Source organism: Dryobates pubescens, chromosome 23 (genome assembly GCF_014839835.1).
Source record: "Dryobates pubescens isolate bDryPub1 chromosome 23, bDryPub1.pri, whole genome shotgun sequence".
Taxonomy (NCBI): Eukaryota; Metazoa; Chordata; class Aves; order Piciformes; family Picidae; genus Dryobates; species Dryobates pubescens.
In genome coordinates, this window is record NC_071634.1 from 8,480,130 (window position 1) to 8,603,694 (window position 123,565).

Here is a 123,565-nt window from a genome sequence, read left to right on the forward strand (position 1 = left end):
GGCACAGCTTGAGACTGTGTCCTCTTGTTCTGGTGCTGGTTGCCTGGGAGAAGAGACCAACCCCCACCTGGCTACAACCACCCTTCAGGTAGTTGTAGAGAGCAATAAGGTCTGCCCTGAGCTTCCTCTTCTCCAGGCTGAACAACCCCAGCTCCCTCAGCCTCTCCTCACAGGGCTGTGCTCAAGGCCTCTCCCCAGCCTCGTTGCCCTTCTCTGGACACGTTCAAGTGTCTCGATGTCCTTCCTAAACTGAGGGGCCCAGAGCTGGACACAGGACTCAAGGTGTGGCCTAACCAGTGCTGAATACAGGGGCACAATGACTTCCCTGTTCCTGATGCAGACCAGGATGGTGCCCTGGGCAGCCTGCTCTAGTTGGAGATGCCCCTGCTGGCTGCAGGGGGTTGGACAAGATGACCTTTGAGGGCTCCTTCCAGCCCAATGCCTTCTGTGGTGTATCAAGTCTGGCAGCTTGAGGGTGATGAGGGGGGAGCTAACTGTTGCTCTGCCACCACCAGTTGGGAGGTTCTGGTTACAGCCTGGTTGCTTTTGGCTAAATGGGAGCTGCTTTGAGCTGAGGACTCTTCTGGGGCTGTTTTTGTTCTTGCAGGAGAGGCAGTGTCTGGGAGCTGCAATCCTTTCCCTGCCGAGGTCACGGGGGGCTGGCCAGCAGCCAGGCGCAGCGCTCCTGCAGCTCTCCAGGAGCCCATCGCTTCCTCCAGGCCCCTGCTCCTGCAGCTTCCTCTGCATGCTGCAGGGAGAGGCTGAGCTCTGCTCTTGGCTGTTCAGCTTGCACTGTGCTTGGAGAAGGCCACCCATGTCTTCAGGCCTGTTACAGCCTCTGAATATACACACACACACCCCCCGTGGTGGGGGGAGGTTGACTTGGCCGAGCCGCATGATCAGAGTCAGGTGACTGCATTGGGCACAAAACTGCCAGAGAGTGAGAGTGAGCAGCTGGGTGGTGGAGATCAGCTGCTGCTCCTGCCTCCTGAGGAGCTGTGTCACTGCAAGAATGAGTGCCTGGCCCTCTCCTCTGCTCTGGAGCTTGACCACAGCGTGGCTGACAGGTAAGTGCTCCTGAAGTAGTGCTTCTCTTTGGCTGGGCCTGGGCAAAGCTGGGATGGGCTTCACTGCAGCTGGGCTTCCCCTTGCTGGGGTGCTGGAGAAAGCCAGGGAGGAGGTGAGAAGGGAAGGAAGGCTGGGTTGGAAGACAGGCAGTGTTGGAAGCAGGCTGAATGGGGTGAACACAGAAACTTGCTTGTGCAAGAACAAAACCAGTAAAAGGGCAGAAAACCAGAACTGGAGCTGTGCTGCTCTGTTTATGGAGCAGCTGCAGTGCCCTCTTCATGGCCTTCTCTTAAGCTCTAAGGGATGTTCTCTTTCTTGGGGTGTTTGGGTACTGGGGCTGTACAAGGGGGCACAGATAAAAATGCCTGGGTTTGTGGCCATGCCCCTCCCTGCTCCTCTCCTTGTTCTCACTGTTGTGCTGCTTAGCTAGCAAAAAAACCCCCAAACAAATCTATGTTCTTACAGAAGCAGCTCCTTGGGGCAAGGTGCTGCCCTGCTCCCTCTCATTGCAGCACACCTGCTTTTGGAGGGTCTCAGGCTGCTGGGGGCCCTGCAGCCACCTCCCTTTCTGGGGTATGAACCCATCACCTTTGCTGGAACAATTTGCATTCAGAGTTCCTTGGTAAGGGGGAGAAACTGCTCAGAGCAATGACCTGGGCAGCCTCATCTTAGCTGTGTGCACACAGGGCAGATGTTGGTCAGTTACAGGGTGGAAGGGCTCTGCAGAGGGGCCTCAACCAACTGGACAGATGGGCAGAGTCCAATGGGATGGCATTCAACCAGTCCAAGTGCCAGGGGCTGCACTTTGGCCACAGCAACCCCATGCAGAGCTACAGGCTGGGGTCAGAGTGGCTGAGAGCTGCCAAACAGAGAGGGACCTGGGGGGTGATGATTGACAGCCACCTGAACATGAGCCAGCAGTGTGCCCAGGTGGCCAAGAAGGCCAATGGCATCCTGGCCTGCATTAGGAATAGTGTGGCCAGCAGGAACAGGGAAGTCATTGTGCCCTGTACTCAGCATTGGTTAGGCCACACCTTGAGTCCTGTGTCCAGCTCTGGGCCCCTCAGTTTAGGAAGGACATTGAGAGACTTGAAGGTGTCCAGAGAAGGGCAACAAGGCTGGTGAGAGGCCTTGAGCACAGCCCTGTGAGGAGAGGCTGAGGGAGCTGGGGTTGCTTAGCCTGGAGAAGAGGAGGCTCAGGGGTGACCTCATTGGTCTCTACAGCTACCTGAAAGGTGGTTGTGGCCAGGAAGGGGTTGGTCTCTTCTCTCTAGCAACCAGCATCAGAACAAGAGGACACAGTCTCAAGCTGTGCCAGGGGAAGTTTAGGCTGGAGGTGAGGAGAAAGTTCTTCACCAAGCGAGTCATTCGTCACTGGGATGTGCTGCCCAGGGAGGTGGTGGAGTCACCGTCCCTGGAGGGGTTCAAGAGGAGATTGGACGTGGCACTTGGTGCCATGGTTTGGTAGTCATGAGCTCTGTGGTGACAGGTTGGACTTGATGATCTTTGAGGTCTCTTCCAACCTTGGTGATACTGTGAACACCCACCAAGGCTCCAGCCCTGCTCTGGCACTCATGGCATCACAGAATCCTGGACTGGTTTGGGTCAGAAGGGACCTTAATGATCATCTACTTCCAACCCCCTGCTTGTGGCAGGCACACCTCCCACTAGCCCAGCTTGTTCAAGATGCCATCCAACCTGGCCTTGAGCACCTCCAGGGAGGAGACATCTATGACCTCCCTGGGCAACCTGTTCCAGTGTCTCACCACCCTCCTTGTAAAGAATTTCTTCCTCATTTCAAATCTAACTCTGCTCTCCTCAAGCTTCAGTCCAGGAGAGCTACTGAAGATGTGTTTTGCACTCAGTGGAGTACAAAGCAGGCAGTGTGCAACAGGAGGGAGCCTTCCCAAGAAGCTCTCTCCATGTGATCACAGCTTCATAAGGACTCTTTTATTCAGTGTCCTGATGCTAGGGTAGAAATTTAGCCCAGAGTCACTGGTCAGCTGGGTCTGCACACACTGGGACCCATGGTGCCCAGCTGTGTCCAGCATGCTGCAGCCAAAATTGAGAGAGCATCATTGAGTCTGGTGTTGGAAGGGACCCTTAAAGGTCATCTGGTCCAATCCCCATGCAGTGAGCAGGGACATCTTCAACCTGCTCAGGCTGCTCAGAGCCCCATGCAGCCTGATCTTGAATGTTTTGAGGGATGGGGCTCCTACCACATCCACAGGCAACTTGTGCCCAGGTTTTACCAGCCTCAAAGGCTGGAGCAGAAGTGGGCTTGAGGAAAAGCCCCTGAGGAACCTGTGGTGCTGCCCCTCTGGCTCCCAGACTTCTCATCCTGCTCCTGTCCTTCCCCATGCTCTGTTGGGTGTCAGCTGCACCCTTTGGGCCCCTTGAAACCCACAAGCAGTCCCTTAAAAGACCCCTGTAGCTTCCCATGCCAATGACCACTTGATTTCAGCAGGCCCTCTTGCTGTGGTGGCCTAGCAGCAGATGTGTGCTGGTTGAAAGAGCATGGAGACAACCCACTGGCCACAGCCACATCCTGATGCTGTGGCAAGTTTGGGTGTTTTCAGAGCTGCTGAATTGAAGCCTCCTTGCTGCTTTTCATGCTTGGCTTTGCAGATGCCTCCTGTGCTCAGTGCCTGGAAGGTGTCCTCCATGCCTGTTCACCAGCAGGCAGGGCTTGAGTCCACTGAAACAAACCACCCTGAACTGCAGCAGTCCCCCTTTGCTCAGCAGGTGACAGCTGTCCCTGCTCTGGCAGGGGGGTTCAGAGTCAAAGCAGGCACACTTCTGGCTGTATCTCCAGGACAGCTTCAACCCAAATCCCAGCCCCATGACTTTGCTGATCCCTTTAGTGGAGATGGGCTAAACCAGCCAGCTGCCTGACAAGCATCTTACACCAGCCTGTCAGCAGAGCTCAGGCTGATCTCAAGAAGCTGTCATGGCAGGAATGACATGTTTCAGGCAATTCTCACATCCTCTGATCTAGGGGAGTCAGTCCTCCTGGACTTCGGTATCTGCTCAGCTGGGGCCTCATGGAGCTGCTAATTTCTTTCCTTGGTAAGTTTCTGGTGTGCCAAGAATGCTCAGATGCTGCCAGTGTCCTCCTCCTTGCTTCTGTATTGCCCTGCAGGGGAGTTTCTGGACATCAAAGACACATGGGTTAAGCAGCTGTTAAAGACCCAATGGGAAGGTTCCATTGAAGGGAGAACAGCAATTCAGCCACTAATGATGTCTTGTCTTCTTTTTCTTCTCCTAGGTATTGCTTTAGGCCAGACAACCATCAGCCAGGTCCCCTCTGCACCAGCCCCAGCACCTCCCAGTGCAGCCAGCAGCCAGGATCCCACTGCACCAGCCCCAGCACCTCCCAGTGCAGCCAGCAGCCAGGATCCCACTGCACCAGCCCCAGCACCTCCCAGTGCAGCCAGCAGCCAGGATCCCACTGCACCAGCCCCAGCACCTCCCAGTGCAGCCAGCAGCCAGGATCCCACTGCACCAGCCCCAGCACCTCCCAGTGCAGCCAGCAGCCAGGTCCCCACTGCACCAACCTCAGCACCTCCCAGTGCAGCCAGCAGCCAGGTCCCCACTGCACCAACCTCAGCACCTCCCAGTGCAGCCAGCAGCCAGGTCCCCACTGCACCAACCCCAGCACCTCCCAGTGCAGCCACAACTGTGGCCTCTGCTCCTCCAGCTGCCACTGCCACACTCTCAGCTGGCATGGCATCAACCAGCCCAAACCTGGCTGTGTCCACAGCAGCATCTCCTGCTGCTCCCAGCACACAAAAGCCTGCCCAGACTCTGCCTGTCACCACGGGTGTGACCATCCTCCTCTCTGGCAGCACAAGCACCTCTCAAGCATCTGCAGGAGCGTCCAGCAGCGCCCCAGCGTCCCCTCCAGGCATGGCCACACCTGCTGGGGGCCCATCAGCAGCTCCATTCCTCCCCACTGCTGAGCCCTGGAACTGCAGCAGAGTGAATGTGACAGCCTGTGCCAGCTGCTCTCCAGGAACAGTAGCCAGTGAAGGTAGGGTCCCTGCTCACCCAGCTCTCCTGTTAGGTGGCTCCTCACCACAAGAAGGACATGGAGGTTCTGGAGCATGTCCAGAGAAGGGCAGCAAAGCAGGGCTGGTGAGCAGCAGCTGAGGGAGCTGGGGGTGTTTAGTCTGGAGAAGAGGAAGCTGAGGGGGGAGACCTTGTTGCACCTTCCTGAAAGGAAGGGACAGAGGAATAAGCAGCTCTGATGCTTCAGAGTGAAGGTGCAGAGGACAGAGGTGATTCCCAGCTCCTTTGTGTGCAGAGTGTTCATCCACAGGGCCTTCTCTTGCCTGGGGTTGCTGCAGCACCAGGGACTGGTTCCTGCAAGCTGGTGGGTGCCAGGGCTGGTGTGTGCAGCTCCAGCAAGTCCCACAGTGTTCCTGTGTGCAGCTGGAATTTGTGTTGTGGAGCAGAGAGAGCTGGAGCTTGTCCCTGCTGGGAAAGCCATGGTGCTTGTGCTTGGAGACAAACTGGTGCTGCTCAATGCAAGAGGCTGCTCTGGGGTTTTACTCTTCTGCTTCCCATGAGCCTGAGTTATCAGTGGCCCAAAGGAGGAGGTTGGGAGGGCTGGTTTTTGTCTGTGTGTTGGAGGGAAAACAAGGGAAACCTGCCTGGCCCCTCAAGTGTGGAAGAGAGAAAAGCAGCCATAGGATTACCCTGGAATCACAGGGTGGTGGGCTTAGAAGGGGCCTCCAGAGATCAAGTCCACCCCCACTGCCAGAGCAGGGTCACCCAGGTCAGGTCCCACAGGAACACATCCAGAGGGGTCTTGAAGGTCTCCAGAGCAGGAGACTCCACAGCCTCTCTGGGCAGCCTGCTGCAGGGCTCCAGCACCCTCACAACAAAGTTTCTCCTCATGTTGAGGTGGAACCTCTTGGGCTCCAGTTTGTGTCTATTGCCCCTTGTTCTACACAGGACACCACTGCAAAGAGCCTGGACCTTCTTGACACCCACCCTTCAGATATTGATGAACATTGATCAGATCCCCTCTGTCTCTTCTCCAGACCAAAGAGCCCCAGGGCTCTCAGCCTTTCCTCATCAGACAGGTGTTCCAGTCCCCTCAGCACCCTCACAGCCTCTGTGGGACACTCTCCAGTAGTTCCCTGTCCCCCCTCAACTGGGGAGCCCAGAACTGGGCACACTACTCCAGCTGTGGCCTCTGGGAGAGGGGCAGGAGAACCTCCTTTGATAGACCTATCCAGTGACAGACTCGAGGCCTTGGGTCACCTGCTGGCTGTGCTGCAGCTTGCTGAGGCCGCGGAGCAGCAGCAGCAGCATCACTCTTGCAGTCTCTGCCCTCTGTCTCGCTGGAGGAGCGGCAGCTCGGCCCTCCTGGCACTGCCCTCTTGGAGGAGCACAGAGGGTGAGGCCAGGTGTCTGAGTCCTGATGCTGAGGGGTGTGTGTTCCATTGCAGGCACCTGGAGCTGCTCGTGCTGTGGGCAGGGCTCCTGCACAGAGCCCACTGCCTGCGCCTCCTGCCCCCTGGGCCACTTCCAGCCCCAGAGTGGGCAGCCCTCGTGCCTGCCATGTCCACAGGGGCATTACAGCAAGTGAGTGACTGACCCCTGGGCATGGGGGTGGGGGGCTGCTCCTCCTCAAAAGCCTGCCCAGCCAGCAGCAGCACTGACCATTTGGGGGGTGTTGTTTCTGCAAGGCCTTTGCTATGTTCCCAGTTGGTTTTCCCCCCTTTTCCCTCCCCCAGGATCTTGCCCAGCCCCTGGGGTTCTGAAGGAATCAAAGCCCATGTCCTCCTTTTCCTTCAAGGCATCCCTGAGTGTGTTAAACTCTCACAGCCACGTGCTGCTGGTTGGGCTTTGGCTCTGGTGGTGATGAGTGGAGCAGCTTTCCTCTTTCCTTGCCTCTCCCTCTCTTCCACCCCCTCTTCCCACAGCTCTGACACTTCACCTCCCCTCTCCTACAGCTCTCTTAGCTAAGGTCAGGACTCTCCCATCACTGCCTGTGCTTTGGCTCTTTTTTTCCCCTCTCCTCAGTGACTTCCAACACCAGAGCAGCTCCTTTGGAAACTGCTGATGGATACCCAACATGGAGCCACTTTCCAACTCAATCCCCCTCCCAAGCATGGATTTTAGAGCCTGACTGTACACCAAGGGGGTTTTAAGGCTGGCTACAACCTGTTTTTTCAAGACCTAGAGTTCAATCTCAGAAACCTGAGTCTGACCTCTCTGTGCATGTAGCCCCCAGGCTCAGGTCATCTCTGCTCTTCAGTTATTTTTCTAGTGGAGCTCTAATATTCAGGGGAGTTTGGATGGTTGCTAGTTCTGCCTGAGCCCTTTCATTGGAGTGATGCCTTTGCCAGCCTTGGTAGTGGGACAGAGTTGTGCTCTGCTCTTGCAGTGGGTAGAGGCTGTGGTGCCCTGAGCCAGCACTCATCTCTGCTCCCTTCTCTCCCAGCTTCACCAGGAGCACCCTGTGCCTTCCCTGCCCACCTGGCCATTACACTAATGAGTCTGGAGCTGCAGCCTGCAGAGTGTGCCAGAGAGGTAGGTGTGGGGTGGGATCCAAGCCCCATTTCCTTTCATTAGTCTGTCTGCATGCCTTTGCCTGTGGCCAGCTGCAACTAAAAGCACCAGGGAGTAAGCAGGGTGCTGTGTTCAGGCTGAAAGGAGCAGATCCCTTCCCCCTTCTGTGGCTGCTGGTGCTTTTAGTTATAGATCCATACAGTGGCTTGGGTTGGATGGGACCTTAGTGACCATCTAGTTCCCACCCCCTGCCGTGGGCAGGGACACTTTCCACTGGACCAGCTTGCTCAGGGCCTCATCCAGCCTGGCCTTGCACACCTGCAGGGAAGGGACATCCACAGCCTCCCTGGGCACCCCCATTAAGATATCAAAGCTCAGAGGTGAGAGCTATGCCCCTGTGTGCAGCCAGGGATTGCTAACACTGCAGGAAAAGCCTTCTGCAGCTAGAAAAAGAGGTTTATGAAAGGTGAGTTTAGCACAAGGGGGGTGAGGATGTCAGGAGAAGCAGTATTTCCCTGGTTTTGGTGGCAGCAAATGAGTCTAAGCCATCTCTGCTCTCAAAGGGTCTGCAGGTGTCCTGCTGCCCCTCGTGGTGCTGGTGGTGTAGGGAAGGAGAGCAAAGAGATCCTGGTTGGTGGGGCTTGTGGCCTTCCCTTTGGAAGGAAGGAGGGGTCTGCCCTGCCCAGGGACCTGCTCCAGCTGGATAGCCCAGGAGTTTCCTGGGATGTCCTATTTCAGCTGCATTCCAGATCAGCCACTTCTGCTGGGAAGCTTGGCAGCTCTCTGTCCCCAAGCAAGAATGACAGCAGGGCCCTCTGCCTGACCCCCCTGCCCAGGCTTCCCTCAGCATGGCAAAGGCCATCAGAAACTTCTTACTGCTCTTGCAGGGCTTTTGACAAACTGAAACCCAACCAACACCCTGAAGCAGCCCATGAGATGCCCCCCCAGGGGAGCTGGTTTGGTTGCCTCTACAAAAGAGATGAGCAAATCAAGGAGGATGTGGGGCAGTGCTGGTGGAGGGAAGCTCCTGACACCTTCTCTTCTCTTTTCCAGGCTATTTTAGCTCCCAGCACAAGGCAGTCTTTTGTCTGCCTTGCCTGCCTGGATCATTCTGCAAGTAAGAGCTCTGCTGGTGGTGCTGGCTCTCAGGTGCACAGGAGGGGAGGGGTCCCATTAGCCCCTGGGCTCAGAGACCTGACAGTGGCCAAAGGCAAGCCCCTGGCATTGCAGCTGTAGGGATGCTGAGCCCTGGTGAGCAAGGAGTGGAATGATGGAGGGGAACCTCCTGGCTGGATGTGGAGGTGCCCCGGGGTGAGGTGGTGAAGCATCAGCTTGCAGCCCACCTCTGCCACCCTCTCTAGCCAGCTGTGCTGGCACAGGGATCCAGCTGGGCATCACCCTGGGGTCTGCAGAGTCAAGCTGAGCTGCTGGTTGGTTTGCCCTGAGCCGAGGTGTGCAGAAGGCAGTAGCTAAAGGATCCTGGCTGAGCTGTCACCTCTGTGGTGGGAGAGAGGCCCCAGAGAGGTGCTGGGGGGACATCTTCTGATGGGCTCACACCCTGCTGTGTAGGGATGCCTGCATGGGGCTGTGGGGCTTGTGTCCACGGCAGGTGAATTGTCCCCTGGAGACTTACAAAATCATAGAATGGTTTGGGTTGGAAGGCACCTTGAAGATCATCTAGTTCCAACCCCCTGCCATGGGCAGGGACACCTCCTTCTTGACCAGCTTGCTGAAGGCCCCATCCAGCCTGCCCCTGAACAGCTGCAAGATACTTCCCTTCTGCCCTCACCTTGAGCTTGTCTGACCCACGTTGTGCAGCAGAGCTCTGCTGAGCCGTGACTAAATTGCCACCAGCCTGGACCCAGAGCCTGGCAGCATCACAGGTCTCTCTCCCAGCTCCCTTCAGCACCTGCTGGCCAGTTCCTGGCAGCTTTGCTAGGGCATAGCAGCTGCTGGGGCAGTAAGTTCCCCCAAGTGCCCTGCAAATCAGCAGCAGGAGGACAGAGATGCCATCGTGTGCCCTGGGTGGACACGAGAGGAGCCAGCCTGGACAGGAACACCCTGAGCACACACGAGATGGCAAAGGCTTAGCCAAAGGCAGACCCTGGAGACTTCAGGGCCATATGGAAGAGGGCTTTGGTTGGGCTGCTCTGGTCTTGGCAGGGCCTGTCCTGCAGCCCTGTCTGCCTTGTCTCCCCTCCAGCACCACCGGCTGCACAGCGTGCCAGCCGTGCCCGGCTGGGCAGGAGGCTCTGCAGGAGGCATCAGAGGAGTGCTCACCCTGCCTGCCAGGTAACCCCTGCCCTGGGCTGGGGGACACCCAGCTGGGACCACAGGGCTTCAGCTTTGATTTCAGATCTCGTTCCTCAGGCCCTGCTCACCCAGAGGGCGCTCTGCCTGCCAGCATCGGTGTCCCAGCTGGCAGCTGCCCTCCTCGTGGTGCTGATGGGAAGCTGCTGAGAGTTCTCAGCCCTCCCAGCTTTCTTTGCTAGGACCTGCTGCTGGAGGCTGTGCCTCTGCCACACCTTCCCACCAGCATGGCTAGTGGCTGAAAGGAAGGCTGGGCCCCTGCATGCCAGGGCTGCCAAAAGCTGCAGCTGGATACAGCTCCAGCAAACGTCTCCATCAGTGGTGGCTGCTTTGCTGAGCAGCCAGGGAATTGCTGGCAGGGGTGGGGCAGGCTCCAAAGGGACCAGAGGCAGAGGGGACATTCAGGGAGGGAGAGTGAGGAAATAATTGTGCCCCTTTCCTTGATGTCTGCAGTTGTATCAGACATCTCAAATGCCATCCAGCAGCAGTGGGAGGGCAGAGCTCTGCGGCTGGTGATGGAGTCTCCACTCTGGGGACAGCAGCACCGGGGACTTCTTGTAGTCAAGGCTGCTTTCAAGCAAGCAGCAAAGCGTTTCCCATGCTGACAGCCAGGACTGCTGTGCCCCACCAGCCCCACAGAGCTTAGGAAACTCTGCTCAGCAAGCTTCCAGCAGCTGGGGGAGGCCTGTGCATCCCGAACTAGAGAGGATGAGCCCTGCTGAGCTGCGGCCCTCCTGCTGCCGTCGAGCCAGAGCTCGCTCCTGAACCCGGCTCCACCACGCTCCCATCACAGCCCCAGCTCCCCTCCAGTCCCCCTGTCCCTGCTGCTTCTGTCTTGTCCCTTTGCCCCCCAGCAAGGCCCAAAGGCCAGGCTCAGCTCCTGCAGTGCACACAGTGTGTTTCACAGTACTGCTCCGGGGGTGAATCAGCCACAGGCAGGCGCAAAGGCTCCAGGGGCTAGCCCCAGGGGCTGATGTTTTGCTTCTCTGTTGGCCTTAGGTATGTTCAGAGGTGCCAGTGACAGCAAATGCCAGCTCTGCAGGACAGGAGAGTACCAGTTACAGAGGGGCAAGGAGAGCTGTGACCCGTGCCCAGAGAACCACTACTGCCCTGTGAGTCTCCAGCAGCTGGGCTGAGAGCCTGGCTGAACATCCACAGCTGTCCTGTGCCTCACCTCCCACCGCTGGATCAGAGTCCCCTTCCTCTTCCTCAGCACAGAGCCCCGAGAGCAGGGGGTGGTGAAAGTTATGGCAGCAGGAGCCTGGCTTCATGCCACCCTGGAAGCTACCTGGTGGCATGGGGCCCTCACTCAGGGGAGTGTCAGGGGATGGGGTGGTCCTGAAGGAGGGGCAGGGGTTGATGTCTGGACTTGGTGTGTAATGACAGCGCCTGCTCTTCAGCCTGCTCTGAGGAACACCCTGGGCTGGACAGGGTGAATTGAGTGATGGCAGGAAGGGCCAGGAGGGTGCTGAGGGGAGAAGCCCTGCCCTGTGGGGAGAGGCTGAGAGAGCTGGGGTGGTTCAGCCTGGAGAAGGCTCAGGGGAGACCTGAGGGACCAGCACATACCAGGTGGCTACCAGGAGGATGGAGACTGCCTTTGTACAAGGAGTCCCATGGAGGAGACGAGGGTGGTGGGGTAAGTTCCTGCTGGGGAGAGTCCCATTGGGCTCCAGAAGAAAATGGGAACAGCTGGACACTGGAATCCTCTGCCAAGGGAAGCAGTGGATTCCCCTCCAGTGCACAGCTGTAAGTCATCTTGGCAGGGTGCTGGGCCAGCTCCTTTCACCTGCACCATCCCCTGGAAAGCCTGGAGCAGGTGGGCCGTGGGGTCCCTTCTGCCCCAGCTGGGATTCCTCATTGGTTTTCATCTGGTTTGTCTTTCTCACTGCTGAAGTGCCACCTCCCTTCACACCAGCTACCCTCTGCAGCCTGCCCTGTGTGCTGGTGCTGAGTGAATTGCTTCTTCCCTTGGGCAGAGCCCGGATGTGACCCCTGTGAGGTGCCCTCCTGACGCCTTCTGCCCCGCAGGCAGCGCGGCGCCGGCCTACTGCATGGAGCTCTTCCTGTACAAGGCAGGGGACTCCTGCCAGCTCACCCCCCTGCTGCTCACCCTCATGGCTGTCTTCTCAGCAGGTGAGCCTTGCTCTTCTCTCTCCTCTGGCAGACCTCTGCAGCTGGCCACATTCACTGCCCCAGCAGTTCTCTGGTGGTTTGTGTTTCTGGAAAGCTGGACCTGCACCAAAGGTCTCCCTGGCTGCTCTCGATGCCAGTGCTGCCCCTCTGCCCCTCTGTAAGTGGGGACAGTGCTGTGTGTGTGCTCTGAAGGGAGGCCACCCCAGTGCTGAACATCCCCTGGCCCTTGCTGTTGGTGCTGGGCTCCACCCAGGAGTTGGAGCTGCCCAGAAGCAGGAAAGAGGACAATTGCCTTTCGCTGTGAGACTTCAGGGTTCTGCTTCCCCCTGTCACTCTCAGGCTGGGGTGCTGGCAGCTTGTGCAGTGCTGGTTGTGTGATGCTGTGTGAAGCAGCAGAAGCCAACCAGCACCTCCTGAGTGGGTGGAGATGCCACCCCCTGGCAGCTCTTCAGGGCAAGCCCCTGGGTGGAGCTTTTGCAGCTGGAAGCCACCCCAGAAACAGTCAATGGCCAAGCAATGACCAAGCTTCTGCAGGCTCAGCAAAGGGGAGCAGGGAGGGTTCTGTGGGCTTTAATCAAAGTTCCAATTACAGATAACAGTCATGATGCAAACAAGCAGCTCCTGCTGCTCTGGCTTGTGAGGAAGGGCAGCTGAGCAAGCTGGGAAGAGGCAGTTTGAAGACTCAGCTTGCCAGGCTGCTGGGCCAGCTCTCATTTCAGCTCTCTTACCTAGAAAGGGTAGCCCAGATGAGCCTTGGGTCCCTCCCAGCCTGGCACTCTGTGAGACTCATCTCCTGGGCACAAGCAGAGGAACAGAAGCCTCACTAAGTGCCACCAGCTCTCTTGCCACAAGATGCTCACCTCTAAGTCCTCAGAGGATGAGGAATTACAGCCTCACCCCCACAGGTTCCTGGGCTGTCAGTGCAGCAGTTGAGTGCCTGCCAAAGGCCCTCACTCCAGTCCAGCTCACTGCTGCTCAAAGGCAGGGAGGAGAGAAGAGATTCCCCACCATGGAGAGCAAAGGTGCTCTGCCACCAGCATAGTGCCAGCTCTTCCCATCAAACTCCCCTCTTGGCACCTGAGCAGAGGACTCTGGAGACAGAGGACAGCAGGGGCTGGAGGAGATGTAGCTTTACCAGCACTGGTTGACTGCTCATCTCCAGAGGCTGAAATGTCCTGGTGGGAATGAGCAAGGCTTGGTCCTGCAAGCTGTGGCTTGGAGCTGCCTGCCTGCCTCTCCACCCCTTGTGCCAGGCTGGAGTCCAAACTTCTGCCCAAATAGCTGCTGAGGTGAGCATTAATTAGCAAGAGCAGAGTATAATGAAGTGCATGGATAGCCTGTCCAAGGGACACAGCCCAGGAACCAGCTCTGCTCATGAACAGGGCTGAGGGGCACAGAGGAGCCAAGCCCTGCCTGGCACAGAGCTGCCTGCCAAGAGGGGTAAAGGGGACAGCTCAAGGGGAACAGCTGGTCAGGCAGAGCAGTTCAGAGTCCTACAATGGTTTGGGTTGGAAGAGACCTTCAAGATCATCTAGTTCCAACCCCTCTGCCTGGGGCAGGGACACCTTCCACCAGCCCAGCTTGCTCAAGGCCTCATCCAACCTGGCCCTGAACACCTCCAGGGAGAGGGCATCCACAGCCTCCCTGGGCAGCCTGTTCCAGTGTCTCACCACCCTCACTGGAAAGAATTTCTTCCTAAGCTCCAATCTCAATCTCCTTTCTTCCAGCTCAAATGCATTGCCCCTTGTCCTGTCACTGCAGGCTCTCCTCAAAAGTCCCTCCCCAGCTCTCCTGGAGCCCCTTCAGGTACTGGAAGGCAACTCTAAGGTCTCCCTGGAGCCTTCTCCTCTCCAGGCTGAACAGCCCCAACTCTCCCAGCCTGTCCCCACAGGGGGGGGTTCTCCAGCCCTCTCATCATCTTCATGGTCTCCTCTGAACTCACTCCAGCAGCTCCATGTCTTCCTTGTGCTGGGGGCACCAGAACTGGAGGCAGTGCTGCAGGTGGCTTCACCATGAGGCTGTCTGCTCAGGCAGCTGAGCTGTGGCCATGTCTGTCTGGCCAGACTGCAGCACAGACACATCCCTGCTCCTCTGTTAGATCACTTTTCCCTGCCAGAAACAATCAACAGCCCTGGCCAAGTATTTCCAGCTCCCTGCCCAGCCCAGAGGGAGTTTTTTCTGACAGCCCTGCTCTCAGTCTAGACTCCCAGTCAGTCTGGGCCAGTTACTTCTTGTGCTTCAGTGTTAGGGCTGTGCAGAGCAAACTCATTTCTCAACAGCATCCTTTGGTGGCAACTGCAATGGACACAGTGCCAAGTGGGAAGCAGCAGCTCCCCAGAGCAGAGGGTAAAGGGAGGGGGAGAGCAGGTTACTGACTGACTTCATTACACCCTGCTGGGGTTTTCTGCAGCTTCCAGAGCAAGAGGGAAAGGCCTGAGCCCAGGCTTTTGTTATTCCAGTGAGCCAGACCCTATTGTGTGCAGAGGATGTGGGAGGAAGATCCACCCATTCATTTAGCAGAAGAGAATGCTGGAGCTGGGAAGCAAGCACCACCTGCCACCTCCCCTTCCCCCCCACAGCTCACACTTCCTTACCTTCCAGGTGGAGTCCTTGCTGCCCTTCTGGCAATTCTGAGAAGACAACAAGGCTACAGCAAGGAATCCTTCAAGTCTCTCCTGCTGCCCAGAGGCTCAGGACAACACCCAACATATGGTGGGATGGAGCACACAGAACCAGTCTATGCTGGCTGGTAGCAATGGACATGCCACCACTGCTCTTTCCTCTGGGGCCAGGTAGATCTGGGCCTGCAGGCAAGATGTTGAGCCACCAGCAACCTGTTTGGCATTGCTGAAGTGCTGAGAAATAAGCCAAGGGTTTGGGTGGGAAGGGACCTTCAAGATCATCTAGTTCCAACCCCGCTGCCAGGGGCAGGGACACCTCCTAATGGGTAATGGGACAGGGTGGACTTGATGGTCTTTGAGGTCTTTTCCAACCTTGCTGATTCTGTGATTCTGTAGCTTCAAACTGGATTTAGATGAGACTTGAGGAGGAAATTCTTCCCCAGGAGGGTGGTAAAGCACTGGAGCAGGTTGCCCAGAGAAGCTGTGGAGGCTCCAAGCCTGGCAGTGTTTAAAGGCAGGGGGGGAGAAGCCTTAAGCAAGCTGGGCTGGTAGGAGGTGTTCTTGCCCATGGCAGGGGGGATGGCACCAGAAGGTCACTTCCACCCCCAGCCATTCTAGGATTCTACTCTGGCTCAGCAGCAACATGCCCAGTACCTCTCTACCCACCCCCCTGAGGTCACTGCAGGCCATGGGCAGAGCTCTCCCCATCCTCTCCCACTGCTGGGTGAGCTGGCTCTTGTGCCTGCTGAGAACCCAACACAATGGCATTTAGAATAGAATAGACCAGACCAGGTTGGAAGAGACCTTTGAGATCATAGAGTCCAACCTATCTCTCAACACCATCTAATCAACTAAACCATGGCACCAAGCACCCCATCCAGTCTCTTCCTAAACACCTCCACTGATGGTGACTCCACCACCTCCCCAGGCAGCACATTCCAATGGCAAATCTCTCTCTCCATGAAGAATTTCTTCCTAGCATCCAGCCTAAACCTCCCCTGGTGCAGCTTGAGACTGTGTCCTCTTGTTCTGGTGCTGGTTGCCTGGGAGATGAGACCAACCCCCACCTGGCTACAACCTCCCTTCAGGCAGTTGTAGAGAGCAAGAAGGTCTCCTCTGAGCCTCCTCTTCTCCAGGCTAAGCAACCCCAGCTCCCTCAGCCTCTCCTCACAGGGCTGTGATCCAAACCCCCCCCCCCAGCTTTGTTGCCCTTCTCTGGACACCTTCCAGCAACTCAACATCTTTCCTAAACTGAGGGGCCCAGAACTCAAGGTGTGGCCTAACCAGTGCTGAGTACAGGGCAGAATGACCTCCCTGCTCCTGCTGGCCACACTGTTCCTGATGCAGGCCAGGATGCCATTGGCCTTCTTGGCCCCCTGCTGGCTCATGTTCAGCCTACTATCAACCAGTACCCCCAGGTCCCTTTCTGCCTGGCTGCTCTCCAGCCACTCTGCCCCCAGCCTGCTGCACTGCCTGGGGTTGCTGTGGCCAATGTGCAGAACCCGGCACTTGGATGTGCTCAATCTCAATTTCACAGGACCTGATGCTCTGAAAGGTCCTTGCCAGCAGACCTTTCATTCCCCAAAACTGGTGCCCAAAGTGCCTGGAGCTGTTGTGCATCTATCCACCCCCCCCTAGGCACAAATAAGGAAGGAGCAAGTTCTTAAATAACTAGGAATAAATTTTAATATCTCATAAGACACTGAAGTTTCTCAAGCAGTCAGACATGGGATAACGTGACTCAACACCAGGGGAAGGAGAAAACAAAAGGCTTTCCAGACATTTTTGCTGTTCCAAGGCATTACAAACTCAAAGCAGACCCTACAGGAGCTGGCCATGAACACAGAGCTACTGCCCACAGCAGACATTCCATTCTGATCCCTCTTCCCAGCCCGGATGAGAGCGCAGCGAGCACAGGCGGCTGCAAAGGGCTCCCCTGCTTGCTGCTGGGGTGGCTGGCTGTTGGGCAGCAGCTTTTGAAGAGCCTGCTGGAGGAGGAAAGAGCTCTGTCTACCTTGCTGGGCAAGACACCAAGGACATCAAGTTAATGCCACACAAGATGCTTTGGGAAAGGTTTCCTGTTGAGTGATACACAGCCTCCAGCTGCAGCGTGAGAAAGCTTCCTCTCTCCTGGTGGCTGTCTCGTGGGTGGTGGGAGAAGGGCAAGAGTTGAGCCTTTGATGCCTTGGTTTTGGTGGTGCTTTTCCTTTTTTGCAATAAAACTTCAGCCTTTTGTTGGTTGGTTTGTTTGTTTTCCCCCAGTGCTGCAGAGTAAGGTACAGAAGCCTTCATTTAAAAGACACCTAAAAACCTAAAGGTCAGAAACTACAATTCTACCAGATCACCACCTGAGTGACTTAGCTGAGCTCGTGGGGTTGCATGGTCAGTACCTACTCAGGGAGAACATGATCCACCTGTCTTTCAGAGCCCAAAGTCCATGATCAGTAGAAGGAACAAGTTCCCAAGCAACTCCCAGCTCCTCCTTTGCAGTCTCAGTGATGCAAGCCTTCACTGGCCCAAGGAGCTGAGTAGTAAAGAGCAGAGAAGAGGTAGAAGGCAGCAGAAAGTCAAACAGCCACTTGCTCAGACCTGTGGGGGTGAATGTAACCCGGTGGGGAAAGCACTGAGGGATGGCTTTGAACACCCAAGTCGTTATTTACCCACAGAGAGACACACAAGGGGTGGCTGTCCTGTATCCTGCCATACTAACTGTGCTTGTCAGCCCGCCAGTGAGGCAGGCAGGGAGCTGGAGGTGCTACTGCAGCAGTGCCAGTCAGTAACTATCTGAGGTGGTGGCTTCTGGAAGTGGGTATCTGCCTCTGAGGGCCTGGGCTGCAACTGTTCCAGGGGGCCTGAGCTGTGAGGCCTCTGGACGAAGAGGAGAAAGCAACAGAACAACTAAAATAAGCTTCACAAATTCTAACAGCAGTGGAATGTCAGGGGCAACATGTTACAATCACTTAAAGGTATTCTTCTAAAGCCTTCCTTCCATGGAAGAGCAGTCAAGGAATGGTCCCAATGGCATCAAATTCCTTCATTTGGTTTAAAAGCAACCGAGGGAACCCTTGCTGCTTGACAGCCTGCTCTCACCTGCCTCCCCTCAACTCCTAGAAGCAGAGAGCCACACACAGTGCCCATTCCTGGGTGGCCTTTTGGGCACAGGCCCTATGCTTCAGTCCTCCTGTAACATGTTCTTACAGCAGAGGGAATGCTCCTCTCAAAAAAGCTATTGGGAAATCCTGGGGTTTGGCTTGAGGGCAAGGCTTGGCACACCACTCCAGGCAGTGCCACCCTGGGGCACTTGCCCCTGCTTTCAGCTGTGCCATGGCTTCAGAAAAGAATCAGCTGGGGAAACCAAAATCAGAGCAACCTTCCAAGGGTGTGTGGAGAAAACTTGCTTCAAGGAACAAAAGGAGAAGCCAAAGAGCTCAGGGGTAGGGCAATGCCACATTTCAAACCTCTTTCCCATCCTTATCTGCTAATAGAAAACCAAAAAGCTTTTACTCCTTGGGGGACAAAAGGTGGTGGGGGGAGAGTTCCAGCATTCCACAAACTAAACTCTGCAATCAAATCCTGAAGGGATACCTTGGGGAAGGAAAAACAGAACAAAGCAGAACAGAACAAAACAAAACAAACCAAAGCAAAGCAAACCAGAACAAAACAAACCAGAACAAAGCAGAGCAAAACAGAACAAAGCAAAACCCAACAGAACAAACCAAAAGCAAACCAAAACAACCCACCCCCAACCCAACTGAAGACACACTTCCATGACACAGCAAGGCTTCATTCCAAAGGGCTACACAGAGTTTCTGCACTACTACAGGGCAAACTAAGCTAGAAACACACAGGAGTTACTACCCAGAGGTGAAGGTGCACAGTGTGCTTCCCTAGGCTTGCAATGCTGCCTCCTCACACACCAAGGACAGGCACTGGGGAAGAAAAGAGGTAAAAAACTTTTTCCTTTACAATTTCCACCACCCCCCCCTGACACTTCTAATATTTCCATCAAGACTAAACCTTGTGTAAGTTTTCCCTCCCTCACTGCAAGTGTGAGCACCTAAGGAAGGTGTGGGTGTGTGTGGCAAAGAATTCCAAGCAGCTTTGCTGACACAAGGTGGTGGTGAGGAGAGGGTGGAGAGCAGGAGGCTCTGAACAAGTCAAACCTCACTGCAAGTTTGCCAGTTTGATACAAACTGGATCAAGAGGACCAGAGCTGGGCTACCTTTCACATCAAAACTGCTCTTTCCCTGCTGCTTCAGCTACCCAGCTCCTTCTGAACTGGTTGGTTTGGAGCTGGTTGGAGCACTGAAGTCATTTCACCTCTTGTTCCACCCGTGGGGTTATGGGCTGTGGGGTTTCTTTTGTTCCTTGTTGGCCAGTTTGATACAAAGCTGATCAAAAGGAGCAGAGCTGGGCTACATTTGCATACTCCAATTGCTCTTTGTGTGCTTCTTCAAAACTCCCCCTCACCTCAGGTTAGTTGAAGCTAATTAGTTTTAGCACTGAAGTCAAGCTTCACCTTTTGTTCTAAGCCATGGGGTTAGTTTTTGTCTTCCTTCTGGGGAATGCTTGGACTTGAAGCTTTCCAAAAGGAAAGTTTGCCTCTCTCTTTTACTTGGCATTAAGGGAAAAGGTAACTGGGAGAGGGGAGGGAGGGCAAAGAATAGGTTTTTAAGATTCATTTGTATTAAAACACAAAAATCCTAGAGTACTGGGGCCAGGCTGCAAACCCAGACTGCACAGCTCTGCAGGGTCACTGCTCTTGGGGACTGCAGGGATTGTAGGGACAAGCTTGGTGCAGAGCTGTCCTGTGCCTCCCCATACCCATCTGTGTTGATAAAAACCCCACCCTGACCCTTGTGAGAGGTCATCTGTGATCTGGTCCCTACAATCCCTTGGATTCCTACAAGACCCCAAATTCCTACAGGAAAAGACAGGAAGAAACACAGTAGAGAAAAACCCAGCTCCCTTCCAAGGTAAGACTTCCCCTGCCTGCTACAGGCTGTGCCTTTCCCACCACACTGCACTTCAGGGGGGGCAGGGTATTTAAAACCATCTCTGTTTAAAAACGACTGGGGAAGAGCTAAGAGCACAAAGAAAGGGTCACAGTGTGGTGAGAGCCAGGGACACAGCTGGCTGATGGGTGGCATTCAAGCACTTGCTCCAAAACACACAAGGCAAGCAAACCTCATTGGGACCACAGGCAGAGCTGTTGCTTACCTACAAGGACTTAGCCAGTCCTTCAGGTAGGAAGTCTGAAAGGACCTCTTAGCTAAAGGGACTTGAGAGCTACTAACTTCTTTCAAGGATACACTAAGTTAAACCTCTGGTGGTGGGCAAAGACTAATCTTCAACCCCTATGCTTACACCTCCCTGGGCTGACTTTAAGCCCCCTCCAAGCTGCAGGCCTTTTGGAGGGCAGGTTTTACATTCGTTCACGATTCAAGTGTAACTGTAATGCTGAGGAGAATCAGTTTGGCTTGTCCTGAAATGCTCTGAACTATGCAGTTCCTTATCAGTGCAGAAGCAGCAGAAGACTGCTGTGGTTGGCTCAGTGGATTTATCAAAACAAAACACTCCCCCCCCACTCCCCTTTCCCCTCCCCAATTCCCTCCCTCCCTCCCCTCTCCCCCTCCCCATGTAACCTTTACAGAATATATGTAAAATTGTGTCCTTCCCTGGTCATATTCACAACTTATCTACAAGATAGTGTTGGCAGCAAGCTCTGCAGTCCATCATTATTTGCGTTCAGCTCTCAGCCACCTGTTCCTCCTTCTCTTGGCCCTCAACTTGCTCAGTTTCCTCCGGGGTCTCTCAGGCTTCTGAGCCTCAACAGAATCCGCCCCCAGGACGTGTTCCGAGCAGCACAACTGTCCGTTCAGCGTGGAGTTCAGTACTGTCCCATCCTGGTGCTCCTTGCAGAAGGAGTTTGGGCAGAAGTGGCAGAAGGAGACAGAAGGCTTGCCACAAACGTCACAGTGGTGCCAGGGACACTCCCACTTCCCTGCCATGGAAAACAAACAGCTCGTTACGGGGAGCGGGGGGAGCCTGGGGCTGGCTTTCGAGGCTCTGCGGTCCAGCAGCTGAACAAAGCACCACGGAGCAAGAATAGGATAGAGTAGAGTAGAGTAGAATAGAATGGAATGGAATGGAATGGAATGGAATGGAATGGAATGGAATGGAATAGAATAGACCAGACCAGGCTGGAAGAGACCTTCAAGATCACCGTGTCCAACCCATCAACCAATCCAACACCACCCAAACAACTAACCCACGGCACCAAGCACCCCATCAAGTCTCCTCCTGAACACCTCCAGTGATGGTGACTCCACCACCTCCCCAGGCAGCCCATTCCAATGTGCAATCACTCTCTCTGTATAGAACTTTTTCCTAACATCTAGCCTGAACCTCCCCTGGTGCAGCCTGAGACTGTGTCCTCTTGTTCTGATACTAGGGAGGAGACCAACCTCCACCTGACTCCAACCTCCTCTTGGGGAATTGTAGAGAGCAATAAGGTCACCCCTGAGTCTCCTCTTCTCCAGGCTAAGCAACCCCAGCTCCCTCAGTCTCTCCTCACAGGGCTGTGTTCCAAATCCCTCCCCAACTTTGTTGCCCTTCTCTGGACATGCTCCAGCAAGTCAACCTCCTTCCTAAACTGAGGGGCCCAGAACTGGACACAGGACTCAAGGTGTGGCCTAACCAGTGCAGTGTCCAGGGGCAGAATGACCTCCCTGCTCCTGCTGGCCACACTGTTCCTGATGCAGGCCAGGATGCCATTGGCCCTCTTGGCTGCCTGGGCGCACTGCAGGCTCATGTTCATCCTACCATCAACCAGCACCCCCAGGTCCCTCTCTGCCTGGCTGCTCTCCAGCCACTCTGCCCCAAGCCTGCAGCACTGCCTGGGGTTGCTGTGGGCAATGTGCAGAACCCGGCACTTGGCTGCTCCAAGATGAGGGAGCAGCTGCTGCAGCTCATCTCAGATCAAAATGCTTCAGCAGCCTTCCAAAGCTCAACTCACAGCAGGAAGTAGCAGACCACACAGAATCCTGGAACGATCTGGGTTGGAAGGGACCTTCAAGATCACCTAGTTCCAACCCCCTGCCACGGGCAGGGACACCTCCCATAGACCAACTTCCTTAAGGCCCCATCCACCCTGCCTCTGAATGCTTGCAGGGCTGGACACTTGACATCATTTCATTTAAATACATCAAGTCCAGCTAGAAGAAATTACTCAGGCTTTACTCACTAGCATTTTACAGGACTTGCAGGCTGGTAGAGCATCCAAACACCCAGCCTACTGCTGCCTCTTTCAGGTTTGCTCCAGGACATCTGGGGTACTTTGCCTGCAGATGCCCTTTTGTCCCAGCTGATTTCACCAGCCATAGTTGCACTTGTGCCTGGAAGAGCAAACTTTGACAGCTCCACTTCCCATCTCACAGAATCCTGCAATGGTTTGGCTTGAAGGAGAACTTCAAGATCAAATTCCAACCCCCCTGCCATGGGCAAGAACACCTCCTGCTTGACCAGGTTGCTCAAGGCCCCATCCAGCCTGGTCTGAAACACTCCCAGGGATAAGGTAGCACAGTTTCTCTGGGCAACCTGTTCCAGTGTCTCACCATCCTCACTGCAAAGAATTTCTTCCTAATGTCCAAACTAAACCTGACACTGCTGACTGGAACCAGTAATTCCTGTGGTTCTGGGACTGTAACCTGATGCTTGCTGCCCTTAACATTCTCCTGCTTGCCTTGTTCCAGATGCTGCTGCTCTTCTTTTGGCTTGAACTCAGCTGGCTGTGTGTATTTCTTAGATAGAGTCAAGGTTTCTGGGACAGGGCCACAGTGCTCCTGCCCCGTGCTGCTCTCAGCTCCCTACAGCTGTAGCACAAGAGGCTCTTTGTTGCCAGAGAGGCAGGAGAAAGGCCACTGCTGGTCTCCATGCTCAAGAGCTCGTGCGATGCAGGAGCTCTCACCACACAAAGCCGACGTTCTCAAGACACCACTCTCGACAAGGTTCCCGAGCAAGAGATGAGGCACCTGCTCAGGCTGCTTGTGTCCATGAGAGGCAAGCTGACTCACCAAAAGGACGTTTCACCAGGCCAAGGCAGGAGAGGTGATAAGCCTTAGTACAGGATTTCCTGTCACACAGCACCAGCTGTCCTCCATCCCCACAGCGGAAACAATCATCCTCGGACTCCTTCTTCCCCTCGTTTTTCGTTCTGCGTCTCCTTGTTCTCTTTTTGGTCTTTTTGCCTTTCTCTTCTGAGGCATTAGTGGAAGAATTCTGAAAGAGTTCAGATGCAAACCTGTCAGTGTCAGTTTTGCAAAGGAAAAAAACCCTGCAGGGCCCAGGAAAACTGCTGGCACTCCTGGCAGAGCGTGCAGACAGGCAAAGGATGGCTTGGTGCAGAGCTGTCCTGGGCCTCACCATCCCCATCTGTGTGGATAAAAACTATGACAGCGTAAGAATATACTCCAAGGTTGTGTTTGGTTGAGTGTTTTCCATCTTGCCAGCCAGGGAAACAGTTAAGCATTTCCTCAGGGGACAGCTAGCATCTCTCCAAGCATCATTAACCCTTTATCACAACACAAAACTGCTCCACCCCAGCGTGTGCCGGAAGGCAAAATCCCCAAGGTTAGTAGAGAAGACACCATCAAAACTTGATGGATTATTACTTGCCTTTGGTCTGTCCCCAAGAAATCCACTGCAGTTTGGGGCACCACATTTGCAGACTGTTTTTTCATTGCCCAGACAGTCAAGGTTGTAATTAAAAGTCAGCTCTGTCCCTGAGGGAGAGAAGAGAGATCCTTTTGCGATGAAGGCCAAAGCAACAGAGGCTATCAAGGTGGTGACAGACAAGTGAAGGTTTCAGTTCTGGTTTGGTACTTGCAGATCTGTTAGCACAGAATTTTCCCCTTCTTTACTGCTCACAAGCACTGGTAGTGATTAGCTAAATGCCAGGACAGCATCAGGGCTTGTGTTTTATAGAATCATGGAACTGTTGAGGTTGGAGGAGACCTTTGAGATCATCACATCCAACTGCTCACCTAGAGCTCACAATCCCACCACTCCTGCTAAGCTACAGCCACTAAACCACATCCCTCAGCACCACATCCACTTGTCTTTACCCACAGGGATGGTGACTTCATCAGCTAAGACATCAACTGGAATTCACAAAACTGTGCATGTGTGTGCTCTACACACACATGATGTGCCTCTGTATCTACACAGCTTGATTCAGCTGTGGGTAGGTAAAGAGGGGTGTGCAGACAAACCAGAACAGAGACTGTCAAACAGCCTCCTACATCCACACCTTGAGCTTATTATCTTCACTTGTAAAGAGGCAGAAGTACTGTTTGAGATCTCTACAACACAAAGTGAGTGCAAGGACACTCATGAGGAGCTCTTTGGTGTTCCCCTAGAAGCAACAAAAAGCAGTCATGGGACTCTCTATTAAAGTAAAAGATCATGAAGCATCTCTGTGGTGTGCTGAGCTCTAGAGATCTCTGCAGTGTATCAGTTAAACCATGACCATTCAGAGAATGGTTTGGGTTGGAAGGGACCTTCAAGATCATTCAGTTCCAACCCCTCTGCCATGGGCAGAGACACCCACCACTAGCCCAGGTTGCTCAAGGCCTCATCCAGCCCGGCTTTGAACACTTCCAGGGAGGGGGCATCCACCACCTCCCTGGGCAACCTGTTCCCGTGTCTCACCACCCTCACTGGAAAGACTTTCTCCCTAATCCCCAGCCTAACTCTGCCTACCTCCAGTTTAAAGCCATTGCCTCTCAATCCTATCGCTGCAAGCCCTTGTAACACATCCCTCCCCAGCTCTTCTGTAGCCCGCTTCAGGTGCTGGAAGGCTGCTCTAAGGTCTCCCTGGAGCCTTCTCCAGGCTGAACAACCTCAACTCCCTCAGCCTGTCCCCACAGGGGAGGTGCTCCAGGCTCATCTTCGCTGCCCCGAAGGGGTTACAGCACGGCCGCGGTAAGGAGGGAGGCGGTGCTGCGGGCAGGCAGGGGGAGCAGCGAGCTCTCTACCTGCAGGGATGTCACAGACGGCGAAGAGGCCGACCCGCGTGTCCCCATGCACTGTCCACTTCAGGGTCTCGCAGTTGGGCTGGCAGCTGTGATTCATGAACCGTGAGTAGTTGCCTTTGGGGCCAGCGTCGATGATACGGTCCTGGGGAGCAAACCGGCAGCATGCTGAGTGGGCTTCCTCCTTCCCTCCCGGCCTCCCCCCCAAGGAAACAACCAGAATAAATCCCCAGAATGTTAGGGGCTTGGAAGGGACCCCTGGAGAGCATTGAGTCCCACCCCCGTGCCACGGCAGGTTCGCCTACAGAAGGTCACAGAGGAACACATCCAGATGGCCTGGGAATGACTCAAGAGAGAGAGACTCCACAGCCTCGCTGGGTGTCTTGGTCCAGTGCTCTGTCACCCTTACATTAGAGAAGCTCCTCCTTGTGTTTAGATGAGAATGGAATGGAATGGAATGGAATGGAATGGAATGGAATGGAATGGAATAGAATAGAATGGAATAGAATAGACCAGACCAGACCAGGTTGCAAAAGACCTTTCATATCATCGACTCCAACCTATCACCCAACACCATCTAATCAACTAAACCATGGCACCAAGTGCCTCATTCAGTCTCTTCTTAAATGATGGTGACTCCACCACCTCCCTGGGCAGCATATTCCAATAGCCAATCTCTCTTTCTGGGAAGAACTTCTTCCTAACATCCAGCCTAAACCTCCCCTGGCACAGCTTGAGACTGTGTCCTCTTGTTCTGGTGTTGGTTGCTTGGGAGAAGAGACCAACCCCCAGCTGGCTACAGCCTCCCTTCAGGGAGTTGTAGACAGCAATAAGGTCTCCTCTGAGCCTCCTCTTCTCCAGGCTAAGCAACCCCAGCTCCCTCAGCCTCTCCTCACAGGGCTGTGCTCCAAACCCCTCCCCAGCTTTGTTGCCCTTCTCTGGACACCTTCCAGCAAGTCAACATCTTTCCTAAACTGAGGGACCCAGAACTGGACACAGGGCTCAAGTTGTGGCCTATGTTCAAGTGTGCCCATGACCCCTTGTCCTCTCACTGTGCACCACTGACCAAAGCCTGGTCCCATCCTCCTGACACCCAGCCTTGATCAGCATAAATTCCATAACTGATTCCAGTGGTTGGACTCAAACCAGACATGGTGTTGCTACCCAGGAGCACATAAGCAAACTGGTGGCAGATGTTGTATTGAAAACTGTAGTGTCTCATGTGGTCTGGAATGTGACACTCCCAAAGCAATACTCATGCTCTAGCTCACACTTTGCCAGCACCCATCACTGCCACAGGGCAGGAGAAGTGTTCTTGTGAGCACTGTGGTGGTCAGCTTAAAGAACCCCATCCCCTCCAGCCAGCCTCATTTACTTTGGGTTCACAAAGCTGTGGTGCATTAACAAACAGTGTGCTGTGGCATTTATCAGCTCACTGTATGGTAACTTGCAGAGATTACCAGTTTCTCACCAGCTTGCTTTGCCCAAATCAGCCCAGTTTAAGCTCAAATATGCTGCTGGTAAACTCAGAAACCCCAACCCCATCCCTGTACCCAACTGTCTTTTCATTTCCATCTCCACCAAACATACCAAATATGAACAAAAGAAAGTCTTGAGATAGCCAGAGCTGCATTCCTTCACAGAGCTGCTGAGGAAAGCTTTGCTTATTTATGACCTGTCCTGACTGCAGCTTCCTCCTAACTGATTTTTGTAATGCAGATGTACAGCTGTCATGCCCATGTGCACCTACATCCAGCCACTCCACAGGAATCTGCAGCTCAGCTCACCATGGCACAGGCATTTCTGCAGGGCAGAACCACACTGAGCATTCATTGGCTACAGCAAGAGTCAAACACTGGTTCTGTCCATAGAATCCTAGAATGGGTTGAGCTGCAAGGGACCTCAAAGACCATTCAGTTCCAACCCCCTGCCATGGGCAGGGACACCTACTACCAGACCAGCTTGCTTAAGGCCCTCCAACCTGCCTTGAAACACTTGCAGGCTTGGAGCCTCCACCAACTTCTCTGGGCAACCTGTTCTAGTGCCTCACCACCCTCCTGGAGGAGAATTTCCTCCAATCTAAATCCAGCTGTGGAACATTCAAGGCAGAAAAGTGCCCTATCAATGTGATCAACAGAAGGAAAAGAGATCAAAGAGATCAAAATGATGTTACAGTTAAATAATGGAGGGGAAAAATAGAAGTGAAACACTGTACCTATCAAATGCAAGGATACAGAGATCAAAATGATGTTACAGCTAAATAATGGAGGGGGGAAAATAGAAGCAAGATACTGTACCTATCAATTGCAAGGATATAGAGATCAAAATAATGTTATAGTTAAATAATGGAGGAGGGAAAATAGAAGTGAAATACTGTACCTACCAAATGCAAGGATACAGAGATCAAAATGATGTTATAGCTAAATAATGGGGGGGGGAAATAGAAGTGAAACACTGTACTATCAAATTCAAGCATATAGAGATCAGGATAATGTTACAGTTAAGTAATGGAGGGGGGAAAATAGAAGTGAATTACTGCACCTTATCAATTGTCAGCATATAGAAGTGGGTGATGTCATTCTCATGTGCATACTTGATCCTCGCCATGCACTCCTCCTCGTCGATCAGCTCCCCAACGTACTCGTTGACAAACTCCCCCTGCAAGACACCCAAGCATCACTAGTCAAGCATGCACCAAGCCCACAGACAGCTGCACAAGCCACCACGCTCTTCTTTGCCAGGCAGGAATGATTCATACCTTTTTAATGTCCCTCTTAGCCACCAGGCCCCAGCCCTTCCCGTCGGTCTTGATGATCTTGGTCTCGGGGTACTGGCGCTTGGTGAAGCATTGGTTCTGGCAGCGCTCGCCCGCCGGGCACACTTGTGGGTGGCACTCGTACATCAGCATCCGATTCAGGCACTCGGAGTCAAAGCCACAAGGGTTCTCATCTGTGGGTTTGCAGTTGCACTTGGGAATCTCAGAAATGTCAGCAGTATAGATCTGCACTTTACCACAAGGTTTATTCACCTGAGTGATACATTAAAATAGTTCAAACGTCACTTTGGAGCACTTGGGAGTCACTGCAAGAGGTATTAGAGTGGTTACTAATTTGGTCTTCCAACACTAGATGTTCAAGCAGAAGGGAAGTTTCACCATCTCATTGATAACTGGCTGGTCAGAGTTTGGCTGACATGGCTTGAAACCAGGCCTGTTTGAAACCAGGCCTGGTCAGAACTGGAGCAGGGTACATTTAGGTTGGACATCAGCAGGAGGTTCTTTACAGAGAGAATGGTGAAATACTGGAACAGGTTGCCCAGAAATGTGGTTGAGGCCCCATCCCTGGAGACATTCAATGTCAAATTTGATGTGGCACTGAGCAACCTGATCTAAACCTGAAGGGCAATGAGGCTGGTGAGGGGTTAGGAGCACAAGCCCTATGAGGAGAGGCTGAGGGAGCTGGGGTTGCTTAGCCTGGAGAAGAGGAGGCTCAGGGGAGACCTTATTGCTGTCTACAACTACCTGAAAGGAGGCTGTAGACAGGTGGGGGTTGGTCTCTTCTCCCAGGCAACCAGTACCAGAACAAGAGGACACAGTCTCAAGCTGTGCCAGGGGAAGTTTAGGCTCAAGGTGTGGAGTAAGTTCTTCAGAGACAGTTGTTAGTTGTTGGAATGTGCTGCCCAGGGAGGTGGTGGAGTCACCATCCCTGGAGGTGTTCAAAAAGGGATTGGATGTGGCACTTGGTGCCATGGTTTAGTCAGTCATGAGGTGTTGGGTGCCAGGTTGGACTTGATGATCTTTGAGGTCTTTTCCAACCTTATTGATTCTGTGCTTCTATCTGGACTCTGTGTGTAGCTGGGATTGTGCAGGCTGGGTAAGGAACCCAGCTTTGGGTCAGCATCCTGCCTGTAGAAGTCATCACACCCTCCCCTCCCCATCTCACCACGCAGTTCATCCTCTCCAGAGCTGTGTTAGGCTTAGTACCCAGAGTAATTTCCTCCAACTTTACCTTGATGTGCTTGTATGGTGGAGGTTTACGTTCGCTCTCCTGCGTTTCTTTGGCTTCTCGCTGCAGCTTGATTTCTCGAAACCGAGCTTCAGCCTCCTGCAAAGCTACAAAAGATTGCTGTCAACAGAAATGCTACAAAGAGGATTCATGCCCCCCAGCCACCAGTGTGCTCAAGTAGCCAAGACCTGAATCAGCAATGGCACAGCCAGCAGCACCAGGGAAGGGATTGTCCCCTCGTACTCAGCACCGGGGAGGCCCCACCTTGAGTACTGGGTTCAAGTTTGGGCCCCTCGCTACAAGAAGGACATCAAGGTGCTGGAGAGAAGGGCAACACAACTGGGGAAGGGTGTGGAGAGCAGGTCTGGCAAGGAGCAGCTGAGGGAACTGGGGTTGGAGAAAAATAGGCTAAGAGAGACCTCATTGCTCTCCACAACTCCCTGAAAAGAGGTTGGAGTGAGGTGGGAACTGGTCTCTTCTCCCTAGTATCAGGTGATAGAACAATAGGAAGTGGCCTGAAACTGTGCCAGGGGAGGGTTGGGTTGTAGATTCAGGACAAATTTCTTTGCTGCAAGAGTGGTCAGGCACTGGAACAGGCTGCCCAGGGAGGTGGTGGAGTCACCATCCCTGGAGATGTTCAAGAAACCTGTGGCCATGGCACCTGGGGACATGGTTTAGTGGCCATGGTGGTGCTGGGTTGATGCTTGGACTCTACGGTCTCGGAGGTTTTTTCCCAGCCCAAACAATTCTAGGATTCTTTGTGTTAAACAAAGATTCACCTCCTATTCCCTAGTCCCATCATGTCATTTTCTTGCTAACAGTGCTCCTGCAGTGTTAATACTCCTACCAGATGGATCTGCTCTATTCTCTCTCCCAGCTACACTTACCGTTTCCTTTGTGGAAGAATCATCAGATATAATCCCAATGAGCTGCTGATTCTTTACGAGACCTTATTGCTCTCTACAGCTACCTGTAGGGAGGTTGTAGCCAGGTGGGGGTTGGTCTCTTCTCTCAGGCAACCAGCACCAGAACAAGACAACAAAGTCTCAAGCTGCACCAGGGGAGGTTTAGGCTGGAGGTTAGGAAGAATTTCTTCCCAGAAAGAGATTGGCCATTGGAATGTGCTGCCCAGGGAGGTGGTGGAGTCACCATCACTGGAGGTGTTTAGGAGGAGAGTGGATGGGGTGCTTGGTGCCATGGTTTAGTTGATTAGATGGTGTTGGGTGATAGGTTGGAGTCGATGATCTCAAAGGTCTCGTTCAACCTGGTTAATTCTATTCTATTCTATTCTATTCTATTCTATTCTATTCTATTCTATTCTATTCTATTCCATCCCATCCCATCCCATCCCATCCCATCCCATCCCATCCCATCCCAGTTCTACTCTACTCTACTCTATTCCTATTCTATTTCTATTCTATTCCATAGACATGAAGGCAAATCTTTAGTGGCTGCTGCCAGCACAACCAGATCATTTTTTGACTTCAGTGTTGCAAAAGAAATGTGCAAGCCAGGCCCCAAGTGACATATGAAGACAAGAAACTCATGAATGTGAGAAGATGAGTTTTGTGATTTTCAGTGGTGTACCATTTTTGAAGACTTTTCCAATTCCTTTGATCCCCTGGTATCTACTGCCCCTGTCTCCCTCCATGTAGGGGAACACCCGTGCCTGGTGTGTCCAGTAGTAATCCTTGGAGCCAAAGAAAAACACAGGAAACTCTCCAATCTCATGCTTCATTTTCTGGATGTTTGGGGGAACGTTTTTGGGATGGCAAACTTCTGCAGGCCACCACCTAGCACAGAAGGACAAACAAAATAACAAACCACAGCATTTTGAGTTACAAAAGACACTTGAACAAACTCACCCTCAACAGCAGTAACTGATGGCTACTTCCAAGGTCCAAATGGATTAAAAACCCTCCCCCCAACCCACTAGGCAACAGGAGAAGCCTTTGGGGGACTTTCTCCTGCCTGCAAGGAGACACAGACACATCAAGCTCCTTGCACCTGGTTAGCAGAACCATTATCAACAAGCCTTGCTGCCACTGTTATCATCAAAGATCAACAGCTATTAATGCTTCCTAGGATAAACCTCACCCACCTCTCTCTCACTCAAAGCTCAAGGCAGGGTGAAACACTGACAAACAGAGTGGCTGATCTCCCAGCCTGCAAGGTGGCAGCTGAGCCAGCTGCCAGTTACACACCAGCTTCAGCATTTGAAGTCAGCTCTGAAACAAAAGGGGCTGAAGGCTCATACAATGGAAGCCACCAAAAATGATCTGAGGGCTGGAGCCTGCTGGTCTAGGAGGACAGGCTGCTGAGATTGTTCAGCCTGGGGAAGGCTCCAATGAGCCCTTCTGGTGGCCAGTCAGTGCTCAAAAGGGCTGAATAAGAAAGCTGGGGACAGGCTTTTGAGCAGGGCCTGTTGTGACAGGACAAGGGGTGATGCTTTAAACTAAAAGAGGGAGATTCAAACTGGAGAGAAGGAAGAATTGGTAAGACACTGGCCCAGGCTGCCCAGAGAGGTGGCAGATGCTCCATCCCTAGGACCATTTCAGGTCTGGTTTCTGGGGCTCTGAGCAACCTGCTCTAGTTGCAGATGTCCCTGCTGAGTGCAGGAGAGTTGGACTAGATGAGCTGGAAAGGTCCCTTCAACCCAAACCAGTCTGTGGTTCTATGATGTCAGAAGACTACAAGGAGTCTTGTATGGATTAGGATTTGGTTGAGACCAACAGTGAAACTCCAAGACTGTGAACCTGAAGCTTTCAAGCAGGTGGGGTCCCTAGTTCAGAGGAATGAGAAATCAGTGCAGAGCAAGGCTGGCCTACAGAAGCAACTCACTAAGCTCCTTAATTAACCATGTCAGTAATGCAAGCCAAGAATCAATCTGTTCACCAGACCTGTAATTTCCTAGTTTAACCCAAATAATATCCTGGAAATGGAGCTTCTTCCCTGCCCTGCAGTCATTGCAGTACCAGCTCCCATCTGGCATTTCAATGTTCAAACAGTCTGGGTGAAACGCTGCAGGACATGACTCACAGCACAACAAGCTTCCTCCTTCAGAGAGAAAAACAAAACACAATAAAGAGGGTGAAAACCATCAAGATAAAACCCAAAGCTCTGCATCCCAACCCCTTCAAAGCAGTGTGATACACACAGGGTAGGTTCAGGTGGAAAAGAAATGGTTAACACACGGTGGCCTGCAACAGACACAAACTGGTTGTGGACAGACACTCTAAGTCTGCCTGGCAGACTCAGATTAGCAAGACACACAAACCAACAAGGAAGCTAGTGAGAAAAAAGGCAGGACAAGGCACAGCAAATCAGGGCTGTTTGCTTCACTTTAATGACAACAGCTTAATTCGTGTTTCACTGCATGCTAAATGTTAGCAACCACACATGGCTCTTATATTGCTTTTCCTGGGGGGAGAGGCAAAGAGGTTGTGAGTTTGCTCCATGAATTATCAAGTGGGAATTCAGCTGCAGCTTAAAAGCTGCTCTGCTGCATGAGAATGTGTTCATAAATCAGGGAAGCTGGCACTGCTGCAGTTTAACCAGCCTTCTGCCTTTTGGGGTTGTCAGTAAGAAAGAAATCTGTGTACAACACCCTTAGTCAGTGACATTCCCAGTAACAGTAAGACTGATTCAAAGGGCAACACAGCTGGCAAAAGGTCTGGAGAACAGGTCTGGTGGGGAGCAGCTGAGGGAACTGGGGTTATTTTAGCCTGGAGAAGAGGACACTGAGGGGACACATCATTGCTCTCCACAACTCCCTGCAAGGACCCTGGAGTGAGGTGGGGGTTGGTCTCTTCTCCCTAGAATCAGGTGATAGAATGAGAGGAAATGGCCTGAAATTGTACCAGGGGAGGTCTAGGTTGGAGATTAGGAAAAATTTCTTTGCTGAAAGCATGGTCAGGGATTGAAACAGGCTGCCCAGGGAGGTAGTGGAGTCACCATCCCTGGAGGTGTTCAAGAATCCTGTGGCCATGGCACTTTGGGACATGGTGTACTGGCCATGGTGGTGTTGGGTTGATGGTTAGAACTGATGATCTTAGAGGCCTTTTCCTCTAAGGGTGGCGAGACAGGTTGCACAGGGAGGTTTTGCTTTTTCCCAGGGAGGTGGTGGAGTCACCATCCCTGCAGGTGTTCAAGCGGGGATTGGACGTGGCACTTGAAGCCATGGTTTAGTTAGTCATGAGCTATTGGGTGACTTAATGATCTCTGAGGTCTTTTCCAACCTTATTGATTCTATGATTCCCCCTGGAGGTGTTCAAGGCCAGGCAGGATGAGGCCTTGAGCAACCTGGTCTAGTGGAAGGGGGAAGGAATTTGGAACTGGCTGATCTTGAAGGTCCCTTCCAACCCAACCCACCGCAGGCTTCTCCGAATGCCCACGTTCCCACCGATCCTCTGCACAGCAGCGAAACAAAAGGCAGACGGAGGGAGAGAAAACTGTTTTGGCCACTGGGTTTTGATGCTGAAGAGTTACCTTTGGAACACACAAAGCACCAGCTGACATTGACATGGGCGTGATGGCTTTTCCCCTTCATGGCAGTGAAATGGTTGGTACAGACAATGCTGTTGGAAGCGATGACGGCGCAGCCCGCCGCGATGCACACGTCTCCGGCGTGGTACGCGACGGGACAGCGGACACAACGCATCATCTTTCCTAGCAAAGCAGAACACTGCCATGTTAAACTGGGGAACAAAAGGAGTCATCATTTGAGCTAAACCAACAGAACTCCCCCCCCCCCAACCCCCATCATCACCTGATGTAGCCTACAGAAATACCTCCCCCCCACACCCCCAAAATATCAGTTACGTATTCATGGCCTGCGGTTAGCTACTCTGCGACTCCAACCAGAACACCCTGAATTAGTGACACTCTCTGTAGCAATTAAGACTGGCTCAAAGGGCAGTGAAGCTGGTGAAGGGTCTGGAGAATAGGGCTGGTGAGGTGCAGGTGAGTGAAGTGGGGTCATTTAGTCTGGAGAAAAGGTGGCTGAGGGGAGACCTGATTGCTCTCTACAGCTCCCTTCAAGGAGGCTGCAGTAAGGTTGGGGGTTGGTCTCTTCTCCCCCTAAGGTGATAGAATGAGAGGAAGTGGCCTGAAATTGTGCCAGGGGAGGTTTAGGTTGGAGACTAGGAAAAATTTCTTTGCTGCAAGAGTGGTCAGGGATTGGAACAGGCTGCCCAGGGAGGTGGCAGAGTCACCATCCTTGGAGGGGTTCAAGAAGCTGTAGATGTGGTGCACTTCAGGATATAGTTCAGTGGTCAAGGTAGTTGGGTTATAGTTGGACTCAATAATCTTAAAGGTCTTTTTCCAACATTAATGATTCTGTGATAATGAATTAACAAAGGTGTTTTGTTCACACTGTCATATTCAGTAGGGGTGGTGGTGGTGATGATTGGACTCGATGATCTTAGAGGTCCTTTCCAACCTTAATGACTCTATGGTTCTAACTGTGAAGGCTCCAGCTATTCACACCAGGGCAGACAAGCTTTCCTCACTTGTCTGATTTTGTCTGCCCAAAGCTAAAAATGTGCAAAGAACCAAATGTCTCCACATTTGGAGAGCCTTGCTGCAGCAGTTCTGCATACACAGGTCTTGCCCTCACTCTGCTCAGCCTGTCTCATCACATAAGCATTCTAGATTTAACATGGTTAACTACAGATAATTCTGGAGAGAGACTCTGTACAAAGGCATGGAGTGACAGGATGAGGGGTAATGGCTTCAAACTGGGAGAAGCAGGATTGAGATAACAGATGAGGAAGAACTTCTTCCTCAGGAGGGTGGTGAGGCACTGGAACAGGTTGCCCAGAAAAGCTGTGGAGGCTCCAAGCCTGCCAGTGTTCAAAGCCAGGTTGGATGAGGCCTTGAGCAAGCTGCTCTAGTAGGAGGTGTCCCTGCCCATGGCAGGGGGTTGGAACTAAGTAATCTTGAAGGTTCCTTCCAACCCAAACCATTCTAGTATTCTATCATCTGATTCAATATAATGCTCCAAATACTTGTTTCCAGATCCTACATGAAGGGTTTCTTAACAGTGTTCTTCCTTTCCTCTTGCCACTTAGGACACAAAGTTAATTGTGAAAAAAAGAACACAAACAAGGTAAACACCTAAGGCTGACTAAAAATTATTCAATCATTATCCTTTGAACTCAGTTCTGAAGCAATCACAAGTCCTCCCACCCCTGAAAAACTGCAGCCAGCAGCTAGCTACTACGTGGGCAGCTTCCTTACCCTCCCCTGCCACCGAGAGGCTGAATTCATCAGCCCCAGAAACACACAATGAAACTACCTTTTGAAATTCGTGGATGTGAGGGGTTACTGACATGACAGCTCAGGCAGCTGTGGAGAGGACATCGAAACCCCCTGTTCTCAAAGACAGTCAGGTGGAACTTTTTCACGCAGGCTTCGTGGTAGAACTTCCCACAGTGGGACACAACGCAGCGCTTCACATCTGCCTTCCTCTCTTTGCACACAAAACAGGTATGGACACCTGGGGGCAAAAGGTAACACAACAAGAAGAAGGTGACTCAGTTTTCAATCCAAGCAGGTGAAGTGTAAACACTTCTGTTGGTTTGTTATGTGTGGGGGGGAGTTGCTTTCCTGGGGTGGGTTTGGTGCTTTGAAACGAACTCAAATTCACATCCTAGTATTTGAGGCAGCCACCTGTTGAAATCTCTGCTGTTAAATATTAACCTGCTCAGATACAGATACAATCAAACTGCAGTGCAAACCCACTGCAGCTGAAGTGCACACACCACCTCCCAAAGTCTCACCAACCTCCTTTTACATTCTTATTTATGAGCCTCAGGGCAACAGTGAGTTTCATTTCGTCTTTAAAGCAAGGAAATAGGTCCCTGGGTTCTTTGGGATCCTGTGCAATTTGAAGCAGGTTCACAAACCAAGGACAACCAACCTCTAATCTTCTCTCTGGGCTGCTTGGAAAAGCTTTGTTTTGAAGCAGCCTTGTTCCAACAAGGTTTAACCACGTGTAGTGACCTGAGCTTACGAGCAAGAGCACCAATCTTTCATCTGCAGCTTTAAGATTAAGAATTTCCATGCAGTGATTATAGGATTAGAAGCCACTGAAATTAAGAGCAATAAGGCAGTCTCTTAATAGGAAAAGCAAAAGATTGCTATAGACACACAAAGGATTTGAAAAGGCCTTAAAATTTGCTTTTATTCCTTAGGCTCTCTTAAGTCTTTGGGAGACAGTTTCAATTGTAATCAGAGAGCAAATGTTCCTCAGGTATTAAAGCAATGGAAGTCAGACTGAAGCAGCCCAGGTAGAAGAGATCTCATGAAAACAGAGTGAGCTTTCTGAGCCCGTGGTACTGTGTGACCTCCCAGCCTGGCAGGCACCAAGGGATAAAGAGGGCTCTTCCAAAGAGACACACTCTGTCCAGGAGGATTTCCTACACCAAGGTGTGGGGAAACTACAACTTGGGTTTTGTGTGGTTTATGAAATAAGAAAGGAGACACTTGCCTGATGTACATTCACTACAAATGAATTTTCCTGCTGGTCTTCCAGAGAGCCCAAGGCAGCTCAGATGAAAAGCTCGATAGCAGAGTCCTTCACACAGCAGGAGATCACCTGTTTTTTCACACAGCTTTTACAACACAAAGGCATGCAATGTTAAACAAAAACCTCACAGGTGGAAAACAAACAAAAACACCACCCAGCCCTGTTTATTCCTTTTCAGTGTACTGCTCCTCAAAAAAAAATCTCTTTCCCCCTTGCTGAAATCAAATTGAACAAGTGGAAGAAAGTAAGGAGTGAAAGATCTCTTTCCAAGTTAATCTTCACAGCTGGCATGGGTTATAGCCATTAAACTGCTAGAAGCTCCTCACAGAGCCACAGCTCAGGAGGAGATATAACCTGGCAAGAAAAGAACAAAAAGGCTTCAGGAACGTTGCCCTGTGCACACTGAGGCATCTGAGCCAGGTTAAAGAGCATCCCTGCTCTCCCCCTCCTTGGCAAAAGGTCATTAACCTAGGTGGCAGCAGGAGGTTTCTGTGCCTGGTTAGCAGTGCCACGTGCAGGACTGAAGACAGCAATGCTGCCAGAACTGAAGGGACTGGCCAGCATTTAAAGATAGGTAATAACCTCATCAGCACCATGCCCAAGGAATGGAAATGAAACTGCTTGCCCAGTCTTGTGGAAACAAATCTGAGCTGTCCACTTGCATTGGCTCAGCATTTCACAATCAAAGGCTTCTTCTGGAATGCTTTGGGAGACAGCATTTTGCTTGCAGGTCCCATGCCACAGGCTGCTACCATGGCACCACTGCAACCTCTGCTGCATGCAGAAGCACAAAGCCCACTGGGCTTTACCTGCTCCTCTTTATTACCAGAGGACTGGGCTGCTCTTCTCTACCATTTCCCTAGTTACCTGGCAACACTCAGGCACAAACTCTGTTTATCTTAGAGATCTGGAAGCTGAAGCAGCAAGTCACTTACTGGAGGTCAAGACAAAAGAGAATTCATAAGGAATGAGGAATTTCTTTCACTGACAGGGCACCCTCATCACTGACAGCCATCTCAGGCATCCTTAAACCTATTTCTGGCCTGCTATTGTCATGTCTAGTGGGAGGCAACCCTGCCAGCGCCAGGGGGAGGTGGAACTAGCTGCTCTCGAAGGTCCCTTCCAACCCAAACCATTCCAGGATTCTATGATCACATTCAAAAAAAGAGCTTTTCTAGGGAAGCTCAGGAATCACAGCTCTGCCCAGCTAATGCTCTCACCTGACACACATACTCCTTTTTTGTTCCTGCTCCTCGCTCAGACTTTTTGGATGATATGGAGACTTCAGTCTGAGCCTCATCAGCGCTTTCATAGGGAGACTCTGAGCGCTCATCTCCTTGGCCATCAGAGATCTGAAGATTAAAGACAGGTGTTAGAGAAAGCACTCATGGGTGCTCACTTTTGCAGAGGTTTATCAACTGAAGGAGGGAAAACAGGCCACAATTCAGACCAGCAGACTGAGGCTGCACTCTTTTGGTTTTGTTTCCCCCACCTCAAAACAAACAAACAAACAAACAAACCAACCAACCCCCACCTGAATAAAAGCAGAGTATGCCCTTGTGGAAGTCCCACCCACAGGACTGCATAACCATCACCCATTCCCCTCACCAGCTTGGCCAGGGAACCATCCCCCTCACCAGCTTGGCCAGGGAACCATCCCCAACTCACCAGCAGCCAAAAGAAGCCACCAAAGCTTTGCAAGGTGGCATTGTATTTACCACCAGTTCTGTAACTCAGTTAGCTAGACAGCAACACAGGGATAGCTTCAAACTCTGGTTGCCAGCCCCAAGAGAATTCTGGTGGGTCTTCTCTAAGCCTACTTTAAAAGGCTGTTGGAAAATGGGACATGAGGCTTAGAGGCAACAGCCCATTTCAGGTCTCCTCAATACAATATCCAAAGCAAACCAACGTGCTGCTCTTCCTCACTGCTTCTCTTCAGTGAGGATCTCCCCAAGTCACTGAAAGCCACTGTAAATCACAGCAGGGCTCATCCTGCCAACAGCCATTTGTCAGGAAACAGACACCCCACTTTCTGTGAAGCATTTGCCTGCTGTTTTCAGACCCAGGATCTCTGATTTCTCTGTGGCATAACATATTTTGTCAGAAACGGCCCAGCCTACCAACTCCTGGGTGCAACCTTCCCCTCAGCTGACCTCCCTGCAGCATGGAAATGTATTAGAAGTGATTTGTTTTGAAATCAGAGAGAAAAATATAAAGCTAAACCAGGTCTAGCATTAGCCTTTATAAACTCCCTTTAGCAGCACTGGTTTGGAGTGATTTCTTCTCAGCACTGCTCATGTTCCTCTCCCCTTCAGACTGGCTTTCCTTGGCCCTGGCTGAACACACTTTGTAAATGGGAGCAGACTGACAGTTGCTGGTTGGTTGGGGGGGGGGCTTTTCCCCCCACCAGTGTACTTGCAACAGGCAAATGCATTTCCTCCCTGCAAATGCATACTGTCAAAGCCCTTCAGACCTGCATTGTGCCTCTGAGTATTTCTGCAACCGCAGTTATCTGGAGATTCCGCTCGGCTGCTTTGGAAGCAGTTAAAAGAAATCAGGTGTAAAATCACTGCTGTGCTCAGGCACCAGGAAACCTCAGCCCCCTGGAAGGAGCTGTCAACCAGCAGACTGCAAACACAAGCTGAATGCACGGCCAGGAACAGGCAGTTCTTGCTGGGGAGGAGGCAGACCAAGAAAGGTAGCCTGAGAGTTCAGCAAAAACACAACCCCCTTTTCCCTTGTGGTTTAAGCGAGCTTACACACATCCTTACTTCTGCTGTAACTGTTCCCACAGAACATTAATTAGTGTAAGCAGTGCGCTGCTCTAACATTTTCAGTGCCTCATTATGTTCCTGTTTCAACTAGCTTCAATTAGCCATGTTTAGAGAAGAGAAAACAACATATAGGCAGGCTGGAAGGCCATAGATCTGCAGTTCTTCTCTGCTTCAAAAGAAAGACATTACTTTCTGCTGGAACAAAACAAGCAGCCCTTTAGTAATTTCCCATCTTTTTAGTAGTTTCACATCCCCCATCTTTTCCCCCAAAGTACCTAAAGCCCTGAGAAAAGCCAGCTCTGCAGCACACCTTAGGAGTTAAGATGGTCTCCTTCCAGCAGCAAAAGCTTTACGGTCTAGCCCTTGAGGGAAGCATTCCTCCTCCCCCCAGCTTGCTGCTTCTGAATCTACCCAGTGACAAATTCAGTCACAAGAGAAGAAGGTTGCTCCCAAAGCAGTGGTTTCCTAGGTTTGCTTTGCTTGATATAGTCTAAAATGTTCCTGTGAAGGATGCAGACCCCTGCATGGAAAGGTAACCCTACAGGCAGGGGAGAGCTCTTAGATACAGGTCACAAAATCCCAGCCATTTGTGAATCAGAAGTTGACACTTTCCTACAGGACTGAGCTTTGCTGCCTCAGAATGAATGCAGAAGCCCTTTTGATTACCTCACGTGGTGACTGAGCCAAAAAGCAGCAGTGCTGGCAAGAGTCAAACCCTACACCACAAACACAACCAACAAACCCCAAATGCTCCAGCAGTCCCTTCAAGATGAAACTTGGCAACTGGCTCCCAGTTACAGATCAGTGCTGCCTTTCCAGCACACACCAACAGACAGAGCACCAACAGAGAACCTTTAGTTCATCAACTGAGTGGCTAGCACTGAGGGGATCTTCCAAGATCTCTCCTTTGCAGCTGTCAGGAGCCTCTCACCCCTCACAACTCCAGCGTTCTATCAGGAGCCTCTCACCCCTCACAACTCCAGCGTTCTATCAGGAGCCTCTCACCCCTCACAACTCCAGTGTTCTATCAGGAGCCTCTCACCCCTCACAACTCCAGCGTTCTATCAGGAGCCTCTCACCCCTCACAACTCCAGTGTTCTATCAGGAGCCTCTCACCCCTCACAACTCCAGCGTTCTCTCAGGAGCCTCTCACCCCTCACAACTCCAGTGTTCTATCAGGAGCCTCTCACCCCTCACAACTCCAGTGTTCTCTCAGGAGCCTCTCACCCCTCACAACTCCAGTGTTCTATCAGGAGCCTCTCACCCCTCACAACTCCAGTGTTCTCTCAGGAGCCTCTCACCCCTCACAACTCCAGTGTTCTCTCAGGAGCCTCTCACCCCTCACAACTCCAGTGTTCTCTCAGGAGCCTCTCACCCCTCACAACTCCAGTGTTCTATCAGGAGCCTCTCACCCCTCACAACTCCAGTGTTCTATCAGGAGCCTCTCACCCCTCACAACTCCAATGTTCTGCTAGCCACCAGCTTTGCTCTGCACAGCCAAGCCTGGGGAGCTGCTTGTGCTTGCTGCAGCTCCTCAGAAGCAGTGCATTCAGAAGCAGCTCAGTGGTAGACCTTTCCCCCTGATGCCAGCACATCCAGCACCCACCTTAGGTGTAACCCATGCACAGCTCACACCCACTCCTACCATCAGCTAGGAGCTTTCACATTGGCTAATTTTAGGGGGCTTAGCAGATTCCCTGTGCAAAGAGAGGGAAGCATCCCAAACACTGAATTTACCCAGGATAATTCAGAGTGTGACCTTAACTTTGTTTTCTTTACACCACATAGAAGGTGAAAAACCTTCTACCAGCCACCTCTTTCCAGACAAGCCCTGCTCTCCTTAACCATCTTTTGGGAAAGCACTCTCTGAGAAGAGAGCCAGAATTCAATTCAACTCCTGAAGTTATCCTGGGACAGGTTAGCCAGGGAAGTGAAATGAGCATCTGTCCCTTCAGCTCTGTGCAGAAGAGGCTGAGGCAACCTTCCTCTGATATTTCTCAGAGAGGACTTAGAACTTCATGACAGGTAGAGCATGAGATGGTTGGGGAAAGTGTCTCTGTGCCCCAAGCAAGCTGCAGTGGCACTGCCAGGCTGAGCTGTGGGTCACACCACCACCACCACCTTCAGCTGGAAACAAATCACTAACTGGAGACGACTTCCAGGACAGCTGCTGGAGATCAGCTCCTGCTGACATGAACCATGACCACCTCTAAAATCCAACACAACACTCCTGTGGTCTGTAAACACAACTTTCCATACTGGAAGCTTGACGATCCAAACCACAGCATCCCACAAAACCCAGCACAGGTTCTTGGTGGGGGGGGAACTTTTTGCTTTAATTGAGTCACAAACGTAAATCTTTCCCTTGTGATCATGCCAGAGCTTGTCTTGTCCTGACTTTTGTAACATAATCTCCTTGGCAAAGTAAACTGCATGTAATTAACTCTTTTGATATTCAGGCCAAGGTTCAAAGCAATCAGCACTTAGAGGAGTGTGGCAAACCCAGCTAATGAGCAATTTGTAGCAATTGCTGCTTTGCTGCTTCATATTTTGAGCAATTTCTTATTTCTCATCAAGGCACAACACCATTTCTAAGAGTGCAAACTGAAGGGCAAAAATGGCCAAGGCTGCTCACTTCACACCTGCAGCAAGTGACCAGCTTGTGCAGTGAAATGGTGCCAGAGCTCTACCATTCTCTTCACTCCTCAGCAGCAATTAGCACTGCTGCAGCGCAGAAGCCACCCTTTTCCTGCTGAACTCGCCACAAGCACCACCCAACCTCACACCTCAGCCAGGCCTTCCTTCCCCTTTCCTTCAGTCACTGAATGACACCATTAGTTTGGGAGGACCTGCCTGGAGAAGCTTTCACACTGCACTACTCAGCACCCAGCTGCTGTTCCAGCAACCAACCCCCTTCCAGCTCTTTCCACTGCAAACCGCACACAAGTGAGAGGGGGGAGAACGGCCTGAAAACCACAGCATGAGGAGCTTTGCTCTTTACTTGGGCTGGGCCAGCACTCACTTCAGGGCTTAGTGAGGCTGAGATTACAGCAGCTTGCAGAAGGAGCAGACTCTCAGTCAGATTCCCAGGACAATCCTTCCTTTCTCACCTGTCTCAATGCTTACTCACTACTCAGATATGTAGGACTGGAAGGGAACAGGCAAGGACACATCCTCCCAAATCCTCTCCAGCTTCCTCACTGGAAAAATATCTGTTACTGAACCAAACTGGCATCACTGTGAATTCCTTGGATTTAGCATTATTTTATCTGTAAGGACATACAAATTGGGGCAATGGCTCATTAAGAATCGAGCCTACTCACAGAATCATAAAGGTTGGAAAAGACCTCTGAGATCATCAAGCCCAACCTAAACCTAACATAGAATCAGCAAGGTTGGAAAAGACCTCTAAGATCATCAAGTCCAACCTTCTACCCAACACCTCCACGACCACCAGACCATGTCACCAAGTGCCACATGTACACATCTCAAGGTGTTTTGATCATCCACCTTGTAGCACCACAACTTTTGTCAGTGGTACCTCAGGTCTGCAGTGGTGGCAGGAACCAGCAGATCCACACTTGGTATCCCCAAAGCATTTTGACTTTTCTTCTGAACCAGAAGCTACAATTCCCTGGTCACAATAACCCAAAGAAGGGCTTCATGGATTCTTCCAGATGAGCACTGCTCTGTTGTAAGAAAGACTACAGAAGAATGCTTCCAAAAGCAATCCTCAGCAGCAGCCCTTCACTGAGTGAAGAGGTTTTGCATCCCTATGAAGCCAGATGACACCAGCAGCCACCACTGAACACTGGGTGAAGGTTGAATTGCTCAATATAACAACAAGATTTACTGTTTTTTTGGACTGTTTCCCAAGCTACTTCTCCCTTGTTTTGTGCAAAAAGGGATCCAGGAGGTGTGTGGAGGCACAAGGACTGTTTGCCGAGCAGCAGAGGGTCCTGCTCATGGTGATCCTGGGTACAGAATGTTGGTGGAGGCTGCTGGGCAGAGTAAGCAAAGAGGACGAAACCTGCAACTCCATACATTTAAAGCAAGAATTGAGACACTAGGTTATTAAAAGAAATCAAACTGAGTCAGCTCCATGCTTTCTATTTTGTGAGGTTTTATGCCTGCATTCTGAATTTTGCCTTCTCACTGAAGCTCTCCAAAAAGATCAAGGGGTGGCAGGGGTAGGAAGATGATTTGGCAGAAGCACTGCGCACAAAATCACTTCTCAAGGGCTTCCTCACTGCAAGGCTTTGCTGCAACATTGAGTTCAGTTTGGGTAGTTCACAGAATAGCTGAGGTTGGAAGGGACCTCAGAGATCATCTACTCCAACCTCCCCACCTTGGGCAGGGACACCTCTCAACCAGACTCAGATGCTCAAGGCCTCATCCGACCTGGCCTTGAACAGGCCCAGGGAGGAGGCATCCACAACCTCCCTGGGCAGCCTAGTTGAGAGTCTCACCAGACTCATACTAAAGAATTTCTTCCTAAAATCCAGTCTAACCCTGCTCTCCCTCAGCTCCAAACCATTCCCCCTTACGAAAAGTCCCTCTGCAGCCTGCCTGTAGGATCCCTTCAGGTACCGGAAAGCAGCTCTAAGGTCCCCCTGAATAAGCACTGAGACAGGGAAACATTCAGCAGCATTCAGTCATGTTCAGCTCTACAACATCTTGGTAAGCACTTTTTTTGGCAGGTACCTGATGCCAGTCCCAGCCACACACCTCAGCAGGAATGTGAGCCAATGCCTCGTTCCCTCCGGCCTGCTGCTGGCTGCAAGCCGCTCTGCACACTCAGCCTACCTATTTCTAGAGGCACAGGGCTGAACCTTGCAAATGGCTCCACAGCTGGATGGCTGAAATTTCACTTAAAGACAAAAAAAAAGGCACTGCCATTGAGTTGGCATCCAGCTGTACTGCTTGCCACACACAGAGGAAAGGATAGCCTGGAATTCAAAAATTTGAATGATGCTGGGTTTAAGAGAAACAGGGGAGGGTGGGATGGGATAGGATAGGATAGGATAGGATAGGATAGGATAGGATAGGATAGGATAGGATAGGATAGGATAGGATAGGATAGGATAGGATAGGATAGGATAGGATAGACCAGGTTGGAAAAGACCTTTGGGATCATCGAGTCCAACCTTTCACTCAACACCATCTCATCAACTAAACCATAGCACCAAGCACCCCATCCACTCTCCTCCTAAACACCTCCAGTGATGGTGACTCCACCACCTCCCTGGGCAGCACATTCCAATGGCCAGTCTCTCTTTCTCTGAAGAACTTCTTCCTAACATCCAGCATAAATCTCCCCTGGTGCAGCTTGAGACTGTGTCCTCTTGTTCTGGTGCTGGTTGCCTGGGAGAAAAGACCAACCCCCAGCTGGCTACAGCCTCCCTTCAGGTAGCTGTAGACAGTCTCCCCTGAGCCTCCTCTTCTCCAGGCTAAGCAACCCCAGCTCCCTCAGCCTCTCCTCATGGGGCTTGTGTTCCAAACCCCTCCCCAGCTTTGTTGCCCTTCTCTGGACACCTTCCAGCAAGTCAACATCTTTCCTAAACTGAGGGGAAACACACACTTCTGGGGATCACAGAATGTTAGGTACCTTGAAAGCTCATCCAGTCCAACCCCCCTGCCAATGGATGTTTGCTCCATCCACTCACCTGAGGAAAACATTCATTTCCCTCCCCCTTTAAAAATCTTCTACCTACTTTGACAGCTCCAAAATCAAACAGTTAACACTAGTGCCATCACAAACATTAAACTGCAAAACCAAGGAAAAAGAGGCTCAGCAATTCTAGGTCTGAAAATAAAGGGCTGCTCTCATCCAATCTGAGTATTGAAGGAGTTACCACAGTAAGAAGATAAAAATGCAACTGCTCTCCTTGTCCAGACTGGCCCTCAATCAGCTGCTGACCTGGTTATTAAATGTACTTTTTGTTTAAGACTTAGGATTAAGTCTTCATTTTTAAAAGATGATCCATGAAAGCATCTTTGCTGGCTCAGATCTGGGGGTGGGGAGGGGGTGGTGCCTGTTTTCCCTTCCCTGTAAGTATCTCCCGGCTCAAGGATGTCCTGAAGGGCTACAGCATCAGCATTTGGCAAGGCAAGACCTGGTGCCTCGGAGCAGAAGCAAGTTTCAAATGCTACTCACTGTGTGTTAGCAACTGCACAGTGCACAACAGCCACACTTCTGTGCTCCTCCTCAGCTTCACTAGGACTCCTCTCCTAGATCCAGCTCAGACCAGCTTTTTCTGCCTGGTGTTTCAAGGTTCAAAATGAGTTTGGAAATTCTGAGTGACAAAGCTGCTAACATTTATGGTGCCCACGCTGCAAACTCCTCCACCAGTCACACACCCTTTCAGCCCCTTCTAGCTAGCAAGGTGCAACTTTCATGCAGGAAAGAATTCTTCCTCAGAAACCCTGCTTGCTTATTAGCTCATTCAGCCTGAACAAAACCACTTCTTCTATTACTCACTTAAAAGCATTTCTTAAGCATTAGGAAGCCAAGCTTTGGTCTTAGTCACGCTCAAGACAATGGTGTTCTGTCATGTTGTGCTTTCAGCACTTGGAAAAGCAACTGAAGGGCAAATTTTTTTCCAGAGCCAAAAAAAGAAAAAGACATTAACCCTCCCACTTCCCCTTGTTTCACTTGAGCATCCCTTCTTTTATAATCCCAGCTGCAGGACACCAATGGAGACAAAGGCCATGATGCATCTTTACAGGGAAGCCAGGGCTGTCTGAAATGAAAACAAAGCGTGGCAGCAAAGGGAACAAAAGCCTTTGGTTGGTTTGTTTGTTTGGCAGGTAAGTCACCTCCACGGCAGGATCGGCAGGATCAGCAGGATCCAGGAAAGGAAGGGCCCACAATGAGTGATCTACCACTCCTTCAGAGTTGTCTTAAGGCACTCACTGGCTTCAGGGGCACCCTCTCTCAGGTCATCTGCTCTTTTTAACAGCTACACAGCATCTTCTTAGAAGCGTCCGAGAAGCATGTTTCCATGACTTCTGAATGCTGCTGCCTAGCAAGCTTCACTCTGCTACAAACTAAGGACACTGCTACAACCTCAGACTTCCTGACCTGATTTCAGAGTGGGTGATTGCTACACCACAGCCATCCAGGAGGAAGTGGTTTCGTTTGGTTTGGTTTGGCCAGGAGCTTTCACTAGAAAGCGCCGAGCCTGCATGTTCTGATAAGCAAACTCTTTAGTCTTTCTACAGGCAAACCCCAATTGCCCTTTAGGTTTTTTTGCTCCTTATTGACCAAATCTCAGCAGCCAGAGGGTTGGGGTGGGGTTTTTTTGGTTGGTTGGTTTTTCTTTTTCCACCCTAAGCACAACTTTTATGTATGTCAGTAAGAGACATGCAAACAACAGGTCAGACTGTATTCCAAGGACAATCTGTCGTGCACCCACACAGAGACAGAAGAACTGACAGAGCCAATTGAGTTACAGTTAACATTTCCTTTATTTCAGTATAAGAATGCCTCAACTGAATGAAGAATATTTTGGCCCATACTGCTAGACTAGAGAAATTCCTTTAAGAATGCAGTGCCACAAGTGTACACAGTACTATAAGAGCAAAAAAAAAGACGGCCTGGGACAAGTTTAATTTTTATTGTTGTTATTAGCAGGAGTTTCAGGTGAGGGTATTTGGCATTCCTGAATTTGCTGGGCAAGTTAGTTAAAAACTCTTGAGAACATTTGAAAACATGATCAAAATTGCCTACAGATACTCAGGAGGCTTTGGGAGAGGGGCTGTGGGATAAAAAGCTACAGCATGTAAACATTCAGTTCAACAGATTCTCTGCGCTCTGAAGCCTTAGGGATACACAGGAGGAGGGAAAAAGTTACATCAGAACCTTCATTTTCCACACAGAACGTGCTGCCAAAGAACAAGAGTCAAGCCTAGAACTTTTGTTTTTCCATTTGGAAGTAGAAAGCTTCAGAACAGAACTGTATGGTCTGGTGGGCAATGCAGGTCATTTCAGGCTTTAGCAAGAAACCAATCCAACTACTCGCAGCGTTGCACGGAAACGTCCCCCCCCTGCCTGCTCACTGGGGATAGACAACCCAAATCTTACAGGCATACAGAAACACAACACAGGGAACAACAACTGTCTGCTCAGCCAGAGGACTTGAAGGGGCACTGAGTTATGAAATTATCCTTAAGGAGGGTTTTGAGGAGAAAATGATCTTTGAAGGGAGCTAAACTGAAACACCAGGAGGATGCTGACTGTTTAACAACCTGCAAGGTTGGCTTCACAGAACCACAGAACATTAGGGGTTGGAAAGGACCTCCAGAGATCATCCAGTCCAACCCTTCTGCCAGAGCAGGGTCAGCCAGGGCAGGTCACACAGGAACACATCCAAGCAGGTTCTGGAAGTCTCCAGGGAAAGAGACCCCACAACCTCTCTGGGCAGCCTGTTCAACTGTTTTTCTTTTTAAGGCAGTAGTTTAACCCACCATGAATTCCGCTCTCCCTTCCTGTTCTGAGGATCTCAGAGACAGTTATTTTTACCTTCAGTGTGCATGCCTAGAGCATTTTAGTTGTGTACTGCAGGACAACTAGGCTCCAGGGTCAATAAATGGAGCTGAGGGACTTTTTTAGCTGCAAGTTGTGCACGTCTCATGACTGCCTCCTCAATCAAATACCTTACCTTTTAAGAACTGAAAGTGTTTTCTCCATTGCATCTACATCCTAACACCCACTGAAACATCTGCCTCAAATTGGCCATGAGAAAAAAAGAACAACAAACCCCAGCTGTTCAATATGCAGAAAAAAGAGCAAAACTTAAGGCTTGCATCATTCTAACTTGTATTATTAGGCCTTGGGACTGCAAGAAGTTGTAGCTGTAACCAGCAGCTGAGCTTGGTTTGCCTCTGGATCAAAGAAAGAAGAACTCCTCCCTCTAGAGAAGACATAAGGAACTTCGGTTACAAGCAACACCTCCAAAAGCTCTCACAGGCTTCTTTCAAGTGCCATCTGCTGGTCAGCTCACACTTCGGGAGGGTCTGATGAATGAGGCTAGCTAAGACTTTACAGTCTTACATCATCTTCATTTTGTCCTCTCTTAGGAAAAGAACTCCAATTTCTTTGACAGAGTTCAGAAGTAGGATCTTAAGGAGACACTTAACTGCTGTCAGCAAATCCATCCAGTTGCATGAAGCCAGCCAATAACCACAAAACCTGGAAATCTAAAGCAGATCTGATTTCGTGCGAGCACACAGGAGTGTGCCAATAATCCAGCACTGATGCAAATGTAAAGCCTTTGTTTCTTGGGTAAAACATACTGCTTCTGCTCTGCTGGCACCTCTGACACTACTGGCAGGTGAAGGAGGGCCAAGGTTAAAAAAGACATGAGAAGGTACCCCCTGGATCTCTTCTCACACATAGAGGCTTTTGAATGGTTACACCAAATCTTCACACAGGCAGGAAGAAACTGCTCCAAGCTTTTGCAGCCTTGGAAATGTTGAGTATCTTCCTCACACCTGGTCCTACCAGCTCCTCATTAAGAAACAAATTTCAACCCCAAATCCTCTCACTTGAGTACTGGAGGAAATGATTACTGATGGCAAGTGCCTGGAAGTCAAGTTACTTTGTTTCAAGATTAAATGCAGATATGGAATTTATGTATTCCCCTCTAATGCCCTCACTGCTGCTGCTCATCTATCTTGAAACAACTTCACAGCCCAGTCTGCTGAAGGGAGGGAAAGCAGCCCTTTAAATTTCCAATGGGCAGGTCTACAAATGTTGGTTGGTTTGGTCTTAAGGCATCCACACCCCCACACCTGTAAATTCATAGAATCCCAGAATGGTTTGGGTTGGAATGGGCCTTCAAGATCATCTAGTTCCAACCCTCCTGCCACAGGCAGAGTCACCTTCCTGGACCAGCTTGCTCAAGGCCTCAACCAGCCTGGCCCTGAACACCTCCAGGGAGGGGGCAGCCACAACCTCCCTGGGCAGCCTGTCTTACTGTCAAGAATTCCATACCCAAATATTTTACCAAGGGAAAGGTTGGCTTTGACTGATTTTATGACATTTCAAGTAAACCCCATTAAGGAAAAAAAATATCCCAAATAACAACAAAAAGCATTCAAAATACCTTTTATAAAAGGTCAAAGAAGGTGCACCTTTCAAGCAAGAAAAAAACAGAGCACAGCCTTCCTACTGAACACACCTTTTCCTGGGCCTTATTTGCAATGGGCTGACATTTAAGGAAGAGTTCTGCAGCTAGCAAGAGTCCTTCACAAACAACAGGCATAGGCAGGCTTCATTCTGGAGCCACACTAAAAGTGTTGGGTGGGAAAAGAAAGGTAGAAACCCAAAGGCCAGAATCCACTCAGCATTGCTTGTGGAGGTGTGTGTGCTTGTAGAATCCACAGACTGTTTGCTTTAAGAGCATCTAAGCCAACGTTTAGAAGTCCTACAGTGAACACAGCAATCCAAAAGTTAATCAAGAAGTGCACTCATTGTTGAGAGGAATCAGATCCTAACCCCTTAGCTGGTCAAGGCTTTCAGCACTGCATCATTGTGCTCTGCCTTACAAACCCCTTCCCTTAACACTCTGGAGAAGGTTTCTCTCTGGATCAACATTCCCACATGTTTAGCCATTTAGACAAGTGCTAAATAGTAACAGAAAAGGGAAAAGGCTTTTGAAAGCCACTCACAATCACAAATGATTTGTCCAGCTCCTTGGTTGGTAGAATAGCTCCACAGGGAAGCTCAGAAACAGGTGCCTGATATTTTTGTTTTAAAGACAAAATGTATCTGGTATCATAGGAAACAAACTGGGTCCAGTCCTTAGCTGGCCAATGTAGCTGTAAACTATTTAAGGACCCAGCCCACTAACCCACTCCTACCTGCATCCAGATCTGTGTTATTTACCTGGGTATAGTTTATGTCATGTTGAGGGGGATTGTTTTGCAATTTTAGAACCTTTTAAACCTTTGAAAACAATCCATTCACTTTCTAGTTTGCATATCTGTGCTCTGGGAGCAGCGTCCAGTGGTAATTTTCCTCACATCCTTTGCTGTTCCACAGCAGCTGAGTAAATGAAGAGCTAAGTTTTAACCTTCCCATCCCAGCCTGAGTTAACCACATCCTTTTTTTTTCCCCCATGTGTGAACCTTTAAGTCCCAACCCTAAATCTTACAAACTTTTGAGTCCTTTGAGAAAGATTTCTGGAGATTTCATGTTAGAAACAGAAGAATCTTCCTCCTGAGATGACAAATGTCTAAGAGCTCAAAAGGTATATTCCTTAAGCTGGGCTGGCTGGACAGATGGTCCCAAACACACAGCCAGTCCCAGCAGTCAAGCCAGAAGAGCAGAAGCTGGGAGAGCCAACAGATGACTTACCAATGGCCAAATGTTCTCTCTCAACTGAGTGAACAAAATGAGAACAAACATCCCTTCACCTGGCTGCTGCTATGGACATGACTTTCTCTGGGACTTCCTTTGCTTGTTTCATTGGAAGGGAGAATCTGCTGGAGGTTTTGGTTGGGCTACTTTTCCAGGGACAGCAGGGTACAGAGCCATTAACATGCCACCTTTTACCATTATCTGAATACTGTCTAGATACTTTTAACTCCATCCCTTGCAGTGTCTAAGCACATTGTGTTTTTGTGAGAGGAGGTGAAAGTCTCTAGGACAGCTGGAAGCTCAGCTCCCCTCTTAGCAGGCAAGGATTTTCTCTACAGCTTTGTAACAAACTGCCTGAAGCTGTTCGTCCAGGGATGTTTGACTAAATCCTATCAACCACCTTTCTCAACCCACTTGCAAACCAGCATGCTCCCTTCACCCTCATGCTGCCAACTCTTTGTCTGTCTGGTTTGAGAGGTGTAGCTGACTGGAGGGGGGGGTGGGGGGAAGTTTAATGGATTGGATGGATACACTTCTGGTACATCCACTTCATTTATTGTATGTCAATCAAGCAGAATTACAATTCAAGATATGCAGAGCTAAGACTATGATTAGTAAGTATCCAAAAGATACATCCTTCACTGCCTGTTCCACTCTCCTGGGGACGAAGCTATTTGCATCACAAAGAAGTAGCACTAACTTTAAGCTTCAAGGGGGCTCTCTGCTCAGAAAACTGTCCAGTTCTAGATTAAAGAGAGGATTAGGAAACTCACCTCAAGAGAAAAAGCTCTGGCAACATGACAATAATATTGAGTTACATCATGTCACTAATGCAGTACACTCACAGAAAAGTCTGCAGGAGGACATATAGAACACACTGGCATTTTACTTTGCCTCTAAGAGGAGGTTACAATTCTAAAACCTTGTTGGTAAATACATTTAAAAACAAAAACAAAACAAAAACCCCACAAGAATATACCTGGAGGTCCCCTAAAGGAGACTCTGGGATTACAAGAAATGACTTTGCAATGCACACATCAACAGGTTCCACAGAGGCCAAAGAGTTGTCACTGGTCTAGAGCACCGAACAGTTAAAAGCGAATTCGCCTGGGGGGGGGGCTCTGCTTCGCAACAAGACTCACACCTGAACATTTCTGGCATTAAATGGCTGTGTGCAAACACCACTTTTTGTTTTTTACCTCATTCTCAGTTAAGGAAGCTGAAGGAGATGAACTCTTGCTAAAAGCAAGAGTTGAAGATTCTGCTGCTGAAGCCCGATTTCGCTTCTTCAGAGGCTTACATGCATCGGACAGACTTTTCGTTGCTGTAAAATAATTCGGGTTTACAAAGTGAAGTTTGGCACTGGCAAAAAGTCATCTCCCTGAAGCCACTGAAATGATTCCTTCAGGCAAAGGAAGGGATGATTTAGGGTAAGGTCTGCTGGGCACCTAGGCAGGGCTGAGAGAACAGGAAGTTTGGGGTTGGCTCGATTTTTGTCTGCGAGTCCAATACGGACTACAAATGGCTAAGCAAGGTTTGCCGGGGGGGTTCTTTTGGCTAAGGCATGTTTACCCAGGGGGGTTTGGGGGTGTTTTGGGGTGGCTTTTTGGCTCATTTTCTATTAAAATCCAAACAACTTGTCACCTCCTGAAGGCAGAGGTAACAGTGATTTCCTCATCACAATCTGAGTACCACTAACACTTCAAGAGACAGGATACACGGGAGCCAGGTACCAGGCCTTATCTCTGGCACCTCATCACTTCTATATGGAGCAGAACTGGCTGAAGTGGACTCCTCTTATAAGACCTAGAGAGACATGCTCTTGTAAAAGTTACCTTACACTTGAGCATCATGAACAAGCCTGCCTTTTGCTCCAAGGTTATTTAGAGTCCCCCTCTTGCTCTCCAGGCTGCCTCCCACCAAGCACCACTGCAAAGGACTAAAATCCCAGCACTGCTCTTGTTTTATTGGGCTGATGATGCACAAGGAGGAAGTGGAGCAGCAGGATTTGTCATCCCTGCAGGGCAACAGCTTGGATTTGGTGCCATCCCACGGTGAAATTGTGAACTGCTGCTTGAAATCAGCAAGGCACAACTTCAGCCGACCAGAAAGGCTGCCAAATGGTGATGGTGAGGGACAGAGGGCATGCTCCCCCCCCTCCCAGCCTGTGGCACAGTGGCTGTTACCTTGGTGACTGCCAGCAAAATGTTACCCTGCTGTCTCTAGACAACCTGTTTATTTGAAGGTGATTGCAGTGAAAAAGTGACATCAAAACTTATTCTGACCACATTACCTGACTGGTTCTTTTGTGAAGAGGAGGTTTCTGTGACCTTAGAAGAGTTTGTTTTTGCTGTTTTGTCATTGCTTGTCTCCCTCTGTCACAAAAAGAAATAATAATAATAAAATAATAATAAATAAAATAAAAAAAAAACCCCAAACCCTCCTAAATGTAAGAGTGGTTGGATAAAACTGGTCTTTACTTCTGGGTTAGTCAAAAGAAAGTGGGCTTTACAATTAGCTGAATGGAAATGTAGTTAAACTGGTCCCATTTAAGGGATTTATTTTTTTTTCTTTTAGCATCAACCCAGCAACAAATGAGAAGAACTGAAGACCCCACACTATTGCACCATCCCACTTACCCAGCCCCCAAGTCACAGCAAAAAAAAAGGGGGAGCTCTAAATGGACACAACACATGCAAATCGCCTCTGCTAGTCCTTGGCTAAACCTGGTTGAGTCAAAGCCTTCGATTATTAAACTGCAGGATTAGGAGAAGAAATCTGAGAATAAACCCTGTGCAGATTTTTAAGGCTGGGAGAGCCTTGGCTCTCAACTCCACAACTTACAGCAGTGCCATTTTTTGGGGTCTTATTAGTATGGTTAAGGTTGTTTCAGCATTTCCAAAGCGAACCTCCCTGTTTTCAAGGGAGCACAACCACAAGATACACTTGGCTCCAGACTCAGAATTTCTCAGGACAAGCTTAGGCAGAAAACCAAGGAAGTTTTTGCCGTCATGAGATGCTGTTCCTTACACATCCCACCTTTTCTTGTCCCTTTTTCTATGTCACAGACTCACTCAAGTCACTGTCATTGTAGCCCACAATGCTTAACCCTGACAAACGCTCGCCTGCTCAGTAATTCTACCCAACAGAAGGTTTTACCCAGGTTTCAGATTCTTCACCTGACACTCAGGTTCAGAAACTGTGTGCAGTGTATACCTCAAAGACCAGAGAAATGCTTGCCTTGGTGAAAATAAAGATGAATGGCTGCTGTGCTACAGAGGTGATACACTGTGCTTTGACTTCTCAGCAGGCTAAGGTGCCCCACCATGAATGCAACTGCAGGCTCCCCAGATGGGTGGTTAAGATTTCTGTTATCCTGCTGTGTTAAAACGATAGGAAACCTACAGCCTAACTGACTCAAAGCCTGCTCTAGAACCCCCACTTTGTTAATCACAGAACGGGTTGGGTTGGAAGAGACCTCCAAAGGTCATCTAGTTCACCCCCCACCTTGCTGCCAGCAGGGACATCCTCCACTAGATCAGGTTGCTCAGAGCCTTGGTGAGCCTGACCTTGAGTATCTCCAGGGATGGGGCCTCATCCACCTTCCCTGGGCAATCTGTTCCAGTGTTGCAGCACCCTCATGGTGCAGAACTTGTTCCTAACATCCAATCTAAAACTCCTCTCCTCTGATTTCATGGGCACTTAATACCCATCATGAAAGCACCTAATGAATGTATTACTTTTCCAAAGCTTCCAGATGGGTACTTGTGACTTCAAGTTGCTTTGTGTGAAAACATTCTGACTTTGTAAACAAGAACTAAGGACAAAGTATTGTTAACAAGAACAGGATAAGGCACAACTCTCATGCAAGAAGTAGAATGTCATTAAAAAATGAAGGCATTAAAGCTCCCCCTAACCCAACTGATGGTAACAAAAGCCTGCAGGTAAGCTGGGGAGAGCAGAAAGAAGGTGTAGGGTTAGTGTTTGCTTGTCTGAATCATTACACAGACACTCCCACTGACACTCAATTGTTTCACTAAGCAGCAGCACGTACAGCTACAAGAACCCTGGGCTGGTAAAGGCAGGAAAAAGACTAAGAGATAATTCATAAAAGGAAGCAGAAGGCAGCAACCACTCTACACCACCTGTCCCTTCAGGGGATAGAAGCACAAACACTGCTACATGCATTTAGAGTTCCCCAAATCCCCAGTATTTACACACAGCAGCCTCCTTCTGACTAGTTCTGCTCAACAGATCCCACAGAGGACAACACTCCTCAAATGCACCTGAGTAAATCAATGCTATTAGTGGTATGGATCTTATGGGAATCCTTCCTCTCATTTATTTATTTCCCTGTCAATATCCACTGCACCACAGCAAGAGAGACACCAGAACCTCCTCTGCAGCCACCTTTCATTCCACTTGGGGTAATGTAGGCTAATGGCAGTGGAGAAATGCTGGTGGGACAGGAAAGTAACAACTTCAGGGACAGACAGAACAAGAACTTTGCAGCAAGAATTAATTACATTATGGAAACTTAATTATTCCAGGGACCTAGTGTTAATTTAGATCAATTAGTCAAGTTTTAGAAGGGTCTAAACCCTTCTCCTATAATCTGAGATGAATACCCAATGACTAACCTGTTAGAGCAAGAGGTGCAAAACCCAGTTTTGGTCTTTTGACAAAGGTAACAACCCTTCTCTAAGGATTATTTTTGCCCCTTGCTAATTAGTTCATTAAGCCTGACAAGCTGAAACTCTATTTTTTATACTGAACTCTAACCAAGCTGCCTGAATATGCACAGAGCTACTAAAATATGCAGCCTACCAAACAAACTGGCAGCTACCAAGGTGAGCTCTGCACTGGATTTAAGAAGCCATCCCTCCAACTTTCCTTACATTGGCCTGGTTCATTTCATTGCTGCACCACTCCAGTCCTGGAATACTCACACTGCAGTGTGATCCTCTCAAAGCAGATCTGAGAACACTGCCAGTTAAGCTTTCTGCACAAGTAAAACCCCTGAAGTTCACTGCTCTCTAGGCATGACTGAGCAACCCCATGCTTACGTCTCTACAACACCTAAGCTGTGTCCATATCCATAGCTTAAGTGACCTCTGGAAAGAAAATTCCTTCCCACAAGCCAGCTCAAGTGAAAAGAAGCCTGTGACTTGTGCACTAAATATGCTGTAATAGTCATTGCAGTTTCCTAACTGAAGAAATGGGCCAGCATGTCACCCTCACATGCCCTACAGGCTTCCAGCTGTAAAAGGGTTGGGGGTTCTGCTTTGCTTTCCTCTCTCCCCCTCCTGGGATCTAAACTAAGTACTGACTAAAGATAGGATTTATTTAGCATTCTTGCATTCTTCCCTCCTGGAGTTGAGAGATGTAAGAGAACTGCAAAGCACAAGAACACAGAAAGGTGATGCCCCTGCACACTCCTTCAGCACCCAGATTTCCTCAGCACACACTTTCACCACAGTTTAAGCAACAAAGTGCAACTCGTCACAGCTCCATCCTCCGAACTAAACACCTTCCCCCCTCCTCCCCACTTCCCCCCCAGCAACAAGCTCCCACGTACCTCAGCATATTTCAAACCCTTTGCTTTGATACACAAAGACATTACTCTTCTTTTTTTTTTTAACTCCTGGAAATGGAAATGCTGACAAACTTTGCAGCACTGTGATTGGTGCTGCTGCAAATCAACCCAAACAAACCCCCGACATAATTACCTTCCGATTATTCTGCTTATCCATCCTGAGTCTTTTCCTAGGAGCTTCCTGAACTTCAAAATCTTCTGTAGGTTCCTTTGTCCTCTTTTTTTGGTTTCTTTTATTTCCATGTAAGTTACCTTGGGATGGGGGATGGGGGAAACTTACATGAAAAATAATCTAAGACCCGCTTTCAAATTATTTTTGAACTGATCTAGTTAGTTAAAAGTTACTTTGCTTTCAGTCATTATTTTAAACACATGGTTAAACATTAAAACAGTTTGATGACCTCTCAATGCTTAAGGTCTGGGTTCTGGTGCTGAAGACTAACTCTAGAACACATCAACTGCTTCAGATGAGTCACTTGAGAAAGATGAATCTACCCAAGCACTAGTTTAGGATCTGAATATTACTGCCCAGCAGCTGTTCCGCCTGGGCAGGCTGCACATGATTGATCTATAGAGCTTTTAACTCTCCTGTCACTCTGGAACAGTGTCTTAGCACTAAAATGGATTTTTAAGTCTCCTCTTAAGCCTCCTTTAAGTTCTTCAAATGATACAGATGAAGATATTTGTGACACCTATTAAGGGGCCTCTGGAAAAGACAAGATATCACCAACAGTGGAGATTCATTTTCTCTTTCCAGTATGGCAGTTCAGACTCTATCAAGCTGACTTCTAGTTTTACTGGAGATGGTAAGATCCCCTTCCTTTGTGAACCAAAATCCTAAGAACAGATCCCATTGGTCACTGTAAACCAATGGACTTATATTCAGGTATTTAGACAATTGTCCACTGTCAGGCCCAAGCAGCTGCTGAACTGCAGAAGGTCAGTGACCTACACACCCCTTCCACAGGTTGTTTGCACTCACTCTACCTCAAAAAGCCAGGTGAAGGTTTAGGAAGTGGTCTGTTTCAATCAGGATGAAATCACAACATTATTATGCTCTCCAGTACGCTCTGAAGCTCAGCAGCACAAAGATTACAAGCTCCAAGGGCACAAATCTGTTAACTGAAGATTGCCCTAACAGCTACAAGCATTCTATTCCAGTGGGAACAAATAGCTGTCAGGATTCAAACTAGAGCAACCTGGAAACAGGGATCGTTTTCAAAGTGAAATAGGAATCATTTCCAAATTAACATTCTCATCTAAATGACCTAGGCCAGAGGCTATCATCAGATTCTGAACCCACTGAAATGGCTCCAGGAGAACCTGCTACTTACAAAAAGCCAGCAGAAGGAAATATAAAAGGTAATTCCCACAATATTCTTCCAAGTTTAAGAGCAGAGGATTTGGGGAGGGGAATGATCAAACTGAGATGGTTTTTACCAAGGTACACAATATATGTAACTAGAAACACCTGGTACAGGTACAATTTCCATTACAATTTCTTGCAATATGACACTGAGGAAGGTGAACAAAATTCAGCACTACAGCGTTTAGATATTTAATCGGGGATCCATTAAAACGCTAACGGCAAGGAAGACAACAGCTGAGAGAAAAGAAAGAGATTATGATAGGTGGGTGATTATACATGTCAAAAAATACACTCAAGAGCTACTTATAATGATGAACTATTTGCACACAACACAAATTTCAATTACTTCTGGATCTTGATCTCCTTTTAGGTGAGTCTTGAAACACTTTACGTTTGGCCTCTCCAATATTCTTCACTGATGAACCTTGAGAGATACAGAACGTGGGGAGGGGGGGGGGGAATGTTTTTAAAACTGAGATCCAAATATTTTGACACTTTAAAAGTTTAAAAAACTTTGCAAATTTTCCACAAAATGAGGTTATTTCACACGCACACACACAAGAGTTAACAAAACTGACTGCCAGTTGTTGGGGGGGTTTGGGGAAGTTGGGTTTTTTTTTTATACAAGTTTTTCCAAGTCTCACAAACTTTCAAACACTCCCTCTCATTCTTGTCATTGCCCAAAGCAGCACCTCTTGGCTTCTAATGCTTCCAGTAGCACAGAGTGGTTTGGGTTGGAAGGGACCTCCAAAGGTCATCTAGTCCAGCCCCCCGCTCCCTGCAGAGGGCAGGGACATCCTCTCACAGTGCTGTAAAGCCACTGGCAATTTGAAATCTTAGAGCTACTTCAATTTGATCCAGAGGTCACCATGCAAATAAATGCCAAACTATCTCTCCCCTTCCTCCTTTTCCCAAATAAATGACTCCAAGCCCCCTCCAAATATTTTGCAAATTGAGACTGAGCAAAAGCAAACTCTAAGACAACAGCAACCAAAAAAAAAACCCCAAAAAGAGAGAACCAAAAAGGACAAAAAGACCCCCCCCAAAAAAAGCATTGGAAAATAAAAGACAAAAGAAAGGTGTTTGCAATCTGGTATAATGCCCTAAAAAACTTGGAGCAGCAACAATAAAATGCCAAACAGATCAAAAAGGTTTTGAAGGCAGTTTGGAATGCTTCTTCCTGAGTGGATGGTGACAGGAGGGAATAGACTTTGGGGATGTTGGACCAAAAGGTGGAGCACTGCTTCAACGTTTTTAACCGTTGCCTGACTAGTCTCTAAAACAAACAAACCAACAAAAACCCCCACAACAACTCAGATTTTTACTGGTCTTCCTTTCCCACCATCCACTCCTAACAGGCAGTGGATGCAATGGCAGCTGCTTATGGGCAGAAGAAGAATGAGAATTCAGCAATCTCTAAACAGCAGGTTTACATAGAACAACTTTTCAGAACAACGAGCAAGAAAATGTAGACTTGAAGGGTTGCGTTTATTGTAACCATTGGCATTCCTTTGCTATTGGCACAAACACCACCAAGAATTAAAAGTGGAAAACAGGGGAAGCTGTTTTCCCTACAGCTCTGCAAGGTGTGCTTAGTTTAACACCACTAGGGATATCAAATTTAGTTAGAGTACACTAGCACAGTTTTACGTTTACCAGAGTCTTCTTCAGATTTGGGAGAGGTCACTATGGCAAACTTTGTGTTATAGCGAGCTTTCTGTTTTTCACTAAGCATGTTCCACTGTGATTCCAGCAATTCTTCAATCTCCTCACTTGAAGCATCTGGATGTTCAGCAACCACCTACACATGCAGAAATAGGGTTGTATTAACAAAAACAAGAGGTGACCATCAAAAAGGTGTACAAACGTTTTGCTCTGGAAAGCTGGAGGCGAGCAAGTCAGCTCTCATTTCTGCTGCAGACACAACTAGGTTCAAACCTTCTGTACCCATTTTTGCTCTGAATAACCAATTCCCCCTCTCTCTCAAAAAAAAAATAATCTATCAGCACAGTCAGAATTATCAAGAATAATTTTGGAAGCATCTGTTTCACAGAACATTAGAGATCATCAAGGCCAACTCCCCTGCCAGGGCAGGGTCACCCAAGGAAGGTCGCTCAGGAACACATCCAGGGGGGTTTTGAATGTCTCCAGAGAAGGAGACTCAACAACCTCTCTTGGCAACCTGCTCCAGGGCTCCAGCACCCTCACAGCGAGAAAGGTTTTCCTTATGTTCCCATGGAACATCTTCTGCTCCAGCTTGCACCCATTGCCCCTTGTCCTAACATTGGACATCACTGAGCAGAGCCTGATTCTGTTCTCCCAACACTGCACCCCTCAGGGTGCAAGCCTCAAGAGCCCCAGCTCCCTCAGCCTTTCCTCAGAAGGGGGATGTTCTACTCCCTCCTAGCTTGAATAACCACTTCTCTCTAAATCTATCAGCATATTCAGAAGCATTAAGAATCATTCTGGAAGAACCTATTTGCCTTTTAACAGCCAAAGAAAGAAATGGAGTAAGTGTAAATCTTTGTCCTGTGGCCATTAAATAAATGAAATGTTTGAATTATTTCTTGATGAAGCTGAAATCTACACCACAAAAGGCAAACAAGCAATGCTGGAAGATATGCTTGCCTATAAAAACACCCATCAGTTCATTGGAGAACTGATTTAAAGACAGAGCTCTTTGCTTAGCAGAGAGATTTACAACAAGCTCACATCTGATGCAACATTCTCCTGTCTTCATTCATCATTTCATACCATGTATATGAATATCAGGAACTCAAAAAGCTGTGCATCTCTTCTGTAGAATGCAAGAATGACACACAGAAGCTATCAATATGGGATTTAAGAGAGCTGCTGGAAGCTAATACAGCAGTATTAAAAATAAATTAGGAACCACAGAATGGCTCAGGTTGGAAGGGACCTCAGAGATCATCGACTCCAACCTCCCTGCCATGGGCAGGGACACCTCTCAACCAGACTCGGCTGCTTAAGGCCTTAGTCCAGCCTTGCCTTGAACACCCCCAGAGAGGGGGCATCCACAACCTCCCTATTGCTTATTGCACCAGCCTCATACTGAAGAACTTCTTCCTAAGATCCAGTCTAACCCTGCTCTGCCTCAGCTTCAAACTATTCCCCCTTGTCCTGTCTCTAGACACCCTTATAAAAAGTTCCTCTGCAGCCTTCCTGTTGGATCCCTTCAGGTATTGGAATACCTCCAAATTTCCAGCAGCTCCTAATTTCCATACTTCTACTTAAGGAAAACCACATTTGATCTTTGTGAAAGAGATCTTGAGCAAGATCCTGAGGCCTTGAGCAACCTGCTATAGTGGAAGGTGCCCTTGCCCACGGCAAGGGGGTTGGAACTAGATGATCTTTAAGGTCCCTTCCAACCTAAGCCATTCTCTGAATCTCCAAGGAGAATGCCCAGCAGTATTCTCCAAAATCAGTTCCCAGGATACCTACTAGAAATAATGCCTCAGGTATCTGGATGTGTATGAAAATCAAGCACTTCTCCCAGGTCCTTATTCTAACTATGCTACAGAACACATGGAAGATGTTTTCTTGGATCTGGGAATTAACATCACTGTAGGTGTGGAAAACATGGCAATCAGAACAGGCACATCCCAGCTCAGCCAGGCTAAGCATATTTCCATCACTCTTACTTGTCTTGATGTTCACCAGCTCCCTACACATATGGCAATCCTCAGCTGCACACCCTACTAGTGAAATTCTTTCTTAATTTACTTCAAAACAGCTGCCAGGCCCACATCAATGAATCAACGTCAGCAGAGCTGCCTGACACTCACTTTTACCTCCAGTCAGACACCCCCTTCCAGCGATTCCTCTGGTTAGACTCCCCAGAGGAAGCCCAGAACAATTCCAGTAGTACATAACAGAGCTTTACTCCTCTGGTAACAGCACAAAACACTTACTGCATCTCTAGACCACCAAAGTGCTCCAAGCTTTCAACACCTCCCTCAGGGAAGCTTGGCTCTTAAATCATTAGAAACATTTGCCAGCAGTTCATCCACTCTTCCAGCAGCCATCATTCATTTACAAAACTCCCAGCTATTCCTCATTCTCCTATCCCCCCCCAAACCAACACAAAAAGTAGAGAACAAGTAAAGCAAACTGACAGATGACTTCTGCTGCACAAAGTCAGACTCCACACAAGGCACTTCCAGAGGAGTTTGTGATTATTAGAGGCTCCTGAGAGCAGTCTTCAGTCATTCCTTGCCATCCACTTCCATCCCTTCCCAAGTCTGGGGGGGTCAGAGAGCTTTTTCAGGGTCTATAGTTTGCCTTTCCTCTAAGTAATAGCAAATATTACAGTAGCCACACACTAAACTCTCAGATGCCACCAAGTAGCTCAAAACCAGGTCTGGTTTTCAGACAGTGCTACCATTCCTAAAGCATCAAAACACTTCCAACAGCAACAAAACAAAACTCCTGGATGGAAAGCAAACCATGCAAGTTGAAGCAAATAAGCCAAACAGAAGGTGAAACTCCAGATCCTAGTTTGAATTCAGTGTCCATCATCCTCCAAAGGCACAAACCTGCCATTTGCAAAGCACCATGACAGACTACCAGTGCTAAATGAACTCAGGTCACTCAGGCTCTGGGCAAGAAGGATGGACATATAAGATAGCTATCTCCCCACTCAGCCAGTTAACTTCAAAGCAAGGAACAGACAAGCCAGGTTCTGCTGCCCTGATCAGTTTGAGGGGCTGTTATCTGCAGTTCCCTGGTACCCGCAGGTTTCATAACCTCGCTCTGTTCTCTCCACAGAAGTGCTTCTGTGCTTATGGGAATAGATCACACCATCAGGTGGATCTGGGGTTTTAGGAGTGATCTTAGGAGAAGGTACTCAGGCAGAAGTGGCAGAATGCCTCCTTGCTTCCTTCTACTTAAACTCTGTGACATTTGCCACTACCATCAGTGCGATCTTCAAGATTTGCAGCAGTGTCTCCCAAAATGACACTGGAGACAAAGCAACTCCTCAGTGGTCAGTGCTGTCATAACCTTTAGCTTTTCCATCTCTTAATTTAAGAGCTGCAGTACAACCATAGTAGGGAGTGAAGCCTGGTAACTGGCACAGAAAATACAAACAGAACACCAGACTCAGCATCTCTCTTCTGTGGAAGATGTTTGGCTACGAGTCCACAAGCCCAGACTTCCACAGAAATAATCTCATCTCACTCAGTATTGCACAAGACAAAGGCTGGGGACTGATCTGTTGGAGAGCAGCTCTGGGGAAAAGGACTTGGGAGTCCTGGTGGACAACAGAATGACCATGAGCCAGCAATGTGCCCTTGTGGCCAAGAAGGCCAATGGCATCCCAGGGTGTATCAGAAGGGCTGTGGCTAGTGTATACCGATCAGAGAGGTTCTCTTCCCCCTCTGCTCTGCCCTGGTGAGGCTGCATATGGAATATTGTGTCCAGTTCTGGGCCACTCTGTTCAAGAACAGCCTCAGGGAACTGCTTGAAAGAGTCCAGAACAGAGCCACAAAGATGCTGAAGGCAGTGGAACATCTCCCTGCTGAGGACAGGCTGAGGGCTTGGAACAGAGGAGCCTGAGGGGTGACCTCATTCATGTTTATAGAGATGTGCAGGGCAGTGTTGGGAGGATGAAGCCAGGCCCTGCTCAGTGATGTCCAGTGATAGGACAAGGGGCAATGGGTGCAAGCTGGAGCAGAGGAGGTTCCATGGGCACAGAAGGAAAAACTTTCTCACTGTGAGGGTGCTGGAGCCCTGGAGCAGGCTGCCCAAAGAGGCTTTGGAGTCTCCTTCTCTGGAGACGTTCAAAACCCACCTGGATGTGTTCCTGTGTGACCTGCCCTAGGTGACCCTGCTCTGGCCTGGATGATCTTTCAAGGTCCTTTCCAACCCCTACCATTCTGTGATTTTTGCTACCTAGGTTAAAGGCCAAGAAAACACCCTGTTGCAATTACCCAAGAGAGATGATCACTTGCAGAAGAACTGGAAATAGAACTCTAGTCTCTCAAACACAAGATATAAGATTTACCCATACAGCTTTTCATAAGAAACATATCAACACCTATATTTGATAGCCTGGCTACAAACCTCTTTCCTTTCTGGAGCCAGCAGACTGACCTGGCAGTGTTGTTCTCAATTTAACCAAAGCCACCAAGAGGTCCAGCTAACACTGTGTTCATTTTCAGTTTAGCTTAAGCTCTAAAATGATCTTAAATTGAACCACAACTAATTGAATTCCATACAACAGAATCTGCTTCTCAAGTCTTTTGTACAAAGTTCTTGTCTGTTCCTGTTTGCTAACACAAACAGCCCCTAATGATGTCAACCACTCAGTAGCTAAAGAGTGTGGTGAAGTCACCACTGTTTTGCTCCTTCTGGATTATGGAATGGTACAACTCCAAGGAAACATGACACCTGGTGCTTCTTTCAGCACATGGAATCATACTGCAGGTGGAGCAGGGGATTGGAAGGAAGCAAAATGATGGCAATGATTTTAAAGTAATGAGCTAGAAGAGCAGTACTGCTTTTATATTCTAAGAGAAGCATTGAGATTAAGGTATTTATTTAGTCTACCTTGTCTTGGAGTTTGTTCCTCTCAAGAGGACCTAACTTCTGTCCCAACACATTGCACACTGACAGCAATTTTAACAAGCTTTGTAACTAGCTGCTTTTGAAACTCCTCTTTGACTCTAGGTAGGTAAATCACCACAGAAAGGTTTGGGCCAGAAGGAACCTTCAAGATCATTCAGTTCCAACTTCCCCTGCCATGCCCAGGGACACCTTCCACCAGCCCAGCCTGCTCAAGGCCTCATCCAACCTGGCCTTGAACACCTCCAGTGAGGGGGGCATCCACAATCTCCCTGGGCAACCTGTTCCAGTGTCTCAGGTTGTTTTTGAGGAGCTCAAAGACAAGTGAACACACCAAAGGAACTGAGCCACATCTTGAGACCGAACATCCAAGCTAACTACAAGCAGATGTGCCATTAAGAGCATAACTTTGTTCTATTTGCCTGAGCATGGGTATGCCTACCTACTGTATTTTAGGTACATTAAAGAAATACTATGCCTAATACAAGATACTAACATGACTTTTGCTTAAAGTACAACGGCATTACTAAGAAGTGCAATGGCTTTAGCACCATCTTGTTTATATTCATCTACATTCCTTCCATTCTCTGTTCCTGCCTAGACTAAGATTTGATGCAAGCACGCCTAGTCAAGCCCAGAGTACTACTGGTTCTCCAGCAACACCTAGTTTTTGTCAAGTCAAGAAGTTTCTTGAAGTACAGAAGGGAGAAGAGGACATCAGCAACACTTACAGCTAAGAGAGACTAACCTCATCTCTGTGCTTCTGACAAAAGACCAAGAACTGAGACACTGCGTCGCCCTTTCTGCTTCGCGGAGTAGACGCTGCGGTTTTCTTTCTACTGAGAGGGGAGCCTAGCCCTCTTTTGGGTTCTGCCTGTTCAGATGACTTTTGAGGAGTAGCATTCTTAGTCCCCAACTGACTGCTTTCTTGCGTATCATCAGCGGCAGACCATTTTGCTGTCCTTCTCCTCCTCTTGGTAGGAATGCCAGACTCCTTCAGCGACTTCAGCTCTCGAGTGCTCTCCTCGTTTGAGAATGACGACTCATCCAGCTCCTCCAGCGGCTCCACAGCAATGCCAACCTCCTTGGCCACCTGAGGGTTGAGGTGAGGTCTGTCCCTAACATAGATGAAGGTGTACTTGGCCTTCCGTTCTTCCACTGGCATGCTCACTGCTTCGCTTGCCTGTTTAACACCCATCTCCCACTGCGGCCGCAGCTTCCCCGTAATGGGCTTTAACATCTGCAAGAGAAAGGCCCCAAAAGGGGTGAGGAATGGGCCCACCTGGGACTTCAACATGCCACAAGCCTCACAAAACATTCCCAAGGCACTCAGAGTCATGGATAGGTGGAATTCAGACATTCAAAGGGACCTGTGTTTGGGAGTGATTTGGGTTTTGACAGTGTTGATTTGCTGTTGGTGCTGATTTGGCAGCGGTTTTGTGTTTGGGGGTAATTCTGTATTTGGTGGTGCTGATGGGGCAGTGGGTTTGTATTTGGTGGTGCTGATTGGGCAGTGGGTTTGTGTTTGGGAGTGATTTTGTATTTGGTGGTGCTGATGTGGCAGTGGTTTTGTATTTGGGAGTAATTCTGTATTTGGTGGTGCTGATGGAGCAGTGATTTTGTATTTGGGACTCATTTTGTATTTGGTGGTGCTGATTTGGCAGTGGTTTTGTGTCTGGGAGTGATTTTGCTGTTGGTGCTGATTTGGCAGTGGTTTTCTATCTGGGAGTGATTGTGCTGTTGGTGCTGACTTGGCAGTGGTTTTCTATCTGGGAGTGATTGTGCTGTTGGTGCTGATTAGGCAGTGGTTTTCTGTCTGGGAGTGATTTTGCTGTTGGTGGTGCTGATACCATGCACAAATCCATGACAAAGCAGAATAGTACTGACTTTAGCAAGGGTGGTAAAATCATCACGTTCTTGGCATCTGCAAGTGAAATGTAAGGCTAAAAGGCTCTGCAAGCCAAGCTGTTTGTGAAGCTTTCTAGAGGAACTCTTCCCATCTGTACATCTCTGGAACAGTAAAAGCAAAAGCTGCAAATCTTGTCTGATGCGGCAGCCTCTTACCTTTATTTTCTCTGCTTTAGTGAGGGCTTGCCTTGCACTTTCCTGGCATAACTGTTCAAATTGGTCTTTTTCTTTGAAGGGCACAAGGCTCTTCTCAAATATCCAGGCTCGCTCTGGGGCATCTCCAAAAAACTGGACATGATATTGACGGAAGTTCTTTCTCTGGCCTGAAAATTAAAGCATAAATGCAGTTAAGATACGACTCAGCTTATGCTCTGCACTGTCAGACTTGAAGTCTTTTGTCAGCTGCTTTAGTTGTCATGACAAAAGCACAGCACAACTGGTTAACCTTTCAGAACCCCACTTAACCAGCCTGAAAGTCTCTGAGCTGGAGCAGGTGAAGCTTAACACAAAAGCCCAATGGTTTAGTTCCGAACAAGGACGTGTGTGAAGGTTACAATCATCTGTCTGTGCTTTCCATGTGTAATACCTTACATATGTAGGCTTGGATGTTCCTAAAAATACCAGGTTTGGAGAAGGTTGCCAGGCTTGGGCAGCCTGTGCACTCAGCCTCACCTCTGATCCTCCTAACTTGGTCTTTTCATATCGTTGAACAGAAACACTTCAGCAATCACAGCTTAAGAGACTCAGAGACTTGTTTTGGTTGGAAACGACCTTTAAGATCATTGAGTCCAACCATCCTCTAACTCTACCAAGGCTGTTGCTAAATCATGTCCCTCAGCACCACATCTCTGCTTCTTTTCAACATCTCCAGGGATGGGGATCCAACCACCTCCCTGGGCAGCCTGTTCTGGTTTTTGAGAATCCTTACAGAGAAGAAGTTTCTTCTTATCACAGGATGGCTTAGATTGAAAGGGACCTCAGAAATCATCCGCTCCAACCTCCCAGTCATGGGCAGGGATGCCTCTCAGCTAGCTTCTGCTGCTCAAGGCCTCATCTAACCTGGCCTTGAACACCCCCAGGGAGGAGGTATAAACAACCTCCCTGGGCAACCTGTTGCAGTCTCACCACTCTCGTACTGAAGAACTTCTTCCTAAGATGCAGTCTAACCCTGCTCTCCCTCAGCTTCCAATCATCCTACCTTGCCCGGTCTCTAGACACCCTTATGAAAAGTCCCTCTCCAGCCTTTCTGTGGGGTTCCTTCAGGAAGGCAGCTCTAAGGTCCTCCCAGAGTCTTCTCTAGGCTGAACAGCCCTAATGTCCAACCTAAACCTGCCCTGGTGCAACTTGAGGCCATTTCCTCTCAACCTTGGGAAAAGAGGCCAAGGACATTCAGGAGCAATTGTCTTGCACAGCAATTATTTTGTCCTTGTTGCTTATCTAGGGAACACTGAGCTTTGAGGACTTCATCTGTCCAAGATGAAATAAAGGCTATTTTTGTTATTTTACCAGGATGTCCTAGCAGCAGACAGACAGCACAGACTGCATTTACAACCACCTGTAAAGATCTGCCTCAGAGCAGCCCACAGCCCAGCTCCAAGCAGGCACAGACACTTTATTACTTTTACAGTATCGTGCTGCAGAGCTGTAACTGCCTAATTAAGGAGTCCAAATAACAGTGCCTGCCACTAGAACCATTGAACCTCCTGGTGAATCTTCACAGACCCTCTGTGGGCTGAATGGCTATTGATGCTCCTGAATAAAATAATGGGATCAACTGTGGATTGTTTAATACGAGCCCAGGATTTTGGGCTCATGGAATGGTGGAACCACTGAAGGTGTGGGAGAGTGTACTGGGGACCCACCACCATTATTTGTCTTTTTCTCTATGCTAGCATCTCTGGTTGACCACAGACAGTAGATTGAATGAGTTGGAGCTTTAGTCTAACTTAGTACAGGCCTTCTTACATGAAATTGCACACCCCACAGGTTGAAAGTTGCAAACTTTTCTCAAGCCTAACCAGCTGGAATGATGAAATCCAGGATTAGCATCCAGAAACTCAGATTATTTATAAACACTGTTGATCCTAATCCTAGAAATGAGAAATGGAGAGTCCTAGCTGGGTGTTTCTGCAACTCTCAGATGAAAGAACTCTTCTATCCTGAACAGGAGACTTTTGATAGTGCCCCAATGGTAAATGGTAGGTGGAAGACAATATAAAGCCTGCCAGTCTACACAGGAAAGCTGTGAATTCTCCAGCCTTGAAAACATGAAAGATTTGACTGGTCAAGGCCCTGAACAACCTGGTCTCATTTGGAGCCCATTGGACTTGCAGAGGTCCTTTCCAACCTATATTATTTTATCATTCTACAACCAGCACAGATAAGCCTCAACAATTTCAGGTATCAGAGCAGAGAACAAAGCTGCAAATGGGATTAAGAAATCGTGGAGACCTTGCTTAAAATTCTAATTAACACTTGGTGGTCCCTGCAGTTAAAATCAGCTCATGTTGTCTGCAGATAACAGCACTGACTCTATGAACCACAGCAAGTCTAGCTGTCTGAATTATGGGTTGCTTTTAGTAAAACATCATCCTCAGGAGTATTTCATTCCCATTAGCTTTCAATAAGATTTTTAGCCCATACCACTTGTCCAAGTATCTCCAGAAAAAACAATAGAAAGGACCATCAGATAATTTTGTTTTAATAAGACTCCACACAGTTTCAGAGATCTCAATTTTGATATCTTCCAGAGTTAAAAAGATACAGTGGAAATGTTCTGTTGGCTACATGCTCCAGAGGAGGGCTTATGTGGGTTTAATTTTCCTCTTGACAACAAGGAGCTGATTGAGTTGCTGATACAACTGAGGAGATAAAATGGAGCCCAGAGCTTTGCCCACATAACAGCCACGTGTACCTGAGGAAATCTGCATGGTTGCAGCACCACTGACATACCTTTTAGTTTAGTATAGGAATGGAGAACAGGATCAGCAGAAACCATACAGGGCCACCATGGAAAACCAGACACTTTTGACCACACGAGATCTCCTATGTTATACTTCAACAGATGGACTTTGTCTTCTTTGACAGTGCTTTGAGTTGGATCTCTCTCAGCAGGAACCTTTAAAAGATAACAAAAAAAAGAGGGGGGGGGGGAAGCCCAAAGAACTATTACCATGTTTCTTCAGATATGCACTGGGATTACTAAAGAGCACACAAACATAAACAAGCTACAGTTTGTATTCTGTTGAAACGTTCTCATTACCTGTAAAACCACAGAGGGCTAATGGAAGGAGGGAAAGCAGAAACAGTTGATCAGAATAAACTGCCAACAAGCAATAATTATATTTCAATGGGCAGTAAAAGCTTTAAAGTCATCATTGTGACCATCAGGAAGGTTTGCTTTGATTTCAACCACAGGAACTGTGGAAGAGCCAACCTTCCTCTATATTAAATATAATTCATCAAGTTAAGCACTGGACACACCAATATCTTCCTAGATTTAAGAAGATACAGCCCCCTCAGACTAGACCAGACTGAAACAGGGCCTTCATGTTTGAGTAGGAACTACAGAAATAACCAGTTAAAGCCCCAAACTCTGCAGCTTTCAGCTGTCTTGTTCCACACTGAGGATCTGTGTCATGAACCCTTCCCCAGTCCTTCAGCAAATCTTTTTTCCTCTTCCAGTTCTAGCAGTAGGAGTTTGTGAGTTCCAAGAATCATAGTTTGGATTGCAAAAGATGTCCAAGGTAAGCCCAACCATTCACTAACTCTACCAAGGCTCTTGCTAAACCATGCTTCTCAGCACACCTCTGCCTCTTGAAACACCTCTGGTGATAGGGATTCAACTGGGCTGCACTGCCATGGGCAGCCACATTACACACAGAGACAGCTGGAGATCCACTTAGACTCCAGAACAAAACCAAACCTACCAGCCTTGCAAAGAAATGAAAGCAAAAAAATCCAGGTCCCTAAACAAATAAATGCCATTAAAAGAAATTCTTTATAGTGAGGGTGGGGAGACACTGGAAGAGATTGCCCAGAGAGGTTGTGGCTGCTCCCTCCCTGGAGGTGTTCAAGGGTCAGGATGGATGAGGCCTTGAGGAACCTGGTCTGGTGGAAGGTGTCCCTTTGCATGGCAGGGGGTTGGAACTGTATGATCTTGAAGGTCCCTTCCAACCTAAACCATACAATGAAATTCTATGCAGATGTGCTTGGAATCAGACTTGGAGCACACAAACTCAGGCACTCGACCACATCTCTTCACTGTGGAAAAGAGCAACACTTGCTGACCACAACCACAGATATTTCAGCTCCTGCTATCTACTTGTGCTGGGTTTCATCCACCACTACTCCTGTTTTCTGTCATGGAGTTGGGTCATAAAAATAGAAGTGAAAATGTTTTGTCTCCTCTGGCATCTCCAGCAGGAAAAAGGGCGAACTAGGGAAGCGGTTGCAAAACAAACTCCATTCCTCTCAGAGGCTCAGGAGAGGTGCTAGGTTTGGCTGCAGAGAAAAGGGAGCAACAGAAGAAAGGAGTTGCTTTGTCATTTGAACTCACCGAGAATTCAGGACACTATAAACAAGCAAACAAACTAAATCTAAAGACAATTCTAGTGGATCTGCCATGAAAACACAGCCTCAGAGTTCTGCTCTTAGAGATGCTCTCCCTTCCTGGAATTTCATTTGACAAAAGACAAATCACCTCTTGGTCCTCAGGCAAAGACCTTTAAGATCATCCAATCCAACCATTCTCTAACTCTACCAATGCTGCTGATAAACCATGGCCCTCAGCACCACTGCCTCTTTGACACACCTCCAGGCATGGGGATTCAACCACCTCCCCAGGCAGCCTGTTCCAGTCTTTGAGACCCCTGTCAGGGAAGAAGTTTCTTATAGTGTCCAATCTAAACCTGCCCTGGTTCAACTTGAGGCCATTTCCTCTTGTCCCATCACTTGCTAATAGGGAGAAGAGACCCCACCCAGCTCCAAGCTCCTTTCAGGGAGCTGCAAAGAGCCAGAAGCTATCCCCTCAGCCTCCTTGCCCCCAGACTAAACCCCCAGTTCCCCTAAACCCAGATATAAGCTCAAATTTATGTTTCTGGTTACATTTGATTTTTTTCTGGCTCCCTCATTAGGAAGACTCCAGTGGAGGAGAATATTTTTTAAGATGCTTTTACATCTTCAAACCCAAACCCTTCCTTTACACAAACACTAGATAAGCAAGTAGCTTAGAAATAAACTTCACACAGCATTGCAGTAAAGTAGGACACAACCTTCTTTTCAGAGCGAAGAGTTAAAGAGACACAGATTCAATCAGCAACAGATAGATGCAGGAGGATGCAAGTCCTGGAACACTTCCCAACTCTCAGTCTTACTTAAAAATGTGAAGAGGAGTTTCTTTCAGCTGCTCTATTGAATTTCTACATTTACATTTAGATGACCTCTTAAACTCCGAGTTACTGGTTTGCTATTGAAAGGTTCCACGCTTCAGAAGCTTAAATTAGATAAGGCTTGATCAGAAAGAATGAAACCTGCTTTGATATTGAGTACTAGAAAAATGTTTCCAAGGATATCCAACTCCTCTAACCTTCACCCACCCCCACCAAACCTTTGATCTAGAGAGGTGTAGAAGGTACAGAAGTTTGGAATATCCTGACTGTGGAGCCTTGAGGAAGTTTGGCATGGGAAGCAGCTATTTCAGAGTCATTCCCACATGAATTTCAGGCAGGATAGCAGAATGAAAGCTAAATCAGAAGGACGCACTTTTAGCTACTGCCCATATTGTATGTGCAGATGATACCAAGCTGAGTGCTGTGGTTGGTAAGTCTGAAGGACAGGATGGGTGCCATCCAGAGGGGCCTGGACAGGCTGGGCTGAGGAGAATCTCGTAAGGCAAAGTGAACGGTCCTGTACCTAGCTCAGGGCAACTCACCATATCAATCCAGGCTGGGGGGTGATGAGATTGAGAGCAGCCCTGCAGAAAAGGACTTGGGGGAGCTAGTGGTTGAGAAGCTGGGCATGAGCCAACAATGAGCACTTCACAGCCTAGAAGGCCAGTGGCAGCCTGGGCTGCATCAAAAGCAGCATAGCCAGTAGATGGAGAGCTGATTCTACCCCTGTGCTCTGCTGAGACCTCATCTGGGGGCCTGTGTCCAGCTATGGAACCCTCAGCACAGAAAGGACATATTGCTGCTGGAGAGGGGTCCAGAGGAGGGCCTCTTTATTTATAATAGGAAGATAACAAAACATGGTGATAGACATTGATAAAATTACTGTGAGCAAGGAACTCTTTTGGTGGTCCTAAAGTTAACCCACTCCAGAAGAAGGGAACTCATCAAAAAGGAGGCTGACAGAACTGTTGTTCCAAGACAGATCAAAATATTTTGCTTTGGCTACTTTGCCTGAGGGTTACTAAAGCTTCCTTCTTTCCTGACAAAAGGGGGCACCAGGGGCCAGAAATGACATCTGGGACAGATCACTGATTTCCCAAAAATCTGCTTGTAAATGCATCCAAGTAACATAGCCCTGAACTGCATCTCTGACTCAGCTAAGCAAGGCAGTCAAGACAGGCACTAGCTAGGGTTAAGGAGAACACTGAGCAGAGCAGCAGCAAAGCTTGGCTGTACCTTGGACAGAAGAGCAGCGAAAAATGAGCACATTCCTTGCCACACCAACCAGTACTGGTCAACAGAATGTGAAAAGGAGATGCTGAGCTGACAATGTCAATCATGAGACTAACAGAGTAGGAACAGAACCACAGAATCATTTTGGTTGGAAAAGTCCCTTAAGATCATCCAGCCCAACCACTCTCTAGCTCTACCAAGGCTAAACCATGTTCCTCAGCACCACATCTAAAGTCTTAAGACTAAACCTGGTCAACTTAAAAACCCAACTAAACCCAAAAGCATCCTCCACCTCTTGACTGTGTAACAGCACACAATCTGCTGTGCAGAGCAAAGGAAATTAGTTCTTCCAGAAGATGGCCTCCTCACCACCATTTCTTATCATCTGGCATGACCACCAGTGTCCAAAATTAAATGAAAACCAACCAAACAAATAAAACAAAACCAGAAAACAACACAAAAGTCCCCATGAGGGTGGTGAGGTACTGGGACAGGTTGTTGCCCAGAGAAGCTGTGAAGGCTCCAAGCCTGTCAGCGTTTAAAGCCGGGCTGGATGAGGCCTTGAGCAACCTGGTGTCCCTGCTCATGGCAGAGGGGCTGCAACTAGATGATCTTGAAGATCCCTTCCAATCCAAACTGTTCTAGGATTCTATGAATGGCTTCTGTATGTGGAACACCACACAGGACTCTTCAAGCTGAACTGAAAACCTGAGCAGGTTTGTGAAAAGTCTGTCAAACCATCAGTAGCAGATGTTTGTCCATGATTCCTGCATCCTAGAATTATGAGAGAATCAAGTGAAACAAGCAGCTGGTAAATTGGAAAGGAAAAAGAGCTGCTCTGTTGTATTCATGGCATTAAGAGTTGACCCTGACTCCAAAAGAAACTGAATTCCATGAATTTAGCCATCTACAGCTACTAAACACAAAGTCACCAGCTCTAGAAACCTGTGAGTCACCAACTCCTGGGGGCTGAATGTCCTCAAAGTGATCATCACTCCATGGTTTGCCACATCCCTGCTCTCCGTTAGGTAACCTCAGGCCTGAGCTGAGGTGCTGAATTAAAGGGCTCCTAGATCCAGCTTGGTAGGAGAGGCTGAGGGAGCTGGAGTTGTTTAGCCTGGAGAAGAGGAGGCTCAGGGCAGATCTTATTCCTCTCTACAGCTCCCTGAAGGGAGGTTGTAGCCAGGAGGGGGTTGGTCTCTTCTCCCAGGCAACCAGCACCAGAACAAGAGGACACAGTCTCAAGCTGCACCAGGGAGGTTTAGGCTGGAGGTGAGGAGAAAGTTCTTCACAGAGAGAGTTGTTAGCCATTGGAATGTGCTGCCCAGGGAGGTGGTGGAGTCACCATCCTTGGAGGTGTTCAAGAGGGGACTGGATGTGGCACTTGGTGCCATGGTTTAGTAGTCATGAGGTGTTGGGTGACAGGTTGGACTTGATGATCTCTGAGGTCTCTTCCAACCTTATTGATTCTATGATTCTTATCTAGTATTTTGGTTAGCATCTCAACATATTTGATTTGGATTCTCCAAATAGTGTGTTTATGAAGAGGAGGGGTGGGGAGAATATATTTAGATATTCCATTTGAAAGTGCTTAATTCAGCCCTTTCTCCATCCAAGAGCAAGAAGCCTGCTATGGAGAGCACTGCACATACACCTCAGCTTGCTGTAATCAATTTGTAGCCACTCTGAGACTACTAAGAGCTTTCTCAAGTGCCCCCAAACCAGGCTGCTCTTGAGGCTGTCTACACCTTGTGGTGCTTCTCAAGCTACAAGGAGTTCTTTCAGATCCTTTTGCAATGAGGCATTAAGAACAAACAATTTGAAGTTTCAGAGTCACAACTGCAGCTGCTCCTTCGGAGCTGCTGAGCACAAATGAGTTTCCAAGGTGCTCCTTAACAGAAACCCTTACTCATGGCTCAGGCAGAACAGTAGCTCAGGAACCTTTCCAAAAAGGCTAACAAGGTATTTCTCTTCTTCCTGAAGGGATCACCCAGAAGAGGTTTTCAGGTTTACTCCTACCCCTTTGGGATTCTGGTGATACCACTCAGTCTGTTAGCATTTGCCTGCCAAGGACCTGATACATCAAGGGCAGCCAGTTAAGTCCATTTCACCCTACAGCTACAGATCCTGATTCCCACGGCAGCTCAGCTGCACATTGTATGAAGTGCACTTTATGACCAGGAGTTCACAGAACCCCAGAACAATTTGGGTTGCCAGGGACTTCAGAGATCATCTAGTTTCAACCCCCTGCCATGGGCAGGGACATCTCCCACTAGAGCAGCTTGCTCAAGGCCTCATCCAGCCTGGCCTTGAACGCTTCCAGGGAGGGGACATCCCAACCTCCCTGAGCAATTCCCAATAACTGATGAGAAAAAACAATCAAGCCCATCCTCCTTCTGAAAACCACACATTAATCTGACTCTGTTTTTCCCCTTTTTGCTTCTTTGGAAACTACAAGAAGTCACCTGAGGATCTGGCTGTAACAAGAAACGCCAACATTTGTTAGCACAGAAGCATAAAAAGCAGCAGATGATCTTCAGACTGCTTCTGTTCCCCCCTTACTGGATGTTGAACTCATTACTGGGACAGGCACTCCAACATTCTGCAGGTATCAGAGTGGAGTTGGCCAGAAAAGTTTTCCTCTGTTTATAGAAATATAAACACATAAGGACTGGTGGAACTTCTCCAAGAACTTAACAACTGGCCCAGTGTAGCTGCTGTGAACTCATAGAGTCACTGTGGTGGGAAAAGACCTCCAAGATCATTGAGTCCAACCATCAGCCTAACACCACCATGGCCATTAAACCATGTCCTGAAGTGCCACATGTTTCTTGAGCACCTGCAGGGATGGTGACTCCACTCCCACTCCGTTACAGCCTGTGCCAAGCAGAGAGTCACAACTTGCCAAGTCTCTGCTGTCATAATGAAAGAGGGCTACAACAAAACTGGAAGGGAAGCTGTGTGGAAGGCACAGCTTTTGGATCACCTACACCTTAGCTGCAGTCCCTAAAGCAAGCAGAGCAGTATGTGGACTTCCAGGTTTGTCCTGGATATAGCATTGCTGCATTTCTGAGCTACTGCACCCATGCTGGGGAATCATGCCAGGAAGCCATGCCAAAGGGCAAAGTGCCACTTGTAGGCCAAACCCAGCTTACACAGAACAAGCTGAAGTGTGCCAGTGTCACAGACTGAGCTGGTCTTGTGGTTAGAGAGCACAGCCCTCCTCTGGGACCACCAGCATGAGAGCTGCAGATACATTTCCTTTAGTTCCCATACAGGAACTCTGGGTTGCTCTAGGGATCAGACTTGGATTGCTTCACATCAGTAGCTGAGGTAAACCTCTGCCATCTTCCTCCAGACAGGATTGCTGTCCTTCTAACATAAGCCTCAAGTGAGAAAACTCTAGGAAAGACCTTGAGGAACAGGCTGCCCAGGGAGGTTGCGGATGCCCCCTCCCTGGAGGTGTTCAAGGCCACAGTGGATGGGGCCTTGAGAAAGCTGGGCTAGTGGGAGGTGTCCCTGCCCATGGCTGGGGGATTGGAGCTGGATGATCTTCAAGGTCCCTTCCAACCCACACCATTCTAGGATTCTGATTCCTAACTGGAAGCTGCAAGAAGCGACAAAAGCAGCAGGTCAAAAAGCAGCCACCACAGAATCTGTTGCTAAAGCCACCAGTCCACTGCCCCTCCCATGAGCTGCACTATCAAGTGCCCATGGGCTTGGCACAGACTCAAACATTGACATGTGATACCTACCACCAAGTGCAGAGCACACTGGGAGGCGGTGTCACACCACTATCAGCATAGTGCCCTGGCAGGTAAGGTGCTAACCCAGGCCTTATCAGAAGAGGCCTGCGTTGTAAAGTCAAGGCCTCAGGTGCAGAGATACCAGGGGTGGGGGAAGAAGGGTGAAAGTAGGGAGGGGAAAGAGGAAACAGCCACAGTTTGTGCCACTTCCACTCCTTTACCTTGGGAAAGGGAAAGCAGCACAACTGCTCCTTGGAGGCCTGGGCAAGGTGGTGGTTATCAACAGAATTCTAACTCAGAGCTGGCAGACCATGGTCATTCCAAATTAAAAAGTGTCTTGCATGTCATGGAATCATAGAAGAAGAAATGGGAAAGGCCTTTAAAATCATCCAATCCAACCATTCCCTATCTCTACCAAGACTGGTGCTACACCATGGCTCACAGAACCCCATCTCTGCCCCTCTGAAACACCTCCAGTGATAGGGATACAACCACCTCCCTGGGCAGCCTGCTCCAGTCTTTGAGAACCCTTCCAGGGAAGAAGCTTCTTCTAATGTCCAACCTAATCCTCCCCTGGTGCAACCTGAAGCCATTTATTCTCTTCCTGTCACTTCTTACTAGGGAGAAGAGGCCAACCCCTACCTGGCTCCAAGGTCCTTTCAGGGAGTTGTAGAGAGCAATGAGCTCTCCCCTCAGCCTCCTCTTCTCCAGGGTGAACAACCCCAGTTCCCTCAGCTGTTCCTCACCAGTCTGTTCTCCAGACCTTTCACCAGCTCCACTGCCCTTCTCTGGACCCACTCCAGCACCTCAATGCTTTTCCTGGGGTGAGGGGTCCAAAACTGAACCCAGTCCTCAATGTGTAGCCTGCCCAGTGCTGAGTACAGGGGAGGCAATCACCTCTCTAGTCCTGCTGGCCACACTCTGGCTGCAGATAAGGTTTTAAACAGCCTTCTCTGATTTTAACAAAACATTCCCAAACAAGAGCACAAGCCAGCAACTGAGCACTGGAACATTTGTTAAACGATCTGCCTCTCACCTCGGCAAGATAGCAATCTGCTCTGTCCATCAAGCAGGGATATAATTACCTTACACAAAAAGCAGCATTTGAACCATGGCAATTTTTGCTCAATCAAAAGAGCAAGAGCCTGGACAGAAAGAAACCAGCCCAGAAATCAAACCAGACAAACAGGTTCTACACTTACTTGTAACCTACAATAAACAGACATCCAAGTGCAAAATTAATCAGTTTTCACTCCGAGGCTGTTTCTCTAACTTGCGCTTTGCAGCCACCATCAGCCACAGAAAACCACAGTGGGATGCATCAACATTAAGGCTTTGGGTGTTGGTGATAAAATAACAGCCAGAGCAGGGGTGTGAAGCCAAAGGACACTGACACATGCTGGATACCCCCTCCCTGGAGGTGTTCAACAACAGGATGAATGAGGCCTTGAGCAACCAGGGCTAATGGAAGGTGTCCCTGCCCATGGCAGTGGGGTTGGAACCAGATGATCTTCAAGGTCCCTTCCAACCTAAACCATTCTATGAATCTTTGACATCAAGACACCACAGCTGTGATCAGAGAACACGTGTATAGTGTATATAAACAGTTGAAAACCTCCTTCAGCATGTTCCCTACTACTACATTTTTCTTCCTTGATTTGAAATCTGCAGAGTTGCAAACCCTTCCTAACAGAAAGGATCACAGAATGTTAGGAGTTGGAAGGGACCTCTAGAGATGGGAGTCCAACACCCCTGCCAGAGCAGGATCACCCAGGGCAGGTCACACAGGAACACATCCAGGTGGGTTTTGAGAGTCTCCAGAGAAGGAGACTCCACAACCTCTCTGGGCAGCCTGCTCCAGGGCTCCACCACCCTCACAGTAAGGAAGTTTCTCCTCAAGTCGAGGTGGAACCTCCTGTGTTCTAGCCTGTACCCACTGCTCCTTGTGCCATCCCTGGGACACTGAAAAGAGCCTGGCACCTTCGTCTTGACACCCAACCCTCAGATATTTATAGGCATTGATGAGATTCCCTCTCAGCCTTCTCTTCTGAAGACTAAACAGCCCCAGTTCTCGCAGTCCTAGACATTTACAGTCAAGGGGTTAGATCATAAAACATTATCTTGTGACCTTCAAGCACTTTTCCTTTTGCCCTCTGTGCTTTAAAGTGCACTAGGCAAGAAAATATAAAGCCAGAAGCATGACCCTGCTTCGAGTGCTCTGAAAAGACAAGGGTCAGAATACTGCAAAGCCTGAGATCAAGCAGGTGGTTTATCTGCTCTGTGACTCTGACACCATTTCAGGTCTAAGGTTTGCACAACCAGGGCCTGATCATTACCCAAAGCCCTCACTAACATTTACCATTGATCCACAGCATTGATCATTGAGAAACACAGAGCATCCCTGCAATCAGGCTTCTTCCTCTGAGATAAAATGATTGCAAGCCACGTTCCTTTAGATGGAGACCAGCAACACAAACTAAATAAAAGGGGGAAAGACCTCCCAGCAGTGTTCTTATTTACAGCTTAGGAAAGCAAAACACACAACAAAAGCTGAGATTTTCATTTCTGCCCATGTTTAAAAGAAGCAAAAAGCAGGCAAGCTTGACCACAAGACTTAACAGCATTTAACAAACATATCCAGCTCTTTTTAATGAATACAAGTCACTAGGTTATAGCAAGGAAATGCAGCTCTTTGCAGATGACAGATAAGGGTAGGGACCACATTCCAGCTGCCAGAATCTGAAGGTGAAGAGCCGTGCTTATCAGCCAACTGACAGCTGTGTCCATCTTTCTTTAATTCAGAACCAGGACTATAGAAATAGTTTGTTTTTCTTCTGAAACATCTGGTTATTAGAGGAAGCCAGAAGACCTCATGCTCCAGTAGTCAAAGGTCACTTCTAAATTCAGAGGTCTCCTTGCTCCTTGCCCAGGTGCACATCACTAGGCCTTGGCTTCCTGTCTGGAGCAAGCTTCTGTTCCATACCTCCCATAGTACCACATGCCCTGATTTGCTCTGGAGATTCACTTCACTTGTATGGAAACAGGATTCATGGGGTATTCCTAGCCCAGGCAAGGAACAGGGACAGCACTAGAATGCAGCTGTCTGTCACTGAGACACAAGGGAACATGTCTGACCTGACTGTGGGAATCCCCAACTGCAACAACTTCAACGAAGGTTTGCACGTGAACGAATGAGACCTCAGCACAAAGAACAAAGCTAAGAGAAGAAGAAATGTAAAACAAGGTACTACCTTCTTTTCAGTGGGGCTTGAAGTCTCTGATACTAAGGCTGCTTCCACGAGCCCCTGCTCAAGCAAGGAGTCATATTTTATGCTTCTTTTTCTGCTTCTCCTCTCCTTGTGCGCTGGCTTCTGTTCGTTTTCCTCGGACTGAGACACGTCGGCACCATTGTCTCCACAAATGGAAGACTCAAAGAGAGGCTTTCCATTCATATAGGTTTTAGTGATCTTCAGCTTGATTTCTGGAGAGCCATTTTTGATAGGGGTAGTGCTGGGCGGTGTTCCAACTCCCTTTATTTCCTGGGGCTCAAAGCGCAGCTTGGCATCCTGGGCCCCGGACTCGCCGTTGAAGACACGAGAGGTGAGATCTTTCAACTTGTCAGCTGGAATGAACGGGAGAGCCTCGTGGCCATTGTATTTTTGCATGACCCCATCCTGGAGGGTGGCAGAAAGCTGTGTTTTGCCCAGATAGACAGAACACTCCCGGTTCACTTCGCAATTCTGAGTCTTCCCATTGGCGTTGCCAAGGATCTCCGGCACCTGCTTCATTTTGATGTAGTTAATTTTACGAGTTAAGAGTTGAGAACTTCTTTTGATGCTAAAGTCCATTCAGCCCAGATGTTTCCAGTCTTACACTGCTGCATGAAGACAAAAAGACAGAAAACAGTTTTAGCAACACAGAAAAGCCCAAAGCTACTGAGAAGTCAGACCGATGCCCCCACTGATGTAACACTCGGTGCACTTCACTCAAGTTTTGTGGTGTGCCCCAAGGATCAGTGCTGGTCCCCATGCTCTTTCACATCTTTATGGATCATCTGGATGAGGGCATCGAGTCCATCATCAGTAAATTTTCAAATGACAACAAGCTGGGGGCAGGAGTTGATCTGCTGGAGGGTAGAGAGGCTCTGCAGAGGGACCTCGACAGGCTGGACAGATGGGCAGAGTCCAAGGGCATGAGATTTAACACATCCAAGTGCCGGGTTCTGCACATTGGCCACAACAACCCCATGCAGAGCTACAGGCTGGGGTCAGAGTGGGACCAGGCAGAGAGGGACCTGGGGGTGCTGGTCGATGGTAGGCTGAACATGAGCCTGCAGTGTGCCCAGGCAGCCAAGAGGGCCAATGGCATCCTGGCCTGCATCAGGAACAGTGTGGCCAGCAGGAGCAGGGAGGTCATTCTGCCCCTGTACACTGCACTGGTTAGGCCGCACCTCGAGTCCTGTGTCCAGTTCTGGGCCCCTCAGTTTAGGAAGGATGTTGACTTGCTCGAAGGTGTCCAAAGAAGGGCAACAAAGTTGGTGAAGGGTTTGGAACACAAGCCCTATGAGGAGAGGCTGAGGGAGCTGGGGTTGCTTAGCCTGGAGGAGACTCGGGGTGACCTCTACAACTACCTGAAGGGAGATTGTAGCCAGGTGGGGGTTGGTCTCTTCTCCCAGGCAACCACCAACAGAACAAGAGGACACAGTCTCAGGCTGCACCAGGGGAGGTTTAGGCTGGATGTTAGGAAGAAGTTCTACACAGAGAGAATGATTGCCCATTGGAATGGGCTGCCTGGGGAGGTGGTGGAGTCCCCATCACTGGAGGTGTTTAGGAAGAGACTGGATGGGGTGCTTGGTGCCATGGTTTAGTTGATTAGATGGTGTTGGATGATAGGTTGGACTTGATGATCTTGAAGGTCTCTTCCAACCTGGTTTATTCTATTCTATTCAAGTTTTACTCCAAAGTGTTGCTTAGAAAACGTCATAATCAAAACACTTCAACATCTCTTAATATTCATTTTAAAAGGTCAAGTAACATAGCTTGAAGAATCATCAGCTCTCCTAGAGCAAAAGCAGAGAGCAAAATCCCAGCTCAATTTCATTTCAGCAGTCCTTTAACAGCCTACAGCAGGAGGCTTGCCCACACTAGCTACTCACAGGTATTGCACTGTTTAAGACAGGTCAGAGTCAGGTGGAAGAAAATATCATTAATAACAACCTCACACAGAGGAGATGACTTCTAAGAGGTACTGCCAGAGTCAACCCCCCCCAGGCTGTGTTGCTGTAGCACCTACACCATGGACAGCAGCACCACGAGCTCTCTGTCTGGCTCTACTAACAGGCCCTCAACCTTCCACCACTGCAGCAGTGAATGGAAATGGAGAGCTCTGGTGTCATCAGCACTTGGGTTGTGCTTTCTCCCTGTAGTTTGCCCCAGGGTGAGTTGGGCACTGATGTATTTATTTTCATTTTGGGCATAAGATCTCCTCAGTCAGGACAGATACAGGGTATGTGGCTAAGAAGACCAATTGTATCTTCAGGTGCATTAAGATGACTGTATCCAGCAGGCCAAGGAGGGTTCTCCTTTCCCTCTACTCTGCCCTAGTGAAGCCATTGCTGGACTCCTGAGTCCAGTTTTGGTCTCCCCAGTTCAAGAGACAGAGAACTACTGGATAGAGTCCTACATAGAGCAATGAAGATGCTGAGGAGCTTGGGGCATCTCTTTGAGGAGGAAAGGCTGAGAGACCTGGGGCTGTTAAGCCTGGAGAAGAGCAGCCTGAGAGGGGATCTTCTCAATGGTCAGGCAAGAGCTAAAAGGTGGGGGCAAGAGGATGGGGCCAGACTCTTGTCAGTGGTGCCCAGTGACAGGACAAGGGGCAACAGGTGCTAACTGGAGCCCAGGAGGTTCCATGTAAACACTACAAAAAAAAAATCTTCACTTTGAGGGTGCCTGAGCCCTGGCCCAGGCTGCCCAAAGAGGCTGTGGAGTCTCCTTCTCAGAAGAGATTCCAAACCCACCTGGACACTGATTCTGAGCAACTTGCTGTGGGTGTCCCTGGACTGGCATCAGACTGGATGATCACCAGAGGTCCTTTCCATTCCCCACCACACTGGGGTTCTGTGATCATCTAACACTCATTTTGCCTACAGAAATTTGAAGGCACAAACCCAGCTAAAACTGCACCATCATGTGCCCTAGAGAGCTTTTCTGAGGGTTGCAGAAAGGTAACCCTCCCCATGAGGAGAGGCTAAGGGAGCTGGGGTTGTTTAGTCTGGAGAAGAGGAGGCTCAGGGGAGACCTTCTTGCTCTCTACAACTACCTGAAGGGAGGCTGTAGCCAGGTGGGGGTTGGTCTCTTCTCCCAGGCAACCAACACCAGAACAAGAGGACACAGTCTCAAGCTGTGCCAGGGGAAGTTTAGGCTTGAGGTGAGGAGAAAATTCTTCCCAGAGAGATTTGCCATTGGAATGTGCTGCCCAGGGAGGTGGTGGAGTCACCATCCCTGGAGGTGTTCAAGAGGGGATTGGACGTGGCACTTGAAGCCATGGTTTAGTTAGTCATGAGGTATTGGGTGACAGGTTGGACTTGATGATCTCTGAGGTCTTTTCCAACCTTATTGATTCTATGATCTCTACATTTAACAATCACAGTGAATTAGTGAAGGGCAGAATGACTCCTTTGTGCTGCTGGAGCAGGCAAGATGATCCTTTTCGTTTTGAAAGTACATAAGCAAACACTACTCCTGCTACTAGGTCCACTGTACTCCTGATATGAAGAAATCCACCATCGTAGATAAGAAAGCTCAGCACAGAAATCATCATAGCCAAGCTCTAGGTAACCAACTTCAGACATGATTAAGTCCAAGAACTGTCATACTGAATCAGAAATTCATCAAATCTAGTCTCATATACTTCCCCAAAGAAGCGCAATGAAAACCATGATGAATAACTATTGAATTGCCAGTTGCTATGGAAGAAATCTCTTCTGAATCTCACCACCTTGTTTATTAATGCCCACAGCCACAGTGCTTACAACTGGTGTATTTGCCACCTCTAAGTCAGGAATAGAAGTGCACAAATGCTGCTAAGTGAGCATTCCTCCAGCTGGGCAAGCATAAAGTGTGTCAAGCTTCGATTCGTAGCAACTGGCAAGCACAAAACCTTTCCATGCACAAAGATGCAGGGAAAATAAAATGATACATTTTAAAATCCTAACTCAGTCACTGCATGCCAAATGCTCTCAGCCTCCCCCTCCAGGTACTGCTCTAAGGTACCTACAAGGTTAAAGGGAAGTATTAGGAAGAAATTCTTGACAGTGAGAGTGGTGAGATGCTGGAACAGGTTACCCAGGGAGGTTGTGGATGCCCCCTCCCCAGAGGTGTTCAACAACACCTTGAGCAACCTGGTCTAGTGGAAGGTGTCCCTGCCCATGGCAGGGGAGTTGGAACTGGATGATCTTCAAGCTCCCTTCCAACCCAAGCCATTCTAGGATTCTATGAATCTCCATGCAGATTCATCTGAGAGATGAAAAATCTCAAGCAACAAACAGCTGGCATTAAACAAGGTAAGAGGAGGAAGCAGACCTGAACTCCAAGCAAATCTGTGACAGCCAAGGTTTTAGTCTTGCTTTAGCCAGATGAAGTCTGAGTTACCAATAAAGTCTCTTGTAAGATGAGGGAAACCCATCCCAACTGTGTTAAGGAGGAGTCAGAAGTAAAAAGAAACTTAAAGCTCCACCAGAAGAGAACAGAAGATCTCACCAAACTGAAAGTGAACTCCTGTGCTTTCACCAGCTCTCTCCAAGACACTCTCAGCCCAGTGAATAGTATGACAATGTTTCAGGCTGTGACTCAGCAGATTTCACTGAAATCATGTTTATTTTAAGCAACAACTGATGACAAATTCTACAAATCTCTAGGCAAAAGGCAAACCTGATATGGAACATGTAACACTGATGGCTACAGAGATGACAGCAAAATGCCTTAAAACAAGAAAACCAAACCACTCCAAACACTGAATTGTTGTGGAACTTGTCCTGCCTTCCCACAGACTGTGAACAGAGCAAACCAGAATGCCCAGCAGAGATGAGATCTAGGCATCCAACCCCCTCCATCTCAAGCAGCTCTCCTAGGGCTGCAGACGCCCTCCAGTGGTGGCCTGCCCCTGCCCAAGCAGCAGCTGCCCCTGCCCCTGCCCCTGCCCCGCCTGGCAGGCTGCGGCTAGCCACAGCCCCTCCCAGCAGGGCCAGCCCCGAAAAAGACTCTGTCACTTCCTCCTGGCCATCAACCACAGGGTGCAGCTGAAGAAATGCTTTTTAATGTGACTCCATTAGCTGCTTACCAGGGACTGGACTGGGACATCTGCAGTTTGGAACTCTGTTTTAATCCATAGTTAGAATCACAGACTCATACAATCTTTTTCACTGGAAAATACCAAGTCCAACCATTCTCTAACTCTGCCAAGGCTGGTGCTAAACCATGGCCCTCAGCACCATACCTCTCTGCCTCTTTTAAACACCTCCAGTGATGGGGATTCAACCACCTCCCTGAGGAGCCTGTTCCAGTCTTTGAGAACTCCTTCCTGGAAGAAGTTTCATAGAATAGAATAGAATAGAATAGAATAGAATAGAATAGAATAGAATAGAATAGAATAGAATAGAACAGAATTAACCAGGTTGGAAGAGAATGTCCAACCTAATCCTCCCCTGGTGCAACTTGAGGCCATTTCCTCTCACCCTACCACTTCTTCCCAACCTGATTAATTCTATTCTATTCTTGCTAGGGTGAAGAGACCAAACCCCACCTGGCTCCTGTCTACTTTCAGGGAGCTGCAGAGAGCCAGAAGGTCTCCCCTCAGCCTCCTTTTCTCCAGACAAAACAACCCCAGGTCCCCCAGCTGCTCCTTACCAGCCCTGTTCTCCACACCCTTCACCAGCTTCATTGTCCTTCTCTGAACCTGCTCCAATGTCCTTCTTGTAGTGACTGGCCCAAAACTGAATCCAGCCCTCAAGCCGTGGCCTCCCCAGTGCAGAGTCCAGGAGGACAATCACTGCCCTGATCCATCTGGTCACACTATTGCTGATCCAGGCCACGATGCTGGTGGCCTTCTTGGCCACCTGGGCACACCCTGGCTCATCTTCAGCTGGCTTTCAACCAAGTCACCCCAGCTATCAACACTCCTGCCCAACTTCTACTAGTTTGGGGGGTTCTGTCCTGTTAATAATAGTAACTCTTGCTCTCATCACTTATTTCTTCAAGCTAGAAAGCCATCAAGCACGAGCCAGAGCATCACAACTCAAAAAAGGCACCTGATAATCCCATCAGCCTGTTACTGCTACACTCAACCTCAAAACACTGGACGCATAATGCATAAATAAATAAATAAAGTGATAGGTGAAGAGTTTCAGAACATAAAGATCATCCAAGTCACAAAATAGCTCAGGCTGGAAAGGACTTCCTCAGATCATCTACTCCACCCCTCTGCCAACTGAGATCAAACTGCTGAGGGCCTGCTCCAGGCAATGCCCAGCAAATAACTAAGTGGAAAGACCTAAATTAAAGAAATCAAGATATTTTCTAGCTGATGAACCTGAAGATATTAACTCAGTGTCACAAAGATACAGATCACAGAATCACAGCATGGTTTGGGTTGGGAAGGACCTTAAAGACCATCTAGTTCCAACCCCTTGCCATGGGCAGGGACACCTTCTACTAGAACCAGGCTGCTCAAGGCCTCATCCAGCCTGGTCTCAAACACCTCCAGGGAGGAGGCATCCACAACCTCCACAGGCAACCTGTTCTAGTGCCTCCCCACCCTCACTGTCAAGAGCTTCTTCCTAATCTCCAGTTTAAATTTCCCCCTTTCCTGCTCACATCCATTGCCCCTCATCCTGTCACTGCAAGTAGAAAGTCCCTGCACAGCTTTCCTGTAGCCCTCTTCAGGTCCTACACAGCAAAGTGGTTGTACTTGGATAATACCTTTGAAGAATAGTAAAACCATGCAAGACCCTAATCTTTTAGGGGTCTATCATGACTTGCCTTAGACATCTGAAGATACACAGCACACAGATTTTAGAACCTCAGCGAGTGAAGCTTCTCACTAACACAGATCACTGAAAACCAGATGAAAGCCCTGAAGAAGGCCCCTCAAATCTCTGGAGCCTAGAGAAGCAACAAATCCAGGAGTACACGGGGTAAAATGAAGCCAGTGTACCCAGGCCAAGAGTAAATGGGAAGATGCAGACAAAGGCAGAAATTTGAGACAGTCAGATTGTCAGAACAGGTCACAGAAAATGGAAAATAGACTGTGCTTGTGTGAAGATTTAATGGAGCCAAATGAGAAGAGCCTTAAAGGAAGAGGCAGCATAATGGGCAAAGATAATAGGTGTGAGCACCTACAAGCAAATAGAATCTCACTGGAGAGCTGAGACTCGTGGAGAGCAACCTGCAGGTCAGGCAGCATCTCTAGGACAACCAAGAGAGGGAAAGCTGCTGATAGGCACCTCAGATCTCCCCGTGAAAAATAAGCTACGTGTGGGAACCGCTTCAATGGAAGAAGGCAGCAAATCTACATGCAGGGATAACAAAGGGCTTCAACAAAGAAGGGCAAAATTGATGCTAGTTAAATTTTGCACAACCTTTGCTATCTAAAATTCATGGCAGCACAATACCAGAAGCAAGGAAAAGGACTAGGCTCTTTGTGAGAAGAGAACAATAGAGCAGCAAAGAAGAAAAGAGGCAAGGAAAGAAAATGATCAGCACCAGATAACCAAGCAGGACTAGGAGCTTAGAATTAATGCAAGGAAATCTGGAAGACAGGACATGAAAGAATGAAGTGTGATAGCTCCCAGACAAGGTCTGGTTGATCAGGGTTGTAAGAGTAAGGTTCTGAAGCAGCTGAGCATATGATTAGATTTGGTAGTTCAGTGCATTCACACCAGATCACCACATCACACAGAAGCAAAAGCAATCCCTTATCTTTTTGTGAAATAACTCTGTATCCATAGAAAAGGAAACTGGGGGAAGGCAGGCAAAGGAAAAGGACAAAAGCGCCGCACACTAGTAGCAGCTAATGAGCTTAAGCTCCTATCATCCCATGTTGGCTGTCTGGTGATGGATGCAACAAGAACCATTTGCCCTAACAGAAAGAAAAGAACATGACAGCCAAGGAGACTGTCGAACGACCATGGTGTTTTGGTGAACAAATAGTTCTCAGGAAGCAGAAGAAGATGATGTGGAACACTGCAACAGGCTGCCCAGGGAGGTAGTTGAGGCCCCAGCCCTGGAGATGATTCAAGATCAGGCTTGACAAGGCTCTGAGCAACCTGATCTAGTGGAGGATGTCCCTGCTGACTGCAGGGGGGTTGGACTAGGTGACCTTTGGAGGTCCCGGTCTGTGATGATCAGAGAAAGGTCTCTAGATAATTTAACTGGACAAAGACAAATGGACAAACCTTGCAAATGGTTCTGTAAACATTTTCATAGGAGAAAAACACAGGTTCTACAGTGAGCAAATTGCTTTGCAGGCTTCAAATCATGTTATTAATGACTAGAAGGTCAATCACCTAACAGGAGCTATGAGCCAAACACAGTTAGTGTCATGTCAGATTCCTCCTTCACTCCCCAGGCCACTACCATTTCTGTGGTATTTACATTCCTGCAACTTCAGAGATGCTTTTCTTGTGTCACAAACAATGGAGTAGGCCAATCCTCCCACTTCTGCCAAAGGGACTGAACAGAAGCAGTAACCAACACAAAGCATTACTATTAAACACCACTTTTGTTCTAAGGGTTTTCTTCAAGCCATTTCTCAGGTGAGTTGCTCAGGGAAGTGGGGGGAAGAAAAGGAAGATGCCTCACCTGAATACAAATTCACAGTAAGAGAACTTCATCCACAAAAGCTATTTTTGATACCTACAAATCAGGCTTTTGGCTGGCACAGAAAAAAAACAACTAAGAGGTGGCTGCTGCTCTTTCCTGCAATAACAACTTTCTGAGAAAGCTGAGGGGAGAATGGAGAAGACTTAAGACCAAAGGTTATCCCTATTTTCAGATCAGAATGAGACAAAATACTTGAAGAGATGAGTAAAGCAACATTTGAGCATGATTATTATACTGGTCTGGATAACCCCCCCCTCCAAATACCATAGAAATATAAAATGGTTTGGGTTGAAATATCTCCAGGGATGGGGCCTCAACCACCTCCCTGGGTGACCTGTTCCAGTGTTCCAGCGTTCCAGCACCCTCATGGTGCAGAACTTGTTCCTAACAGCCAATCTAAATCTGCTCTTCTCTCATTTCAAACCATTGCCACTCATCCTGTCACTGCAGGCCTATGGGAGCAGTCCCTCTGTGTAGCCCCCTTCAGGTACTGGAAGGCTGCTCTGTCTCCTTGGAGCCTTCTCTTCTCCAGGCTGAACAACCCCTGCTCCTTCAGCCTATAAAATTATGAGAAGCAGCTCAATTTAGATGAGTCACAAGGAAGCAATTCTTCCCCATGAGGGTGGTGAGGCACTGCAACAGGCTGCCCAGCAATGCTGTGGAGGCTCCAAGCCTGGCAGTGTTCAAAGGCAGGCTGGATGGGACCTTGAGGAAGCTGCTCTAGTGGGAGGTGCCCCTGCCCAAGACAGGGAGTTGGAATTAGATGATCCTGAAGGTCCCTTCCAACCCATCCTGTGCTTCTAGAATTCTATGAACCAGTCAAGTGGCAAGACTGACCTAGAAGTATTTTCAAATGAGTATCTGACCACTTCCTCACATTTTCAGTAGACAACAACATTTGTAGAGACACAGAACATATGTCTGCACAAAAAGAGCAAGGATATTTGGAGGATGGTGTGGAAAAGGTTAATGCACTTAGCTGTACTTACACTTCTTTACAACCCAGTATCTGTGAAATAAATTAGTATTGATCTTTTCTAATTTGTTTTGGGTTTCCTTTCCACCTAATGGATGAAATTTCAGAATTTAATTGCTATTTAATTGTAATTTTGTTATTTAATTGTATTTTTATCAGCTCAAAGAAGCATTTATTGCCTCTTTTTTTTCCCACTAAGGCAACTGGCAACAGCAGCTTGTAGAGCAAGGAAATTTAGAATGGCAAGTCAAGAATTTCTGAACTTTAAATGTTCCTTGCTGCTGCAGAAAGCAAGATTACAAAACTGATGGACTTGACTTTTTGTTCCTCCTCAAGAAAATCTTTTCCCACCAACCCTGGCAGCTGAGGACAAAGGTACTCAGCATGTGTGGCCTCACCAGTGCTGAGTCCAGGGGAGTAACTGCTCTGGTCCTGCTGGCCACACTACACAGTATCACTAAGGTTGGAACTGCTGATCCAGGCCAGGATGCTGTTGGCCTTCTTGGCCACCTGGGCACACAGTGGCTCATCTTCAGCCAGCAGTCAACCAGCATCCCCAGGTCTTTCTCTGTTGGGCAGTTTCATAGTATCATAGTATTATTCAGGGTTGGAAGAGACCACAAGGATCATCTAGTTCCAACCCCCTGCCATGGGTAGGGACACACCACACTAGATCAGGCTGGCCAGATCCAGTTTCCAGCCACTCTGCCCCAAGCCTGGAGTCTTCAAGGGATTGTTGTGACCCAAGTGCAGGAACCTCACACAGTTGGCCTCGGCCTATCAATCCAGCCTGTCCAAATCTCTCTGCAGAGCCTCATTACCTGCAAGCAGATCAACACTGCCTCCTAGCTTAGTGCCATTGACTTGTGTCAATCACTTTGCACAGGACCTTAAAACTCTGCTGTCTTTATCTATCATGGCATTGCAACCAGTTCACCCAGGTGGGTGGATGCAAATGCCAGAAGCACACTTACAGCACTGGAATCATTGTGACACTGGTGCTATATGAGGCCTGGTCAGTAGTCCCAAACCCCAGCTAGATGTACACATGGCAGAGCATCATCTTTCCTATGGAGCAGTATTTGGCCATGGCTTCTGTTCTGCTTGCCATTGCAATGATAATGCAGCTCTCTGATGTGGCCAGGTAATGTGTAAAAAGAAATCCAAGTTCTTTCAGCCAGTACATTCAACCTCACACCCCATAACATTCTGTAAAGGACTGGAAGGTAAAGTTCAGAAGCAGTTAATGCTGACTCAAGGGCATTTTGGAACTGAATGCAGAGACTTGCAGCTTTCCTGAAGAACTGTACAGATCTGATCACTGTAACTATCTCCAGAATGAAATCCTGGTCAAACTGTGCTAATCCTGGGCTATCTGAACACAGACTGCAACTACATGCATGCAACTATGTTACTTATTCTGGGATATATTGTCTACATACCCACAAAAATGGCAGGTGTTTGCTAGGAAGAACTGAACAAGGCCTACAATGGTTTGGGTCAGAAGGGACCTTCAAAATTATGTTAGGCAGACCTGTAACAGTTCCACGTCCTTTTGGTGCTGAGGACCAGAGCTGGACACGGGACTCCAGATGGGGTCTCAGCAGAGTGGAGCAGAGGGGCAGTAGCCCCTCCCTCCACCTGCTGCCCACACTGCTGGGGATCAGCCCAGGACAGAGTTGGTTTCATCACCCAGCACCCCCCAAGTCCTTCTCCTCAAGGCTGCTCTTGACCTACTCCTCACCCAGCCTATATCTGTGCTTGGCATTGCCCTGACCCAGGTGCAGGACCTTGCACTTGGCCTTGTTGAACTTCACAAGGTTGGCTCAGGCCTACCTCCCAAGCCTGTCCAAGTCCCTCTGGATGGCATCCCTTTCCTCTAGCATGTCAACCAGCCCACACAGCTTGGTGTCTTTTGCTGTGTCTGCTTCTGGGGAAACCTACATTCTGACTGTAGAAATAAGTTGTGTTAAGCAATTGCAGTTGCTCTCCTTACCTGCAGAGTTTCTGAGGACTCAGTTGTTGTTACCATCTCGAAGCCAAGCATTCACTTGATGAACAGCTATTACACACACACTTTCTGCTACACATTTTAAGTTTTTTGCACCATGGCTGAATTTCAGTCATCTTCCACATGTAATCACAGCATTTGTTTCTGGTTTGTTGAGAGGTGCTACAGCAAAACAGCTTCTGATGGCCCGAGTTTTGCATCCGCAGAGGAGTCACAACATTAATTTCATTCTGAAGTATCTGATTGAAAGTTCTTGGCAACTTCTCCATACAGCCAAATGATCCATATTCATATCTTTCATCCTACACTGCTCTTCAAGGTTCATGCCTTGGCTTAACTCCATTTGGCTTTCTCATCAGACTAGAATCTAGGCATTCTTCACTAGAGAAACAACTTCCCACTTTAGGTGTTTCTGAGTGCCGGTACAGTCAGGTTCTTCACTAATGCTGGCAAGTCCCACAACTGATTTATCTGACACAGGGCCTTGGGAACCTCAGCTCCACTAACTATCACAAGCCACAGCAGTAACATGTACACTCCAACGTATTACAATGAAGAAGCGTGGGACGTGGGTCCCAAACACCACGATAGGAGCCTGCACTACTGGGTCTCTGCTGCTCCTTTTAGCAGCAGCTCTTCAAAAACATTTCCAGTGGTGTTTAGATCACATTTCTAATAAAATCTTCCCCTAACTTCAGCCTGCTTTCTTTAAAATATTGTTACCACAAAACATGTAAGCTTTGCTCTTTGGTGTATCTCTTATTTAGCAAGGCAGAGCTGGGAGAACAGGACAACATTCACTCTCTGTTCCGTTTCCGACTACAGCAATGGAAACGTGGCATTCCGATGTTAGCCCTCAAGGCCAAGGATGTTTGAAGATGACAGTGTTGCTTTTTCTTTTTTTTATAAACATCTTTTAGCACAGATGCAAGATGTTGGTATTTCAGCAGCCTGATAAGAGGCACAGGCCAGAGAAGGTTTTACAGAGACAGTTACGTGTCCATCTCTGTCACCGAACAGAACAAGATCACCTGGTGCTTCTCCAAAGAGCCCCAAAGAAAACTGATGCTGTCCTGATGGTGTCCCTCACAGACAGCAGAGGAGAAGTGTTAAAACTTCTGGGAAAGCCCAAGTCCATTTTGATAGCACATCACACTATAGTTTCACTCTGTTGCCACATACTGATACTTGCGCCAAATGGGTTGATGGTTAATGGTTGAACCCCCATCCCTGGAGGGCGTTTCAGAGAGGCAGAGATGTGGTGCTGAGGGCCATGGTTTAGCAGCAGCCTTGGTAGAGCTAGAGAATGGCTGGACTGGATGATCCTAAAAGGTTTTTCCAACCAAAATTATTTCTGTAAGTCTAAATATGGACGAAAATAAAACAGCTCCAATTTGTGCTGGGCAGGCGAATACCAAAGTTCAAAACAAGATCAAATTGCTGTCTTGCACTAAGATAAAAATAGGACAACTTAAAAGGATGGAGATAAAACCAGAAATTGAGCCATCACCTGTTGACTAACCCTTGCAATTTAAGCCATTGCTTTAAGTCACTTCAATATTTTATTACTTTCATATTATGTCAAATATGAGAACCTACACCAATGGTGGCCCAGGGCAAAGTGATTTTGCCCAGCATAAAAATACTCTATAGTATGCATGGGATAGTGCTTCACTTTTCCATACTTGGGAAATTCAACTGGATTGCTATGAAGCATTCAGAATCATTTTCAAACCTCTCCTATCCACATCGCTTCTCACCCACCCATACTATCCAAACAGAAAGGGACCTGCGGGTGCTGATTGACAGCTGCCTAAACATGAGCCAGCAGTGTGCCCAGGTGGCCAAAAAGGCCAATGGCATCCTGGCCTGCATCAAGAATAGTGTGGCCAGCTGGAGCAGGGAAGTCATTGTGCCCCTGGACTCTGCATTGGTTAGGCCACACCTTGAGTACTGTGTCCAGTTCTGGGCCCCTCAGTTTAAGAAGGACATCGAGACTCTTGAAGGTGTCCAGAGAAGGGCAACGAGGCTGGGGAGAGGCCTTGAGCACAGCCCTGTGAAGAGAGGCTGAGGGAGCTGGGGTTGTTTAGCCTGGAGAAGAAGCGGCTCAGGGGTGACCTCATTGCTCTCTACAACTACCTGAAGGGAGGTTGTAGCCAGGAGGGGATTGGTCTCTTCTCTTAAGCAACCAGCACCAGAACAAGAGGACACAGTCTCAAGCTGTGCCAGGGGAAGTTTAGGCTGGATGTGAGGAGAAAGTTCTTCCCAGAAAGAGAATTGATTGACTATTGGAATGTGCTGCCCAGGGAGGTGGTGGAGTCACCATCCCTGGAGGTGTTCAAGAGGAGACTGGATGTGGCACTTGGTGCCATGGTTTAGTCATGGGGTCTGTGGTGACAGGTTGGACTTGATGACCTTTGAGGTCTCTTCCAACCTTGGTGATTCTGTGATCAGCACAACTGCCATGTAATGGTATTATCTCTTTACATTAGCAAGAAGGACAGTAGAGAGTTTGCTTTGGGTTCAGCCACCATTAACAGGTATTTGTTTACTGCACACAAAATGGGTTAAAAAAAAAAACAAACCTAGTTTATGGTCAAACCTATGATCTGTCTCAGGCAGAAGCAGCTTTTCAAATGTGCCAGAATGTCAATAGATTATTTGGTGCTGAAGCTTAGAGTTGCTTGTAAGCACAGTAATGCATGATGGAATATGCATTAACCCCTCATCACCATACACAAGGTATGACTGTCTGCGATCTGCTTTCCAGGAACCTGGCTGATTGGTGCAGCTTGCTGTTCACCAGAGCAGCAGCAGAACAGAGCATGGTCTAAGTTCTCCTTACAAGGCATTCCAAAGCCTCCCCTTCCTGCTCATGCTAGAAAATACAGAAGAACGACGCTAGACACCATCAGCTTGATAAAAACATTTCAAACAGCAATTGGTGCACTGCTGTTGTAATTTCTGGCAGTATAAAATGAAAGGGAAAAAAAGCAAATACATTTCTTTGGCTGCCTTAGTACCTCAAATAACTGCGGGTCATAGGGAAGCTAATTTGAAGGTGCAGTGAAAAGAGAATTTAACTAGCTTCTCTCTTCTCCTTCCAAAATGTTCTGAGAAGCAAAGCCTCCCAAGGAACCACTCATTTTACAAAGCAGCTACTGACCCAGTCAGCCAGTCACACACATTTACCAGCTGCAGCATGGCTGCTGCACATCACCGAGGCTCTGCTTATCCACCTCCTTTCTTCCAACTCCCCCACAAGCATGCACCAAAGGAAATCTGGACTCCTATGATATGCTCTGATGGGAAATCATTCCCTCTCCACTTTACCACCCCAATGCTCACCCTGACACCATTCCACATCTCGCTTCTCATTTACACCACTGAGATTACAGCATATCCTCAGTGAAGACACTTCTTAAAGATACATCCCAACTGTAAAGTGATGCTTCCTAGAAACACAGCCTTACTTATCCCTGCAAGTGTCCAAAGGCAGGTTGGATGGAGCCTTGAGCAAGCTGGAGGTGTCCCTGCCCACAGCAGGGGGGTTGGAACTAGATCATCTTGAAGGTCCCTTCCAACACAAATCATTCTACGTTCTATGATGCACTTACATCCACTTCAGTATCTCCATTCCTCCTCCATCCAAAGGCTAGATTTAAGGATTACAGCAGGTCTATATTTACTCAACCATAAGGCCATTTCATCTGTCTTTGCAGAAAAGCAGTGACAGAGCTCAACTAGCAGAGCCACAAACATTATATCACAACTCACAGCCATCATCATCTACTGCATTATTTTTTTTCCTGAGCCACCAAGCATTTCTTTATTGATGTTTGATTACTAAATGTTTGGGTATCCGTTGTTTGCAGCAGTACCACTCAGTGGATGCTTCCCACTGTGCAGCACAGTGCTCTCAAGGAGAGATGACAAGTTTTTTCCTCCAGGAAAGGCTAGGCACTTCACCTTACACAGAAAATACTTGCCATTTTCATGCACTCAGCCATCTTCTCTGCTTAAAACCTAAGGGCAATCTGAGAGTTATGTAAGCAAGAATGACCAGAGGTGACCAAAACACTGCCAGAATTGTGCTGGTGTCTTCTCCTCATCATAAACCACATCCTCAATCCAGTCATCTGCCCAGAGCAGGTGGACCTGTACATAATACACAAATGAAGTCCTGATGCAGTTAACAGGCTTTGACTGACCACAAGGAAAGACACGCACCGACCAGCCTGCAGAACTAAGGCCTTGCTTGGGAACTAGAGTGACACCAGTGGAACAAAAAGCAGGCTCAGTGCAAAAGTGAGAGGTGAATGGGTCACAGACAATAGGGCACAGAAAAGCAACCTCCTCTTCCCATTCCTTTGCTGGTTTGTTGGTGCAGTATCTCTCTCGATACACAAACACACACACAGATGGACACCCAGGCACATCCATTTCACCACCCAAATGTAAGACAGCAACCCTCTCCTTCCAGTCTACAACAAAGTAGGGTTGGTTTGGTTGTAATACCCAGCCTACTGCAGGCAGGCAGTAATTTAAATGTAACAGTCTCATCTGCAAAAACAACCACTGCCTTCAGAGAAAGCACACAGCCCTACAGATCCTAACCCACGTTTTCCTTTCTTCTTCCCGGCCGTTTGTTGGATTTGTAGCGAACTAAAATGAAATCTGTTTGAATTTCCATTTTCTAAACCACTTTAAAGTCACACCTTTACAGCATAATGACCTCATTTCTCCTGACATTTTCAAATCATGTTGGATAAACCAGGAGGTTTTACTGTACTTTTAATAGCTGAATTTTTCCTGAGTGCGTATGCAGGTGGATGCTCCTATAACCTTCACAAGAACTAGCCATGTAGTCTCCAGGAATATCCACAGCTTTTCTAGCCCAGTGGTGAAAAATCTGCCATATTTGCTGCTGGCTGCAGGCTAGATGAAAATCCGAGCATGTTTTAATAGATGGGATAGAGATGCTGACTGAAACAACCGAAATTTGCATATACTCCAAGCACTGAGCCCTGAGTAGTCCTGCAAACCAACGGTTTTATTCAATGATTATATCCCACAGTCAAATAGCAGCACACTGTGAAATCGAGGAGGTTTTTTTTTTTTAAGGTTGAGAGCCTGCATTTCCTGAGCAAAAATTCCCCCAGCAAAACAAGCAAACAGCAGCTTCAGCGATAAATTTGCAGAGATTCTACTCCCGTACAAACATTTGAGTAAAGAACCAGTTTATTCCTGCAACTGAAGCCACACATTCCATGTTTAAGGCATCTCAGTAAGCATACACACACACACATATATATATATATATCTATCTGCACAAACCACTAGCAAGGGCTCTCTGCAAAATCTACTACAAACTTCACTGCCACCCCACAGTGTTTACAGTTACCTTCCTCAGATGTCTGAAAGGGCTAAATGCCAAACATATCCTCCTTGGGTTTTTTTGGTGTGTGGTGTTTGCTGGTGGTGTTTTTTTTTCCTTTTAAACCAGACCTCCTTTAGCTCACTCAGTTCAGGCAGCACTAGCTCCTGAAATTTCAGAATCATTACCACCCAATTTTGATGCAAATGCCAATAAGGAAACTATTCACACGTACAAAATACACAGGCAACGACTGATACCAGCCTCTTGCCCGCTCAACGCCTGTTAGCAGGAGGCCCATTTTCTCTGAAATCTGCTTAAATACGGTGTTTACTGTCTCCCTACTTCTGCTAGTATTTACTCCTCCTTTCAGCCGACATATTAAAAAACCAAACAACAAGGGGAAAAAAAAACACCTAACCACCACCAAAAACACAAATATAAATACGTTCAAGAAGTGTGGCAAATTCCCTTCTCCACCCCCCCCAAAGCAGTAAAGCCACAGCGGATGAGCTGTAACTGTGGCCTTGGGAATACAAGTTCCCCAGGCTCTTTTACCACACAAATATCAATTCAAGTTACAAGAGCCCTATCCCCTTCTACTTAATGAAGATTGAGGCACCGAGCCCGTACGCCTTCGCAGGAATGTTTGCTTTCCATGTTCCTAACAAGGCTCTCCTCCCATCCAGGTCCAGGATGGACTGCAGAAGGGTCTAAGTAGAAGGATCATCGCACCAGTGTTTAGTGGAGGAATAAATCAAACATGGCTTCCCCCTCCATACATTTCCAGAGTTACATTCACTCCTGCTGCCGTACAATCCCAGTCCTACCCGGAGGGAAGGGGCAGGAGCAGCCTCCACCTCCCCACACCCTCATAGCCACGGTGGGGGACACACATTTGCGACCACCCCACCCCTGAAAGAGGCGGATTAACCTTAGGGGAGGCTTTTCCCCCCCCCCCCATCCCACCAGCCTCCACCTCCTTTCAGTTTTCTTTCTGGTTTGCACTGATTGATCCCCCCCTTCCCGGGGGAAGGGGGGAGGTGGGACGGGTGGGCACCTTTCCCTTACCCCTTTATGTTGCCCTCGACCTCCCGCAGCGCCGAGGAGGAGGAGGGCAGTAGGGGGGGAGGGGGGGGAAAGGATGAAGCCGCAACAGCCGGGACTCCGGCTCGGCATCGCTCCTTTCCGCTCCTCCGCCACCCAAGAGTCAGGCCCAGCCAGCAGCGGAGATCCTGCGGCAGCCTCCGTAGGGGGGGACAAGAGGGGGGGCTGGGGAGTGGGGGGAAGAGGCCGAGAAGCGGTGAGGGGGGCGGCGGGGGCACCCGCGGCCCCTCGGCAAGGGCCAGGTACCGAGGGGGAGGGAGAGAGGGAGGGGAGAGTGGGGAGCGAACAAAAAAACCTTCCTCTGGGAAAGGGGGAAACGGGAGCGGCAGGCTGCTCGGGCAGGGGCGGGCGATGGAGGCGGTAAGTTTGAGGGGCGCGGAGCCCCGGCAGAGAGGGAGTCGCCATAGAAAAAGCCGGAGCGAGGGGGAGCGGACGCCCCGCGACGGGACCCCCAGCCCCCCACGCCTCGTCTACAGCCTCTGCCAAGCAGGGCCCACGGTCCCAACCTGAGAAAGGGGGGCTCCGGGTGACGGCGGCGAGGCGCGGAGCCGTGCGGCAGCATCCTCCCCCCCATCGCCGCCGCCGCTCCCGCCTCCCGCCCGGGGCCTGCGGGAACGTGCCCCGGGTGCCTCCTCCCTTCTCCGGGGAGGCGGAGGGTAAAGGGAAGAGCCAGCCGCGCTCTCGGCCTACTGACCTGTGCCCTAGCGCATCCTTCTCCCCCAAAAGCCGGGCGGAGGCAGCGGCGGGAGCTCGGTGCCGGGGGAGCGGCGGCGGGAGCTGAGGCGGCACGGCAACAGCAACGGCGGTGGCGGCGGCGGCGGCGATCCTGCGCGGCGGCCCCGCCCCCTCCTCCGGCCAGAACCAGCGCGAAAAATCCGAGCCGCTGATTGGGCGCCGCCGCTGCGCTGCCCCCGGAGCGGCTGTTTCAAATCCCCCCGCACGGAGCCGCCCGCACGCGCGGCCCGGCGGCCGCCGGGAGCTGCCCTAGCGCCGGGAGCCGTCTCAGAGGCAGCCTCCAGGGTTGGCACCGGTCCTCGGCCTCCGCACTAGCGGCTGCGAGTAGCCTTAGCGCCGGGATCAGCCTCATCCTCTGCCATCAGTCCTTGGGTCCCTGCATTAGTCCCCAGCCTTGGCATCAGCGGTCAGGAGCTGCCTTAGCGCCGGGAGCTGCCTCAGCGCCAGTCGCCAAAGCCAGCCACAGTACCAGCAGCAGTCTCAGCGAAGTCCCAGTCCCCAGCCTTTCTCAGACTCAGTCCCGCCTCAGGCTCAACACCAGTATCAGCGCCGGTCCCTGATTCCACTCCAGTCTGCCTCAGCGCCAGCTCCACCGCCGCTGAGCGAGAGGGGATGGCAGGAGCGGGGCCGCCCGTCCGGACAGGGCCGCTACCGGCGGGGAAGAAGAGGAGGAAGGTGGGCCGGCTGCCAGGGGAGGGAAAGGCCATGGCATGAGGGTGGGGCTGAAGGCGGGAGCCCTGTGGGGCCTGACCTGTGCTGAGGGGCGCCTGGCTGGTTGTGGTGCTGTCCTCAGGTGGGCGAGAGTGCGTAGACGGCGCGCCGGCCCCGCAGAAATCGGTGGAAAACACTTGATTTTTAAACAGATATGTTTTCAATATTGTTATATATATCCGTCCCGGACGCAGGGACGCTCATCACCGGCCTGCTGAAATCGCCCTCCTCGCCTGCCGGCCTCAGCAGCCCTACACGTGTGCTGGCTGAGACCCCTGATGTAAGCCAAATGTTTTGCCTTCCCGTACAACTGCAGGCAATTTTGAGGCCGTAATAGCTGTAAGAACCTGAGTGTGCCTGGCTGCGAATTACCCAGGCTGTCCCTCCTGCAAGCACGGCCTGGGTTATTGTGCTTTATTTTATTTAAAGCTTGCATCACAATAAGTACACCTGCTTGCAATTTGCCCATTGAGAGCAGGGATATTTCTTGTAGGCCAAATCGTTAAATATCTGTCATGTTACAACAGGAACAAATGTTCTCCTGAGCTGTCGCACCAGATAATGTGAAGCAGGTAATGGCCAACTAAAGGCTTTAAACGGTTTGGTACAGGGCTTGCAGAGCCCTGAGAGCCTGTGTTTTCTGTGCAGGGCTGAGAGCCTGTGTTTTCAGTACAAGGCTGAGAACCTGTGTTTTCTGTGCAGGGATGTGCCCTGAGAACCTGTTTTCTGTACAAGGCTCAGAACCTGTTTTCTGTGCAGGGCTGAGCCCTGAGAGCCTGTGTTTTCAATACAAGGCTCAGAACCTGTTTTCTGTGCAGGGCTGTGCCCTGAGAACCTGTTTTCTGTGCAAGGCTGCGCCCACAGAACCTGTTTTCTGGACACAGCCCAGCATATAGTTTCTTGGTGCTATGGATACTGCATTAACCTGGTAGCTAAGGGCCTAACACAACTACTGTGGAAGGTAAACAGATGATAATGGAGGAGGGGCACACACCAGCATCATACTTCATGGGTAATGGTGAAATGATGCCATCTGTTACAGAAAGGCTCGGATTATTCCTCTTATTTAATCCTTAATTTATATGGTCGAGTCTGTTGGTGTTTTTACATGTCTTTAATGGGGGGGTGCACCATTCTCAGCGTGGCAATTAACTGTTGAGCAGTGCAAACTTAATTACTTAGTACTGAAAAAAAAAATCATTGGTTGATTAAAACCTTAATCTCTAGGTGGCTGAAGGAAATCTGGCTGTAGTGATAAAGGTACTTTGGTTTGTTTTACAGCCTTCCTGTAAAAAAATATACATACTATCTTTAGGGTGTTAGACAAACAGGGTGTCAGTATTTACAGCATTAAAAAGAAAGATAAAGTGCCATCCCATTTTAAAATAGCCAATTTGAAGTGAGTCACAAGAGTTTTCTCTTCCAGCTTGCTTTCTGAAGTTCAGTTCTACCCATTTACCCAAAAAAGGGGATGTTTTCTAATGAAAAAATAGACATATCATTATCAATTTAAAAAAAAAAAACACATAAATACTAACATGTGAATCCTGTTGTTTTGCTACATAAGGGCAGATACAGATGTGCTTTTCTTTCACAGCTGAACAGTAAAGCTAACATTGAAAATGCAAAGTGTGGTGTGTAGGAAGGGTCTTGCTGTTTTCTCCCCTGAAACACCTTGCATAAGGAACCAGGTTAGTTATCAGTAACTGACATGCTACTAATGTGATTTCTACTTTCTCTCAGGCTTAATGATATAAATTCTGCCATGACTTAGAAAAAGGAAACAGATTTTCATTCAGTACTTACTACTGTAGTGATTCATGGTAGGAAGGCTCTACAGAGGGACCTGGCCAGGCTGGATCAATGGGCCAAGACCAGGCCAAGTGCTGTGTCCTGCACTTCAGTTACAACACCACCATGAAGGCTCCAGGCTTGGGGCAGAGTTGCTGGAAACTGCCCAGCAGAGGAAGAGCTAAGGGTGTTGGTTGACACAAGCTGAAGATAAGCTACCATGTGCCCAGGTGGCCAACAAGGCCACTGGCATCCTGGCCTGGATCAGCAATACTGTGGCCAGCAGGACCAGGGCAGTGATTGTCCCCCTGGACCAAGCACTGGTGAGGCCATAGCTTGAGTGCTGGGTTCAGATTTGGGCCTCTCACTGCAAGAATGATATTGAGGTGCTGGAGTGGGTCCAGAGGATGGCATTTGTTGCTGGTGAAGGTTGTGGAGAACAGGTCTGGTGAGGAACCGAGCTGAGGTAACTGGGTTTGTTCAGCCTGGAGAAAAGGAGGCAGAGGGGAGACCACATTGCTCTCTACAACTCACTGAAAGGAGCTTGGAGCCAGGTGGGGGTTGGGCTCTTCTCCCTAGGAACGAGTAACAGGACAAGAGGAAGTGGCCTCCAGTTGCCCCAGGGGAGGATTAAGTTGGATATGAGAAGAAACTTGTTCCCTGAAAGGGTTCTCAAAGACTTGAACAGGCTCCCCAGGGAGGTGCTTGAATCCCCATGCCTGGAGGTGTTTCAAAGAGGCAGAGATGTGGTGCTGTGAGCCATGGTTTAGTTCCAGCCTTGGTAGAGTTTAGAGAATGCTTGGACTGGATGATCTTAAAGGTCTTTTCCAACCAAAACCATTCTATGAGAGACACCCTAATTCTACCTTATAGCTTGAATAGTGCTTGAAACATTGAAGAAAATATGCAGCTAAACATGAATCTTCATCACATTCTGTGCTGCACACCAGGCTGTTCACCAGAGAAACTTTCAGGTAGGAGAAGAATGGAGTAAAAGTCACTTTTCCTGCTTGCATCATTTGTGCTGAGCAGAGAGAAGGGAAGCGTCACTGAGGGAGCAAAAGGAAAGGTTGAAGATGTGAAGGAGTGGGCTACATCTTCAGGGGAAGGCAGAGGCCAGGAGAAAAGAAAGCTGAGGAGCATGTCCATGCTGTTGCCAGTGTTGGGATGATAAAAACCAGCTGTATACCAATTCTAAGCAGCTCATATGCTCCAGCCTGGTATAAGTAACTTCAGTGCACAAATAAATGTATCCATAGAAGTTCTATGTCTCTAATTATCTTCACCATCAATATGACTTCATTTAAACATTGCTGACATTCAGAATAAAATAAATTGAATCTCTGCAGAAACACAGCTTGAGGATTCAAAACACATTAACTCTTTTATCTATTGATAGCAGAGTATATCACTGTGTTGATAAATGTTACATTTAATCTCGTTTATAAGTAGAAATACTGACATTCATTCACAATCAGAATTAATGCTTTGCACCAGAGAGCAAAACTGCATTTATTTATTATCATTATTTTTTTGGCAATATGTTTGGTTTGCATTTCTAGATTCTCAGCTTGTAAAGGCTAAAGCTCAACTCCATAACTCTTGCAGCTTTTGAGGAGCCATAAAGTAGGTTTGAATGGTCATTCCCCCTGCATTCCAAATTACTGACTGAGGCTGCATCTTCATCTAATTACTGTTCAGTGAGATACCCACTGTGGTTAAATGAAATAGCAAGGGAAGCCCTGAAGTTGGGGTGTTTGTGTGTCTTTTCATTTTGGCAGAGAAGTGACTATTGATATTTGCTCTCTGTGCCAGTGCCAAAGAATAAAGTTTGTTAAGGGTTGCCCAGGCCAGAGAGATAATGCCACTTCTGTTTGCAGCAGATGCTAAGGCAGTGCCTTATTTTGCACATAGATTAATCTTTGCTGCCTCAGCCCAGGATGGTGAGGGTAACTATGTCAGTCCTAAAGGTTAATTTCATTCTTTTTTAAGGCATGCCATTATTCTGTTAACAGTAATTGCTCTTTTTGTGAGTGATTAATTTGATCATATGAACTGTTTCTAATTACGGTGGTGGCTGGCAATTTCCTGTACTGAGGCATGGTAGCTGTGATCATCTCCCATCTACTCAGTCTGTGTGCCTTGGGAAAAAATGCTTATGGACAGATGTTTTCAGAAAGAGCCACTAATTCTGAGAACTCTTTGGAGACTTCACAGGAGGTGCTCAGCACTTGTTTTATACTGGTGTTGCAAACATGCCAGTGTACCTGACAAATGAGGGCTGAAACGGCAGGATTTGAGGCCTGGGATGAGCAGGTTTGCTAAATTCTCACCTGTGCTGGTTTTGATGTGGAAGCTGAAAGGAGTAGGACCCGTTTCTTGCATGTTACCATGTTCTTACACCCTTCCTGAGCTCGATACACTCGCTGCTCTAAGCTGTGTTTGTTGGCTTCATTGTTCACCAGCCAGGGCTCATGCTTTGCAGAGCAGTGCAGTGTTCCCTGAGACGCCCTGGCTGGGTGAGCAAGCTCCAGCAGGGAGGGAAGGGAGGCTGCTGAGCTGCCTGCAGGAGCTGTGCTGCAGTTAGACAGCGGTGCTGAAGTGAAGGACTTGGGAGTGCTGGGGGAGGAGCAGCTTTCTTCTGAAGGGGCCTTCAGAAGAGCTGGAGAGAGACTTTTTCCAAAGGCATGTAGTTGCAGAACAAGGGCTGACAGCTTCAGACTGGAAGAAGCTGGATTGACATGAGACATGGGGAAGAAATTCTTGCCCATGAGGGTGGTGAGGCACTGGAACAGGTTGCCCAGAGAACTTGCTGACCGTCCAAGCCCAGCAGTTGTCAAAGCTGGGTTGGATGAGGTCTTCAGCAAGCTGGTCTGGTAGGAGGTATCCCTGCCCATGACAGGGGATTGGAACTAGTTCTTGAAGGTCCCTTCCAACCCAAAGCATTGTATGATTCTAGGATTCCTGTGATCACCTCTAAGGCATAATGGTTTGTGAATCAGTTCAGGCACTGCTGCAGTTAGCCTGGTATGCAAGTGTGAACTACCTCCCTTTATGAATGGCTCACAAGTTCCTGCATCAGAGCTTTAGGCCAGAGAACTTCTGCTCACCTACAACCTGGTGCTGCACAGCTGTCTGCCTTCATCAGCCTTATGCCACCCTAAACATGCAGTAAATCAGGAGGTACCAGCTTGCTGGCAAATAGACTTCTGAAGGATGCTTTGGAGATGGTTTTTACAATGCAAAATAAACATTGTCACCAGGCCTCTTGCCAGGTGTGTGGAGAAGCCCACACTGGCACAGTTGCTGGGCCTAGTTGACTCAGGAAAAGACATAAACAACTTATTGATTCAGTGGGAATGATTTACCTGAGAGGAGTGTTTGAACAGCTTGGGTCTCTGAACAGAATTCAGCTTTGATAGTGGTCCATAGTAATTTAAAGTTTACTGTGGCATCTGAGAATTAATCTCTAGGTCAGCTTAATGAATCAGTTGTCCTATTCCTCCACCTCCTTCCCATACCAGTGTAGGCAAATTAAATGTATGTTAAGTCTTACATCATTTTAAAGATTTATGACCCAACTAGACTTGCCTTTTAAAGACTTAAATCCTCCCATCCTTGTATGGCACCAGTACAGGAGCCCTCAGCATGTAGATGTCCTGTAAGCAGTATTAGGATGTAAACGTTAAATAATGGGGTCTTCTGAAGGTGAGAACTATGGGGTTTTTTTGCTCCTGACTGCATGTCAAGTAGACAAACACTCTGAGTCTGAAAGATGAACCCCTCTTGAACTGTAGGCATCCCATCTCAGTATGATTCCCAGGGAGAAAACCTTCTCTTGTCTGAGCTTTTTGGATTTATGTTGGGTCTGTGGAGTTCACTGGTGGGTTTATTTGGCAGGTGGGCCTTAGTAACCTGCCAGCAAGGGACTGTTTGACCTGCTCAGGTTTGTACAGCTTGTAAATAAAGATTCTGTCAGGGAAGAGAGATTCTCTTCTGCTTCAGACTATTTATATCTCTTAGAACTGTGGCTGTTAACGCTTATAAAGAAACAGAAGGTCTGGGATGTGAGACAGAATGCCCTGAGGGAGTCTTACGTGTTGTATTTGGATTGCTGTGTTAATATCTTAAAATAAACACAGTGTGCCAGAAAGCAGGGAATACTTTTATTGTAATTGTTATTAACTCAGAGACCCAAATTATTGGTTATTGAATGGAGTGGGGCTGAGCTTGGCTGCAGAGGACAGTAACATTACCTCTTAATTTAACACTAGCAGCTATTGGCAATCAATGGGAGCCAGACATTTCATCAGCTTCGTTTCCCTCTTTCCTTTCTTTATCTTCTCTGTTTTGTTGGTTGGTTGTGGGTTTTGTTGGGTTGGTTTGGTTGGTTTGAATCCCATTGTTTTACCTGTTTAATGATTGCTGGTATTAATGTTTTTACAGCTCAGGTTAATAACAAATACAGTGAGTCTACAATATGTTGTAATCATAAACAATGACAGACTCTCCATCAAGTGGAGTGACTTTAATCAGGCAGAAATGATCTACTGGAAGGTCTGCTGTGGCTCAGATTTTAGCCAAAATCCTTTCCAGAAAAGGATGTTCTGTCTGTCTAGGGCAGGTCTGATAATGGGATCATCCCTAACCAACATAGTTTTTAATAGGTGTATTTGAATCAGTAAAAAGACTTTATTATTTTATTAATAACACTCATAATGTAAGAAAATGTTTGGCTCTTACTCAGAAGCCACAACTCTGGATTAGTTGAACAAGAGCAATAATTTTAGGGAAAACTTTCCTCCTGCTCCAGCTGACCTCCTGCTACGTCCAAGTGCTGCTGCAGATCAAATGACTCCGGGTTCAGCATCTGCCAGAGCAGAGACTCTGAGTCCGTGTTCCTGGTTCATTCATTTGGAAATCATGTTTGCAGTATTTCTGCTTTCTGCTCTGAAAGGGCTCAATAAATGTTCAGGTTTAGGCTGATCTGCTACTTGTGCATTCTAGGGATATTTTTCAACATTAAGTCCCCAGTTTGTAGAGAATTTACAATTCCAAACAGACTCAGAATGGGTTTGGTTGGAAAAGCTCTTTAAGATCATCCGATGCAACCATTCTCTAACTCTACCAAGGCTGATGCTAAACCTTGTCTCCCAGCACCACATCTCTGCCTCTTTGAAACACCTCCAGGCATGGGGATTCAAGCACCTCCCTGGGGAGCCTGATCCAGTCTTTCACAACTCTTCCAAGGAAGAAGTTTCTTCCCATATCCAACCTAATCCTCCCCTGGGGCAACTTGAGGCCATTTCCTCTTGTCCTGTTACTTGTTCCTAGGGAGAAGAGCCCAACCCCCACCTGGCTCCAAGCTCCTTTCAGGGAGTTGTAGAGAGCAATGTGGTCTCCCCTCTGCTTCCTTTTCTCCAGGCTGCAAAAGTATTTCACCCAAGAGCTGCTGATGTGGCCCAGGAAAACTTGACATCGGGGAAGAAGTAGGATATGACCACTGACGTGCACTGATTGGAGAGAGGCTTCCAAATTCTACTGGGAACCGAAACATTCACAAGTGGAAGCCACTCAGGAGAGATGCCAAGACAGGCAGTGCTCTCTCTTGTTTCGTTCCACCACTGTTCCAAATGGGCATCTCTTTTAGGAGCTGGATCCCCTGGCTCCCAGCCCAGCTGTGATGTGGGCCTGGCAAAGTGCTGCACACCTGTTCCAGAGGGATTAGCCACTGGTGACAGCCCATATGCTGAATTTCCTCCACAGATGCTAGCATCCTTCAACAAGTGAGTCAGATGTGTTTGACTTAACTTTTTATAGTTGTTGAGAGTCATGATGATCACCCTAATCAAGTCTGGTTCTTAATCTGTCATACTTGGTGTTTTGCCATTGGTTGAAGAAGAAGCTGCCATGCTGCTCTTCACTCCCATCTGTATCTCCTTGACCAGCACAACACTTTGGGGCTTTTACAATCAGCTGTCATTGCACTGGACAGTGAGTGTTGTCTGGTGGGTAAGATACAGACTGAGTCCAGGATTGATTCTGCTCACGAATTCACCACTGGGAAAGCTCAGACTTCATTGCTTCCTCTGCTGGTTTGATTTTCCTACTGATAAATGCATTCATTTGAGAATTCAATAAATAGCTCATGCTGAAAATCAAGCACACTAGGACTGCTCTGCAGAGCTGGGCCTTGCATGCAGTTTTCCAGTCCAAAGAACCAAATATTGGCTGTACTGTATCAAATTGATAAGCACCATGCATGATTCTGGTGCTGCTTGTAGAAATTATGACAGTTTGCTCTCTTGTCCACTGCTTGCAGGCCCTTATGTCATTGGAGTAGAACACAGGGTTTGATAGAAATCATTCATTGTATTACTCTTGAAAACTGAGGGAATAAATGTCCTAACTTTGAATACTTTGATCCCACCCCATTCCTTTTCTCTTCCCCCTTCCCTCTCCCTGTTCCATTTTCCTTTTTCCTCCCTTTTCCATTTTTCTTTCCCCTTTCCCTTTTCTTCTTCCCTTGTAAACAGTGGATGTTTTTAAGAGGAAGATGCTAAATGCTCTAGAGAAGGATTTGAAATACAAAGGTGATAAGATAAAGATTTGTCAGTCCAGGATTGGGAGGTGGCTCAGTGGGACCTGTGAGCTGAGTGTGTGGGAGAGGAGGTGGCAAGTGTGTATTTCACCCCCCACTGCTAACAGACCAAAGGCTGGGCAGCAGGCAGACCTCTGCTTCTTAACATTGAATGACTGTTGATTTCAGTTCTGGAAGGTATTAAAACTGTGATCACTGAGCTTTTAATGTACATTTATCAACCACTTGGTTGTGAAGAGTTTGTATCTATCCTTTTAAAACTGCTTTCTTCACCTAAAAATCCAAGAAGGGACTTTTCAATTCAATAAGATTCTACTTGATTTAGATCTGGGGCTGGAGCACCTCTGCTATGAGGACAGGCTGTGAGAGCCTGGGTTGTTCAGCCTGAAGAGAAGGCTCTGGGGAGAACTTAGAGCAGTCTTCCATGATTTGGAGGGGGCTACAGGTGAGCTGGAGAGGGACTTCGCACAAAGGCAAGGAGTGACAGGATTGGGGTAATGGCTTCCATCTGGAAGAAGCTGGATTGAGATGAGACATGAGGAAGAAATTCTTCCCCAGAAGGGTGGTGAGGCACTGCAACAGGTTGCCCAGAGAAGCTGTGTAGGCTCCAAGTCTGGCAGTGTTCAACAGCAGGTTGGATGGGACCTTGAGCAAGATGGCCTACTAAGAGGTGTCCCTGCCCATGGCAGCACACTGTAGGGCTGCTCTGTCAGCTGCTAGCAGAGAGAGGTCCAACACACCCTCACACCACAGAGCAGCCTTCTCCTGGCCCCCACAGCAAGTGCATGGTGGGACAGAACAGCACAGGACAGGTTTATGCTACTGGTGCAGGAGGGAAACTGCTGCCTGGTGGAGCAGCCATTTGTGCAGTGTATCAGGAATCGAGCTCTGGCCATGAACTAGCTGTTTTCATAAACACTTCCCTTGAATTTCAGTAAACAGATTGGTTGGTGCTTTAAATTCTTAACATGCTTTTATCCTTGTTATAAATCCCTGTATAATCAAGAGAGGTTGGGGAGTGGTGGAGTGGGTCTGTGCAAACAGCCCCACGACGTTTTCCCACTCCCTTCCAGCCCCACTCTTGGCTTTGCTGCCTGAGACAACGCTTGGAGTGAAGTCACATGCTCCAGCTGCATTTCCTTGCAGCCCTCCTGAGCTGGCACACCACTTCTTTTTTTTCCACCCAAGGTATTCTGATGAGCTGTAGACCTAGGCTACTTCTTTCCAGGCTGTAATAAATCAAAATTGCAGAGTGTTTAGGATTTGAGTCAGAGGGATTATGTCAGAATTAGAACAGTCCTGAGCGAAGGTCGTATAAATCAATGCTGCAGCTCTTCCATTTTCAGTTTCACTGTAATGAACAGTGCCCTGCTTGCAGTGAGGAGGCTTATGGTGCTGGAATACTGATAAGATGATATTGCATTCAGAGAACATTTTCTGCTGGTGGATGAAATCTGCAATGCGATGTATGACATATATGCAAAGGTCTGCCTTGGAAAAAAAGAGCCTTGAAATTGTCAAGTTATAACATTTCAGGGATAAGGCTGGCTTGCAAAATCACTGAATCCTCTTTCTTGCAGAAGGACTTCTAATAAATGAAGTAATAACAAAGGGCTGGCAGTAGGAATGGAAAAGAAAATCATCTCACATCACATAAGGCAGTGGTGTTTTGAGGGTGGAGGCTGCATCGAAAGCAGTGTGGCTAGCAGGTGGAGGGAGGTGATTCTGCCCCCTCTGCTCTTCTGACACCTCAGCTGGAGTCCTCTGTCCAGCTCTGGGCCCCCCAACATAAGAAGGACATGGACCTGCTGGAGCAAGTCCAGAGGAAGGCCATGAAAATGAGCAGAGGGCTGGAGCACCTCTGCTATGGAGACAGGCTGAGAGAGCTGGGGTTGTTCAAGCTGGAGAAGAGATGGCTCCAGAGACATTTTAGAGCAAGCAGCCTTCCAGTACCTGAAGGGGGCTACAGGAGAGCCAGGGAGGGACTTCTTATGTGGGCGTGCAGTGATACTATGAGGGACAATGGCTTTGAGCTGGAAGAGGGGAGATTTAGACTGGAGATTAGGAAGAAATTCTTTGCAGTGAGGGTGGGGAGACACTGGAACAGGTTGCCCAGGGAGGCTGTGGATGCCCCCCTCCCTGGAGGTGTTCAAGGCCAGGTTAGATGTGGCCTTGAGCAAGCTGGGCTAGTGGAGGTTGGAACTAGATGATCTTGCAGGTCCTCTCTCACCCAAACCATTCTAGGATTCTCTGATATTGGGCCTGTGCTCACAGCACAGTATGAAACAAACACTGCTCTGTGAACTCCCTTTGCCCTGGGGACACAGCTAGAGCACCTGTATTTATTTATTTCCCACACACCACTGACGTGCCAATATTCCAGGGTCTGCACATTCCAGCCTGTTTGCTCTCATCCTTCCCTCTGACTCTGCTCTTCCCACCAGTTTTCCCCTGGGTTAGACATATTTGGTTACCACTCAACCCTCATTTGCAACCCTGATTTGCACTGAACCTTGCCCTGCGCAGAGGCACAGCTGGAGCCCGCAGGGAGATGGAGGAGGAGCTCTCCAGGGTTCTGCTCAACCTGAGGTGCAAGGTTTTGGGGAGGAATACCTCAAATCTGCCTTATGATCCTGCCAGCTTGGATCAGCTTGCAGAAATGAGGACATCTGGGGGCTCTGGAGCCCCAAACACAAGAAAGTCGTGGAGTTCCCTGAGCAGGTCTAGAGGAGGCCACAAAGATGACCTGAGGGCTGAAGCACCTCTGCTGTGAAGATTGGCTGAGAAAGTTGGGGTTGTTCAGCCTGGAGAAAAGAAGCTCTGGGGGCACATTAGAGCTGCCTTCCAGGATTTGAAGGAGAGCTGGAGAAGGACTTTGTACAAAGGCCTGGAGTGACAGGACAAGGGGTAATGGCTTCCAACTGCAAGAAGCTGGATTGAGGAGACCTGAGGAAGAAACTGTTGCCCATGAGAGTGGTGAGGCACTGGAGCAGGTGTCCCAGAGGCTCCAAGCCTGGCAGTGTTCAAAGGCAGGTTGCAAGGAGCCTTGAGCAAGCTGATCTGGTGGGAGGTGTCCTTGCATGTGGGGGAAGCTTGTCTTCATAGGGGAGGTTACTCACAGATGTTAAGCAGCTCATTAGGGAGGCTCAAATCTCTCCAAACCCTAACACCAGACCTGGCCAGCTACAGCAGGAATGTGGGCATGGGCTGTGTGTACCTCTGCAGCACAGAGGCCATGGGAGCTGGGACACAGCAACGCAGTAGTAACCTTGGTGACAGGGGCAGGGCAAACACACAGATCCCTGGCTCCCAGCTCTGTGCTCAGACCACTGGACTGTGTTTCCTTGTAAGTAGCCATGAAATACAGTGGTCAGTGCTGCAGGCAGGGCAGGCTGGTGGCAGCACTGCTCTCTGTATGTCCTATTTTTTATAGCCCTTCCTTAAGCACTAGTTTCTGCCTATGACCAGAGGTGGGGATAAAGGGACTCACAGGATTTGGTTTAGCCCACTGCAGTCCTCCTACTTTCCCTAATGCCAAACCAAGTCTCAAATAAAGAACAGGATGTGGCACTGTAGGTTTCTTTGTTTACAGAGTCTTAATGAATTCTAGAACAAATGTCCTCAGTTTGGAAGCAGAAGAACCTTTTCTTTCTGTCAGCTCTACAAGCTGGTCTTGAAAGCTGATAGCCAGTGGCTCCTTTTTGTCCTGTGCATCCATGCAAGCAAAGCTCCAGAAGGCACGTTTCTTGTGCAGTGCCTTCTCCCTGCCTCCACTGCCTGCCTCAGCACCGTCCACAGTTCCTGCCTTCAGCAGGTCTGAGAAATGTCTCAGCTGAATAAAAATATGTTACTGCTGATCCAGGAGAAGGAATGGAATTCATTTCATCTTTATTACAGTGAAATGCAATCATTTCTGTTGACATCTCAGCTATAACAGCAGCGAAAGCTACAATCTTTTTCTACCCATGTAAGTAAAACAACTCTGCTGATGATCCTGAACTGCTGCACAGCAGAAATTAGTTTTGCATGATGGCATGGCAGAAAATAATGTAAATATATGGATTGCACCAGTGTCAGCAGGAGCAGAATTGGCTCAGAACACATCACCCATGATCTTAATTTTGTTTCAGCTGAATTCCAGTTTATCTTCGTTTCATTCGTCCCCCGCCTGACGCTGAAGTTTGCCATCAGAAGGACTCTGCTGGGATTCTAATTAGTGGCTCTGGAGAAGCAGCAGTGCCACAGTGAATTGAGAACAAGGTCATTGTCTCAAGGAACCTGGAAAGCACTTGGACAGGAGCACAATGTCTTTCCTGATGGTTTATTTAGGTAAGTCAAGGTTTTAATCAGAAAGATGACAGACAATCACACAGTATCACCAAGGGTGGAAGAGACCTCAAAGATCAACAAGTCCAACCTGTCACCACAGACCCCATGACTAGACCATGGCACCAAGTGCCACATCCAATCCTCTCTTGAACACCTCCAGGGATGGTGACTCCACCACCTCCCTGGGCAGCACATTCCAATGGCGAATGACTCTCTCAGTGAAGAACTTTCTCCTCACCTCCAGCCTAAACCTCCCCTGGCACAGCTTGAGACTGTGTCCTCTTGTTCTGGTGCTGGTTGCTTGAGAGAAGAGACCAACCCCCTCCTGGCTACAACCTCCCTTCAGGTAGTTGTAGAGAGCAATGAGGTCACCCCTGAGCCTCCTCCAGGCTAAGCAACCCCAGCTCATTCAGCCTCTCCTCACAGGGCTGTGCTCAAGGCCTCTCCCCAGCCTCGTTGCCCTTCTCTGGACACCTTCAAGTGTCTCGATGTCACCTACAGTGACCAAGAGATGCATTATTGTCAAAGCTTGACATCAAAACTTCTTTCAAGCAGACCTGTTGGGTTTTATTTGGACAATACCAACTTGTTCATCTTCTTTTTTTGATGTATGAGTAACCAGGCGAAAAACCATCAGAGCAGTCAGAGGAAGGAAACACCTTTGAGAAGGAGCTGAGGGACCTGGGGTTGTTTATTCTGGAGAAAAGCAGTGGAGACCTTCTGGCTCTGTATCACTCCCTGAAAAGAGGTTGGAGCCAGGTGGGGGTTGGTCTCTTTCACCTAGAAGCAAGTGATAGGATGAGAGGAAATGGCCTCAAGTTGCCCCAGGGCAGGATTAGGCTGGATATAAAAAAAACCTTCTTCCCTGAAAGGGTTTTCTCAATGACTGGAACAGGCTGCCTAGGGAGGTAGTTGAATCTGTGTGCCTGGAGGTGTTTCAAAGAGGCAGAGATGTGATGCTGAGGGCCATGGCCTAGCACCAGCCTCGGCAGAGCTAGAGAACGGTTGGACTCAATGATCTTGAAGGTCTTTTCCAACCTAAACGATCCATGATTCTATGAGATTCACCCCTAATGTATTTCCATCCATCTTAGCAGACTAACAGCAATGCTTCCCAGCCTGGATGCTCTGCACAGGAGAGAAGTGCAGGTCAATAGCCAAAAGACATGGTCTGGTTGCATCCATTTCCATAGCATCTTGCCTGCACACCATCCTTCTCAATTAATGTCAGCCCCCCTCTGGGAATACTCTCTGCTAGTTAACTGTTGCTGCTAGGGAGCTAACTTTAGACAGAACACAGCTGGTTTATGTATTCTGCTGCTAATATTTTGGTAATGCAACAACAAATGCAAAAAGAACAAACTACTAAGCAGAGTGCAGCAGATTTTCCACCCAAATAAATCAGCTTTAAGGATAAGAAAACCCAACTGTGTATTTCTTTTGGCAGAATCCAGGCTGAAAAAAAATCAATTACAAACTGCAGGAAGCCATTTAAGGTAGGTCTTAGGGTGTTCTTTCCTTTCCAGCATACTGGGATTGCTCCCATGCCTCTCTGCAACTAACACCAATCTCTAGAATATTTACTTTGAAATTAATTCTTGGGCAGCTCCTTTACTTTCATTTCCACCTACATCAAATTCAAGTAGGAAACTCTCAAACAGCCCAACTCCTAACACAGAAAGGAAAAACAGACATGGTGGTTAGAAGGCATCAAGCAAACATGGAAAGGGTTTGTGAGAAGGATTGCAGAGGAAATAGCCAGCTGAAGAAAGGAAATGATGGGAAGCAAGCAGAAGATAAGTTTGTAAGACTCTTCTCCTGGCTTTCACAGGTCATCACCCACTAGAGGGAGATAGACTGTAAGCTGTGGCCAGGTGGCTGATGGCAGAGGTTGGACTTCACAAAGTCCAAAGAGGAAGGCAGCCAAAGACACCAGTTCACTGTCCTGGTAGAGTTCTTGTGCTGCAAAGTTCTGTGCAAGGTGCCAACTGGACTTCAGCCTTTCATTACACTTGTATTCCAAAAATCACAGAATCCCAGGATGCCAGGTTGGAAGGGACCCTGAGGATCACCTGGTCCAACCTTTCCTGGTGGTGGTGTAGTTGAAATGAGCTGGCCCAGCACCCTGCCAAGCTGAGTCTTGACACTGTCCCATGTAGGGGAATCCACTGTCTAACTGTGCTCATGGGGAAACATTTTCTTATGGAGCCTAGTGAGAATCTCCCCAGCAGTAACTTGTCCCCATCACCCCCTGCCTTTTCTCCTTGCAAAAAGGGAGTCTCCATCCTCCTGGCAGCCACCCTTTATGTACTGGTCCATGGTGATAAGCCTTTTCTTCTCAAGGCTGAACAACCCCAGCTCTCAGCCTTTCCTGGTGTGGCAGGGATTGTCTGAGCATTCTCCTGGCCCTTCTCTGGACACTTCACAGCCTATCCACATCTTTTTTTTTTTTCTGTACACCAAGTACTCCAGGTGTGGTCTGACCAGCACTGAGTGGAGTGGGACAATGACTTCTTTATCTCTGCTGGTGATGCCCTCTTTGATGCAACCCAGCATCCTGCTGGCTTTCTTTGCCGCCCACCTCTTTGTTCTTCTGTTGGTAACAGCAACACCTGGAGCTGTAAGGCTGGGAGAAAGAGTGTCATGCTTGTCTAGGACTAACTGAAATGCCACATTCTCCCAGCATGGGATGAGCCATGCAGGCCTCAAGTGCCTTGATGCCCAGCAACAGTGACCCTTCAGCCCACCTCTGACACTAAGTTGTTTCCAATTTAGGACTTGCTTCCTTCGGGTTGCATTAGCTGCCCGTGCGTAGTCATTTGTGGTCTTTTATTCTCACCTCTGTGCAGAAATGAGAAAGCTTTTAAAATTCAAAGCAGGCCCAGGCATGTCCTTTCCTCCAGGGAAACCAAGAAGGGAAGCAGTAAGGCACGCTCAGAACTAGAGACAGGGTGTCGGAAAAGCAACCCTTACCCACTTGTGGCATTCCTGCTTCTGAGAATCAGTAGCTCAGGGACTTCCTCTCTCCTAAACCAGACACTGCATCTAGATGAGCATGTGTCAGAGGACTTGATAAGCTTGGCTCCCTTCAATTTGTCTGTTTTCTTTTTGAAGCTCTTTATTTATGTTTGAGGGGGTTGAATGTCTTGAGGCAAGGAGTTGATATGAATTTCCTTCTGTTCTTTGTAAAGCCTTGCTCACAGAGAAGCTGCCTGGGTTCATGTGACAGTATGAGCAGTGACAACAACCATTTTATAGCCACTTTCCTCCCACCTCCATCATTCTCCAGACCTCTCTGTGTCCCCTTCCTGTTGCAGTGCAGAATGCAAGCCCCACTCTGGCTCCTGCTTGGGAGTTTGGAGCGATGTGAAGGCTTTTCAGAGCCAAGCTATTAGCAGTGGCAGTGGTCTCCTCTTAACCCCGACTTTGCCTCTCTGCCCGAGCACTGCTGGATAAAGAAGAACATAAAGCAGCCTCGGAAAAGATGCATAATTATTTCCACACAGGAAGTTTGCAGTTGATAGTTTGGTGTGGCAGACAGAAATGACTTCTCTAACGTGCTGGGAACTACGTCAGAGCCAAAGCAGTTATCTCCTGCCTCTCAGCCCCCGCCGGGGTCAGCCCTACTCTCTGCTGCCATGTGTCATGCCAGAAAAGTTCACTGACAAACACCAGCCATCAGAAACACTTCTTCACTCAATCAAGCAATGGGCTGGGTTGGAAGGGACCTTCGAGATCATCTAGTTCCAACCTCCTTGTTGTGGGCAGGGACATCTTCCACTAGACCAGGTTGCTCAAGGCCTCATTCGGCCTGCCTTTGAATACTACCAGGCTTGCAGCCTCCACACCTTCTCTGGGCAACCTGTTCCAGTGCCTCACCAACCTCATGGGAAACAATTTCTCCCCCTTGTCTAGTGTAAATTTGGCTTCTCTCAGTTTGAAGCCATCACCCCTCGTCCTATCACTCAGGGCCATTGTCAAAAGTCCTTCTCCAGCTCTCCTGTAGCCCCTTTCAAATCCAGGAAGGCTGCTCTGAGGTCTGCTACCAACCTTCTCTTCTCCAGGCTGAACAGCCCTGACTTTCTCAGCCTGTCTTCACAGCACAGGTGCTCCAGCTCTCTGATCATCTCTGTGGCCCCCTCTGGCCCTGTCTCCAACAGCTCCTTGTCCTTTTTGTGATGAGGACTCCAGAGCTGGCCCCAGCACTGCAGGTGGGGTCTCAGCAGAGCAGAGGGTCAGAATCCCCTCCCTGCCCCTGCTGCACACACTGCTGGGCATCAGCCCAGGACAGGGTTGGTTTCTGGGCTGTGAGCTTGCAGTGCCAGCTCATGGTGAGCTTCTCATCACCCAGCACCCCCAAGTCTTCTCCTCAGCACTGCTCTCTTCCTCCCACACTCCATGTCACTAGTTTCCAAAGCGGCCTGTGGTTCTATCCTGCTCACCTTCCAATTCCCTCAGAAATAGTATAGGATTTGGGGTTTAAGGATTAGGGAAACCATGGCTGACTCCCATGTGCCAGTGGCCTGATGTGATCCTTAGAATACAGTAGGGTTAGGTGAATGTAAAACAGTGCATCTGCAAAAATCCAAATACCAGCAACAGATTTGCATTGCTCATCCAAAACAAATACACAGAAAGGGGAGGAAATAGATACAGAGAACGTTTACAGACCTGGCAGAGCAGCTGGCTGTGCTCTAAGAAAGCCAGGCACAGGTGCTGGGCTGGAGCCCAGGGCACTGGTTCCCAGCTGGCACACTGAAAGAGGCTTCCCACTCAGGGAGAGCTGAAGGGCTGCTCCTTGGAGGAGAGGCCTCGCAGAGGGGAGGAGGTTGTTCCCTTGGCACCACAGGGAAACACTGCTGGATGAGCCAAAGGGGAAAGGAGTCTTTTTGTTGCTATCTGTTGGGTGTATTTCCTCTCTCAGTTGCTGCATTAGTAATTCAGAAAGAAAAGGGCTGGGATGAGCCTGAGGCTTGTCACCCTGGGGCATGGGCAGTCTGGGTGGGTTACTTCTACCTGTTGCTCACATTAGTCCCAGGGAGTCACCCTCACTCTGTGAGCTGCTAAGTATTTGCAACCCCCAGCTAAGGCCTCAGTCTCTACACAAAGCTCCCTCCTGAAGTCACTTTCAGATGACTCTGTTCTGCTGAGACCTCACTTGGAGAACTGCATCAAGCCCTAGAACCCCCAGCCCAAGAAGGACAATGCACTGTTGGAGTGGGTCCAGAGGAGGCCATGAAGATGATCAGAGGGGCTGGAGTACCTCCCCTATGGGGACAGGCTGATAGAATTGGGGTTGTTCAGCATGGAGAGGAGGAGGCTCCAGGGATATCTTAGAGCTGCATTTCAATGTCTGAAGGGGACCTACAGGAAGTCTGGGGAGGGACTGTTTAGAAGGGCCTGTGGTGAGAGGATGAGGGACAATGGTTTGAAACTGGAGCAGGGGAGATTCAGGTTGGACACCAGGAGGAAGTTCTGCACAATGAGAGCGGTGAAAGACTGGAACAGCTACACACCTTTACTTAGGCATGTAGCTTGCTAGCCACTTGTGTAACCAGGATGGAAGCATGAACTGTGCTGCTGAGAAAATAGCTCTTTGCTTTAGGGTACCAGGATGTTTGGGGGTAAATGGCTCCCAAGGCTGTCTCTGGGGGATGCTACAATAGTCATGGAATGAAGAGAGAGGCCTGAGACAGGCAGGAGAGAGGTTGCTGATTACATGGGAGAGCCCAGACAAAGCCTCTTCTGTTTCTGATGCCTGAAAGTCAGCCATGGAAGAAAAAAGGCAGGATACTGGCAGAGCACTGCTGGGATGTGCTTTTGCTAATGGCTCTTTGGTATTTTTTTTTATACCTTCACCCCACATTTTACCAGGTATTTCCCCTCAAAATTCTCACATGCCTACAAATCACTCCAAACCAACAGAGCTGCTGTTTCACTTGCAGTGGAGGCTGCCACTCCTTGTGCCACAGGAAGAAAGATAAGAATCTTCATTCTTAGCCCTTTCCAGCACTTCAATGATGTTATTTGCCAGGCTTTGATTTCGCAAACACCTAACTGTGCCCATTCCTGCAGCACTCTCTCTGTGAATGCCCCTGGTAGCAATGGGACACTGCATGCATATGCATGTGCAGGACTGGGGCCCAACAGCTTAGGTCCTGCTGAGGTCAAGGCAGAGACATCCAGACAAGCACTGATTCTAGAAAACTTACAGTACAGTAGAAGAGTGGCTGTAGAAAGGGAAAGCTCAGTGACCATTCCAAAGGAACCAGCTCCTGGTTTAAATCTCTTAATCTGCTTTTCATTATCTCTGTGGGGAGGCCTCTTGAGAAAAGCAGCTCTTTGACTCGAATAAAGGAGGGGCTGTGGGCTTGCGTGCTGGAATGGGGAGGTCACTGTATGGCAGTGCAGCAGATGAGTGTTAGGTCAAGGAGAACAGGATACAGAAGTGTGAGATCTGTGGTACAGGCTTGGTCTGGATTATGTAAGGTAGAAAGTTTAGAGCTGGAAGGTAAACCAGTGAGAGGAATTTGCAGGTTGGAAAGATGTGCTCAGGGAGGGTCCTTCAGGATGATTGTCAGGGCAAAACATGGGCCAGGAGTGATAAGATCATCAGCAGAATCAGCAAGAAGGAGGTGACAACGGCTGAGGCCCAAGAGGGGTCAATTCTGCACAGGAATTGGAAGCATCAGGCTTCAGCAAATCAACCTCTCTCCATCTTCAGCATCTTTGTTTGCTCTTTTGAAAGAAATGCTTAGTCCTGCCTCCCTCTTTAGAGGCAGACAAAGCCCAAATCTGCCTGGGGGACAACGGGCTACCTAGCATTTTGCCTGCTACCAACTCATCCAGCTGCCTGCGTGTGCTGCTGTAATCCCTCTACACCAGCACTTAACACATGCAGCCTCAGCCTTGCAAACTGCCAAGGCAGTGATGTTACTGCCTCTAAGATCACCCTTGGAAGTGCCCCATTTTTCTTCTTTTTAGAATACAAGGGTTAAAATTCTCCTGAAGTCATGTGCTGACCTTGAGCAGTTTCTTTAATGGCCCTAAACTGAAAGGTGTCTCTGGTTTGCAGGGACCTCCTATTTTTCCAGCAGTCCTGTACCAGTGGCTGACTCCAACCAGGAATTTGGAGATAAATAAGGAGTGCAGGATCAGGGGATGGCTTCTCTGGTCATGCATGCTTCTTCTCTTGCTTCATGACGGGTTTCTAAGAGCAGAGGTGGTGGATTTAGGGCTTTTGTTGACAGTAACACCACATTTGGTGTTTTCTTAAAGGCCTAACTCTGAGAGGCAGATAATGGCCTATGATTGTTAGCTTTCTGTGTTTCTTGCTGCAGAAAGGAACTTGCAAACCTTAGAGCCTAAAAAAAAAAACAACCCTTGAGGCAAAGAGTGACTCTAAATATCTATTTTTAAAGCCTGTCATTCATAAAATAAAATCATGGAGGCATAAGAGCTTATCTTTTATCAAAATCTCAGACCTTCTCATACCAGCTGGCACTAGCAGCTGCATTTGTAACACTAGGAACTCCTTTTGTCCTTTTCCCTCCTATCCTCCATACTTCTCAAGGTCTAAATCAGTTTACTCACTAGATTGGAGATCAGGAAGAAGTTCTTTCCAGTGAAGGTGGTGAGACAGTGGAACAAGTTGCCCTGGAAGGTTGTGGATGCCCCTGCCCTGGAGGTGTTCAAGGCCAGGCTGGATGAGGCTTTGAGCAACCTGTGCTGGTGGAAGGATGTTGGAACTGGATGACCTTGTAGGTCACTTCCAACCCAACCCATTCTGTGGATCTGTGAATTGCAGCCACATTCTTCCCCTTCTGCTCCATGTACAGCAGAACTCTGCCTGCCCTGCCAGCTCTGCTTGATGCTGAACCTTCTACCTCTCTCCTCACGCCCTCCCGCAGCCACCCCAAGGCCCTGCTTTGTGCCCGGAGTCCGCATCCTGTCCTCGTGTTCCTTTCGCATAAGCCCCATCTGCTGGTTGCGGCCCGGAGCTGTCTGCTTTGCACCACGAGCTGCTTCCTCCTGGGTGCGAAAAGATTTTTCCCAGTGGTCTGTCTGTGCTCTCCCGGCCGTGCTCTCCCCCTCCGCCTGCCTGTCAGCTGTAATTAAGGCCAGCCCAACACGTTGCTCGGTATTGCTAATTTGGGCCAAGCCTGTGCAATCCTTGAAACCACCACTTCTGGGGCTGGAATGGCTGCAGGTAATTAGCCTTGGCTCTGAACTGACTGTTTGCAGCACGTTATTTTACTGTCAAGGAACTCTCTGAGTCGCTTTTCACGGCACTGTTTGAAAAGGCACCCAAGGCAGATTGTTCGCAGCCGCTGCTGCCTGGTTTTGGCACGGTACAGGCAGGGGCGAACTTGTGACCTGGATGGACACACAGAGCAAGTCTGTAATCCAGCAGCCACTTGAACTTTTACCTTTTGGGCTCCACCATCTACAGAGCAACAAGCTTCAGCATCCCCAGCAGTCTGTCATAAAAACCTGTGCTGATGAATGGGAGTGTTTTTCCAAGAGCTACCCTAATCTGCTGGGTTTCTGCCTCCAGTGCAGCTTGCTGTTTTCCCTCTGCCTTTCTTCAGATTGACGCCGAGCAGCGGTGAATAAAGATGAGGTTAATCCCACAGTGTTAAACCTATTCAAGGAGACAACCTGGGGATTGCCATGGAAACAGATTCCACAGACTAAAAGCATAATCCTCCTTTTAAACACTGTATAGGGACCTGGACCACTGCATAGCTCGCGGAGCCACACAGTGTGCACAAGCATGATGCTGCAGCAGAGCAGCAGCAAACTTGGCTGCCCTCTCATCCAGTGCTCATTATGCTCCCACCTCCTCATGCTTACAGCCAAGAGCATCAAGTGTTGCACCTCCTTCCCTTCCACCCACTGAATCTTATCTGCCTGGTCCCTGCTGCCTTTGCTGCCATCTGGGTGTCAAAGGACACCGAGGCCAGGCTTGTGTAATGGACGTGGTGGTGCTGGCAGGATTTGGTGTGGTTACACAACCACTTTCACAAGATTTGGAAATGAGCAGGGGGCTGGAACAACTGTCCTCTGCTGCCAGGCTGAGGGAGCTGGGGTTGTTCAGCCTGGAGAAGAGAAGGCTCCAGAGAGACCTTAGAGCAGCCTTCCAGTACCTGAAGGGGGCTACAAGGTGGCTGCAGAGGGCCTGCAGTGACAGGACAAGGGGCAATGGTTTGAAATTGGAAAAGGGGAAATTTAGATTGGATGTTAGGAACAAGTTCTGTACCATAAGGGTGGTGGAACATTGGAAGAGGTTGCCCAGGGAGGTAGTTGAGGCCCCATCCCTGGAGATATTCAAGGTCAGGCTTGACAAGACTCTGAGCAGCCTGATGTAGTGGAGGATGTCCCTGCTGACTGCAGGGGGGTTGGGCTAGATGACCTTTGGAGGTCCCTTCCAACACAAACCATTCTGTGATTCTATGATTCATAGAATGGTTTGGGGTGGAAAAGACCTTCAAGATCATCCAGTTCCAACATCCCCTGCCAAACCAGGTCGCCCATCCAACCTGGCCTTAGAACACCTCCAGGGAGGGGTCATCCACAACCTCCCTGGGCAACCTGTTCCTGTGTCTCACCACCCTCACTGGAAAGAATTTCTTCCTAATCTCCAGCCTAAATCTGCCCTCCTCAAGCTTCAATCCATTCCCTCTCTTCCCATCACTACAAGCCATTGCAAAAGTCCCTCCCCAGCTTTCTTGTAGGCGCCATTCAGGTACTGGAAGGCTGCTCTAAGGTCTCCCTGGAGCCTTCTACAGACACTGGGCATTTCCATGGGGGGTGCTGGTGGGGGGGACAACTGGTACAGCTACTGCAACACTATTAATTCTTGGTCTTTTCCTACACCTTATTTCACAGTGCTTGGTAAATGCACAAAAGCAGTTGGCATTTGGTACCCCTTTAGGAAATCTTCAGAGTGTATTTTCATCCCTTCCCCTATACAGTAGCAAGCCGTGGAACTTCCAGGTATAAACAAAGCTGGAACAAAAGACTGTACAAAAACAGTAACGGCTTCAGCTCTGAAAAGGCTCCTGGATCTGCATTGTCTGCCACCCTGAATGCTAATGAATTTAATGAAACTATTGAAAGCCTGCTTACTTGGCTGCATAAATGTATTGAGACCTCTGTAATCATCTGTTTGCTGTCTGAAATCTCTTGTCAATAGTTTAATGACTTCAGAGCATATTCTTCTTCTTCTATGGGCTTCATATAATGTTTCTACATAATTAAGCAGCTTTGTCAGAGGAACTGCCATTAGTTGCCCCATTTCATTTGGTTTTTTGTTATCAGAGAGAGAAGGAGGGGGAAAAAAAATAACAAGAGAAAGCTCCAGACTCAGTCTAGTGAAAGAAATAGGTAGAGGGGGAAGATGTGTTGTTTATTGTGGTTTATTTTTTTTGTTAAGACAATCACATTAACATAAAAGCACTGCTGTTAAATTGCTCAACTGAAGTAATTTTTAACCATTTAAGTGAACTCCAGATTGGAATAGTCGTGAAGCAAACCCAGCTGGCTAGCAATCCTGCAGTGGATCTGGTGTTGCAAAATGAGCTTTAACAGTAAGTCCAGAGGAGCTCTGACAACAAACACACCAAGATTGCTACCCATTCTATTTTTAATAGCCACTCAATTTAAACCACACAGTCAAAAAGATGTGGGAAAAGGGTGTCTTGATTGGAGATTCAGTCACTGAATCTTCCATCTTCATGCTCCTTTCAGTTAAAAGTATCAAGTATAAAATTGAATCTAATTTTTGTCATACACTGGAGAACCCCTGAGGAATTCCCTTAAACACAGAACTTTAAAATATGACTAATGGATTCCCTGATCTTGCCAGGTTTCAAGCATGAAAGGATGACCGCAGACACTTCTATTTTTTCCCCTGCTGAGAGATGCTGTTTGAGTCACGTTTTGGGTCAAGCCCGAAGCTTCTGCTACACATCACGGGCTGCAGAGGGGGCTTAGGTGGGTGTCTGGGTGACTGGTGTGGGGGTGAACAAATGCCTGGCATTATAACCGAGCTGGGAACGTGAAGAGGTCCGAAGCCATGGCATCCTTGTCACTTTGGAGCCCTGTCCTTGAGGCAGCCATCTTGTAGACAGGGGTGTCAGCCATCTTGTTGAGAAACAGCTCCCAGCACCTTTCCCCCCGAGGCTCTTTTTAGGGCAAGGCAGGCATTTAACACCCATACATTATTCATATTTCACTATTCTCAGGTTCAATTCTTCTTTCTAAAGTTTGATTCTGGTCATTGCCCGCGTCTGTCTCTACAGCTGAAAACTAATCAGAATTCATGGTACTATTTAACGCTGTATTAACTGGCTAGTAAAGTGTTTATTCAAAGATGCTAACGCTGGTCAGGAGCAGACCGGCATCTGGAGGAGAATGCGTTACCTGCTGCCAGATTAGCTGCCAGCACTAGCAAGGCACATCTGTCAACTGCTGTATACACTATTTAACACACTAGATAGTATTTACCGTGGGTTTGTATCTATTGCATCAAAAATACGGTAGAAGGAATCACAATCCGCCTCACCCAGACATCCACAAGCAACACACATGCATGCTGGAAAAAAAACAGCTGCTGCTAAGCAGCGCTTCAACAGCAGACGAAATGCCGGAGTTTGGCCCCAAACGCGAGGGAGCGCCGCGGCACACGCGGGCCCGTGTCGGTACACTGCCCTTGGGGCTGCGGTATTGCGCTCGCTGCCCGCACCGCCCTGACCCGCTGAGGGCCGCTCCGGGAAGTGCCTTCGCCCTGCCCTTCGGCACCGACCCCTCAGCACGCACGCCCTGCGTGACCTTCCCGGCACGTTGTCTGCAAGC

General features: G+C 48.7%; 1 protein-coding gene, 1 long non-coding RNA gene and 1 other non-coding gene across 3 annotated transcripts; 1 reads left to right on the plus strand and 2 right to left on the minus strand.

Moving 5' to 3' along the window:
* The first annotated feature begins 10,908 nt into the window (after window positions 1-10,908).
* LOC128898453 (uncharacterized) lies at window positions 10,909-14,984 on the plus strand. Its single transcript, XR_008462834.1, has 3 exons — window positions 10,909-11,015; window positions 11,880-12,036; window positions 14,638-14,984. It is a non-coding gene; the product is annotated as an uncharacterized LOC128898453 (long non-coding RNA).
* A 5,313-nt stretch (window positions 14,985-20,297) lies between these two features.
* NSD2 (nuclear receptor binding SET domain protein 2) lies at window positions 20,298-98,351 on the minus strand. The gene is made up of 23 exons (XM_054172400.1): window positions 98,234-98,351; window positions 79,444-80,069; window positions 68,776-68,941; window positions 65,980-66,146; window positions 64,664-65,155; window positions 58,987-59,131; window positions 57,677-57,754; window positions 56,095-56,213; window positions 52,659-52,740; window positions 51,565-51,689; window positions 37,447-37,578; window positions 36,188-36,311; window positions 34,994-35,194; window positions 33,184-33,363; window positions 31,596-31,752; window positions 30,283-30,488; window positions 28,699-28,802; window positions 27,450-27,719; window positions 27,233-27,349; window positions 24,695-24,836; window positions 23,334-23,440; window positions 22,733-22,937; window positions 20,298-20,661 (listed from the first exon to the last, which is right to left on the minus strand). The coding sequence occupies exons 2-23, from the start codon at window positions 80,038-80,040 to the stop codon at window positions 20,396-20,398; spliced, it is 4,182 nt and encodes a 1,393-aa protein (XP_054028375.1). The 5' UTR covers window positions 80,041-80,069; window positions 98,234-98,351; the 3' UTR covers window positions 20,298-20,395.
* Window positions 25,886-26,016, minus strand: LOC128898459 (small Cajal body-specific RNA 23). The gene has a single exon (XR_008462839.1). It is a non-coding gene; the product is annotated as a small Cajal body-specific RNA 23 (non-coding RNA).
* Window positions 98,352-123,565: the final 25,214 nt, after the last annotated feature.

Bases quoted from the DNA above. Each gene is read 5' to 3' on its own strand.
- NSD2 (XM_054172400.1), bottom strand. From the start codon at position 80,040: ATGGACTTTAGCATCAAAAGAAGTTCTCAACTCTTAACTCGTAAAATT. The intron at 65,156-65,979 runs GTAAGAGGCTGC...TTTCTCTTGCAG, and splicing joins CTAAAGCAGAGAAAATAAAG to ATGTTAAAGCCCATTACGGG. The intron at 27,350-27,449 runs GTATGAATCATT...GGTGTCTTGCAG, and splicing joins CTAAGAGGGACATTAAAAAG to GGGGAGTTTGTCAACGAGTA.